Consider the following 123,578-nt stretch of genomic DNA (forward strand, 5'->3'; position numbering starts at 1 on the left):
ACCAGTTATAAGCCAGATCTCAACATGAAAACCAAGAAAAACAACTAACACTCCATTTAAAATCTCTGTTCTGGTTGCCTAATCAATTCACTCAAGTCAAAATACTCCATATCAGCAAAGATATTAGCCCATCATTGCATGAGATGTGGTATGCGATTTCAATTTATGATAAATCCTACGATTCAAATTAACCATTTAGTGACACTTGGTTCTATCCTTTAGAACCACATTCTCATGTCAGCTAAAACTTCTGAAATACTCAATAAGTTTGGCTGTAAAAGTATGGTTACTGCTAGAGCAGTTAATTCATAATGCATTCACTATAATTTTAGTGGGCAATGTCCTGTAACCAAATAGAAATGCAGACTTCCATAGCTAACCATTGGAATAAAAAATTACTTGATAAACTGATTTGGGGTGGTTGAGACTGAAGGCTCCCTCTCATGGCATCACATTGTCCATGAAAACAAATATTGTTATAATTAGGGCTTCACAATAAAGAACTGAGCACATAGCCTAAGAATTTCTATCAGCTTTTATACCCTGCAAGATGCCAAGCAATCTGATTACCTCTTTTCATGGTAGTAACAAATTAAGACTTAAAACAGATGGCAGATTATTACTGTGTCATGACCTCAAAATGTCAACTTCCTGTAGCAAACTACAAAAGCCATAGGCCATTCTCCAATTTCTCCGCACCTCAACCCCATGTTTTTTAGCATTCTCCAATGCACCTATTCAACTTGAACCAAAATTACTCCACCTTTCCCTCTAGTTCCCTTCCTGACCAGGAAAGTGAAACCTTGCATGAGGATATCCAAGCTCAAAGCCACTGTCCATATAAAATCTACTCTTTATGGTTGGAAAACAAGATATTATATCCTATGGCTATTACCATTTCAGATCAGCATATGTAGACTAAAAGTATAGTGGATAGCTATTCGTCTTGGGAAACATCCTTCTATGTCTACTCATCCTTTTGAATGGTTAGGCATGCTATCTAATTGACCAACACTCAAGACTATTTCTTCAACTCGATTTGTTTAGTTATATGATCTTCACAAACATGAAAACACTCTTGTATTATAAGTAGCATACTAGGTCAATAACATTTGACATGTAAGCTAATCTTCAATGAACTGCAAAGACCTTCCACACATTACGGATCTTAGAATCTGAGGAAGTACTACCTTTACTGCCACCATAGTGAGGAGCAGTGTCCCAGAACTCATCACGCATCTGCAATAGCTGACTTTTTGTTATTGGCTGAGGATGCTTCCAAGGTTTTGGCTTCCGGATTCCTTTCACAGCCCCTGTTTTATTAGAAGTTCAGGTTATTTTAGCAATTGTTTAAGCAAATAAATATTGAAACTAGATGTATAAACTTTCTAAATTAACTCTTTTATCTGACAAACTTAGAAATATCAATATACTATTGCAGATGTCAATCTCAAGTACACAAAGCAAAGATACTGCTTTTTCGTTATATTATATATATATATATAATATATATATATATATATTCACCCAACATAACACATTAGAAAAAAGAACTCTCAATTTTATAAAAAAAAGAAAAATAGAGTCAATAGAACCCCTACTGTTCACTGTAGATGCATATAAAACTTCCGAATAAACTCACAATTTGGCCAGAAAACCATGAATACTCCCAGAAAACCACGAATACTCCCACAACCACTCAGCACTTGAACCAAAATAGTACAAATCGAAATATATGTTTAATCTAATAGACTATTCACATGAATGTAGAACTTCAACATGCTAAAACTAGCAGACCCAAAAATAAAATAAAATAAAATAAAAAACCCATTCGATAAAAAAAAAAACAATTCCAACTATAAATCCTAGTGATACACATTTACAACCACTAGAAACGCCCACAAAGAACCAACTTTCGTAATCAGCAATAGGAACCAGAATTCCAACACATAGAATTGCCCCCAAATATATATATATATATATATCAACAAAAGCCACCCAGACTAGTCTCAAATTGGCTTTGGTAGAACTGAGATTATAATTTTACTAAGCAAAAGAAAAAAGATATCATAATGTTTCGGTTTATTTTCTCACTTGCATAAGTTTCCTGAGCTTTCTGAGCCACCAAACAGAGGAGAACCGTTGGAACAAATTAAAAAAAAAAATTAAAAAAGTCAAAGAGTGAGCTCACCGTCTCAACAAACTGGTTCTTCTATGACACCGGCGAATGGGAGGACAATTTTGCTTGAAGTGAAAATGGCGCCACTGGTGTGTTTCTAAAGGGAAAGGGAAAGCTTTGTTTTTATGCCCTAGTTCTGTTTCGAAAGGAAAAGGGAATGGAGGAAAAAAAAAAAAACCAAAAACAACAAAATAAAACAGAGCTGCATTTCGGTAGAGAAAATAGACCCAAAAAAAAAGTACAAAGGGTATTTTGGTCCTGATGTACTAAAAGATGGTTATTTTAAAAAAAAAAAAATTTGCTATTTTTCTAAAATGAAGTTGTAAAGTGGCTATTTTTCGAAAAAACCCCGGAAGAATTCTCTACTATCCTAAACCCACAAACGTGGGCTCTTACACTCTCAAAAACACAAACTCCAAATGTCCATTTTCTGTCTTTTTGACCCCTTTCCACTGACAACTCTTCTTCAGTCTCAGCTTTTATCGTTAGCTTTTATCCTTAGTTCCTCCCATCCATCTATATGTGTGTGTGTGCGCGTGAAAGTGTATGTACCACTACTGTTAATCAGTTTCTGAAAATCCTGATAGATTATTATAGGCAAAAGAGAGAGAGGAAAAAGAAAAAAAAGGCAGAAGAAAAATTGTAAGTAAGAAAATGGCGCAAGTGAGAAGAATCAAGCTCGGTTCCAAGGTCTAGAGGTATCGGTTCAAGGATCTGGCTGCATGGGCAGGTCGGCTCCCTCCAAAGCCTGAATCCGATATGATATCTCTCACCCACCACGCCATCAACTCCAGAGTCACTTTCCTCGATACCTCCGACATCTATGGTCTTTTCACCAACGAAATCCTTCTTGGAAAGGTCAATGGGGTTTCAGATTTTATATATATATATATATACATACACACATCCACTTCAGTATCAGATTATTATTATTATTATTTAAATTTTGGGTTAGTTTTGGATTTTGATTTGGTATATTGAAATTGGCAGGCACTGAAAGATGGAGTGAGGGAAAAAGTAGAGCTTGCTACTAAATTTGGTATCAGGTTTTCTGACGGAAAGAATGAGATTCGCGGCGATCCTCAGTATGTGAGAGCAGCTTGTGAAGGCAGTTTGAAGAGGCTTGGTGTTGATAGCATCGATCTCTATTACCAGCATCGGATCGACACCCGGGTCCCAATCGAAGTCACGGTTTGCTCATTTTCTCCTCTTTCCTTTTGATCAAATTTCATGATTTCCCTTTTCTGTTTCTTTTGATCATCAACTTCTTAAATGGGGTTTTTATCAAATTTCAAACTATATATGTATATATAAATGTTTAACCTCGTTATGATCGATGAATTTGCATTTGGTATTTGCATTGTTATGGAGAGTGTATATGTAATTAGATTATCAGATAGGGATTGAAAAGCTTGAATTTCTATTCCATTTTGTACTTAATTTGAATTTCTAACCTATAGGTGCTATAACTATATAAATGTTGTATTTTGGTAATATATTTATAAACATGGTTTTCATATTTAGGATACATGTTGTTGTATTTTCCATGAATAATTTGCATAGAAACATTCAAAATATAAGAATTTCTTTTTCAAATGCAACAATGTATGGTAAAAAGCTGCAGCTATAGCTCTGTTGCAATTGTCATCCTCTGGTAACAATCTTGTCAAGAATAGCTTACCACTCAAATAAAAGTGTGTTTTGGAATAATGTACTGGAACCAAATTCTATGGGCCTGATCTAATTTGTGCACTTGTTTTTTTCAGGGCAAATTCATAGCTTACTGCTTGGTTGGAATTACACAGTATGTTTGTAGAATTATTTTTTGCTCAGTCTCATTATTTCGATTTATCTAGTTTCAATTACCATAGTTTACTGCTTTGCCTTGCTATTCATTTGATATTCCTACTCCTCCTACATCCTAATCTTCAATCATGAGCCTGTTTATCCTAGTTCAACCAAATGAGAGAATAATCTGAAGAACAAACCAATCAAAGCTTTCCAATTAGTAGTATCTTGGTGGAGTTTCCTCTCTCTCTCTCTCTCTCTCTCTCTCTCTCTCTCTCACATCATCATCTCCTTGTTTACACACACAGAAGAAATGTATTGTTGGGTAATTAATAAATTACCATAGTATACATTTTCAGTTTTTCCTTTATATGACCTACTCGTATTTTAGCTCTGCTTCTGAAAAAAATGTTAATCTAAGCCTAGGACTGTGTGGTTAATGAAGATTGATGTCCAGACAATACATATTTAGTTTAGTAGTAATAAGCGAGTTACTTTTCTAAGACACTCAACCACAGAAACAGAGAGACAGAGAAAGGGAAGAAATCGTCTCATATATGTATTAATAAATCTTAATAATTCCATAAGACAATGTTAGGTCATGTTTTGTTTTCATAACCTTTGGAAACTTAGAAAAAGGATACTTTTCTTTCATTAGTTTGTCGAGTATTTACTTTGGTCCAGTTCTTAAAAACTTTGTTTTTAAGTTTACTAGAAAAGATGATCAACTCCTTGAGCCCTTGCATTGTTTTTGTCCAACTTTTAAGAAGCAACTTTCAATCCAAGTGTATATTTAAAGCAGTTATGCAGGATCACTAGTTTGCTGTTATATGACTTTTTTGATTAGCTGTTAATGTTTTGGAATTTGAGTGTGCCTCAAAATTTCAGATATTTTGAGAAATAAAGCACGTTGTTGGGAATTTTCCTAATATTATTCACATTCTGTTTAACAAGGTGGGGGTGCTAAAGAAACTAGTTGAAGAGGGTAAAATAAAATACATTTCTCTATCTGAGGCCTCTGCTGCAACAATAAGAAGAGCTCATGCTGTTCATCCAATAACAGTCGTGCAGTTGGAGTGGTCCTTGTGGTCGAGAGATGTGGAGGAAGACATAATTCCTAGCTACAGGTGAGGCTTAGTAGAAAAGTAAGTAATTTTATTCATAAAGTAGCTACTCATGTCCTAATGCTTTATTTCTATACTTTGTTAGGGAACTTGGCATTGGCATTGTAGCATACAGTCCTTTAGGTAGAGGGTTCCTGTCATCTGGACCCAAACGATCTCATCCGTGCTTTGTATGTTGAGTGAGTATGCCTTTCAAGAGTGAGGAACTCCTCTAAATATGTAAGAGAGAACATCATATAGTCTTTGGCTTGCTCCTTTTTCTTTTCTTCTTTCCAAATAATCCTCAATCCTTTTTTATAAGCAAGCAAGGGTCTGCTTGAGGATTCAATTGTAAAATAGCTTATTGCCTTGAAGAACTATACTTTAAAGCTGGGATTCTTAAGCCAATCTAGAAGCTCTTCAGCTGAGTAATCTTTAAGAGGTTTTGAAGGTTTGTACAAACCTATGCAGGCTTTTCTTTTACCTTTGTCCTGATCATTTTCCATCATCTTGCTTGCCTTTTTGACAATGACTTGCGACTTATTTCTTTTTTCTCCAACAATGATGGGTGAATTCATCTGCATTAGACAAATAATCCATGTAACAGTCATAACCTGGTTCACACATTGATGTAGGACAGATAGGGAAAGAAAGAAAATAGAAAAGAAATAGATAGGGTTCTAGTATCACACTAGTTTGATTTTAGGAATCACTCCCAAAACCCTAGGCATCACACCTAAGTTTGTTTTGCATCACACAAAACCAGAGAAAATAATCTCATAAAATTCTTGTAATATTGATTAACCCCTCCAAGAATTACAAAGAACCCTATTTATATTAAAAATCATCTAATAACATTAGGAAACTAAAATAATAGAAAACCTAGTTAAATAAGGAAACTAATAACATTAAGAAACTGAAAATAATAGGAAACCTAATTAAATAATAAAATACTCTAATTAAAAATAGGAAACTAAATTAATCTACTAAAATCCTTGAAGATCCCAAATAAGCCCATCTTGTCCTAGATCATGCCAAATTAATGTTTGGGCCTTAGAATCTGTTTTTCCTCTTCTCTAATAAGTTTTCAGAGGTTGTTTCCATCTTGCATCAATTCCCCTTGGCTTAGAAAAACTCGACCCCGGCGAGTTGATGGCATGAAATTGATCATGATTGAGTTTCTGAAATTCTTGGTCAGTGATCCATGTGCAATCTGAAAGTCGGTTCTTCCACTTGACAAGATACCGTTGATATCCTCCACCTCTAGTTGATACTATTTGATGATCAACAACATCTTCAATTTCCTCTTTTAATCGAAATGTAGAGGGTAGACTTGCTGCCTTGCTACCACTTGCTGTATCATTTTCATGTCCTTCATAAGAACTTAGATCCTCAATATTGAAGACATTACTTATACCCATATCCTTTGGTAGATCAAGGACATAGGCATTTGAGCTGATTTTCTTTAAAATCTTATATGGACCAACATTCCTTGAATGTAGCTTCTTATAAGTGCCCCTAGGAAAACGTTCAGACCTTATCCGAACCATTACCATATCCCCTTCATTAAATTCAGCAAATTTTCTCTTCAAATCAGCATGTGCCTTGTAGCTTTCATTACTTAGAGCAATTTTTCTGCAAATATCATCATGAATTTCTTGAATGTGTCTTCCAAAAGTTTCAGCTTCAGCACTTGGTCTTGCTGCCAAAGGCAAAGGAACCAAGTCAATAGGCTTCCTAGGGAGCATCTCAGTTACAATTTCAAATGGGTTGCGACCTGTGCTCCTATTTATCAAGCTATTATATGCAAATTCTGCCATAGGAAGTAGTTGATCCCAACTAGTTATGTGATCTCCAACTAGACAGCGAAGTAAATCTCCCAAGCTTCGATTTACAATTTATGTTTGACCATCTGATTGTCGATGAAAAGCAGAAGAGAACTTCAATTTGGTATTCATTGTCTTCCATAAGGTTCTCCAAAAATAACTTATAAACTTTACATCCTGATCTGAAACTATTGCCATAGGTAGTCCATGAATACGAACTATTTCTTTGAAAAATAATTTAACCACGTGAATGGTATCCATGGTCTTTGAACAGGCAATAAAGTGTGCCATTTTTGAAAATCTATCAACCACAACCATTATGCAATCATGCCCCCTTATTGTTTTAGGTAATCCTAAAACAAAATCCATGCTTAACTCTTTCCATGGCTCATGAGGTATGGGAAGAGGCATATACAAACCTGTATTCTTCTTTCTTCCTTTTGATAATTGACATATTCGACATCGAGAAATTGTTTTGATAACATCCCTCTTCAAAGTTGGCCAATAGAATCGATCTTCAACCATGGCTATGGTTTTATCTCTTCCAAAATGACCAGCTGCCCCTCCACCATGTAATTCCCAGATCATTTGCTCACGTAATGATGTATTAGGCAAACAAAGTTTGGTTTCCTTAAAAAGATAACCATCATGTAGTGAAAAATTAGGATATTCACCTAGCTGTCCTCTTGTTAAAGCTGCATGTATAAGGCTGAAATCCTTACAAGAAGGATAATCCCTTTTAAGAGATTCAAACCCCACAACTTTAATTGCCATAGAAGCTAAGATATACACAACTCTACTCAATGCATCAGCAACCTTGTTTTCTGCACCAGATTTGTGTTTGATAAGGAATGAATATTCTTGCAAGAAAGAAATCCATTTCCCATGCCGATAATTCATCTTCTTTTGTGAGTTGATGTACTTGAGGGCTTCATGATCTGAAAATAGAATAAACTCCTTTGATATGAGATAATGACGCCAATGTCGCAAAGCTTGAACCACCGCATAAAATTCTTTGTCATAAGTAGAATACTTTTGCTTAGCTTCATTGAATTTCTCACTGAAAAATGCAATAGGATGCCCTTCTTGACTAAGTGTGCCACCAATTCCCACATTAGATGCATCACATGCTACCTCAAAAACCTTTGAAAAATCTGGTAGTCGAAGAATCGGTGCTTCAGTCAATCTTTTTTTAACCTCTTCCAAAGCTTTTGTTGCTGTCTTGGTCCAAAGAAATTGGTTTTTCTTCATACAATCAGTTATTCGAGCCATAATCGAGCTGAAATTTCGAATAAATCTTCGATAAAATGTAGCTAATCCATGAAAGCTTCGTACCTCTTGCAATGAACTAGGAATTGGCCACTCAAGGATAGCTTTAATCTTCAAAGGATCCATTTCCAGTCCTCTTGACGAAACAACATAACCCAAGAATACCACTGATGATGTCATAAAACAACATTTCTTCAAATTTATGTAGAGCTTCTCTTGTCGAAGAACTCTCATAACTTGCTGCAAATGTGAAAGATGGTTTTCCCTGCTCTTGCTATATATCAATATATCATCAAAATATACTACCAAAAATTTACCAAAGAATGGCTGTAGAATTTGATTCATAAACCTCATAAATGTACTTGGAGCATTTGAAAGACCAAATGGAATTACCAGGCATTCATAAAGACCATCTTTTGTTTTGAAAGCTGTTTTCCACTCATCTCCGTGCCTAAGACGAATTTGGTGATATCCACTTTTTAGATCCAATTTTGAAAATATACACGAACCAGCTATCATGTCCAACATGTCATCAAATCGAGGGATAGGGAAGCGATATTGAATTGTAATCTTGTTAATCGCATGACTATCAACACACATTCGCCAACTCCCATCTTTCTTGGGTGTAAGCAAAGCAGGAACAGCACAAGGACTTAAACTCTCACGGATGAATCCCTTGGACAGCAACTTCTCCACTTGCCTCTTAAGCTCCACATGCTCACTAGGATTCATACGATATGCTGGAAGATTAGGTAATTGAGCTCCTGGTACAAAGTCTATGGCATGCTGAATGTTACATAAAGGAGGTAATTCACTTGGAAACTCTTCTGGAACCAAATCTGAAAAATCAGACAACAACTTCTGAATCTCTACTGGAAACGTTTGCTTGCTGGTTGCTGTTTCCTTCTTTGTTTCCTTTGCTAGAACAGCATATATAACTCCCCATTTTTCTTACTTTCTCGCTCAAAATTCTTCTTAGTAAGAATATGTAGAGACTTTTGTGGATTGTTAGAAACCTTACTTGGTTTTTCCACCTTATATTTATCCATCTCAGCTACCGTCATAGGCTTCAACACAACCTTCTTACCTTTGAACATGAAAGAGTAGGTATTTTCTCTCCCACAGTGAAACACATCTCTATCATACAGCCAAAGACGACCAAGAAGAAGATGTGTTACTTTCATCGGAATCACATCACACCAAATTGAGTCATTGTAAACCCCACATGAAAAAGAAACTAGATAGCGTTGGGTTACCAGAATTGAAGTACTGTCAATCCATGCTACTTTATATGGATGTGGATGCGATTCAATAGGAAGTTTTAATCGTCCTACCATAGATGCCGAAACAACATTCATACTACTACCACCATCAATGATAAGTTTTTGTGCATGATTTTCACAACGAACCAACATTTGAAAAATAGAGGTGCGTTTCCAATCTTCCTTCTCATCTTTTGGAGTTGAAAGGATACGTCTAACAACAACATTTAATGAAGTATTTACTTCATCTTCTTCCAAGTCATCAGGATTATAAACTCCATAGTTGAAATTGTTTTCATCTTCCTCTCTTTGTTGATCAGGTTCTTCATGATGTTCTACATCAAGATGTAGGTTTCTTTTAGGACAATTATATGTCATATGACCAGGTTGTCCACATTTGAAACATTGGTTGCCTTTTCCTCTAAGTTCAGAAGCATTAGAAAAAGATACCTTGGCCTTCATAGGTTGTTTTGAAGGCTGATTTGCTATAACTCTATTGCTGCGATTTATATCAGGTCTTTTGAAACTTCCAAGATACTCCTCCAAATCCAAAGAAACTTGAAAAGCTTGCTCTAAGCTGTAGATAGGTTGTCTTAGCAGCTCCCTCCTAATGTTAGACCTCAAACCAGCTTTAAATCTTGCTAATGTTTGCCTTGGATCTTCAAGTAGTTGGCTTCGAGTCTTCAACTCATCAAACTTCTGCATATACTCAGCAACTGACAAATTACTTTACTTCAAGTTGATTGCTTGCTCACATAATTTGTCATAGTAATTGGTAGGCATGTATTTTTCCCTGAGCTTAGCTTTCATCTCTTGCCAAGTACCAATGGATGGTAATCCCATTCTCCTTAAATCTCTTTCAAAACCCATCCACCAAATTTTGGCAAGACCTACTTGCTTCATCTTAGCGAACCTTACTCTCTGATCATCATCCATATCATACCAATCAAAATATTCTTCAATGGAAGAAAGCCAATAAGCAAACTCAGTTGGATTTACTTTACCTTCAAAATCTGGTACTTCAATCTTTACCCTCTTTGTGATGTCATCAAAAGTATTGTGACGTCCTTGTGTTCATTGCAATATATCTCTCACCCAATGAGGTGTCTGTTAGGCTGTAGGGAAAGGCACTGGAGCAATTGTCTTTGCTGGCAGCTTCTCTTGACTTTTATCCTCATTGGTTTCAGGATTCTCATCTTGTTCATTGTTAGTTGAAGAACTGCTAGGTTGAGATATTTGGGCTTCAATATTACTAACCCGAACATTAAGAGACTCCATTTGTTCAACCATACGAATAAATAATTCTTCAAATTGATTGTCAGTTATTCTACCTCTAAAACTCTTTCCAGATCTCGTAGTCATGATTCCTTAATCCAAAGAAACAATCTGATCACCAGACACTGTTCACGTCGGATTACTGTTCACGCTACGGATTACTGTTCACGCCGAAGAATTACTGTTGACAGAACTGTTTACGCGGCTAGGGTTGGAACCAAGCTCTGATACCAAACTGATGTAGGACAGATAGGGAAAGAAAGAAAATAGAAAAGAAATAGATAGGGTTCTAGTATCACACTAGTTTGATTTTAGGAATCACTCCCAAAACCCTAGGCATCACACCTAAGTTTGTTTTGCATCACACAAAACCAGATAAAATAATCTCATAAAATTCTTGTAATATTGATTAACCCCTCCAAGAATTACAAAGAACCCTATTTATATTAAAAATCATCTAATAACATTAGGAAACTAAAATAATAGGAAACCTAGTTAAATAAGGAAACTAATAACGTTAAGAAACTGAAAATAATAGGAAACCTAATTAAATAATAAAATACTCTAATTAAAAATAGGAAACTAAATTAATCTACTAAAATCCTTGAAGATCCCAAATAAGCCCATCTTGTCCTAGATCATGCCAAATTAATGTTTGGGCCTTAGAATCTGTTTTTCCTCTTCTCTGATAAGTTTTCAGAGGTTGTTTCCATCTTGCATCACACATAGAGGAATCACAATCCCAGATGAAGTGTCCATCTATGTGATTGATGTAGATTGCCTTTCCATCAAGATTGAATTGGTGAATGGGAATCTGGTCTATGGGTGAATCAGCCTAATAGTCTGTATTATAAATTGAGATCATCATCGTTTGGAATGTTCCTTTTGGAGTTGTGGATGTCTCCGGCTGCGAGAAAGTGGCTTCGATAGAATCGTCTTCCTTTCTTCTGAAAGTTAGGTCCATGGAGACTAGAGGCTTAGCTTGGAGAGCTTGTTGCTGGAGCTTCTCGTAGTTCGTAATCATTTAAATGGGATTATCTTTTGCATTTCTTCTGTTGATATTTTTCAGGGAAACTGGATGATAGATACGCCTTTTTCAGAGCCACAGTCTGAGTTAATAAAGACTGGATCTGTTTTAAAACCACTGATATATAAATTTAAGGCATGGTTCTGAAGGCGATATGCCAGCTTGTAATGTAGAGTAGTAGCAAAGCTTTCAACAATCTATTCAGCTCTAATGGTACCTAAATCTTTAGGAGTTCAAATAGCTTAGGTTCTTTTACTGGAATGTTAAAATTTAGGTAAAATGTTAGGACAATACTTTCAGCATTTAGCGTTCTTAGTATTGTACCTATGGCAACATGTTCATACTATACAATAGTATGGTTTAACAGAGCTAATCTAGCAGTAACTGGAAGACCCGTTCTTCCATGAAGAGTCAAAACTATTTTAATGGCTCCAAAATGGATATAGGTATGTCTTTCCGTAACCAATCTGATATTAAATAGGAGTGAGCTGGGAGACTTCCTGTTTGGTCATTAGGTTTCAAAACAGTTTTCTATTTTATAAAACAGAAAACTATTTTCAAAATAAAAGATTATCTATTTGGCCATCAGTTTTTAAAAACAGTTTTAGAAAACAAACTATAAAAAAAATAAATTTTAAAAAATATTAAAATGATGTTTTCTGTTTTTTAGTTTTGAAAACTGTTTTCAAATATTACTGGCCAAACATCTTTGTTTTCAGAAAACAAATAAAAATAGTTTATTATTATTTTTTTTAAAAATAATATTTTGAAAACTGAAAACAAAAAATATGGTCAAACAGAACCTCATATATTACTTTTCGGAGAAAGTAGGGATCAAACAACTATTCATTCTTGAATACTGGGCAAGCTGTGGTATTATCCATTAATATTATTATTATTCATTAATTCTTGTTAAATCGGAGAGTTTATTAATAGGTGAATTTTATTAAGAAAAAATGTTGTTTTTTAAATTAAAAATGGTTTTTATGGTGAAAACGAAAGGTAAACCATAAGTTGACTGTGAGAAAAGTTAGGCAAAGGAGGAATATGAGTAAATGGGAATAATACCATTTTTCAATTGTTTATAAAAAGAGTAAAATTGGTATTTCGTAAAAATAAATTAATAAAAAAACAACATTTAATGCCCTGGCAAAAAACAATGATATGTTGTTTGTTAGGAATTGATAAGATAGTCACCTAAATAATGTAAAATGTTAAAAGATTTTAAAAGAAAAACCAATTAATAATTGACCACATAGCCAAAGATACTTGGAAAACTGGAAAATAGTGCTGTATTGTCTATGTCTGCTAAAAATTAAATATTATTAAAATACTAAAGTAAACAAATTATATATATTTAAAAAATTAAAATTAAAAACAAAACCAAAATTCGAACATGTTATAACAACGTCATTAAGGAATTGGTATTTGAGCCTTTTTTTTTTTTTTTAATATGTACTTATCATTGTGCTTTTATATTTATTTTTTTAGAACCTTCCTTTTGAGTTTCTATTTCTTTGTAATTTTTTTTTTTTTCAGTCGATTTGCAATTTTTTTCTTGAAAATATATAATTGTTCACAGAAATAAGAAAAAAATGAAATAAAAAATTGCGTTAAAATTTATAGGTTGATCTAGACGACTTAAGACATAATAAATGTAAGTAATAAATTTTGTTTTTTTGACGAAAGTAAGTAATTAATTCACTATCTCATTTTTTAAATATTATGTCTTTAAAATATTTTTATTAAAAACTGGACGAAAAGGGAGGGGAAAAAAAAATTCAAGAACTTATACTAAAACAACAAAATAAAAATTGATCAAGCTACCATTTATATTTATTATCTTTTTTTTTTATCAAAATTTTTTTTTTAAATTTTTTTAACTTCTTTACGCTATTTGATTCCACACCTCTTACATGGAAGAAAAATGGACTTTTACCAATAAAGAAATTATTTACTAATTAACTTCTTTTTGATAAAATTTACTAATTAACTAAATATAAAACGATTTATTTTTCTAATTTATCAGGGAAAAAAAAAAAAACAAAATATTCGACAAACAATAAATTAAGTTGGCTGGAATCAAAACTATATATTTAAACATATTTAAACATGAAAGTTCAGAAGTACTTCACAAACTAAGTGAAAAACACACAACACAAAACAATTTATTTTTCTAATTTATCAGGGAAAAAAAAAATTGGAAAACGATAAATTAATTTGGCTGGAATCAATACTATATATTTAAACATACAAGTTCAGAAGTACTTCATAAACCAAGGGAGAAACACCCCACACACAAGAGCAAAATGTCTTCGACAATTAAGGCCATATTTCATCCTGTTAACAACTCCAACACATCCAAATCTTTTTGGGGCAACTTTCTATCTTTTTGGGATGAAATAATTATCATAAATTTTAAATGGACCCAAATACCATTGGAGACAGAGTAGCTTACTTCTAGGTAGATACTTATGCAATATATGAAAAGCTTGGCACACAGAAAGTTCTAAGCTTTTATTAGTGAACCATATAACATTGTGCTCCAAATCTGACAAAAGATACTCAAAATTCTCAACAAGTTTATGAGTTACTAGGAGACAATATTAAACATAGCAAAGGGCCTGTGTCTAAGTGGCTTTCCATGAAGAAAGCGGCGGGGTGTCCGAATATTTATAAGTGTTACCAACAAAGTCACTCGCATATCTATCACCCTTAACAGCATCAACTGATGCCAAAGCTTCAAGCTCTGCCTTCTCTTCTGGTGTCAGTTTAACAGAAAGAGCTCCAATGTTCTGGTTAAAATTCTCGATTTTGGTAGTTCCGGGAATAGGACAGACATCATTTCCTTGGTGATGAACCCATGCCAGAGCCAACTGCGATGGTGTGCATCCTTTTCTTGCTGCCATTTCATTCACCCGCTCGAATATTGTTTTGTTGTGCTCTAGATTTCCTGGTTGGAACCTGGGTAGATGCTGCAAGCGAACGTACACATTTCACATTACAATTGAATTGGATTTTATCAAAAATCACATCATAACATAAGAAGTACCATTCAATGGCGGTTGATTAGCATAGTCTAGCAGAATCTTGCATTAAAATGATGAACTTTATTGGCATTCTCTTAGCCAAAGCTTTATGTTTGAAAGCACTAATGTTATAATTAAGAACTGTATTTAGGTGAAAATTGAAAAACCTTTCGATAGTCTTCCTTGGTCAGTTCGTCTAGTAATTTGGGTCCGGATGACAGGAACCCTCTACCTAAAGGACTGTATGCTACAATGCCAATTCCAAGTTCCCTAATAAAGTATAGAAAAAGAGCATTAGTACATGAACAGCTACTTCATGAATAAAATTACTTACTTTTCCGCTAAGCCTCACCTGCAGATAGGAATTATGTCTTCCTCCACATCTCTCGACCACAAGGACCACTCCAACTGCACGGCTGTTATTGGATGAACAGCATGAGCTCTTCTTATTGTTGCACCAGACGCCTCAGATAGACCAATGTATTTTATTTTACCCTCTTCAACTAATTTCTTCAGCTCCCCCACCTTGTTAAACAGAATGTTAATAATATTAGGAAAAACTCCCAATAACATGCTTTATTTCTCAAAAAATATCTGAAATTTTGAAGCATACTCCGTCAAATCCCAAAACATTAACAGCTAATCAGAAAAGTATATAGCAATTGAAAGCTGCTTCTTAAATTTTGGACAAAAACCAATGCAAGGGTTCAAGGAGTTGATCATCTTTTCTAGTAAACTTAAAACAAAGTTTTTAAGAACTGGACCAAAGTAAATACTAGATAAACCAATGAAAGAAAAGTTCATCCTAGTCTCTGTCTCTCTCTGTTTCTGTGGGTGACTGTCTTCGAAAAGTAACTCGCTTATTACTAGCACTAAACAAAATATGTATTGTCTGGACATTAATCTCCATTGACACACAGTCCTAAGCTTAGATAGACATTTTTCTCAGAAGAGAGCTCTGTCTGAGTTTGGAATAAAATTGGAGTTGGTCATATAAAGAAAAACTAAAAATGCATCCTACGCTAATTAATTAATTAATTAATTACCCATCAATACATTTTTTCTGTGCGTGTAGACAAAGAGATGATATGAGAGAGAGAGAGAGAGAGAGGAAACTCCAGCAAGATAAACAGACCGTGACTTCAATTGGGACCCTGGTGTCGATCCGATGCTGGTAATAGAGATCGATGCTATCAACACCAAGCCTCTTCAAACTGCCCTCACAAGCTGCTCTCACATACTGAGGATCGCCGCGAATCTCCCTCTTTCCGTCGGAATATCTTAAACCAAATTTAGTAGCAAGCTCTACTTTTTCCCTCACTCCATCTTTCAGTGCCTGCCCAATTTCAATTCACCAATTCAAAATCCAAAACTGATCCAACATTTAAAAAAAAATTCTTATATTGAAGTGGATATGTCTGTGTTAAAAATTTATACAACTCAATTCTGGTCCACTTCTCGAAAACAATGGTAGCTAACTCAGTTAATGTATATAATCCAATTCCAACCAACTTTTTTAGAATTTCCAAGTTTTCCAGATCAGTGTTATCGGAATTTTTTAAAAGTAGAGAAGAAAGAAAAAATATATATATATACAAAAAAGGAAAGAAAATGACAAAAAAGAGAACGGACCTTTCCGAGAAGGATTTCGTTGGTGAAAGGACCATAGACGTCGGAGGTATCGAGGAAAGTGACGCCGGAGTTGATGGCATGGTGGATGAGAGATATCATATCGGATTCAGGCTTTGGAGGGCCATAGAAAGCCGACATGCCCATGCAGCCAAGTCCTTGAGCCGATACCTCTAGACCTTGTGAACCGAGCTTGATTCTTCTCACTTGCGCCATTTTCTTACTAATCTCTCTGGATTTTCAGACATACAGATTGAGAGCAGTGGCACTTACACTTTCACATGCACACATATATATAAAGGTGGATGGATGGGAGGGATTAATCATAAAAGGTGAGAGTGGTGGAAAGTGGTAAAAAAGAACAGAAAATGGACATTTGGAATTTGGATGGCGTAAGAGCATACGTTTGTTTTTTGTTTGGTGAATGTAAGAGCGTACGTTTGTTTTTTCCTAACTACAATTAATTATAAAAAAAAAATTGAATTAATTAGAACTATTGGCTTAATTTCAAGTATCGAGTCTTTGAAAGAAAGAGCAAGGACCATTGTGATTTCTTACCGGCCATTGAGTTTTATTGCCGCCTATTCATCTACGGAGACCTTAACACTGCTTCCCAGATAAGCAGTTCCATTGGATGGCGTAAGAGCATACGCTTGTGTGTGTTTTTGTGAATGTAAGAGCCTACGCTTTGTGGGTTTAGCGAATAAGAGAATGCTTTGGTCACCCGCTGCAACCAACCCAATAATAATCGCCGGTGCCAATTAACCACCTGTCAATCCTGAGAAGGTCAATAATAATAAACAACAAAGACTATTTTATGCAGCCTCAAGTACAATGTATGTGCCAAATAAATTATATACCTAATCATCATGTAACTATTTCATTAAATAAAAAATGTTAGTGCTACATCACATCCGTAATTCAACATTCTATAATGATTCTTCAAAAATAATAATAATAATAATAATAACAAAAAAAAAATTGTACAGTGATTAAAAAAAGTAAAAACATTTTACAAAGTGAATCCCAATGGGCACGGTCAATGGTACAAAAACCAAATTTTTTTTTTTTTTTAATAAATAATGACCCAAGTGGGTAAATCCAACGACATATAATTTTGTGTAGTGTCTATCAAAGCAAAATATGTTGATCCCATATGGATTCTAAAAATAAGAAAAGAAACTTGCTTTTTCATCAATACCTATATATATATATATATATATATGTATATGATATGGGTAAATACTCCTTGGCTAAAGAGACCCGTAATTACCTCATTGGCCTATTTCAGATTCTGATCCAATAATACCAAACTATGAGACCTTTGTTTTATGAAAAACTTGCCATCTTCGAAGTTCGTATGCAAGTCTAAGTCCAAGGAATATGGGGAGCAAGTATTAAGCAGTGTGCTCACTAATTAAATGGGATTAAGCTAATGAATTAAGCCTGCTAGTATATTATTCCCTTGCCACAGGTCTTAGCAGACTGAACAGTAAATCGTAGATGCATTATCCAATCTTTATTAGGGGAAGGTTGCTATAAAAATGTATTAAGAAGAACCCGTAAGGTAAGCAAAGAGATGACAAGACCCGTTTTGGAACCCTTTTAAGATCTCTTGAGTGGTCCTGTCTAGTGGAGTTCCACCGGACAATCCCTAGAGAATATCCAATGGAATCTCACCTTAAAACGTAAACAACGAATACTAGCAATATCAATAATGCCTCAATATATAAATATAAAATAAATTCACAACAGCACAAAGTTCACAACCGACCTATTGTACCACAAGCTATAACTACACCCATAAGTAATATGGTCTGTACTGAATTTAATATTTAAATCAGAGCATTCTAAGAATGTTAACAAAGTTTAGAAGTACAAATAAGAAAAAAACGATGTCTGGAAAGATAAAGGTAAGATAAAGAAAAGATAATACTGCTACCATCATGGGAGGAACAAAGTGACAGACTGTGTGCGAGGTAGACTACTACTAACTGTCTGAACCTAGGGGAAATGATTTAAAATAATAAAACATAAGATAAAGAAATCTCATTGAGTAGCATAGCATAATAGAAAAATAATAATTTATTTTTGTAAAATCTTTGTCTCAAGACCTTTCGTTCTTGTTTGAAAGTGTCCCGTTTAAAAATCATTTCACAAAATCCAAACTTGTATCACAATTCAATATCATGAAATAGATGCTAAAAATGTATAAGGTAAATAATCAATATAATATTATAAAATGCCTTAATCAAGATGTAAAAATTGAGTGTAAATATTATAAACGCAGTTCCACAAAATTATTACAAAAGTACAGTAATAACCACAATATTTGAAAACCATCAATATACTTAAAACATATACAATGTACCATTCGATATACCAATCTGTAAACTGTGGGATACACCCACCTTACGACCGTTAATGTACGAAATGTGTCGTGGAAAAAAAAAAAAACCGCCGGTACATACCCAACCTCACGGCTCGTGGCAATAATAAATCGTTGGATGAAACCAACCTCACGGCACCGTAGCAAAAATAAACCATCGGATAAACCTAGCCTTACGGTCTGTAACAATAATAAACTGTTGGATGAAACCAATCTATGATCTACAGTAAATATTTATTTAACTGATAGTTAAATTATTTTAACCATTTGTATTTTTATATGATTGAAGAATCACAATTTAGATTACTATTCCATGCCATGAAAATATAATGAATTCAATGGTTAAAATTGTACCAAATCAAAATAGTCTTTAAACTAGAAAATACTATAATACTATTACATTTGTGTAGAAATTAAGTCAAACCAAATTTCAAAAACAATGGAAAAGAAAAGAAAAATTAGATGAATAAAAAATGGTTGGTGATGAGTTTTTTTTTTTCCATTTTTTTTTTTTTTTTGCAGCATTTGCTGCACTGCCACTCGAACTGGGGCAGGGAGGGGGCAGAAGCATGGACTTGGTTGGCTTTGGTTGTAGAGAAGATATAAAAATACTAAAAAATATATACGGAATTTTAAATTCAATATAATATCCAAATTTAATATATCTATATATGTATATAATAATAATTTAGTGGACTTTTAGCTCACTTTTATTATTGTTTATCTAAGGAAAATATTAATTTAAAATATTTGTTTTATTTTTGTGTTTTAATATTAAAAACCTATTAAGGAAAAGTGAATAAAAGGAATTAAATTTTGAAATGGTGTTTAAATACACATGATTTTTTTAGAAAAATAAAAAAAATTTATGCATTTTTTTATCCAATACACAATATTAATTAATTTTTTTTTATCCTAATTAATTTTATGTCACATTGAATATCTTCACATCGGTAAGTTAGGTAATCCACTGAATCAAAACCATATATATCTATATATATGTATATATACTGTTTCAGCCAAAAAAAAAATAATATATATATATATATTTTAAGAATCAAATATAGTATCCAAATGACCATAGAACTATAATGTTTCAAGCAAACCATGTTGTTTTGTTCTATTACACAAAATGTATTTTTAGGGTGGATTTAGGAAATTTATTTTTTTTGGTAATTCCCTTTTAGCAATATTCATATTGACCATAAATGATACACAATTAATGCTAAAGAAAATTAATAGCTTTTAATATGTTTATTAACTTTTCATTTGTTTAGTGTAAAAAACAAAAAAGTCATTGACACTAAAAAAAAATTATTTGTTATTTGAGAAAATAATATTTGTCATCACAAATATATGATTATCAATGGAACTTATACGTCAGATAGTAATTTTAAATGATTATAATTAAAATGTTCACTTTTAAAAATTTTAGTGTAAAAAATAATATTATAAAATATCGTAATTAAAATTTAAAGGATAAGCTTAAGACTATTATCAATAGTAACAAATAGCAAAATTTTATTATTTAGTATGTAAAATATTTTAAAATCAAAATAACTTTTTATAAGAATTATCTATATTTATTTTATTTTTTAAAAACTAATATTGGAGTAATTCCATGAGCACACTCTTTCTCATTTCAACTACAAGTTATTTAATGGTTCAACGAACAAGAGAGCGGAAAAATGAAAAACCGTTTTTTTATTCCGTCCTCTATATAGGAACTTACAGAACAATACCAAAAAAAAAAAAAAAAAAACAAAAAAGTAGGAACTTACAGAATGAAAAAGAAAAGTGAAGTCCACAATCAATAGTAATACTCCATCCTATTCTATACGCTTCAAAAATACACCCCTCCTTTTTTTATTTTTTTATTTTTTATTTTTGGTGGTAAACTCCAAGTCAATATATATATTCAAAAAGAAAAAATAAAAAAAATAAAAATCAAACATGCTTGATCTTCAAAATCCTTATTGCAATAAATACAACATTGAATAAAAAAATTTACAAAAAATTAATCAAACATGACTTAAGAAAAAAAATGAAAAAAGAAAAAAGAAAAACCCTTTAACTTTTCTTATTTCTATTAAGCATTTGTTTATGACGAAAACTAAGCTAGTAAATTTTTATTTTTAATAATTTAAACTAATTTATATGGGTACTATGTAATTTTTTCTAAAAAACGAAAATTATTAAATAACTTTTGGTCCATGATTAAAATTGAATAATGATAACATATAGTTTTTATAATATATATATATATATATTTTTTTTTTTTATTTTTGCCCCCAACAGTATAAATTCCTGGCTCCGTCCCTGTGAACTGGTCAATCTTGAATTCTTGATGTTAATTGGAAACTAGACCTTCGCCGTAAGAGAATAAATGCAAGCAGACAAGAAATATTAGGGAAATAATGACACCTGAAAATATTTTCCACATGACTGATTATAATAAAGTACAGAAATTAATACGCTTATGATTAATCTTTTGGTGGGTATAATGGTGCAAGAAAATCCTTCCCTTCTTTTAGGAAACTAGAAAATAAGTTCTAGTGTTTGGATTATTTAATTCTGGTGTGGCCAAATATCTCTGCTGTCAATAATGAAGTAGTTTAGTGGAAAAAGTATTATGGTTCTGTTAATTTGAATAGATTAATGTTTAACACACATAATGGTATAAAAAATTTCAATGTCTTAGGGATATTGGATATTGAATGAAATACAATATATATATATATATATATATATAATGTCTTTTACTGAGGTTAACAATTAATGCCTACAATTCAAAAGGGTGTGTGCTTTGAAAATTTTCCCATAGCCTGCAACTCCAAATTAATGCCTGTGGGTGGTGTATAATTGGTGAGATTTTAATCTTGGCAATCAAGGTGGGGGGATTTGTAAGGCAGAAAGCTTGTCATAAACTACGATGTAAACGAAACCGAAACTGTTCAACATGCTAATCATATCACAATAGAGTGTTGCATTGCCTTTCAATTCAGTAGATCCATTGACAAGAGTTGGATATGAAATTTGCAAGGGTGAGATGTTGAAATGCAAGTGCTTCTATTTCGTAAACACATACTCCAACCCAACTCCACCATCAACATCGTTTGCTACTTCGTTCACAGCTGTCTGAATTTGTCAAAAACAAACATAGATTATTTTGGTAATGAATCTCCATAACTAGTACATAACTGGCAAAATTAGACAGAATAATCTCCTCTATATTATTTGTTAAATTATTTAAAAAAAAAAAAAACTAAAGGCTCTTATAAATAATCCCCATAAGTACAAACAATTTTAACTTAAAATCTTTATATTACTCTTTCAAATAAAGCATTATATACAATTTCTCATTTGTCCTTTAAGTTTTTCAATTTTTTTTTTCTGTAAATTTTTTGTATGCTTATGAATAAAGTGAACCTGCAAAGTAAGTTATAGGCTAAAAAGGAACCCAAAAAAAAATAATAATAATAATAGTAAAAAAAAAGGCTAATCTGCAATAAGAATGTTGTTAATTAATATATATATATACACATTATTTGTAATAACTTCACAATATTACAAATATATATATATATATATATAAAAACGCACACACACACACTCTCTCAGTAATCATAATCTTCTACTTACCTATGTTATAGTTTTTTTTGTTTTTTTTATGTGTGTGTAATGCGCCTTTAAATAATACATATTGTAGTTATCCCTAATAAATTTTGTTAAATATCTTAAATACTTGATATAAAGTAAAGAAAAATTAAATTCGAATAGTGTTAAATTAATACCCCAAAAAAAATAAATGTTATAGTTATATACATATATATATATATATGTGAAATAGTTATAGTAATATATATATATATATATATTTTTTACAGTTATGGTAATATATTAGTGCTTTAAAGATATAGGAAGCTTAAAAAATTAAGAAACACTCATTAAGAAATTAGCAGTGGCAATATTATATAAATCTATTAAAAAAATTAATATTTTAAACCATAACTATCAGTCTCAAAAACCAGCATGGCCCCACGCTGGCTCCGCCAGTGTTGATTGTATTTGACTTTGATTTTAACTGAAAAGGAAAGTGAAATCTTGCATTTGAAAATACTACTTTGGTACCAAATATAGCGCAAAACGTACAACATTGTCAAACTTTAAAAATGTGCACTCTGACGGTGATGATGAGGTTGGGATAACTCATAAATATTATATATTTAAAAGACGACAGATATTAATTGATTGTGTTTAATTTTCCTTTAATATTTTTAACTAAAAATAAATATTATATATTTAACAATATTATCCAAATATGACATAAGAAATGATGTCAAACGTAACTACTAGTGACGATGTTCGATAACTTGGTCGCAAAGCTATTAGATTTATGGCATATGACTAACTTTATTATCTTCTTTTTTAAAAAAATTTCAAGGTAAGTTGTCTAATTCAAAATCATAAGATTTAGACATTCAATTTTTTTTCTTTCTTTTGGGTCAAATTAGACATTCAATTTACATATATGATATCTGTCGAAAAAAAAAAATTCATATATGATATATTGCCCCAAAAAAACATAATAAAAAAGAAAAACTAATGAAATTACATCTATGCTAAAATTAAAGTCAATTTAGAATAGGATTGGGAGCTCATGAATTTTTTTTTTTTTTTGGGATATCCTTTTTTTTAAGTTTTTAAGATGAATTAATTATTTAATTGTCATCACCCCAAAAGGTTGAAATGCCATTGGCGACAAAATATCTTACTTTTTTCTAGATATTTATGAAAAAGTTGGCGTACAAAAAGGTTCTAAAACTTTTATTGGTGAGCCATATAACACTGCGATCCAAATCTGACAAAAAAAATACTTAAATTCTCAACAAGTTCATGACTTGCCTAAGAGGCAAAACTAGACATAGCAGACGGCATGTCCTTAAGTGGCTTTCCACGAAGAGAATGGTGGCGTGTCTGCCTGCTTATAAGTAGGAACCCCAGTTGCATATCTGTCACCCTTAACATTATCCATTGAAGCAAAAGCTTCAAGCTCTGCCTTCTCTTCTGGTGTCAGTTTAACAGAAAGAGCTCCAATGTTCTGGTTAAAATTCTCGATTTTGGTAGTTCCCGGGATAGGACAGACATCATTTCCTTCGTGATGAACCCATGCCAGAGCCAACTGTGATGGTGTGCATCCTTTTCTTGCTGCCATTTCATTCACCCGCTCGAATATTTTTTTGTTGTGCTCTAGATTTTCTGGTTGGAACCTGGGTAGATGCTGCAAGCGAACATACACATTTCACATTACAATTGAATTGGATTTTATCAAAAATCACATCATAACATAAGAAGTACCATTCAATGGCGGTTGATTTGCATAGTCTGGCAGAATCTTGCATTAAAATGATGAACTTTATTGGCATTCCCTTAGCCAAAGCTTTATGTTTGAAAGCACTAATGTTATAATTAAGAACTGCATTTAGGTGAAAATTGAAAAACCTTTCGATAGTCTTCCTTGGTCAGTTCGTCTAGTAATTTGGGTCCAGATGACAGGAACCCTCTACCTAAAGGACTGTATGCTACAATGCCAATTCCAAGTTCCCTAATAAAGTATAGAAAAAGAGCATTAGTACATGAACAGCTACTTTATGAATAAAATTACTTACTTTTCCGCTAAGCCTCACCTGCAGGTAGGAATTATGTCTTCCTCCACATCTCTCGACCACAAGGACCACTCCAACTGCACGGCTGTTATTGGATGAACAGCATGAGCTCTTCTTATTGTTGCACCAGACGCCTCAGATAGACCAATGTATTTTATTTTACCCTCTTCAACTAGTTTCTTCAGCTCCCCCACCTTGTTAAACAGAATGTTAATAATATTAGAAAAAATTCCCAATAACATGCTTTATTTCTCAAAAAGTATCTGAAATTTTGAAGCATGCTCAAATCCCAAAACATTAACAACTAATCAGAAAAGTCATATCGCAGCAAAATAACGATACTGCATAGCTCCACTAAATATACAACTGAATTGAAAGCTGCTTCTTAAATGTTGGACAATAACAATACAAGGGCTCAAGGAGTATTCATCTTTTCCAGTAAACTTATTCCAAAGTCCACTAAAGAACTGGACTAAAGTAAGTAGTAGATAATCCAATGAAAGAAAAGTGTCCGTTTTATCTCTAAGTTTCAAAAGGTTAAAAAACAAGACATGCTCCTAAACACTGTGGATGGAATTATTAAGATTTACCGATACATCAATGCGAACCATTTCTTCCTCTCTCTATCTCTCTCTGTTTCTGTGAGTGAGATTCTTCAAAGGATAACTCGCTAATTACTAGTAAACTAAATATGTATCGCCTGGACATCAATCTAAATAGCTTGGTTGCAGTACATAATTCCAAAACACAGTTTTATTTGAGTGGTAGGCTATTCTTGACAAGCTTTCTACACCAAAAGATGGCAATTGGAATATAAGAGAGTTATGGGTTGTAGCTTTTTACCATATGTTGCTGTATTTGAAAGAGAAATTCTTATATTTTGAACGTTTCTAAGCAAATTGTTCATGGAAAATACAACATTTATCCTAAATATGAAAACCATGTTTATATATATATATATATAGAGTACCAAAATACAACATTACTACAGCTGTAGTATCTACAGGTTAGAAATTGAAATTAAGCACAAAATGGAAGAGGAATTCAAGCTTTTCAAACCTATCAATCTAATTACATATAAACAATGCAAATACCAAAAACAATTTCATCAATCACAATCAAGTTATACATTTTTATAGTTCAGAATTTGATAAAACCCATTTGAGAACTTGATGATCAAAAGAAACAGAAAAGGCAAATCATGAAATTTGATCAAAAGGAAAGAGGAGAAAATGAGCAGACCGTGACTTCGATTGGGACCCTGGTGTCAATCCGATGCTGGTAATAGAGATCGATGCTATCAACACCAAGCCTCTTCAAACTGCCCTCACAAGCTGCTCTCACATACTGAGGATCGCCACGAATCTCCACCTTCCCGTCGAAAAACCTTATACCAAATTTAGATGCAAGCTCTACTTTTTTCCTCACTCCATCTTTCAGCGCCTGCCCAATTCCAATTCACCAATTCAATATCCAAAACTAACTCAAAATTTAAAAACAAAATATATATATATATATATATATACTGAAGTTGTTATGTCTGTGTTAAAAATATATATAACTCAATTCCCGTTAACTTTTCGAAAACAGTGATAGCTAATTCTGTTAAAAGTATATCCGAATTCCATTTTCGAAAACAGTGGTATCCGAATTTTTTGAAAGTAGGAAACAAAAAGAACAGAGAATGACCAAAAAAAAAAAGAAAAAAAAGAAAACAGAGAATGACAAAAAAAAAAAAAGAAAAAAAAAATGGACCTTTCCGAGAAGGATTTCGTTGATGAAAGGACCATAGAGATCGGAGGTATCGAGGAAGGTGACGCCGGAGTTGATGGCATGGTGGATGAGAGATATCATATCGGATTCAGGCTTTGGAGGGCCATAGGCAGCCGACATGCCCATGCAACCAAGTCCTTGAGCCGATACCTCTAGACCCTGTGAACCAAGCTTGATTCTTCTCACTTGCGCCATTTTCTTACTCACAATTTTTTTTTTTTTTTAATAACTTTTGCCTACACTAATCTCTCTGGATTTTCAGACGCACAGATTGAGAGAAGTGGCACTTAATAACTTTTGCCTACACTAATCTTGCATTTTGAAAATACTACTTTTTGTACCAAATATAGGGCAAAGCATAAACATTGTCAAACTTTGAAAAATGTGCACTCTGACGGTGATGATGAGGTTGGGATAACTCATAAATATTATATATTTAAAATACGACAGATATTAATTGATTGTGTTTAATTTTCATTTAATATTTTTAACTAAAAATAAATATTATATATTTAACAATATTATCCAAATATGACATAAGCAATGATGTCAAACGTAACCACTAGTGACGATGTTCGATAACTTGGTCGCAAAGCTATTAGATTTATGGCATATGACGAACTTTATTATCTTCTTTTTTTAAAAAAATTTCAAGGTAAGTTGTCTAATTCAAAATCATAAGATTTAGACATTCAATTTTTTTTCTTTCTTTTGGGTCAAATTAGACATTCAATTTACATATATGATATCTGTCGAAAAAAAAAAATTCATATATGATATATTGCCCCAAAAAAACATAATAAAAAAGAAAAACTAATGAAATTACATCTATGCTAAAATTAAAGTCAATTTAGAATAGGATTGGGAGCTCATGAATTTTTTTTTTTTTTTTGGGATATCCTTTTTTTTAAGTTTTTAAGATGAATTAATTATTTAATTGTCATCACCCCAAAAGGTTGAAATGCCATTGGCGACAAAATATCTTACTTTTTTCTAGATATTTATGAAAAAGTTGGCGTACAAAAAGGTTCTAAAACTTTTATTGGTGAGCCATATAACACTGCGATCCAAATCTGACAAAAAAAATACTTAAATTCTCAACAAGTTCGTGACTTGCCTAAGAGGCAAAACTAGACATAGCAGACGGCATGTCCTTAAGTGGCTTTCCACGAAGAGAATGGCGGCGTGTCTGCCTGCTTATAAGTAGGAACCCAGTTGCATATCTGTCACCCTTAACATTATCCATTGAAGCAAAAGCTTCAAGCTCTGCCTTCTCTTCTGGTGTCAGTTTAACAGAAAGAGCTCCAATGTTCTGGTTAAAATTCTCGATTTTGGTAGTTCCCGGGATAGGACAGACATCATTTCCTTCGTGATGAACCCATGCCAGAGCCAACTGTGATGGTGTGCATCCTTTTCTTGCTGCCATTTCATTCACCCGCTCGAATATTTTTTTGTTGTGCTCTAGATTTTCTGGTTGGAACCTGGGTAGATGCTGCAAGCGAACATACACATTTCACATTACAATTGAATTGGATTTTATCAAAAATCACATCATAACATAAGAAGTACCATTCAATGGCGGTTGATTTGCATAGTCTGGCAGAATCTTGCATTAAAATGATGAACTTTATTGGCATTCCCTTAGCCAAAGCTTTATGTTTGAAAGCACTAATGTTATAATTAAGAACTGCATTTAGGTGAAAATTGAAAAACCTTTCGATAGTCTTCCTTGGTCAGTTCGTCTAGTAATTTGGGTCCAGATGACAGGAACCCTCTACCTAATGGACTGTATGCTACAATGCCAATTCCAAGTTCCCTAATAAGTATAGAAAAAGAGCATTAGTACATGAACAGCTACTTTATGAATAAAATTACTTACTTTTCCGCTAAGCCTCACCTGCAGGTAGGAATTATGTCTTCCTCCACATCTCTCGACCACAAGGACCACTCCAACTGCACGGCTGTTATTGGATGAACAGCATGAGCTCTTCTTATTGTTGCAGCAGACGCCTCAGATAGACCAATGTATTTTATTTTACCCTCTTCAACTAGTTTCTTCAGCTCCCCCACCTTGTTGAACAGAATGTTAATAATCTTAGAAAAAATTCCCAATAACATGCTTTATTTCTCAAAATATCTGAAGTTTTGAAGCATACTCAAATCCCAAGACATTTACACCTAATCAGAAAAGTATATAGCAATTGGAAGCTGCTTCTTAAATGTTGGACAAAAACCAATGCAAGGGCTCAAGGAGTTGATCATCTTTTCTAGTAAACTTTAAACAAAATTTTTAAGAACTGGACCAAAGTAAATACTAGAGAAACCAATGAAAGAAAAGTCTCCCTTTTCTAAGTTTCCAAAGGTTATGAAAACAAGACATGATCCTAACATTGTCTTATGGAATTATGAAAACATGATCCCAGTCTCTGTCTCGCTTTGTTTATGTGGGTGAGTGTCTTTGAAAAGTAACTCGCTTATTACTACCACCAAACAAAATATGTACTGTCTGGACACTGATCTCCATTTCCACACAGTCCTAAGCTTAGATAGACATTTTTCTCAGAAGAGAGCTCTGTCTGAGTTTGGAACAAAATTGGAGTATGTCATATAAAGAAAAACAAAAAATGTATCCTACGTTAATTAATTAATTAATTACCCATCGATACATTTTTTGTGTGTGTAGACAAAGAGATGATGTGAGAGAGAGAGAGAGAGAGAGAGAGAGAGAGAGAGAGAGAGGGACAGAGAGAGGGGAAACTCCAGCAAGATAAACAGACCGTGACTTCAATTGGGACCCTGGTGTCGATCTGATGCTGGTAATAGAGATCGATGCTGTCAACACCAAGCCTCTTCAAATTGCCCTCACAAGCTGCTCTCACATACTGAGGATCGCCGCGAATCTCCCTCTTTCCGTCGGAATATCTTAAACCAAATTTAGTAGCAAGCTCTACTTTTTCCCTCACTCCATCTTTCAGTGCCTGCCCAATTTCAATTCACCGATTCAAAATCCAAAACTAACCCAACATTTTAAAAAATTCTGATACTGAAGTGGATATGTCTGTGTTAAAAATATATACAACTCAATTCTGGTCCACTTCTCGAAAACAATGGTAGCTAATTCAGTTAAAGTATATAATCCAATTCCAACCAACTTTTTAGAAGTTCCAAGTTTTCCAGATCAGTGTTATCGGAATTTTTTAAAAGTAGAGAAGAAAGAGAAAAAAAACAAAAAAAAAGGAAAGAGAATGCCAAAAAAGAGAACGGACCTTTCCGAGAAGGATTTCGTTGGTGAAAGGACCATAGGCGTCGAAGGTATCGAGGAAAGTGACGCCGGAGTTGATGGCATGGTGGATGAGAGATATCATATCGGATTCAGGCTTTGGAGGGCCATAGAAAACCGACATGCCCAAGCAGCCAAGTCCTTGAGCCGATACCTCTAGACCTTGTGAACCGAGCTTGATTCTTCTCACTTGCGCCATTTTCTTACTAATCTCTCTGGATTTTCAGACACACAGATTTAGAGCAGTGGCACTTACACTTTCACACGCACACACACACACACACACACACATACACACACACACACACACACACACATATATATATATATAGTCTATCTATGGTGCGGACGGTCCTCATGCGGACCACAGTATTGGTGACGGTTTTTCATAGTATTGGTGACGATTTTCTAAGAAACCGTCGTTAATACTATGAAAAATCGTCACTAATACTGTGGTCCTCATGCGGACCGTCCTCACCATAGAATTTCCGTATATATATATATATATATAGGTGGATGGATGGATGGATGGATGGGAGGGATTAATCATAAAAGGTGAGAGTGGTGGAAAGTGGTCAAAAAGAACAGAAAATGGACATTTGGAATTTGGATGGCGTAAGAGCATACGTTTGTTTTTTGTTTGGTGAATGTAAGAGCGTTCGTTTGTTTTTTCTTAACTACAATTAATTATACAAAAAAAATTGAATTAATTAGAACTATTGGATTAATTTCAAGTATCGAGTCTTTGAAAGAAAGAGCAAGGACCATTGTGATTTCTTACCGGCCATTGGGTTTTATTACCGCCTATTCATCTACGGAGACCTTAACACTGCTTCCCAGATAAGCAGTTCCATTGGATGGTGTAAGAGCATACTGTCACGGGCCTAACTTTTCCAACACTTCCGTGCGGCACTTAGTACCTCCTTTTTTAAGTAAGCCTTGCTCACAAGCTATCACAATGCAGAAGCTAAGAGTAAAAGAGTAGGAAGTAGAAGAGTTTGAGAGAATGTGGAGAGTACTTGTATTGCTAGAATTCTTGGATGTATTACAAATGAGAGTCCAACCCTTTATATAGAGGGCTTGACACGTATCACAAAAATACAAGGTTCTAGATATGTACACATGTCACCTATTTAGTTAGGGTTCTAGATTATTCTAGGGTTATATACATAATATTTACATGGAGTATTTTAGAGAGATTCCATTCTACATTAGTCTAGGTTTCTCTTAAATCTTCTAGAATCTTCCAGGCTTCTCTTGGATCTTCATGAAGAGTGTAGAGTCTTCCGGTTAAACCTCAAGGATTTCACTCCTTTTGAACAGGACGTGACACTCTCCCCCACCTAAACTCGCGATGCCCACGTCGCGCCTTCTTCCTTGCTTGCCGAATGTGATCTTTGAGTTGCTATTGTGTATCGTCGTGTTCCCCACTTACTTCACCATCCGACAGGTCCTTCTCCTTCACCAAGTATTTGGTGTAGTTAGGCATGCCTCTATGTTGAACAACTCGATCCGCAGGTGTGGCTTCCACATTCTTGTTGGGTGAAGTCACTATCACCATGGGTGCCCTTCTTGACTTACCTTTCTTTGGGGCTTCCTTGCCCCCTTTCCCTAAAATGGGATGTGGCCTCTCATAGGGTCCTATCACCCCCTTATGTTCCTTGTGTAGTGTTTCGGATTGTTGGGATAGCGGCTTAACTAAGTCCCTTTCCTTAACCTCTACATGCCTCATCTCGTTGTCTCCACAACTTGAGGCCAATGCATGCAAGTTCACTTGCTCCAACTCCTTTGGTACATCTTGCACCTTAGGAGATGTCTTAGCATGGCTTGGAGCATCCTTGCTAGGCTCTTGGGTAGCAACTAGGTTGATTTTCTCCTCCTTCTCAACCTGCAGTGCCGACAAAACTTTAGTCTCCCGCTTGCTAGCTTGCTCTGTAGGCACCATGCACGTCATTCCCCTATCCATGATGCATAACATGTTCGCAAATGGGAGTGGGAAAGCCTTTACTTGGTTGAAGAATTCCATGCCAAGGACAACCTTGTAGTCATCCATGGACACAACTGTTAGGTTCAATTGGCCCTCCCAAACTCTGATGGTGGTTTTCACACCTCTAGCAACTCCTTGGAGCGACTTTGCGTCCGAATTTACCGCCTTTACGGAGCGTCTTTCTTTTGTTGGCTTAATCCCAAGCCTTTGTGCCTCCTCCACCGATAGGAAATTATGTGAGGCACCTGTGTCCACTAACGCCTTGGTGAGCACTCCATTGAGTTTTGCCTCTACGAACATTAGGCCACCCTTCTTTGTCTCCTTAGGAGCAGCTTTGATAGCATTCAATAGTTGTAAGGAACCTATACTAGTTCCTTCCTCTTGCTTCTCCTCGTATTGGATAGTCATGGCATTCAAAGCCTTCCTCTTCGGACAATCCCTAACCCAATGTGGTCCATCACATAAGAAACAAGAGTTTTTAGGTTTGGAAGCGTCCGTACCTTCTCTAGGCAGCTTCCATTTTGAGCTTTTTGGCTTATGTGCACTTTCTTCCATTTCATCCTCTTTGGACTTACTAGGTTCTCCCCCACCTTTTCCCTAGTTGTTTTTCCATTCCTTTGGCTTTGGAGAGTCTCTTTGGTTGGAGTAGTCAATGAAGCCTTCGGCATATGCAATGGCATTAGCCAGATCTTGTACTCCATGCCTCTTCAACTCCGTCTTTACCCAAAGTTGTAGACCATCCATGAAGTAGAAAAGGGAGTCTTTATCCGATAGATCCGGGATCTCCAACACCAAGTTGGTGAACTCCTTGATGTATTCTCGGATATGGCCCACTTGCTTGAGTCATCGAAGGCGACTCTTTGCCTCATCTTCGTCATTCTCCGGATAAAATTGCCTTTTTAGATCCTTTTTAAAGTCATCAAAGGTATGGAAAGTGCACGTTCCTTGCTCTATGTCACTATGCCTCCTTCTCCACCATAACATGGCCATGTTGGTAAGGTAGAGAGTGGCAGTCCTAATCATTGAAGCATCGTCCACAATGCCCATCGCTTCAAAGTATTGCTCCAAGCCTCAAAGGAAATTCTCGAGTTCCCTCGCATTCCTTGCTCCGGAGTAGGACTTGGGCTTTGGTACATCGATTTGTGATCCCTCGTGGATGGTGGTTGTCCCCGATGCCACCGCCCTCTTGCAAAGAGCCCAATCACCCCACATATCCTCCATTTGGGTGCGGATAGCATCCAATTCTTTCTCCAACATGGCACGAAGGTCTGCTACCTCCCCTATGCATTGGTCGCATGTCGAGCGGAGCTCCCTCCTTAAGGCATCGTCTAGCCCATTAAGTAACCCTCTCACGGCTTGATTGATGGCAATATCCTCCGACTCTAGCCCATCTAGGCAACTCTCTAGCGCCTCAAACCGTTCATGTATTCGAGCAGCATGCTCCTCTAAGCGTAACTCTACACCAGTCATCACATCCTTGGACTTGGACTTATGCCTCTGCTTCCTCGCATTGGGGTTCCGTTGCTCTTCACGACCTCGCACATCGGTAGCTCCCTCCACGTTGATGATAACCTCCGAGCTAGTCATCTTGCCTACTTCCACGTTACACCAATGGTATGCTTGAGTAGCAATAGGCTCTGATACCAACTATCATGGGCCTAACTTTTCCAACACTCCCGTGCGGCATTTAGCACCTCCCTTGCTAAGTAAGCATTGCTCACAAGCTATCACAATGCGGAAGCTAAGAGTAAGAGAGTAGGAAGTAGGAGAGTTTGAGAGAATGTGGAGAGTACTTGTATTGCTAGAATTCTTGGATGTGTTACAAATGAAAGTCCAACCCTTTATATAGAGGGCTTGGCACGTATCACAAAAATACAAGGTTCTAGATATGTACACATGTCACCTATCTAGTTAGGGTTCTAGATTATTCTAGGGTTATGTACAAGATATCTACATGGAGTATTCTAGAGAGATTCCATTCTACATTAGTCTAGGTTTCTCTTAAATCTTCTAGAATCTTCCAGGCTTCTCTTGGATCTTCATGGAGAGTGTAGAGTTTTCCGGTTAAACCTTAAGGATTTCACTCCTTTTGCACAGGACGTGACAATACACTTGTGTGTGTTTTTGTGAATGTAAGAGCCTACACTTTGTGGGTTTAGCGAATAAGAGAATGCTTTGGTCACCTGCTACAACCAACCCAATAATAATCGCTGGCGCCAACTAACGACCTGTCAATCCTGAGAAGGTCAATAATAATTACCAACAAAGACTATTTTATGCAGCCTCAAGTACAATGTATGTGCCAAATAAATTATATACCTAATCATACATGTAACTGTTTCATTAAATAAAAAATGTTAGTGATACATCACATTCGTAATTTAACATTCTATAATGATTCTTCAAAAAAAAAAAATAATAAAAAAAAAAAAATTCTACAGTGATTAAAAAAGGTAAAAACATTTTACTAAGTGAATCCCAACCCAATGGGAACAGTCAATGGTAAAAAAAGCAAAGTTTTTTGTTTTTTTCTCTCTCTGCATGTCATGTTACCTTTCGTGCATCCATTCTGCCTGCCCATCCAGGCACGGCGCCCTTTATTTTTTTCTTAGTAAAAAAAAAAAATGAACCTTCTAGTGATTATGCTTGGCCCATACGAAAGGGAACTGTGGACCATTAGCAGATGGGGCTAGATAATCCGAATAGGAATCCGCACACGACCTAGTCCACCACCGCATGGTTGTCCCTACCGTTCTCTCCTACAGTGCGTAGCACATGGAATCCATACCAAGGCTCAAGTGGAACTTGCCAAGACTCGAGCCCGCAACTCCATACAAGCAAGTGTGAGGGGTTGAGCCGGCTTCCTACTACCGATCCACCCCTTGGGTGTCACGACGCCCTTTATTTCCTTCCAGCTATTCATTCTAAATGATAATTATTAGTTAGGTAAGTGCCAACTTAAGGACAAAGTGAGTGAGACAATCGTCTGGATCCCACAATAAAATAAAAGTCTACAAAAATTATCTAATATACGTTTTTTATTTTTTTTTATTTTTTCATTTTATGAAATATAGTAATTTTACTTCTTCTTTTTTTTTTTTTTCTTTTTTTTGTTTGGAAATATAGAAGCTTTTTTTTAGAAATTTATTAATTTTTCTAAACTTTTATATTAGAATCAATCAAGCATTTATTATATTCATACATATCTTCAATCATTAATTAATTTTTCTTTTAATAAATAACTAAGGTAATTAAATTAGTATTATTTTCTCACGTTCAATTTATATTAAGCACTCCTATATGTATTCGTCCTTCTATAACAAAATTATACATAAATTGAATATTAATCTTTTTTTAAAAAGAATTATTTAGGGCCTTTTCAATTCTTACTTTAGGCCCTAAGCACGTGAGCCGGCCTGAGCTAGGTGTATGGGAAAAGAAATATTAGGCAATATTTCCTAAATGGATGTTTGTTCCTCATAAATATAAAGTTATATAATTTTTTATAAGAATACAATTAACTATAGATTTTTTTAATACAATAATTAATTGTAATTTTCCATATATATAATTAATTTAAAATTTTTGTTTATTTTTTGTCATATTTTCTTAATAAATATAAAATTATATACATATATTTTTAGTAGGCATGATAGAACAATAATATATTTTTCCTTAATTACAATTAATTACAAAAAAATTGAATTAATTATAACTATTGAATTAATTTCAACTATTGAGTTCTAGGAAGAAAGAACAAGGAGCATTGTGATTTCTTACCGCACATTAGGTTTTATTACCGCCTATTCATCCACGGAGGCCTTAACAATACTTCCCAAATAAAATGTTGCATCGTAGAAAATTGTTTTCTATTGAATATCCCTTTTTTTTTTCTCTCTTGCTGGTTTGTTTTTATATTTCATATTTATTTTAATAATATCTAAATGCGAAAATCTAATAATATTTGGGCTAAAAGTTTATTTTGATCGTTTTAAAATTTTGACTAAAATTCTAATCCATAAGATATTATCTATGATATATAGTAAATATTTATTTAATTGATAGGTAAAATATTTGAATCATTTGTATTTTTATATGATTAAAGAATCTCAATTTAGATTAACTATTTCATGCCATGAAAATATAATGAATTCAATGGTTAAAATTGTACCACATCAAAATAGTCTTTAAATTAGAAAATATTATAATACTGTTAAATTTGTGTAGAAATAAAATAAAACCAAGTTAAAAAAAAAGTAAAAAGAAAAGTTAGGTCCATTTAAAATAATTGTGATGAGTTAGTTCCCCAATAAAAAAAATAAAAAAAAGTGTGACAAGTCATGGTCAAAAACATTGGGTCCAAAAAGTTAGGCCTGAACCTAATGGCATAAGTTCAGTATTGCCATATAAGGCAGTTGTTCTACGGGGAATTTGATCCAATATCCTTGTTTGAAGGGTTCTAATGAAATCTATCCACCCTGTTTCAAGTTTTTTTGTTTTACCCTCTTATTTTTTAATATTTTGAAATTACCCTTTTCAAATATCAAAAGAAAAAATCAACATGAAAAGCTATTCCATTTTTCCCCTGAACAGAGAAGAAAGGAGGAAGAGAATGTGAGAGAGAATGGCGAAGCAGCTACCGGAGAGTTCTTCAGGAGGAAGAGAATGTGAGAGAGAATGGCGAAGTAGCTACAGGAAAGTTTTTCAGGAGGAAGGACGAGTGGAGGAACCATCCTAGGCTCCGCAATCAGCTCTGCCATGCCCTTCTCGGTCTTGGCCTCAGAGTCACCACCTTGGCGTCTATCTGGTCTGTGAGCAGGTCTACAGTAAACTCCTTGCTCTTTCCTCTTCTTCTTCTTCTTCTTCTTCTTCTTCTTCTACTTCTTCTTCTTCTTCTTCTTCTTCTTCTTCTTCTTCTTCTTCTTCTTCTTCTTCTTCTTCATCTTCTTCTCACCACTCTTCCCATTCCTCTGCTTCTCACTGACTCTTCCCATATATCCATCTCACACAATAATCTTGAAAGAGGTTGCCCATGTGTATGGTTAATAGAGAAGAATATAGGTTTTCTAGTTTTAAAGGGGCTCTTATGTTCTCAAGACTGGAATCTTTGTTAATTTCCACAAATTAAAAATTTTATATCTATTAGGATGGGAAAGTACCTTGCTATGCTCATCCACATTTATGTTTATGTTGGCAGTGTGTATTTTTTTTCCTTTATTTTTGGGTGTTAGCATTTGTTATCTCCTCATTTCATAAGCATAAAAACCTTAAAGGCTAATTTTCTTCTTCTACTAAATCTCAATGCGGTTCTACACATTTCTTGAGACAAGTCTAGTGAATTTTCATTACTTCCACATTTTATAGCGTTTTTTAATGATGGAGAAATACCTGGAACTCCTAGGGCCCTATTTCTTGCCTTTGGTAATATCCGATTTAGCTATTTTTCCAACTTAATTGGTTGCAACTGTATTTTGTTTAACCCTTGCTTTTATTTGTAGTTTTGAATCTCGCATTTACGTTGAGTGTTATGGGGTTCTTGATCATGCATATATCATTTGTAGCTGTAAATACCACAACTATCGAGGTAATATTTCTTGCTTACCTTAATGTGTTTATTTTTTGAACTAAGAGTTTTTCTCATGCTTGCTTAAGTCACCTCAAGGCCAATTCAACCATGTAGCTAAATCTTAATACTAAACTTACAATACTAAGAGAAATAACCCAAATCTCTCCCCAAGTCACCAGTACAAGTGGGCCTGCATTACCTAATAAAAAGTTAACCAATATTCATATATTTTGACATATGTCATACCTCTTGGTTTATAAGCATACAATGCCCTTGCTTGTGGGTGAATAGGTTGCATTTTGAATTTGGGTGCTTATCATATCTTATAATGTGATCAGGCTAATGAGAAGAAAACCACCCCAAAATAGCCCTATGACCTAGGTCGAAAGAAGAACTTTGAGCAGGTGAATAGACTAGAAACATCCCAACTTTTATTTTCTTCAATATTTTCTTCATTGCTTGGATATTTCCCTAGTCTGTTTCTTTTTGTTTTCGTGTGCCATGCTTATGGTGGGATTGATTGCATTCGTAACCATTAAACTATAATTTTGTATATGCATTTGTCAGGTGTTTGGGACAAATAAGTGATCCTAGTTCGTCCCCGCATATTCAAAAGAAGATTTGTAGAGGATGCCAGCACTTCAGGGTATTGAATATCCATCAAAGCCTGATTTTGATTTGCAAGAGTTCTAAGAACCATCAATACAACATGTCTGAAACACACAAATTTTCCTTGTAACAATTGATTGGCAGCCCCATAGCATGTTTCTTTACTATCGTAATTGATCCAACAGCTTACTACATTTGGAGTCATTTATTCCTATCTTCTTGTAAACATATGGTGGAGGGAGAGAGAGAAGGGGGGGGGGGGTTTACTGTACAAGCATGCAGCAAGAGGAAGATGTGGAGGTAGCAAAGTAGTGTGGATGGATTGATAGGTTGGTGTTACTTTAATGCTTTAACATATATATATATATATATAGGGAACTTGGTCACTGTAAGATGGAAATGGAACCTTTTTATCGTATGGTGGTATGCTAATGTTCCTGTAGATTTGTGCTTAGTGTGAATGGGGAATATAGAATCAATCACAACCAATTTTCTTCATCTATCACTTCGTCGACTGAGATATTTAGCTACTTTGCAATTACCCTTCTCCTTATGGTGTACATAGTTCCGAAGTTCATCCGTACAATAAAAGAAGGGTCCTATTTTCTATTTTTAGTTGTACAATATCATTAGGATATTTTGGCTCAATTTTTCAAAGAAGGGTCCTATTTTTAAAGGGGAGCTTCATCTTTCAATTGATATAGTTATTTTGCTTTTGGATGTTGCTGCCTTTTGGATGTCAAAAGCAAATAATTTATTAGAATGTAAGTGCTATATGATGTATACGATCAATCTTTATCATAATAACCTAAATAATGTGTTCTTAATATTTAATTTGCATTGCTTCTCACTTATTACTTAAGTTGTTAAGTTGCATCGAATAAATGTATTAGTACAAATTCTATGATGTCATATATAATATAAAAATAACTGGAATAACAAATGGAGTGTTATATTAAAAAAAAAAAACAAAAAAATTGCTGACATGTGAAATCGGTATTACCGATAGGAACTTCGGCAATTTTGAATGTTCTTCAGAGACTTGTATTGTCAACCGAGTTCTTATCATATGAAATTTCTATGTTGTCTACAGGTAATACATATTCATTAAAAATATCATCATCATCATTATTAGTATTAGTATTACTATTATTATTATTATCATTATAATATATAATCAGTTTTTCTTCAAAATATGGTTTTCCATCGTAAATTTTTTTATCAGTATGAATTTTTTTAGAGTTAAGATTCAAAAATGTCGTATTATTGTTTATACATTACTTTGTCTTACTAAGGTTTTAATATTTCAATAAACTCACAAATATATTTTTAAATCTCAATTTGTAAAAAGATTCAATGATAAATAAAGCAATAATTAACAAAAAACCATCTTGAAATGAGATTGATTATATAAATATGTATAAATTTCTTTTTTATAAATATATATATATATATATAGAGATATGGTACAAACTGTGTAGGCATTTATGAAAAGTGGAATTTATATTTATGATAAAATAAGAATAAAGTAAGAATTTTTTGATAAAGATATCTTATTTGGCAAGACAAATCATCTAATTTAAATAATATTTTGATTCTTTTTTTAAAGGGGAAAAAAAAAACCCCTAATTATAAAAGTAACAATTCATTAAATTTGCACAGGATCCACCAGTAGTTGTATGTCAGGACCCATCCAAAATTCCTCACCGGAATTCTGGACAAGTCCTGATCCTAGGAAAACCCTACCGGACCCTCCAATGGAAAATCCGACAGAACCTCTCCTAAGGGTTGTACTTACCACAAACTTCCTGCACTGAAAACACACTTCTATATACACCACCTTATTCCTCCCACCTTACTACAATTTATTTCCACAAGTTTAAAAGACTCCAAATAAATAACAGTGAATCAGTGCATAATTAATTAAGTAATACATCCAACGTAGTATACAGAGCATTAATAAAACTCTAAGTGTGATAGTTATTACAAACAGAATAGAAAGAAATATTACATAATAAGCAATGAAGAAAAGGTGACTTCTTGGTCTTTCAGAAACGGTCACACTGTCGAGCTCACCTTGATCGAACAATGTTTACCACTTGAGCCTAAGGGAACGAAATTTAAAAATATGAGATGCTAATCATCTCAATGAGCGACTCAATCTACTAAGTACTAATAATTAAATAATTTAGTAATAAATAAATAATTACTAAATAAATAAATAAATACATGGTTTAGTAATAATAATTGAAAATAATTTTTCTCTCAAAATCCCCATAGTCACTTAGTTGGAAATGTTCCCTTTTTAAAACGTTTTCACAAAACCCGATATTTCATGGCCCAGGATTCAGAAAATAATAAATCAAATAATTTACAAATAAAACACAACAAATTAAGAATCCAAAATCAGAATGGGAAATAATAATAGAAATGAAAATAAACTTTTATAACAATTACTAAAAGATTAACAACATATCATAAACAAATAATACAACAATATCAATGAAACTCATATTAAGACAATTCAGGAAATAATCAAATAATTAGAATAAATCAATTAATTGAGCAATTAAGTAAAGGAATAATTTAATCAAAATAAAACACCCATTTAAAATAAATGGTAAGAATAAAATAAAATGAAAGAAAATATAATATTTTAGAATTGATTTCAAAATACCAAAACAACTTGAATAATAAATTCGTAAAAACATTTTCATAAAAATTATGTAAACTTTTAAATTTAAATAAATAAATAATAAAACACCATTAAATACATTTTATTAAAAATAAGATTTCAAAATATTTCGTATTTGAAAACCATGTCGTGAAAACCATTTGATGTACCTACTATATACCAGTGGCGCCAACGGTACCCAGCGTCCCGAGTACCACCAGGCAGGAGGTTAAAGAGAGAAACCGACATACGGTCGCATGGCATCTCACCGCGCCGCTACAAATAGGCATCCTGACCATGGCGAGGGGTGGCTACGGTCGATATCAACTTGCCTACCCTCGGTCCAATGGTAACAACAGGACAACCCATAAATCACCTGTGCGCTAATCATACCCACCTACGCGCTAATCATATCCATGTGCGCACTAATCATATCCACATATACAGAACACCAGTACATCTATAGTGCATCTAAAAACTCATAAATCATAAAATCAATATTTTGTATAAAATATCACCGGGTTTATTTTATCCATTTAAACCCATAAATTTTTCACCTTTCAAATCCATTGGTTCATATCACCTTTAAACCAAGAATATTTTCATATTCCTTTTTAAAATCATCATCATAAATCCATCGCATAAATTCTATCAATTTCCCCATAAATAAATAAATCCCATAATATTCCATTTGTAAGTATTTTCTTCAACAAAATTTTAAAACAATAATTTCATCCTCAAGGTCCAAGATAAATGGAATTCCGATAAATCACATAAACATTTAAATTTTTATAAATTCATATAAATACACTTTTATTAATCAAAATAAAATTACAATTAAATTCTACAATAAATCAAATAGTATTAAATTCACAATTCCTTTAAATATCATATTTCATAAAATCTAGATTTCCATAATTTGTCAAAAATCATATATTCCAATTAATTCAAATATTGGCATCAAAATTTAATTCACAATTTATCAAATAATTAACATAAAATATAACTTTCAAATGTTAAAATATAACAAAATATAATTAATTGGACACCCGAAATTATTTTTGAAGGTGGGTCACTCACCTAGAGCACGCATATCAATCGAGATCCTCTGCAGGATCAACTCCACTACCCACACATGCAGCTAAAATATCAACATTACCAACAATCAAATATATTAATATTTTAATCGGATAATTCACAAATGGGTACCCAGGGAGCGAATACAAACGGTAACTAAAATTCATGAATAATATACAAAAACAAAGCTAAGGGAACGAGAATCATGGATTAGGTCTTACCTCTCGGAGATCGGACCCAAGGTGGCCAGAATCTCGTCGGAAAGGTTTCGGATTTTGGATCTTCAAATCTCACAAACCGCTATGAGTTGGAGGAAACCAATCTCAAATCTGGGTTCAAGGGATCAGAATTAGTGGAAGAAGATGGGCGATGTGACTGGAACTAGCCGGAATTGATTTCCCGACGAGTCACCGTGGTCACCAGAAACTGTCACTACTGGCGGCGCGTTCGGTGGCCATTGACCATGATTTTTGGAGAAAAGGTAGATCGAAGGACGTGTGAACGGATGGGACCGGCGATGAGGTAAACTGAGGTTTGGTTTGGGAGGAATCTACGGTGGAAGGTAGTGGTGCTGCAGTTGGAAATCGCCCCGATTCGGACGCGTTGGCTATTGGTTGGCTGTGAAATTTTGGGGATTAGCCGATTTTTAGGTGGGCTTGAAGGTGGTCCGGTTCATGTACTGTTCTGATGGTCGGATGGTGGTGGCCGATGGTGGTTTCTCTCTCCTCTTTCACTCTTTCTCTCTCTTCCCCCTCGGCCCACATGTATTTTTGCCAAAATAAAAGCCACCTGTGGGTGACACTGTTCACTCACGGGATTGGCTGAAAACACGACACGTGGCATATACTGTTCACTTAAGTTAAAATATTTTAAAATATTACTGTATTCAGAAAACTTTGCAGGTCCATAACTTTCAAACCACATGTCCAAATCGAGCGTGCCGCTAGTCTATGAACTCTTATCAACAAGTACTTTACAATCATGCTTGAGTCAAAGCACAATTTTACAAAAATAAAAAGTCAACTCCGGCACCCTTGGACAATTCGGACCTTAATTTGTTTTACTCATATCTTTCAAACTGTAGTTTTGTTTTTGACGTGCTACTAGTCTATGGACTCGGGTTGATGCATACTTTGCAACAATATCCCAATCAAACAGAAATTCCATCCAGATCAAAAAGTCAAATTTGACCCATCTTGATCAACGGCGGTCAAACCTGATCAACCTCGGTCAACATGAAGAAAATTTCGATATTGTTCGGGATGGGGTGTTACATGTATCCCATTAATTAATTGGCATTTTTAATTAACTTTTTGGCTTAATCCTAGTTTAACTCGTATTTGTAATTAACTTGCATAGTAATTTAACCGTAATTTAGCAAGGTTGTCCATTATATGAATTATTAGCTAATAGAAACTAAAAGGCTACCTTTTTTTTTTCTTTCTTTCATTTTCATTTTGAGTTATGGCTATGGAGATTCATCATGAAAAACATCTGTGCTCTTGTGAGATTCAGGCAAAGGAACAAGTAGCAAACAAGGTTAATGGGGTTCGAGTTTTAGGGAATCAACTTTTGGTGGAGTTTGAGTACGAAGCGGAGCACCAGTATTTCAATACCTCATCGAAAACTTTACATTCAACTCTTCTATACAAAACTCAAGAAAACAATGGCAAAGCAACATTCCGTTGCGATATCAACAGGTTGAAGGATTCCACTTTCATTCAGAAAGTTATTTCTGCAAAGCTTTCCTCCTTAAAAATCCACTCACAATTCCATCGAGAAGTCGCAAAGAAGATCATCAAATATGCTAGGAAAAGCATTCACCGTTCCTTCTATGACAATGATCGCTCTTTCTTTACCTTGTTTGCCAAGGTAACAAGAACCCATAATATGTACCATTGTGAAAGGTGTTTGGAGTTGCAGGCTATGGAGAATTTAATGGTGGAGCTGCAAAGGAGGAATTGTGGAATGGTACCGGCCACAAAATCATCGGTTGAGAAGCTGTTAAAAAGGGTTAAAGTTGTGGCAGTAGAGGAAGAGGATGAGGAAGAAGAGGAGTACAGTCGAAAGAGGAAGATGAGAAGATGTGTTGGTGAAAACAAGACATGCACAATATGTCTTGAAGAGTTTGGTGCTGGTGATGGAGATGAAAATATGTCACATGCTTCATGCATGCCATGTTTGCATGTGTTTCATGAAGACTGTATACAAAGTTGGTTGGACAACAGTCATTACTATCCAGTTTGCCGATTTGAGATGCCCACTGATTCAAATACATAATCAATTGGCTTTAAAAAGAAAAAAAAAAAAAAACAACAACAACAACAATAGAGAGAATGCAATTTGGAATGCCCAGAACCTAGAAAATGAAAAGAAGAAAAAAGCAAACCCAAAAAATCTAAAATCTAATATTGTGAGGAAGAACTTCATGTAACAGTAGGGTCTATGTAAAATCTAATGAATATTTTAGTTCGTTAATATCCTTTTGACCATTGAATTATTTTTTTGTTAGATTATGCTCCAGTAAGCCAGTATTGTTAACCTAAAGAAAGAAGAATTTGTTTGTACTAGATTCTTCGACAATTTTGCAGTAAGCCGCAACACCAACAGTTTAAAACATCACAATTTTTATATCTTATTATCTTATGATGCCTAGAAAACCAGGGAGAGGTAGAGAAAGAAACACGACGAACAAAATATTTATTAATATTTTGCCAGACACTGTATACCCAAGATTGATTTTACTAATACATCAACAGCCACATCCATTGAAGAAAATCTTTTATGCAAATGACTTGATATTATTAGATAAATAAATAGTTTGTGGACTTATATATTGTTAGATTAATGAGACTGATTTATATTATTATTTTGTAGTAGGGTCCTTGGTCACACACTTTCTATAAGATTTCAGTTGGTCCATTGGACTGGAGGACCAACTCTTTTTATAAGAACAATGATTTACCCATATTTTTCTATTATTATTATATTATTAAATTATTATTATTTTGATGTGTGTAAAAATTAATGGGTAAGTTTGACTTGCAGAGACTATAAAAGGTCTAGGGCAAGTAAACAGAATGATGATATATGGTATTTTGATATTAAGGTTTTCAAATATCTGAGAGTGGTTTGAGAGTAGTGTGTCCTTAGGCACTACTTTACGTTGTTTTCTGTCTTGCAGGATTAAAAATTCAATTTATCAATGGCTGTGTTTGAAGATTAGTAATTTATAATTTATGAAATTTATTATGTATATTTAGATCCATAAAATTCTAACAGATATCACTAACAGAGCAAAGATAAATGACCCGCAAGCTAAAATTCACATCAAGCACAAAGTTCATAGAAAGGTCTTGGTCGGTATCCATCAAAGAATTTGAAGAACTAAAGGTTTGGTATCTATTGAACACTAGCCATATTGATGTTCTTATAAATACAATCAAGCTCTTATTAGTTTTTTTTACTGATATTAATATTTTGACAATCAAGCAACTTGGCATCTATTGAATGCTTGGAATTGATATTGTTAGTTGTTAGCCAAGAAGGAGATTAATTTCCTACAATCCCATGAAACCTTACTTCTACATATCAGTCTACAAGTTTAATCCACTATACAACAAATATCATTAAAAAGTGTTTTGATAATATTTGTTGCAATCCACTCTATGAGTGAAGATTGTTGTAAGGAAGAACTTGATGATGTAACAGATTGATTCATTATTGGTGGATGAATTTTGGACTTCAGTTCTGATTTTCTCACCTTTTACACTGAAAGGTTTTCATGTTTAAAAAAAAAAAAACAAAATGAAAAATTAATGAATTCGTTTATTCTTGATCATTAAGATTTCCATGTTTTAGTTCGTTAATATATTTTTTATCATTGAATTTGTTTTGTTCAATTTTGATTTCCTATCATTAATGAATTCTGTTCTTTCTTTTTATTTCTGGACTACAGGAAGAAAATTTCCAATTACTTTGGCAAATCATATTCTCCTCCAACTCCAACATTAGGCTCCAACAATATCAACTGACAACTGCATTAAATATAATCAAAACAGTATCATAGTACAAAGTCAAGAAAAAAATACATTTAATAATATATAGGGAATACAAATTGAAAAGCAAAAAGCTGTGGATGATATAGTGCATAGTTAAGTAGAATGTCTAAATCAATGCCAGATTAACAAAGTAGCATTCACCAGCTTTATCAAATTGATGGTTGATGCACAGCGCATTCTAAATTATTTTATAGACATTAATATCCAAGCGAAGGTTTTGACTTCTAATTAGCATCATCGAATAGAACTTATTGTGGGGCAGCTTTATAATTTTCATTCAATTTGGACTTCATAAGCACCATAAAAAGTTATAGATGTATGTGTTAAAACCATCAAACCTGCATTCACTTATTTTGAGCTTATTGACCCATCTCATTAAAGTTTATATTACAACAATGCAGATCGGATTATATATATATATATATAGATATAGATATAGATATTAAAAGTCAAATATAATATATATATATATATAGATATAGATATAGATATTAAAAGTCAAATATAATATCCAAAGGACCATAAAACCATAATGTTTCAAGCAAACCATGTTGTTCTTGTTCTATTACACAAAATGTATTTTTTAGGCGGATTTAGGGAATTTTTTTTAATTCCTTTTAAGCAATATTCATATTGATCATAAATGATACACAGTTAATGTTAAAAATTATTGTTAGTGGGATATACATATCATATGGTGATTTAAGTGATTACTATTAAAAAGTTCATTTTTAAAAGTTTTACTATAAAAAATAATGTAATTAAATATCACAATTAAAATTTACCACATAAGCTATAATCATCATCAATAGTAACAAATAGTAGGATTCTATTACTTAGTATATAAAATATTTTTAAATCAAAACAAATTTTTATAAGAATTACTATATTTAATTTGATTTTTTAAAACTAATATTGAAGAAATTCCAGTAGCACACTCTTTCTCATTTCAACTATAAGTTATTTAATGGTTCAACGAAAAAGGAAGTGGAAAAATGAAAAATCATTTCTCTCTTCCCTCCTAAATAAGAACTTAAATAATGAAAAAGAAAAATGAAGTCCACAATCAATATTAGTACTCCATCCCATTCTATACCCTTCAAAAATACACCCCTCCAAGTCACTAGCTATTGTTTTTTTTTTTTTTTTTTTTTTTTTTTTTTTTTTTGGTGGTAAACTCCAGGTAACTAACTTAAGTCAAAATTAAAACTATCTTTTAAAAAAAAAAAAAATCAAACATGCTTGATCTTCAAAATCCTTATTGCAAAAAATACAACATTGAATTTAAATCTTATTTTTTATTATTATATGCTTAAAACTTAAGGGGAAAAAAAAAAAAAAACCTTTAACTTTTCATATTTCTATTAAGCATTTCTTTATCATGCAAACTAAGTTAGATTTTTTTTTTCTTTTTCATAATTTAAACTAATTTATATAGGTACTATGTAATTTATTTAAAAAAAAAATTATTATGAAATTTTTGGTGCATGATTAAATTGAATAATGATGATATATAGTTTTTATAATATTTTTTTGCCCCCCACTAATTTAAATTCCTGGCTCCGTCCCTGTGACTTGGTCAGTTTTGAAGTTAATTGGAAACTAGATCTTGGCTATAAGAGAATAAACGCAAGCAGACAAGAAAAATTAGGAAAAGTAATGACACCTGAAAATATTTTCCTCATGACTAAATATATAATATAAGTAAAGAAATTAATACCCTTACGATTAACCTTTTGGTAGATAAAATGTTGCATGAAAATCCTTCCCTTATTTTAGGAAACTGAAAAATAAGTTTTAGTATTTGGATTATTTATTAATTCTGGTTTGGCAAATATCTCTGCTGTCAATAATGGAGTAGCCTATAGTAGAACAAGTAATATGGTTGTGTTAATTTGAATAGATTAATATTTAACACACATAATGGTACAAAATTTTCAATGTCTTATGGATATTTGATATTGCATCTTATACAAATGAATATAAACTGTCTTTAATTAGGTTAACAATAAATGCCTACAACCTAAAAGGATGTCTGTTATGAAATTTTTCCATAGCACATGCAACTCCAAATTAATGCCTTTGGGTGCTATACATTTGGCGTGTTGTTTTAATCTTGGCAATCAAGGTGGTCAAGGAAGAGTAACCACTATGGTGTCCAATTGTGTTGGAAGCACATTTGATCATCATCTCGAATGCAATTCTTTGGTACAATTGTGGGGGATTTGTAAGGCAGAAAGTTTGTCATAAACTGTGTTGTAAACGAAATCCAAACTGTTCAGTATGTTAATCATATTGCAATGGACTGCTACAATATGATTATTATTTTGGTGATCAATGTCTCCATAACTAATATAAAATTGGAAAAATTAGACAGAATAATCTCCTTCATTCTATTTTCTACTTATGAATTATTTAAAAAAAAAAAAAAAACAAACAACTATAAGTACAAACAATTATAACTTGAATCTTTATGTTACTCTTTCAAATAAAGCACCATGTACATTTTTTTAATTGTCTTTCAAGTTTTTTAATTCTATTTCCTGTAAATTTTTCACATGCATGACTCTATAAATATAACAGAGGAGTGTAAATATTATAAATATTATGTAATTATCTGTTGTATTGCTATCTCAACTGTTACATGATAATCTTTATCTTTTGTACAAAATACTTACGAATTAGAGTTTATCTCACATAATCCTTTGGTATACTTCCTATTTTTAAATTAATGAATAAAATATAATTCCCTTCAAGGTCTTTTGCTACTTGTTTATGGTATCACAACACATTATTACTCAAACGAGTCTTCTTTTTTTTCTCTTCGTCATCATGTCCCGTTTCAACACCTACATTGAAAGGGACCTCTGATGCCAATCCACTACTATTAATAATGAATCTATCTTTGCTACTAGGAATCTTGTTGTTATCAATGTTGCAACTCAAGCACTTCTCAAACTAACAGAAACTACCTACTTTCTTTGGAAAAAGCAATTTGATGTCTTATTGATTGGATATGATTTATATGGATTTATTGTTGGTACCTTACCACACCAGTTTTATATGATTTTGCCAAATCTCCAACTCCCCATTATACCTTCTAGGTTCATTAGGATTCACTTCTCCTTAATGACATCCTTATCACCAGATGTTCATCGATTTGTCTTCGATGTAGAAACTTCTAGAGAAGCATGGCAAAAACTAGCTCTTACATTTGCCAAACCATCCTGCCCATGGCTAATGAGGCTTCATGAACGGCTCATTTATTCTTAAGGCTCACATCCAATTATGGAATATTTACAGGACGTAAAGGCTGTTGCAAATGAACTCTCCTTGATTGATAACCCTATAAATGATGATGACCTAGCTTTGTATATCATTAATGGTTTGTCCAACGACATTGAAACCATAATGCTACCTTTCGAACACGAGACACGTCCATCTCCTTTGAAAAGCTTTATGAAAAGCTGGTGGAGCATGACAATTATAGAAAATGAATTGATCGAAAATCTGAAGATTTTGCTATGACAGTGATCACGCTTAGTTACTTCTCATCAACTAAGAATACCACTATGAGAAACCAACAATCTCGTGACAATGGTTCTATTACTTCGTCTCCTCATAAGACTCCTTTTTCCATGGTTTTCCACAAAATCAAGCTGTGTTCATTCAATTTCTTCCTGTCTTATAAAGGTCGATGCTAGCTATGTTCTGTACAAGGCCATTCTGCTCGATCTATTCCTTGTTGTGCCAACAATGTACCTACACTCCTTAAAAGCAAGCTTCATTTCCTAGAGCAACATCACCATCACAAGCTTATTTTACTAGTTCCATTCTTGGACCTCCTCCCTCCGATCAGCCCAACAATTCTTCTTGGCTCTTGGATTTGAGGGCCTCCCATCATGTTTCTATTGATCTTCAAAACCTATCCATGCATTCTAAATATGATGGGATTGATGAAATTACAGTAGGTAAGCAGTAATAATAGACTTTACTCTGCTTCCAATTCTTTTTTATTAAAAGATGTCCTTTGTTTATCACAGATGAAATGTAACTTACTATCAGTTTCACAACTCTGTAAGTCCAATAATTTTTTTTTTTTTACCAACTGAATTTTTTGTAAAGGATCTATAGACAGGGATGGTGCTACTCAAGGGACCTCTTAATGGTTCAATATATGAATGGCCAAGTCATGCTTTAAAAACTTCTTCCATCATGTTTTCCACTATCCAAGATTGGTATCAATGAGTTGGACACACATCTGACAACATACTTCATCAAATTATTTCTAAATTTTCTTTTCCCATGTCTTCTATGAATAAGTTTAATTGTGATCCTCATTGGTACAATAAATCTCATAGACTACCCTTTGGATTCTCTTCTTTGTCTTGCTCTTAGCCTTTACAGCTTATTTTCTTTAATGCATAGGGACCTACTTCCATAATATCTTATGATGGATTTAAATATAATGTCATATCATTATTCTAAGTATGTTTGGTTCTTTCCATTAAAATCTAAATCTGATGTTGCCATTACGTTTATCACTTTCAAATGTCTAGTTGAGAAATTTTTTATTTACCTATTATATCTTTTTATTCTGACGATGGAAGAGAATTTCTCAAACTTAAATATTTTCTTCATATTCATGGTATTAATCATTTCTTAAGAACTCCACACACTCCACAACAAAATAGGTATGCTGAAATATGTCACCGTCATATTTGTGAAACTGGATTAACCCTGTTGTCCCAAGCTAGTTTATCTCATAAATTTTGGATCTATGCCTTTTATACTACCTCTTATCTTATTAATCGCTGAATAACTCCAACTTTAGGAAATAAATCCCCTTTTGAGATTTTATTTCAAGGATCTCCAAATTATACAAACTTAAAAAATTTTGGTTGCCTATGCTATCCCTGGTTAAAACCTTATACGAGAAGTAAATTAGACTCTCAATCTAGACCTTGAATTAATTTAGGACCCTTATATTTTCAAAGTGGATATGCTTGTTTTGATCTCATCCATAATACAATTTATCACTCCAGACACGTGGAATTTGTTGAGAACATTTTTCCCAGTAAAAATCCTTCTTCTTTTAAACCATCTCTATCTCATACGTTATGAAGACTCCTCCTATAACACTCCGTCTTGAAGTACACCCAAATTTTTTGCACGTTGATCGAGTTTGATCGAGTTGACCGAGATTGACCAAATGGGATCCGTGGTCGACTTTTCGCTGTGGATAGAATTTTGTGTTGACCAAGGCACTTGTGAAGTATTCATTGACATGAGTTTGTGGACTAATAGCACATCAAAAACAGAGTTGTGGTTCAAAAGTTATAGACAAACCAATTTGTAGTCCGAATTGTCCGAGCAATGCTTTATTTGACTTTTTATTCTAGTAAAATTTGGTTTTGATTTATATATCATTATAAAGTATTCATTGATACAAGTTTATAAACTAATGGCATGCTTAATTTAGATTTATGGTTGAAAATTTACGGACCTTTGAAATTTGATAAATTTTTTAGAGATTGCTTTTGCTGGGTACCCATGTGTGTGTGTGAAAAACATGTTCACAATGCCCATTGACATTGTGCCACATGTCAAGAAATTAGCCAATCCTATCAGTGCACAGTGACACCAACAGGAGGCTTTATTAGTGGAGAGGGGTGAAAAAGAGGAGCGAGAAAAAAGAGAGAGAGAAAGAGAGAAAATCAGCCACCGACGATTCACTGACCTCAAGTCACCGATGGTGTGCACGTGCAAGCCCATGGCATAGGCCACCTCGAGACCGGTTGACTAACCGAATCCCGTGGAAAGCAGCTGACAATGTGCCAGGATCGGCCAGATTTTCGGTAAAGGCGTCGCCAGCTCCACTGGCTGTTTTCTCCTAATCCAGCAACCTCCTATCCTCACCACCCACACCACTATGAAGTTCATCCTCCAACCATCTTTCCCACCAAGTTTGACATCCGGTTGTTGCTGAACGAGTGGGCGCCACAGACGTTTTTCGGCGACTAGGCGATTAGTCAGTTTCCTTAATTCCGGTGAGTTTCCGATGTGTCCACCATCCTTTCCCACCTATTTTGACCTCCCTAAGTGCATTTCCGAGGTTTCATCCAAATCTCGCTAGATTGGGAAATCCAAGGACGATTAGTATCTGAACTTCCCGATCAGATCCCAGTCACCGTCAGTCCGATTTCTAAGAGATAAGACCTAATCGATAATCCTTGCATCGTGAGCTTCATTTTGATATATAATTTGCCTATTTTGACAAAGTTTGTATTAGCTCCCCTGGGTAAATTGTGTATATTATACCCCGATTAAAATATTATTTTGATCGGTGTTATGTTTTGATAATATTTTGGGTACCGTGTGAATCGTGAGACCGATCCTATGAAGGATCCCAAGTGATCCACATATTTTAAGTGAGTGATTCATTTTCAAAATTTATTTTTAGATCGTTATAGTTATATATTTGTGTTGTATAAAATTTCTGAAAATATAGTATGTGTTTAAATTTAAGAAAAATTGTTATTTAATTACACTATGCCAATTCATATAGTTTGTTGCACGAGATTGATTTTATGGTTTTAAAGAAAATATTTGTATTAAAAGTATTGTGCATAAAAATATATCTATGTGTACATAATTTTGTGTAAATTGTATTTAATTGGAAATAATTGATTTTTTAACAAAATTTGATGGATTTTAAGTCCAGTTTGGGAAATTGAGGAATTTATGGGTTTAGAAAGTCTGTATTATTTATAAAATTTTGGTGTATATTATGTTTCCAACTAGTTTGTTTCCGATGCACCAAATAGTACTGATGTTTTGTACTGTGTTTATGAATAGCGCGTAGATTTTTATTAGCTATCTTATGAGAGCTATAGGTGAGAGAGTTGGTAAGTATTTTACACAGAGAATATCAATGCCCCCCCCCCCCCCCCCCCCCCCTTTCCCCCTTGGCTGCAGGATGGCAGGTTATTATCATCGGTGCCTTAGGATATCAAGGTGACCGTTTGCAAATATCTCCCTTTAACATTCTCTAGAGTAGTATTTGGAACGCCAAATATTGTCTTGCACTACTTAATATATAGAGTGGTGCATGAGGTTGTTTTCCTCATTTCTTTTAAACAAAAAATATATTTTATTACATTTTGATTATTTATTTCAATTTACGTTTTAAATTATTTAAATTGTTGGATTTAATTTTACGCCATTATACTATTTTTATTATTTAATTAAATTATTTAATAATAATTTTACATATTCATGTTAATTTTATTTTTATATTAATTTTCCCTTATATAAGTTTCATTTATGATATTATTTTGTTTTACTTTATTTTAATTATCCTAAATTTAATAATTGTTTACTAAATTATTTTCGATGTTGTTTTAAATTTTAAATCATGTATACTTTTATTTTCTTCCTCAATTTTTTGGGAAATATAAAAATTATAGATTTTGTGAAAATATTTTTAAAAAGGGAAACTTTTCAAACGGAGTGAAATAGTGAGGATTTTGAAAGAAAATAATAAATATTTAATTAATTATTTATTTGTTTATTCATTTATTAACTTATTCAATTATTTATTTATTTATACATTTATTTCTCATTGATTAAACTTATGTTATAATATTATATTATATTTAATAGTTGGGTACCACTTACTGGGATGATTAGTATTTCATTATTTCTCTTTTTAAATCTGTTCCCCTAGGCCCAAGTGCCAGTAGGCATTGACCGCTTGAGGGCGAGCTCAATGCCTTCTGTCCGCTACTTTATTCCAAGAATAGCATTTCATTTCTTTTTCGTTTCTGTTCTTGTAATTTTCTTTCATAATTTATTGTATTTGTATTAAATTCTATCTTTGAATTGTTACTCCTCGTATGCTCTGATACTGTGTTGGATTATTATTATTATTTATTTTATTTTATTTTGTGCTTGTTTCCTATATTATTTTGTTATCACTTTGTTGCTCTTTGTGAAAAAATCTGTAGTAAGGTGAGAGGAATAAGGTGGTGCTTGATTGGAGTGTATTTTTCCATGGAGAGAATTTTGGGGCATATCCAACCTTTAGGGGAAATGCTATCGAATTTTCTGTAGCAAGGTTTAGTAGAGTTTTCCAAGTCGGGGCTTGTCTAGGGTTCCAATAAGGAATCTTAGGTGAGTCCTGACACCTCCAGCCCTATCCTTAGTGCCATCCATATCTATCTTCCATACAATCATTCTTCCCATTTAATTAATCCCAAACCCGTTGCCCCATTGGTCTCTCCATCAACCTCATCTCTGTTTCGTGTTCATCCATGTTCCAACACTTGAGCGCCACATAAACTTGCCTCCATCTCCTTCCTATCCTTTAGGCATGACTCTGGTCCTCCATACGTTGCCGACCAAGAACCCAACAACACCACTCCTGTCTCTACCTCTCTCTCATCTGTCTCAAGTCTCTGCTCATTGCCTACTCCTTTCATTCCCCTCAACGCACTCATTAAATGCATACAATAGCTATTAATCAAATATTCAAACCTAAAAATTCTCCTTGACTTCTTCCTTGCTTCTAAGCACTCGCCCAGTTTGGCTCAAGAACCTTGGTCAACAAGTGATGCCCTTCAATTCCCTCAATGGTGTCAGGCAATGGTGACTGAATATCAAGCTCTTCTTCCCAACAATACATGGGAATTCATTCCACCTCATCCCTAAGTGGGGCTTTAGAATAAAATGTAATCCTAATGGATCAGTTAACCATTACAAGGCCTGCCTTGTCGCCAAAGGCTTTCACCAAAGCTAGGTGTTGATTATTCTAACACTTTCAACCCAATTATGAAGTTAGCTACCATTCGAGTTGTCTTGTGTGTTGCCCTCTCTTAGAATTGGCCACTTCGACAATTAGACATAAACAATGCATTCCTTCATGGGTCACTAACTGAAGAAGTTTTTATGTCCCAGCTGCCAGGATTCATTGATTCAAACAACCCCTCGTATTTGTGCAAATTATGCAAAGCCATCTATGGTCTCAAGCAAGCACCAAAAGCATGGTTCCAAACTCTCCCCTTTCTTCTCTCCTATGGCTTCAAGAACTCATATGCAAATGCCACAACCTTTCACATCTTTTTTAATGCTTTTAGATGGCACGCCTCTTGCATCTGCCACTCAATATCATAAGACAGTGGGCTATTTACAATATCTCTCCTTAGCCCATCCAGATATTGCATTCTCTGCCAACAAATTATCTTAGTTCATGCACAAGGCCACCACTGTTCATTGGATAGTGGTTAAACGCCTTCTCCGTTATATCAACAACATTGCTACCTATGGTCTCTTCCTTAAACGGCATTCTCCTCTTACGCTTCATGCATTCTCTGATATGGACTGGGCTGGGAAAAATGACAATTGCACTTCTACTACTTGTTACATAGTGTTTTTTAGCAGCAATCCTATCTCTTGGTCTTCCAGGAAATAAAGGTCTATCTTTTGTTCCTCTACCTAAGTAGAATATTGTGTTGTTGCCCACACTTCTTCAGAACTTTATTGGCTTCTCTATCTCCTTCATGAACTCCATCTCAAGTCCTCTATTATTCCAACAATTTATTGTGACAACTTAGGTACTAGATATGTTTGTGCCAATCCAAAGCTTCACCAAAAAATGAAGCATCTCCGAATAGACTTCCATTTTGTCTGTGATAAAATTTATGATAACACGATAAGAGTGTTTCACATATCCATAAATTTATGATAGCACAATAAGAGTCTTTCACATATCCAGCAATGAACAGCTTGCTAATGGTCTCACCAAACCTTTGTCCAGACACAAATTCCAATCTTTAGGAAGCAAGATTGGTGTTCTAGAAAGAATCCAAAGCGTTGGTACTATTAATGAATCAAATAATAATTCCCTTCAAGCCTTTTACTACTTGTTTAAAATAAAGTTAATGTGCGAAGTAAAAAGGAACCCAACCACAACACCCCCCACACCCAAAAGAAAAAAAAAATGTAGTTTTGAATAAAGTACCATGAGGGAGAGGCATTCGAAAATAAAATTAAAAATAACAAAAAGAATGACCTTAATTTCAATTTGTAATCTAAAAAATGAGTATTTTATTTATTCTTTTTAAATATATCCATATATATACATAAAAAATAACTTTATGATATTGCATAAAAAAAGAAAAAAAAACACTCAATAATGTTAATAAATAAATAAATAAAAAAACAAACAAACATATAACCATTTAATAGTTAGGGTGTTTTGTGAACTTTGTTCTTTAACCTTTTTAAGTCAATATTTCATAAGCATGTCCCATAAATGTTAACGTGCAACAGAAAGAAGTTTTGCATTAAATCACCGTTTATATGGAGAGAGGCACTCGGAACAATAATAATAATAAATAAATAAATAAGACCTTGATTTCAATAGTTATAATCTGCAACCAGTATTTTTATTTATTTTAAAATAAATAAATTTTAACTTTATTTTAAGAAAAAGTCAACAATTATAATAAAAAATCAAAGTCGAACCCCCTATCCCTTTTTTTATCCTTGTTCGCTACTTGGTTCACCGCCTGAATCTCCCAATTATACCTATCGTTTTGATGATCGGTCCCCATAACCACAGCTCCAAAAATCAAAGTGATTAAGTTTTTAAATTCGAATAACTAAAATCTCAAATATGGACCTGCTTCTTATATCTATATCTATATATACTAGAAATTTCAACATTAATTTGAGTTTAACTAGGATTAAACTAAGAAGTTGTATACAAAATTATTTGAGTTTTTTTTTTTTCAACAAATTAATTGGGAATTATGGAAATACTGTTTTGAGTTAAACTAGCAAAGTTAATTACAAATATAAATTTTATAAATAAGAGTCTTGTTATTTCTACCAAAGAAAAAAAAAAGGTGAATATAAATAAAAAAGAGATTTGTCATGTCAAAAAAGTAAGACTGTTGGGACTAGTTTTGCTCAAATAATTGTTATTGTAAAATTACTCTTATTACATCATAAGTTTTACAAAACCATTTGAACATACACATACAGACCCACGTATTACCAACGCTATATGGAAAGGCCCACATACAATAACTCTTTATCCTATAGACACCACTTAACATTTTCACATTAGGGGGTGTCTAGAGATGCCAATCCAGATCATGATAGACAACACGATTTGAAAATTACAAGAAATAAATGGGTTTTGGTTTATTATAAATAGATTCGGATCATAATCAGATCAATCTGTTTAACACGATTATTAACCGTGTCATTTTCGAATTGATCCGTTTAACTCGAAATTGATACACTATGATCCATTTAAATTTAATTTTAAATTATAATTTTAGCCATAATATATTATTTAACAAGTAAAAAATATTACAAATTTAAAAACTTTATAAAAGTAATTTTTTTATTATTAATTTTTTAAAGACATTTTTAAAAGTGAATTTTTTTATTAATAGGTTAATTTTCAATAAATAGGTTAATTTTTCGGTTAACAGGTCAATATTCAGATTAATAAATTAACATGTCAACACAATCTATTAAAGTAATCATGTTAAACAGATTGTGTCGGGTTGACCTATTTATAAACAGATCGGGTTAGTGTTTTAAATACCTGATACGATTAATAAATGGATCGGATTAGAGTTGAGCATTTTTGACACGATTATTAAATGGGTCGACACGATTATTAAATGGGTCGACACGATCCCAACACGTGAACACGAATTGCCACTTCTAGGTTTGTCTACAATCAAGAGTGACCAGATGGTTAATGTTCGAACCAAAAGCATCCCAAAATGCTATAGCCATTTGGTTGCCTACCATGGACACGGACGGCTAAGATTGAATTGCAACTCACATGAGAAAAATTGCAAAATTCCCCTTCTTGCTCACACCACCGTTTCACACAGACCCATTTCAAAATTCCTAAATCTCACCCAACCTATTTTCCTCTTCTCCTCTTCTACTCTGTTTCCACCCTTCCCACTTGCACGCAAGCGGTTTCAGCCCCACCATTCCAACCACCGTTCTGACCATTTTGAAGAGTAGCGCCGTGAGTGCCTCACCGACGGAGTGTGAGTTCGTTCGCCACCACTGAGCACAGGATTGCTCTTTTTGCTACCATGGCTAGGAATGTTGCTTAAGCTAACACGTCGGTGAAAGCTGGTAAGTGGGCTTTGTTTATTTGTTTATTTATTTATTTATTGGATTTCGATTTGTCTTAGGCATTTTGGAGTTAGAAATTGGTTTTTGGATTTGGTAATTTTCTTATTTTTAGATGAAATTTTTTACTTTATTTGGGCTTTTGATAAGTATCAAAAAGTGCTTTGAAAAGTGTTAAAAAAAAATAAACATAAAAAATAAAAACCTCCCCTGTTGTTGGCCTGAACAGAATAGAGATAAATGAAGAAAAGAGGTTGTCTACTTCTGCTTTTGCCTCAACAAGTTCTTTTCCCATACAAAAGAGCTGTGCGAAGTAGATAGTCTCTCCAAATTCTTATCTATTGATTTGTCCTTCTCTGCTAAGTTTTGTACTATTCAATGGCACTGAACCAGTAATTGTCGAAATCACAGATTGGTTTTGTGACTTTTTTCCTTAGTTCGGTCCTAGACAACCTGACATCTACTATTGTCATGGTTTCTTTACTGCGGAAACTGGTGCCTCCATCAGAATACCGCAAGTATGTGCCAACTGTCTTCTATCTTCTTTACTTATCCAATTATGCCTTTTCTTTTATTGCAGAAATGACTGGGAGACTAGAGGGAAAGGGGGGCTGATGATCAATTCCCTTTGCAATACTTCATTGTTTATATGTTTTTGCTGCCAGGCTTTTGGGCGCTGTGGTTGGTATAGCTGCAAACGCAGGTGGTGCATGGACTCCCATTGGTGATGTCACCACTACTATGCGATCGATACATGGTCGGATATCAACATTGGAGACAATGAAGGTAACTTTTATGAGTGCACTTTTTGTAAATATCTTTGCATTCTTTTACATTGAGAGTTAGGGATCTGTGCTTCATAAATGATTAATTGATATCCCAAAAAAAATACAGAGGAAAGGCTTGTACTCTCTCTCTGCCTTCCTCCCTCTCATGTGTCACTGGAAGTTTACATTAAAAAGTACTAAGGAGTAAATGTGGTGGATTGTCATTGAACTATGATTTTGGTGGTGAAGTAGATATGCACACGCATATTGAGATTTATCTTACTTGTTAAATATAATATTAAACTTCAAGATGGACCATAAATGTTGGTCACTTTAGTGGTGTTAACATTCAAAACTGTGCGTTGAAGTCACAAGGAAAGTTTACAATCTATAAGCTCTTCAATTACAACTTCCTAAGCATCCGTATCCTATTCTTAATATCAGTTCCCAGACCACTTGAAATATATATATATAGAGAGAGAGGTTATCATACTTGAAGAAATTTCACCTTTCTTAACATATAATGTTTGCCTTTGTTTACAGAACTTGGCAATACCTTCAGCAATTTCTCTAGCTGTTCCGCTGGCCTTAATGTCATTGACTAGGTATTTTTCCTTGCAATATCAGAAAAATACCTGTGCAACAATTCCAGAATCCAGTGCCTTCACAAGAGCATCTTCATCAATAACTCCTCTACTTGCAACTTTCACAATTCGGACCCTTTCTTCATCTTGGCAAAAGTTTCCTCATTGAGAATCTCATTTGCAGAAGGAGTAAGAGGCATGTGCAAAGAGATAAAATCAGCTTTAGATATGGCTTCATCAAAGCTCACAAGATCCACACCTATGGCACGGGCACGATCAGCCGGGGCATATGGATCATGTGCTATGACATGCATACCTAGCCCCTTAGCTCGCCGAGCAACTTCGAATCCAACTTTTCCAAAGCCCATCACTGCCAGTGTTTTTCCAACAAGGGATACACCAACATATTTGTTCCTCTGCCACTTACCTGGATTAAACCAAATAATATATCGAGTAAGGAATTTTGGGTATGCTAAAACTAATAGGTGAAGCCCAAGTCCTCACAGAACAATCATGATAAATATAAAATTCCTAACATGCAAACCATATACAGATTGCCACAATACAAAAAGTAAGAGTTTGACATATTTTTGTGAAACCAGGACGAGAAAAAGCCAAAAAAAAAAAAAAAAAAAAAAAAAAAAAAAAAAAAAAAAACAGAATTCTATATTCAATAATTACTGCCATTCTCAAGAGTTCTATTCGAAAGAGTTGTATTACCATTGCTTCTCCATTCTATCTCGGGTCAAATCTAAAATTCTATCAAATACGACCAATGAATCGAATAGATCTGACAAATTTTATTGTTTTCTTTATTTAAACGATAAAAATGGTTTACTTTTAACAGGACTCACAGGGGATCGAACAACAATAGCCTCAGGTTCTTGATCGGCGGCTCTGTGAGCATCGCCGGAGAATCGATGATAATCATCGAAATGTGTTTTGTTAAACAAAAAAAAAAAAAAAAAAAAAAAAAAAAGAAAAAACAATCAAACAAACTTTTTAAAATTTTATTCCTCTTCCCCAGCTAGTTTCGCTGGCTTCTTCTAATAATACCGAGAGAGGAACCCAAAAGACTAAAAGCTAGAAGAAAAAAAGTCATAATAAAAAAAGCTAAGCATATATATATACATATACATTTGGAGATGGAGATGGAGCTAGAGGCGAATTAGGTTTGCAAGAGACAACAAACCGTGGAAACATGGGGAACCCATATGCGAATTCATGGTTTGGATTCAACCTCAACGACTTTGCCATCAAGGAATTGGGTTTTGAACCAACTCTCAGACAGATATGCGGCCAACTATTTGTATTGCACCGATCGTTGGAAACGGGCTGCACAAGACAAAGGACTGTTGCAAACGACATCGCCGACACCATTCTCGCTGGATTCCGCAAGCTGTTTCTAGCTACAAGTTCAACTAGAGTCTTTTTATTTTTTATTTTTTCCTTTTTTTCTTTTTAATATTGAAAGCAACAAAAGCAAATGCTTTGCTTTTAAACATTAAAAGAGTAGGCTTTCCATCAAATTATTTTTTTTATTTTATTTTTTTACTGTTTTTCTCTCTAAGGGAAACAGGTTTTTTTTTTTTTTTAATAAATATTGAAAGCATTAAATTCGACCTTTTGTTTTTTTAAAGCATTGGTTTTTCTTTATCAATTTTTTTTTCCTATCAACTTTTTTTTAAATATTGAAAGTATCATAGCCAACACTTTTAAATGCTTTTTCCCATCAATTTTTTTTAGCTTTCTTCTTTGTAAGAAAAATAATTTTTTTTTTTAATATTGAAAACATTTTGCTTAAAAGTGTTGATTTTTTTCCATCAAATTTTTTTGCCTTTTTCTTTGTAAGATAAGAAAAACAAGGTTTTTTTATTTTAATAAAAAACACCAAAGTCAACGTTTTGATTGCTTAAAAACGTTGGTTTTTCCCCCATTAATTTTTTTTCACCTTTTTCTTTGTAAGAAAAAAAAGTTTTTTTTTTTTTAATATTGAAAGCAGCAAACGCTTAAAAGGGTTGGCTTTTCCCATCAATTTTTTTTTTTTGGCCTTTTTCTTTGTAAGATAAGAAAACAATATTTTTTTATTATTTATTTTTTTCTCTATCACAGCTGGGTTCATCTTCAATTCTTTTATTATTTGTGCTTTGTTTAATAATTTTAATTACTCATTCATTCATTTTTTTTTAATTTATATAAAAGTAATATTTTAAAGCTAAATTATTTTTTTATTTTTTTCTCTATCACAGCTGGGGTTTATGGCTTATGTTTGCAATGTAGGAGGTAGTTTCTTTTGTTTGTGAATTTCCAAAAAATACCTTCGAAATGGCCATAGCAAACATAAGCCATAAACCCCATTCCGTACATCTCCCAGTCCTAAATTTTCAATTCTAGAGGAGTTTCAGTTTCAGGGTTTTTAGACTCTGTATACTTCTTTCTTCTTCCTCTACCCCCAAAAACCAAAGATGAGAATTTTACTTCTTTCTTCGTTGATCTCTCCATTAGTGAGCCGCTTTTGCTTAAACCCACACTCTCTCTCTTCTCTTTCACAAACCCAATCTTCCCTAGATACCAAAGAATCGACTTTATGCCAGCCAATGTCATAAACACTCTTCTAAGCCACAGAAGCGATCCAAGATCAGCATTCACTTACTTCAAATGGGCTGAGAAAATGAGAGGCTTCGTCAAGGCTATCGATGTTTTTTGCGTGTTGCTCCACGTTTTTGAAGTAAGTAGAAAAACACGAAGCAAAGGAGAAGAGGCTTCTCTTTCTGTAATGCTTGTGGAGCTTTCTTTCTTTTTTTTGTTTTTTCCTGCAATTTTTTTGGAACCATATTTGGTATGGAGATTATGGAGCTGCTTTTTTTTGTAATGCTTTGTTTTTGTGCTGGGAACCCTTTAATTGAGAAGGGAATTTGGACAAATTTTCTGATGTGTGAAAATTTTAAATTTGAATAGTCTATATCTATAATTTTGAATCCAATAGTTATAATTTTTAACATGTATTTGATCCGTACCATATTGATCAGATCCGAACGAACTGACCGCCTCAATACATTAGCACTCTAACTACTTACTCAAGTTTTATATTATTAGTGATTAGCAAAAATAAAATAATAAAAAACATTGTATATTATTAGTAACAATTTATTGAAATATTTAATTTTATTATTTTTTATATTAATATTTTAAAAATGAATTTTGTAATAATAATTATTTAATTTATCATCTAACAAATAAATTTTATTAAGGATCATTTATCAACGTCACAAATAATATTTTTCAACTTCCTGACAGCTTTCTTAATTGTGCGGGCGCTCACTTGAATAGCTTTATCCCACTAACTTTAAAGCTGATCACATTATCCATTTTTCTTTTTGGGGGTAAGATTAGAGCTGATCACATTGCAAGGAAGCCCATCCCAATGTCGGTTACCACCACTTCTTGGTTGATAATATTGGAAACTCTAGATTTTTTCTTCACCAATACCGATACTTTGCTTGCTGCCTAAGTTCTACAGAAAATGCTTGATAATTCTAGATAATTTTATATGCCCAATTCAATGTTTAATGTCCTTCAAAGACTTTATTTTTTATTTTTGCAATCCCTTCAAAGACTTGTCTTGTCAGCCGAGTTCTGATCATATTAAATTTTTATGTTGTCTATAGATGATATATATATATTCACTAAAAATATTATTATACATATATATATATATAATTAGTTTTTCTTTTAAGATATGGTTTTTGACCATAAAATTTTTTATCAGTTTATGAATTTTTTTTCTTAAATTTGCTATTTAAAAATGCATCTACAATTTATAAAATGAAATTTATATTTATGATAGAAGAAGAATAAAGTAAGAATTTTTTTATAAAGATATCTTATTTGGCAAGATAAATCACCTTATCTAAATATTATTTTGATTCTTAAAAGCCCTAATTATAAAAGTAACGGCTCATCAAATTTGTAATTGTTTTCCATTAATTAATCGGTATTTATAATTAACTTTCTGGCTTAATCCTAGTTCACCTCGTATTTGTAATTAACTTGCATAGTAATTTAACCCTAATTTAGCAAGGTTGTCCATTACACGAATCATTAGCTAATAGAAACTAAAAGCCAACTTTTTGTTTTATTTTATTTTTTTTTTTCATTGAGTTATGGCTATGGAGATTCATCATGAAAAAAATCTGTGCTCTTGTGAGATTCAGGCAAAGGAACAAGTAGCAAACAGGGTTAATGGGGTTCGAGTTTTAGGGAATCAACTTTTGGTGGAGTTTGAGTATGAAGTGGAGCACCACTATTTCAATATCTCATCGGAAACTTTACATTCAACTCTTCTATACAAAACTCAAGAAAACAATGGCAAAGCAACATTCCGTTGCGATATCAGCCGGTTGAAGGATTCCACTTTCATTCACAAAGCTGTTTCTGCAAAGCTTTCCTCCTTACAAATCCACTCGCAGTTCCATGGCGAAATCGCAAAGGAGATCATCAAATATGCTAGGAAAAGCATTCACCGCTCCTTCTATGACAACGATCGCTCTTTCTTTACCTTGTTTGCCAAGGTAACAAGAACCCACAATATGTACCGTTGCGAAAGGTGTTTGGAGTTGCAGGCTATGGAGAATTCAATGGTGGAGCTGCAAAGGAGGAACTGTGGAATGGTACCGGCCAAGAAATCATCGGTTGAGAAGCTGTTAAAGAGGGTTAGGGTTGTGGCGGCAGAGGAAGAGGACGAGGAAGAAGAGAAGTACAGTCGAAAGAGGAAGATGAGAAGATGTGTTGGTGAAAACAAGACATGCACAATATGTCTTGCAGAGTTTGGTGCTGGTGATGGAGATGGAGATGGAGATATGTCACGAGCTTCTTGCATGCCATGCTTGCATGTGTTTCATGAAGACTGCATACGAACTTGGTTGGATAACAGTCATTACTGTCCGGTTTGCCGATTTGAGATGCCCACTGATTCAAGAACATAATCAATATAGATACCAAGAAAAGGAAAAAGGAACAAAATAGATACCAACAGAGAGATTGCAGTTTAGAATATGCCCAGAACCAAGAAAAGGAAAAGAAGAAAAGCAAAGAAAAGAAAAATTAAAATTTGTTTTATGATATTTGTTGCAATGCACACTTTAAATGAAGATTGTTGTTAGCAAGAACTTGATGATGCAACAAATTGATTCAGTATTGGTGGATGAATTTTGGATTTTGGTCCCATGATTTTCTCATCTTTTACATTGCAAGGTTTCCATGTTAAAAAATATGTAAATTAATTGATTCGTTAATTTTTTATCATCAAGATTTCCATGTTTTAGTTCGTTAATATATTTTTGATCATTGAATTTTTTTATTTTTTATTTTTGTTTGATTTTGATTTCCGATCATTAATGAGTGATCTCTCTCTCTCTCTCTCTCTCTCTGTTTTTGAACTACGGCAAGAAAATTTCAATTACTTTTATAAAGCATATTCTCCTCCAACTCCAACAATGTCAACTCCATTAAATATAATTAAAACAATATAATGATATAAAGACAAGAGGAAAACACATTTAATGTTTATATAGAGAATGAAAATTGGCAAACCAAAAAGTTCAGGATGATATAGTGAATAGTTAAGTAGAATGCCTAAATTTAGACCCGCTTAACAAAGTACCAATTACCAGCTTTATCTACTTGATGGTTGGTGCATACAGCATTCTAAATTATTTTACAAGACACCAATATCAAAGTGAAGGTCATGACTGCTCATTAGCATCATTGAAAAGCTTATTCTCGGACAGCTTTATTATTTTCATTCAATTTGGAATTCATGAAAACACAATAAAAAGTTAAAGATAGATGTCTGTTGTCAAATTATCAAACCGCAACTCACTTGTTTCGAGCTCATTGATCCACCCTATTAAAGTTTCCATCCATACAATGCATGATCAGATTAAATGCTGCTGACAAGAATTTAGCAAAAGCCGTGTCACCTAAAAATCTTTGATGTAGGGTGCCGTGGACATTCAAGCAGAAGAAACTTCAATAATTCGAGCATCATGTGCATCTTTCTCCAGCAATGGCATAGAAGCCTAATATATTTACAGCAAAGTTGAACATGCAATTTAAAAATTATTAGAAGGATAACATATCAGTTTTTACAAATAGGCAATAAACAATTAGATTTAGTTGCAGCCACAGGTAATCAAAACTACAACCTTTTAAGGTAGTAACTCGGTTATGCTCCAGCAAGCCAGCATTGTTAACCAGGGAATAGAAGAATTCATTTGTATTAGATTCTTCAACAATTTTGTAATAGTCTGCAACACCAACAGTTTAAAACATCACAATTTTCATATCTAATCATCTTATAATGCCTAGAAATCCAGGGAGAGGCCAAGAAAGAAACACAATTAACACACTATTCACTGATATTTTGCACAAGACCGTTTACTCAAGATTGTACTAAATATTCATAGAATATTTTACCAATATATGAACTACCACATCCATTGTAGAAAATCTTTATGCAAATGACTTGATATCACTAACAGAGGAAAGATCAAAGACCTGCGAGTTAAAATTCAAGATCAAGCACAAGTTCATAGAGAGATTTTGGTAAGTCAGGATCCATCAAAGAATTTGAAGAAGTAAAGATTTGGTATCTATTTAAAACTAGGTATGTTGATGTTCTTATAAAAACAATCAAGCAACTTACTAGTTTTTACTGATATTGTTATTGTGGAAATCAAGCAACTCGGTATCTATTGAACACTCAGTATACTGATATTATTAGTTGAGAACCAAAAAGGAGATCAATTCCCTTCAATCCCATGGAACCTTGCTTCTACATATGAGTCTACAAGTTTAATTCCCCATCCACTATCATCATTCTCACTCTCTCTATATCCTCCAATCTAACTGCATTGCCTTAAATCTTCATCAAAAGTTCATAGCAATGCTTGTTATTGGGTTCCATCTCAAAAAAATTTTCAGCAGTCACCTCTCCTACATCTACATTTTCATGAAGGCAGCTAGCATATAGCAATGCCCCCCTCGCAGTTGAACCAACCTCAAACTCCATTCCTTCCTCTACGATATCATAAGCCTATTTGATTAGTCCCGCCATTCCATAAGGGTTGACCATACAACCATAGAGCTCTGTTGTTGAGGTCATCCCATATTTATTTCTTATGATAACAAACAGTCTCTCCCCCTCTTTCACCAGACCCAAATGGGCACAAGCTGATAGTAAAGACACGAATACGATACTGTCTGGAAAAGCACCAGCTTTCTCCATCTATTCAAAGAAAGCCAGTGCTTCTGGTTGCTTACTGTTAGTGGAAATGATAGAATTCCATGACACAATGTCCCTCTCAGGCATATTCTCGAACAACCAACGTCGTTGAACCAATTATCTATGACTGGAGTACATAACAAACAGGAAATTTGCGATGGACAACTTCCATGAAAAATTGCCGATGCATTGATTCGAGCCTCAAGCTTCAATGATGTCACACCGCTGAGGATTGTGGATATAGCAGGGGAATCCGGTTGATAAACTTCTTGGAGAATTCGTTAAATAATATCCAATGCCTCCATGACAAGCCCATGACAAACATAACCAATAAGCATAGAATTCCAAGAAACCAGGTCATGACTTGCAATTTTATCTCAGACTTTCTGGGCCTTCGCGATGTCACCTCATAAATGTCCACTAACGCATTGAAGACAAACCCATCGTTCCAAAGTTTGAATGAACCACTTCACCAATTTGAATTAAACCCAACATCCCCCACAAATTTTCAACAACCTCTTCCTCAATTTGGAAGTACAGAGCCAATGAATCATCACACAGACCCAATTCAGCGAACCCCCAAGATAAGCGACTACCATTCAAATGGCAAAAGCTGAATTGTCCCTCTTGGACATTTGACCAAACATCTTGTGAGCCTTCTCGATGTACCCACATGCAGCATACAAACAAAGCGCAGCTTTAATGTGAGGCCTACGCCTACGTTAAAGGTTTACTGGGTGACTTGCAAATGGTAGCATGTATCTAAAAGCAGAGGAACATATCTGAAACGTCGACGTTTTAAAGGTTGCCAAACTGATGCTTCGAGGCCTCTAACGACGACGTCTATCGCTTCAAGTTTGGTCTAATTGGATTTTTATTTTTTTTGTAATATGTTAAGAGGCTGAGCAGTCGAACGATGACTTTTCAAGTATGTGTTTGGAGACTATTGGCTGTCACTTCGGTACTGTGACAGAAATATTTTATCTTTTAATTTTTACTTTTTTTATTTTTATTTTTTCCCCCCAATGTACAGCTAAGATTTTTTATTTGATCATTTACAATATTTCTCAAATTCACAATCAGATAATTAAACCAAAACACTTTTGTTGGCTGTCACTTTGGTACTGTGACAGAAATAACTTTTATCTTTTCATTTTTACTTTTTTTATTTTTATTTTTTTCTCCCAATGTACAGCTAGGATTTTTTATTTGATCATTTGCAATATTTCTCAAATTCACAATCAGATAAGTACTTGGCAGAACCAAAACACTTTTGCTTATGTCACAATCGGCCTGAATGGCACTTACTTATAACTTCAATTATTAGGTTTTTTTTTTTTTTTTTTTTTTGCTTGAATAAAAAAAAAATTATTTTTAATAGTATTATAGGAATCAGGTTGTAGTTTTGTATCACATAGTATTAGTATTGTAATATGAAATCATCAAAATAATAATAAAATTTGTTAAAACTCGAACTTCATACGAAGACTGCACGATTTATTTCTGCTAAGCTACTACTTTCGGTAGTTAATTATTAGGGTTGTGGCACATATGGGGACGTTGTATTGTGTATGTTAGTGTCATGTTTTCGTTAAATTTTGGTGCTGTAATATGTAAATCTAAGCTTATTTATTAAATTATTATGTAATTTATTATTTGATTTATTAATAATAATTTTAATTTAATTATAAATTATTTTTAAAAAATTAAAAATTATAATAAAAATATTTAAATCAATACAAAATTAAAATTAGACTTGATTAATAGTTCATACTATAAAAAATAATTATAATACAAAATTAAATATTAAATAGATTACACAAAATTATATAAATAATTATAAAAATAATAAATCCAATGCTTATACCTAGTTGTTAATACCTGTAAATATATATATATACATATATACTTATATTATTTTAAAGACTAAAAGTACAATAAAAAACTAAAACATAGTTTAATACTTGTTAAAAAAAATGAATAAAAGATACAAACCAGAAATGTAACAATAAAAATTAAAATAAGATTGTTTGAAATAAAAAATAAATAAAAATAAAAACAATAATTTTCTTTTTCTCATATTACATATTGCAAAATTATTTAACAGCCTTTTACTTACAAGTAAAATAGCTTTGGTGGGTTTGGTCGTTACTGACCCGTTATATTAACAAATCCTAACTAGTTGATCCGTTATAAACCTAATGCATTACACCTAAATTTTAACCTTTAAAAATGTAAGTGAATTTTTTTAGTATTAACTGGTCATGTTGAAATTTGTCAAGTCCAATATGGAGCTTCAAACTCTGAATTATTTATTTCCATATGATCTTTGTGCTTAAAGGAAATAAATTTTTTATTACATCTGAATCATTATTTTCATGATACACCCATACATTTACCAAACATCAGTAATGAAACTAAGTTCAACAATGTGAAGTAGAATCAATTGATAAGCCACTTAGCTAAAAAATAAAAAGTTATGGATTCGAAATATTGAAAAAAAAAAAAATATGACCAAAAAGAAAACTAATTTTAGGAAACTAATTCTTAAAAAGTTGAATCCAAAAAACAGTTTCCTTCAAAGTTTTGGCATTTCTGATATAGAGTTTTAAAATGAAAGTTTGTTAGATTTATTCTTATTTATAAGAGAAAATCAAGTCATTAATTATGTATTATTTGTCATTTTTCATACATGTTTTTTATACTTCAAAAAATAAATAAACATTCTCACACATATTGTAGCAATGTCACTCTTTTGTAAACATTGGTTTTTATTATTATTATAATTACAATTTGAGGGAAAGAGAATTTTCACCTATGTTATGATTTGAACTCAAATTTAGAGGTATATTGTCAATGGTTGAATTACTGGGGCCAACTTAAGAAATTTTGTACAGAATGTGTTATCGAATTTTTTTTGACATTCATTGTGTTACAGATAGATTGTCAACTTTTGTAACTTATTCCATGGATTTAACAATAATTGATAGTTGTCAATTTCGTACATCAAATTTGCATATGAGAAATTATGCTTATAGTACCTCGTCTAATTTGAAATATACCGTTTCATATATACTTTCAAAAATTACGCAAACCATCAATTTAAATTTTAATATATTTTTTTAAATGTTTGCATCAAAATTTTAATGTATGGAAGTTAGCAAAAATATTAATTAGAGTTTAATTTACTATATAAAAATTTAATATGTTTAATTAAAGTGCATAAATTATGTAAAAGAATAAAAATATGATTTAAGAACAGTTTTTTTATTATACATATGTGTAGAAATAAAAGGACACATATGTGTCCAAAAAACTTAGAAAAGGTTACTTCTGTGATTTTACTTATATATAGCATATATATACACACACACACATATATATATACATATATATATATATGAAAAGTGTTTTTGGCCAATCCATTTGCACTCTACGCAGCCCACACATATTTTAATTTATCAAACCTTTTTTTTTTTTTTTTTTTTGTTCTTTTCTTTTCTTTCTTAAAGAAAACACTAATTATATTTTTCATTTAATCACCAGTAGCCACCAACAGACGAATACCCATAAGATCTTACATATCACTGATCTCCCATAAGCATCCCAGATTCCTACAGCTCTGTTTTACTTCTCCTTGTTCTCCTTCTGGTCTATGAACAAAAATATACATTGGTTGGGTATGGAACTGTTAGTCTATGAACAAAAATGTACATTGGTTGGGTATGGAACTGTTAGTCTATGAACAAAAATGTACATTGGTTGGGTATGGAACTGTTAGTCTATGAACAAAAATGTACATTGGTTGGGTATGGAACTGTTAGTCTATGAACAAAAATGTACATTTGTTGGGTATAGAACTGTTAGGGAAAAAAAAATAAAATCCAACACCGGGTGTCTATAATTGTGCAAGAGTGCCACCTTCTAGATTGAAAAAAATAGAAAAAATAATAATAATAACAATTACAAAAATAAAATAAAATCATATGATTATATTTAATTATAAAAAACAAACAATTAAGAAATTTATAATGCCTTAGTGATTAAGAGATTTTAATCAACTACGAAAAAATAAATAAGAACAATGCTAATAATAATAATAATAAAAATTAAAGATAATAAAATAGGCAACTTAAGGACCAATACAAAATTAAATAGCTAAAACTAAATAATAGATGGTCTAAGGGCCAACACTAAATAAAATCTAAATAATAAACTGCCAGAAGATTTGCTCTATATTGAATATTAAAATAAAAAATGAGAAAATTATTCTAGTGTAAAAAAATGTTGTAGAGGTTGAGATGTGTCTTCAATGAATAAATAAGGCTTTAATATATAGTAAGAGAAGTAATTCACAAATCTCCTACTTTTTGAATGTGGGATAATAGAAAAACTTTATAGTTCTAAAACCTAATTGGTTATTTCTCCTAATCCATGTGGAATATTTTTCTTTATGCTTCCTTTTGTCGCTGCCATTTCACCTAGCCGCTTGAATATTGTTTTGTTTTGCTCAGCATTCTCAGGTTGGAACCTTGGTAGATACTGCAATTAGTATATACACACACACACACACATTTCAGCATCACAATTGAATAAGTTTTATTTGTGTTAGAGTTAGTGACCCGAATTCTTGTTGACCCGATCTGAAAAGCTTGCGGTGCGACCCATTTGGTGAAACTAATTTTGGAGAAAAATTTGAAGCTCTATGGTGGAAGCGAAGGTCTCAAGCCGATAGGCCCGAGACCGTAGCCCACCACTGAGCCCAACGGGGGTGCGGGGGCAGCGCCCCCGCGGTATGGACCTGTTCAATTTTAGGGTTTCTTCCGTACAATATATATTGTTATGTTTTTGGGGTTTTTCAGCTGTCATTGGGGGTTTTAGGGTATCTGGAAATTTGGCTCACCTTTGTACCAATCTTTCGATATTGGATTTGCTTCTCCTTTCCCGTGGTTTTTCCCGTCAAGGGTTTCCACGTAAATTGTTGTGTTTGTTCTTCGTTTTCTTTGTTTTCGTTGCTATTTGTTTTTCTCCCAATTCCGTAACAATTTGAGCCAACAAAAAAATATGGAAAGGTTTTAGAAAATGCAGATCATAAGGCTGGTAGTGACTAAAACTATGATCATGGTATGCCATGCTTGCTTTGTAAGAAAGTTATTAATATACTATGTCATTTGGCACAGAGTGATATGCAACACTACCTTCCGATAGTCTTCCCTAGGCATTTCGTCAAGAAGTTTAGGTACTTTTGACAGAAACCCTCTTCCTAGAGGACTGTATGCAACAATGCCAATGCCAAGTTCCCTGGTAAAGTAAAGGAAAAAATAAACAAACAAACAATTTGGAGCGTGAGGATTCGAACTCAAAATCATTGTACGAGTAAACAGTTAGAGGCGACAACATCACTTTAGGAATATATTACTTATAGTTCCACTGAGTGTCACCTGCATGTAGGAATTATGTCTTCCTCCACATCTCTCACCACAACGACCACTCCAACTGCACGGCTGTTAAAGGATGAAAAACATGAGCTCGTCTTATTGTTGCAGCCGAGGCCTTAGATAGACCAATGTATTTTATTTTGCCTTCTTCAACTAGTTTTTTAAGCTCCCCAGCCTTGTTAAATACAATGTCATATTATTAGGGAAATTCTAGGTAACAATAAAATTTCTTTTTCCAAAAGATGTGAAATATGAAGCATAAAAGCAGATGACTGATGATAACGAGAAGGAAAATATGCTGCCAAATGAATTCTAACAAAAAAGACAAACATATGACAATCATAACCAGATAAATTAAGATAATGTAACTATTAAAAAAACAAAAAAAAAATTGCGGGGAAACTCTGTAACTTCAAGCAGTAACTTTTGTTATAGGATTGGCCTAAAATGGAAAATGAACAAAGTAAATCAGGCTAATAGAGTTTGGCTTTGCTATTAATTCCAAACACAGTTTTATTGAGTGGCAAAGCTATTCTTGATCATAAGCTTTTTACTTAAGCTTGTTCATATGTTTCTGTACTCAAACTAGCTAGAGATTGTTACATTTTGAACTATTACCATGCAGATACAACTACATTTTTCAAAGAACGTGCCTTTGGCTATGTTGATTACAGAGTTGGCTTTATGAATGCTTATGAATCCATTAAAATTTGCAGATAAGTGCTAACAAAATCATAACTGCAAATGCCTACGATTTTCAATGTTTTGGGTTTTTTTTCCTTGACCCTTTATTGTTAAGTTGTCCTATGTTCTTTTGCTCTGCTTTGAACAAAAAATTGTTCATACTGAAACCTTTAGCCTCATGTCGATATGCTAACCCAGAAAACAACCATCAACTGGATAATGGAAATTACAAGCCTAAAATCCAAAATTATCCAATTAGATAAATGCAAATTCAAACTTAATTTGATCTGCAACACAATAGTTACTCCAATAGAAACACTTACCAAACATGACGAGAAACATGTTGAAACCAAAGAGAGATACCAAAAACTTGTTTCAAAAGATATAGCCATAACAATCCTCTAGTTGGGACTCAGAAGTAGACATATTAAAGCGTGCATTTTCGCTCTCCATTTGTATGAAGACTTAGTACTCTGTTTAGGCTTGAGGCTATCAAATTCTTAAAACCTTAGAAACAACTGAAGTAAAATTGGTACTAATTTAATTTCCCTTTATCACTACCAAAAGTAGAAACTAAATCCAATCCATAAGAAAATTGTAAGAACTATTATAATGAAGTTTCACCACACATCCTACTGATTATAAAACCTATAAAGCTGTTGAGATGACAATAAAGGACAAAAGAGGTTCTGTATCAGTGAACTTAACCCTTTAATTTCCTAAGAACCAGCACCTTAGAATATTGAATTTGAGAAAACAGAAAAGGGATTGAATTTTTTATATACTGGTGCCTGACCCCTCTTAACACTTGTTAACTAAAGTTCCTAAACTAAAGCTTGATTAGTTTATGAAGTTTGTTGGATTTTCTAATTAAAAACTGTACCATAGGACTAAAATCCAAGACAAATCAATTTTTACACAAAATAATTTAACTGATTAGACACTCAATACCAAATAGGTAAATTCCAAATGGTACGAGAAGTGTAAGTTTTGATTTTTTCGGTTTAGTTTCACAGTGATATTACAGGGCTTCATGAATCACAAACCCTGTTGAGTCACCCTCTATCCAAAAGTTTTAAGATTTAAAAAAAAAAACAAAAAGAAAAAAAATGAATCCAACTATACATATCAAGAACTCACCTCACGGTCATCAAAGCTCCCATACAACTGTTTATTTGAAAAGTTTAAGTTTATAGCAAGTGGACCTGAGGGTTGACTGAATTATTGCGCAAATAAAAGACAGAAAAGAAATGAAGCAGACCGTGATTTCAATTGGGACCCGGGTGTCAATCCGATGCTGATAATAAAGATCGATGCAATCAACTCCAAGCCTATTGAGACTTGCCTCACAAGCTTCTCTTACGTACTGAGGATCGCCGGAAACCCCTATGTTGTCACCGTTGGTGAAGGTGATACCAAATTTAGTGGCGATTTGCACTTTGTCTCTTACTCCTCCATTGAGACTGAGAGCCTGTCCATTTCCAATTCACAGACTCAAAAACTGGAAACTCGACGTAAAGTATATCATATATATCTATATATATATATGTGTGTGTGTGTGTGTGTGTGTGTGTGTCTGCTTGGAAGCTGAGAAAAAAAAAGAAAAAAAAAAAAAAAGCCATAGTGGATGATTACTTTTGCGAAAAGGGTTTCATTGGTGAAGGGACCATAAACGTCTGAGGTGTCGAAGAAGGTGATGCCAGAGTTAATGGCATGGTGGATGAGAGTGATCATATCGGATTCAGGCTTAGGGGGAGGACCATATAAATAAAAAGTCGACATGCTCAAGCAGCCAAGTCCCTGTGCTGATACCTCCAGACCTTGTGTTCCAAGCTTCATCCTTCCCACAACTGTCTTCGCCATTTTTTTTTCCTTCTTCCTTACGAATTCTTCGTTGTCAAGTGTGGCTGCTTATCATGTGTGTGTGTGTGTGTGTCTATATATATAAATATATATATATATATATATACATGAATATGAATATAAAATTTTGATAAGGTACGTAATTAATAAGCAATTTATGAAGGACACTTACTGAAATGTCAGAACTTTCAATCAAACTTCATAATTTATTTATTTCATACAAATTTTAAGGATTGCTTTCTCTTTCTCTATAAGGTCACCATAGATATTTCGATCCGTATGTCATTTGGCAATTTATTTCACTTGGCTATTTCCATTTGTTAAACAAAAATGGATTGGACAGAGCTATTTTTTAAGTTAACCCAATATGTGATAAAATGTAATTTTAGTACTACTAATAATTAGAAGTTCCAAAAGAAAAAGAGTTTTACTATTTTTCATCGCTGTTAATAAACATCAATGGAACTCACGCTTAAATGGAAAATACTAATTGTTATGTATTAATTTTTATATTAAAAGCCTAGTATAGGAAAGTGAACCATGTTAGGACAACCAATTAAATTATCAAACAACAGCATGTGGGTCTTGATGGTCCTTCATCCCCCCAAATAGCATTTTTCAAAGAGGAAAATGTAGTTTGTGTGAGATAGCGATGGGGTTGATAAGTATTTTAAAGGCATTTTTGTTTTTCTCTTCCTAGCAACCAATCAAATATATCATTTGACCACTTTTTCTTCATCGTTATATTGTGAATGAGGGATGCTTGTTTTGCGGGATATTCTCTCAGTGACATTTTGCACTACAAGTGCTCCCTAATCCAAAAAATATCTTTTCATAACAAAAACCAAAACCCAACCGGATATCCCACAGATACCTAACCAAATATCTGCTTTCTTTACAATTTATTACTTTCCTTTATCCCTTCACATTGAGAAGTGAAGGTAGCACAGAACTAATATACTTGATGACTTAATTAGGTTACAAAGTAGATAAAGTTGATTTATCAAACGGGGTCTTGCGTCCTTTTTTGTCAAAAAGTTGGCTTAAAAAACTTCCCTAAACTACAATGCATACCCAAAAAAACGAAAAAAGAAAACCTGGATTTTGTTCATGGTGGCTGAAGCTGAAGTAACACTAGGAAATCTAATACATCTGTACCAGGAACCATCAACCTAACCGCTACTTCAAATGCTGAGTCAAGTCCATGAAAGTGTGTGCTTGGATGGGCAGGTAAGCAGCAAGAACATAGAAATACCCCCGACGCAGTCGAACCAGCCCCGAACTCCATTCCCTCCTCTGTGATATCAAAAGCCTATTTGATTAGTCCTGCCTTTCGCGAAGAATTCACCATACAACCATGGTGGGCTCAATTGTTGAGCTCATTCCATATTTATTTCTCATGATAAAAAGCAATCTCTCCCCCTCTTTCATCAGACTCAAATGGGCACAAGTTGATGGTAAAGACACTGAATGTGATACTGTCTGGAAAAGCACCAGCTTTCTCCATCTGTTTAAAGAAAACCAGTACTTCAGGTTGCTTACGATGAAAGGAAATGATAGAATTCCCACAACACAATGTCCCTCTCAGGCATATTCTCAAACAACCAACATGCTCGAACCAATTTGCCCTGACTGGGGTACATAACAATCAATGAATCAGCAATGAACAAGTTCCACTCAACTCCATGACGAATTTCCCATCCACTGATTTGAACGATGTCACACCCCCGCTGAGGATTGTGGATGTGGCAATGGAATTTGATTGATGACTTTTTGAAGCATTTGTTAAAAAATATCCAATGCCTCCATGACAAGCCCATGACAAACTTGACCAATGCACGTTGAATTCCAAGAAACCGAGTCTTGACTAGCAATTTTTATCAAAGAATTTCGGGACCTTCACGATATTACCTCATTTTCATACATGTCCACTAAGAGGCATTGAGGACAAATCCCATCGTCCCAAAATCCGAACCACCCACTATACCTATATATATGTCCACGAACCAGTCTCACCAATTTGAATTAACCCAACACCAAGATGTGCTTCAAAAACCCTCTTCCTCCATTTGAAAGTAAAGAGCCAATAAATCTTCATGTGTACCCAATTCAGCACACCGCAAGATAAGCGACTACCATGCAAAATGGCAAAAGCTGACTTTGTCCCCCTCCCCTTGGACATTTGATCAAACACCTTGTGAGCCTTCTCGAGGTACTCGCATGCAGCAGACAAACGAAGCGTATCTTCGATATGTGGCCTACGTCCTTTTGTAAACGGTAGCACGTTTCTAAAAGAGAGGAAAGAAAAAATAAAAATAAAAATAAAAAAAGGAAAAAAATCTGAAACGTCGACGTTTATACCGTTCTCAACTGATGCTTCTTGGTCTCTAACGACGACGTCTAGTGCTTAAGTTTGGTCTGGTTGGGATTTTATTTTTTTTTTATTTTTTATTTTTGGCCCTTTTTTGGTTAAAAGCCAGTGTGGTCAAACCACGACTTTCATATCATGTGATTGCCACGTGTTTGAAGGTTATTGGCTGTCACTTTGGTACTACAACAGAGAACTTTTATTTTTTAATTATGTTGGTAGATTACAAAATTATTTATAAAAAAAAATTTTCTCGTAAGCCATAGAGCTCAAGCTTGGTTGGCAAAGATAAATTTAGTGTTATTTATATACCACAATTGCAACTGAATGGCACCACTTTCTATCACTCTGTACTATTTATTTATTTATTTATTTTTAATCGTTAGGGTTGTTGAGATTCAAATTTGATCATTCTTTGAAAAAAGAATGGTTTTTGCTGTTGCATTGTTTCATGCTTATTACAGAGATATTCTCTCTATACCTTTTATGATTGCACTAAAATTAAATTTCAGAACACACATATTATAATATGATAGAATTGATTTTCTCTATCTTTAGCCCTTTTAATTTTCTTAAAATGTGTATATGCTATCAAAATTTCATTATTTGTTCTGATTTTTCTACATACAAAACAAGCCAGTTTTTCTCCATTATTGGAATGCATTAACCCTGCCCTCTTCTGTTTTCTACTTTTGGAGACAAATATTCAGCTTTTATTTATTTATTTATTTACCATTATCAATTTATACTCTTCACAAGAAGATTTAAATAAGTCCTAAATTCTCAACAATGTTGATGCTTGCAAGAAAAGGCAACAAGACAACACATGGAACAAAAGCATTAACCTACAAAAGCCCAAAATATCTATCTGTACATTCTCATATATAACAAAGTAAATGAAAGAGTTTTGAGTTGTGTGTTGCAAAGATCAAACAGATCATACAAGAAATGAGATCTGTTGGAACAAAACTAGGCCTGCTTAGATACTAATTGATGCTACAAAAAACATCCATCTTTTTTTAAGGCATTGAAAGGCTTAATTACTTAACCTCTGTTACGATTATTAATCATTATGTGAAACCGCACAAATTGAAAAGCTTTATTGAAAGTTCATGGCATTCAGAGAGGCCTGATTGACATCGTTATTAATTAATCATTGAAAGTTCATGGCATTTCCTCGACAACCTTAGGTTCCTATAACAGGAACATTTTTCCTAGACAATTATATGCAACAATGCCATTGTCAACCTTCCTGATAAAAGTTTAGAAAAATAGCATCAGTGTCTCATGAAAAGCTACCTAGACTTCATTTATTTATATAAATTTGGGAGGAAAGTAGAGGTTGAAACACCAAATGTCATTGTTATCCAAATTGTTCTTAAAATCTTGTTTGGCATGACTTTTGAAAAGCAACTTTTTGCTTTTTTAAGGCTCAAAATCTGTTTTATGACAGTGTTTAAACAGTTTTCTAGAAGTGCTTTCAAGTCTCCAAAAGTGATTTTAAGGAAAAATCATTTTAATTAGACGAATAAAATTACTTACTTACCCTTCCAAATAGTAAATTTTATGACCCGGTAGGAATTATTTCATCCTCGGCATCTATTCACGACAACGGCCACTCTTAACTGCACAGCTGTTATAGGATGAACAGCATGAGCTCTTCTTATTGATGCAGCAGAGGCCTCAGATAGACCAATGTATTTTTATTTTACCCACTTCAACTAGTTTCTTGAGCTCCCCCACCTTGTTTATGCAAAGTATCAGGAAATTCACAACAACATATATACTTTCTATCTCAAAATGACATGAGCAAAACAATACAGCTAACTACAAAAGTCACGTATATACCTCCAAGATATTGATGGTGTAAAAGTCCGTTACAGTATTGTTATCAAAGTGTATAAAAGTCAACCTATTAGTCTTGAGTTTTTTTATTAAAATGTAATATTTTAACCTCCTTTCTTTTTTGCCTATAAATTTCAAAGATTTTTATTTTTACCTTTTTGGTAAGTATGGAATTCATGATAGCTATATGGATTAAAAAGGTGGTAAGTTCAATAGTTTCATGTTTGGGCATGCAAACCTTAAACCCAATATCTGTTAGTGGTCATTCACAACTGGGTTTATAAACAATAATTTTTCAAACCTTTTAAGCATGAGTATGTAAAACAGCCAAAATAACTCATTCTCATAATCATTATTAGACTAAAATAAGTCAAAGAGGTCTTATTAAATTCGTTGGTTGAACTGTTGTAACTCATATTTTAAAAGCAAATGGTTTTCAAAAAAAGAAAAATTTCACTAAGTAATTCTGAAACACAGTTTTATTGATCATAAGCTTTCTACTTAAGCTTGTTCTTATGCTTCCTTACTCAAACTGGCTGGAGATTGTTGCATTTTGAACTGTTACTATGCAGAACACTCTAACGTGGATACAAGTACTCTTTTTGACAGAATATGAATTTGAGTATGTTGGTTACAAAGTAGGCTTTTTGAATGCTTATGAATCCATTAAAATTATACAGAGTGTTAACAAAATCATAAGTGCAAATGTCTACAATGTTCTAGGTTTTAATTGTTCTTTTCTCTGTTCCTCTCTTGTTAAGTTGTTGTATCTTTTTCTGCTCTGCTTTTAACAAAAGGAATTGTTCATATTTCAACTTTTGGCCAAAGGCAGAAGACAATCATTAGGCAGACGACAATCATTAGACAGACGACAATCATTTCAACTGGATAATTGAAATCACGAGCCTAAAAACCAAAATCATCCAATTAGATAAATGCAAATTCAAATTTAATTTGATCAGCAACAGAAGAGTTACTCCAATAGAAACACTTGCCAAAAATGATAAGAAACATGTTGAAACCAAAAAAACTTGTATAAAAAAGTTGAGCCCCTTGTAATAGCCATAACAATCCTCTAGTTTAGGACTCAGGACTTCACATATTAAAGCATCCATTTTGGCTATCCATTTGAAGAAAGGAACTATTCAATTTAGGCTCGCTTGAGGCTATCTAGGAACAACAGAAATACAATTGGCACTACTTTAATTTCCCTTAATCAATACTGAAAATAGAATCTAAGTTCCATCAATGAGAAAATTCTGAGGCATATTAATTATAATGAAGTTTCACCAACCATCTTACTAATTACAAAACCTAGCTATAAAGCTGTTGGGATGACAATATAGGTCCTGTTTGAGTCAACAACCCTTTATTTTCCTAAGAACCAGTACCTGGACCTTCAAACTGTAACACTGTTATTAACTCAAGTTCTAAACTAAAGCTTAATTAGTGCATGAAGCTTGTTGGATTTTCCAATTAAAAACAGTAACATATGACTAAAATCTACAACAAATTAAGTTACACAGAAATATTTAACTGAATCAGAGACTCAATACCAAATGGGTAAATTTTAAACGGTACAAGCACTGTAAATTTTGATTTTTTATGTTTGGTTTCAGATTGCAAATATACTACAAGGCTTCATGAATCACAAACACTATTGAGTCACCGCCCATCCAAAAGTTCAAAATTAAAAAATTTAAAAATAAATTGATCCAACTATGTATATCAAGCCAATACACAATTTATTATCAAACACCTGCAAATGAATACAAGATTTCAAACTCAAAAACTCACTTCACGGTCATAAAAGCTCTCATACCACTTTATATTGGAAAAGGTTAAGCTCATAGAAAGTGAACTTTATGGTTGACTGAACTATTGAGCAAAAGAAAGACAAAGAAAAGAAATGGAGCACACCGTGATTTCAATGGGGACCCGGGTGTCAATCCGGTGCTTATAATAAAGATCGATGCAATCAACTCCAAGCCTCTTGAGACTTGCTTCACAAGCTTCTCTTACATACTGAGGATCGCCTGAAACCCCCATATTGTTGCCGTCGGTTATGGTGATGCCGAATTTAGTGGCGATTTGTACTTTGTCTCTCACTCCTCCATTGACAGCCTGTCCATTTCCAATTCACACACTCAAAAACTTGAAACTGAACGTAAAGTACTTTATACATACATATATATATATATATGTGTGTGTGTGTGTGTGTGTGTGCGTGTGTGCGCGTGTGTCTGTGTTTGGAAGCTGAGAAAATAAAAAAAATAAATAAATAAAAACTAATATATGGATGATTACTTTTCCGAGAAGGATTTCGTTGGTGAAGGGACCATAAACATCAGAAGTGTCGAAGAAGGTGATGCCAGAGTCGATAGCATGGTGAATGAGAGAGATCATATCGGATTCAGGCTTAGGAGGTGGACCATATAAATACAAAGCCGTCATGTTCATGCAGCCAAGTCCCTGTGCTGATACCTCCAGACCTTGTGTTCCAAGCTTCATCCTTCCCACTACTGTCTTCGCCATTTTTTCCTTCTGTTTTTTTCCTTTCGAATTCTTTGTTTCTCTGCAGCTATACTTTTCGGACAACGGTCAAGTGTGGCGGTTTCTCATATATACGATGAGTATACAATTTTGATACAAAAGTTTATTAATGAGCAACTAATCAAACAGACCTGTTGTAATGTCTGAATTTTCACAAAAACTGTACAATTGATTTATTTCTTACAAATTTTAAGGGATACTTTCATCTTCTCTGCGAGGTCACAAATATTTTACCATCTGCAATTCATATGTCATTTGACAATTTATTTGTTCTACTATCCTAATTTGTTGAACGAAATTGGATTGAACAGAACTACTTTAAGTTTAATAGAATGTTTAACAAAATGTAATTTTAATACTATTAATAATTAGAAATCCCAAAACAATTACTATTTATCATTGGTGGTAATAAGTATACATGAAACTCATGCCACAATGGCAAATGTTATTTTTTATGGTTTAATTTGCAAACTGAAAATCTAATAAAACCATTTTAGGACAGCTAATTATATAAGTAAATGATCACCCCAAATAACATTTTTCAAAGAGAAAATCATTATTTGTGCAAGACAGCAATGAGATTGATAAACACATTAAAAACATCCTTGTTTTCTCTGCCTCTCCTAATTTGATTTTTATCCACTTAAGAAAAAGGGAAAGAAACCAATCAACATAGAACATTTGACCAATTATCCACTTAAGAAAAAGGGATAGCAACCAATCAACATAGAACATTTGACCACTTTTTCTTCATCATTATCTTGTGATAACAATTGTTTTTTTCTTCTTTCTTTCTTTTGATATGTCTATATATATATATATATATATATATATTGGTTATGAAGGGATTCATGATTCGAGGAAACAGAGGCAAAAAAACATGGCTGATGAGGGATGCTTGTTTTGTGGGATATTCACTCAGTGCTTTCCCTAATCCAACAAATATCTTTTCATGACAAAAAAACAGAACCCGACCAAAAATCCCACAGAACTAGCATCCTGTATCTGCTTTCTTCACAAGTTATTACTTCCCCTTATCCCTTCACATGGAGAAGTGATGGTAATACAGAACTAATATACTTGATGCCCTTATTCAGTTACAAAGTACAAAAAGTTGGTTTATCAAACAGGGTCTCTTGCATCCTTTTTGTCAAAAAGTTAGCTCAAACAAAATTTTCCATAAATTACAATGTATATCAAAAAAATAATAATAACAAAAATAAATAAAAATAAACCCTGGATTTGATCATAGCGGTTGAAGTAACACTACAAAATCTGATTTATCTGTGTACCAGGAAACATCAACCTAACCTACTCTTCAAATGTTAAGTCCATGGAAGTGTGTACTTGGATGAGCAGTAAACTGTTTATGCATATTGGTTTGGCATCAGTAGCATCCATGAATCAGTCTCGATCAATATAGGAAATTCCGGTGGCTAAAAACATATAACTATTGAGAGGTCACCACTTTTCTGATAGTGCCAGCAGCAGATTATGGAGTCTAAAATCCGATCATCACCCTTCAGTGGGAGTTTCTTGCTTGGAATGCCTGGCACTCTCACAACCCGGGCAGTTGTGCAAGCTCTCGTGAATATAAATGTCACAATCCAGGCAAAAATGCTGCTTGCAGTTCGAGCAAGCAACACGAAGGTTGGGTTTATTTCCTGCAAGACAGTGGGAAAGAAAATTAAGCCAGAAATGGCATGTATTTATGTTAATGGGGAAGAAACTTTTGTACATAAATAACGATTATAAAATGGAAAAAGTAAACATAATTCGTATATCACTAGTAAATGACCTCAGTTTTTTGAATATCTCAAATAGCTTTTCCATGTTGGTAGACATCAACTTTTCTCTTTCTTTTACAATAGCATTTTTAAGCAAGACTCAATTCTATCTATAATGGAAAACACACACCCACCCCCCAACCCCTCCCCAAAAAAAGCAATCTCATATTTCACATTTATACATACCCAGAAAGTGCTGGAGAAAGAATTGACAAACAAATAAGGACACAGCATCATTAACCAGCAATGCATGAGGTTGGTAAAAATTTATATAAAATGGGGAGATTGGATAAAGTATGAGGGTGAGAAGTAGAAAGGAAATAAATTTTATTTCGTCGAACCCTCTTGTTATATGGAGAATGAAGGAAAGTAGATATCTCCTTGGTATTGGAGGTAAAAATGGAAGAAAAGAACTTTTGTACTGTTAAATTATCATATCACCGTTAATTAATTTCTAAAACTTGTTTTTTTACCAACTAGGATAATTAATTTAGGATTATTAGGTGAATACAAACAAGGATGAAAAGTTTACTGTCCTTCCTTCCACCCACGCTCCCTCCTGATGCAAAACAGTAATTTAGTTATTAAATAATAAGATTTTATGAGAGTTTTTATAAAGTTAAGAATTTCAGTTATGTTCAGAGTTTATTTCCATTTAAGAATTTTTAATTAATTTGGTTTGATTTAGTTTCCTTATTGGACAGGTTTGTTTACTTATAAATAGAAATCTTTGTAATCACCCATGATAATAAGACATAATGATTGAATATTACATATTACGTCTCTTAGATTCTCTCTCTGTTTCCCAAATCTTTGTCAGTTTCTTCTCCCCTTCTATTTTCAACCCATTTTCTCTTTTCCTCTTATCTACTTTTTATCATCTTTCTCTGTCCCAGTCCTGCTTCAGTCTTCACACCACCATTATTAAGACGATTAGCTTTAAAGGAATTGGTAGGAATTCACACCCATCAACTCTCTTCTCCATCCTCTCCAACCTACCAAGCAAAATTACATTCTCCATTCTTCTTCCCATTATTCCATCCCTTTATTTCCTTCGAATTATCCATTTTACCAAACATATCTTTCACGGAGCAGGATCAATATAGACCACTAAAAATTACAAGATTCTGAAAAGCTTTAATTCATTTACCATGCAGTAGAGTATTTGGTACTTTTTAGGGGTTTCTTCTATTCTTCCATTCTTGGACATTATTTTTTTCATAAATTTATCATTTCACTTTTTTGGTAATAGCAGTGTCCATAATCCTACATTCTTTACCCATTTTGTATTTCTCCCCCTTTCTATCCATTTACCCTTTTGCAGAAGAAAAAGGAAAAAAAAAATACATAAAGTTCTAAAACATTATAGCATTTCTTAAAAAAAAAAAAAAAAAAAAGATCATCTTCTAATTCCTAAAACTTAAAGAGTTCACATCCCTAAATATGATCATTGGAAATAATAGGGCAATTATTTCTTAGATTACGTCTAAACTATAAAGTATTTACTATGAATTCATTGATAGTTGTTGTTTATTTGCTCCACTGTAGCTATGGCAGTTTAGGTGGACTATTGCATTCATAAAGGATAGGAATAACAAACTAGAAACAGGTTTAAAGAACGCACAATAGATGTTACTTTTCTCTAAAGGATGCATTGTTATGAAGGAGCAACATCAGTTTCAAGATGGATTGCAACATTCATTTAGATTTTTCATAAAGAGAATATATATTACTTAGAATGCAACTTCTAAATGGCTACTAGTACAGGAAACTTCTATTTATCATTTCTGGTTGAATATGATGTATTGAAGAAGACAAAGGAGTGGTAATGTGCATATTACTTAAGGCGTAGACTTTATATTGTCCTCTCACGTATGTATGTTTTGTTTGTCTAGGTGCATAGGGGGGACTAAGAAAACAAATCCTTTTCCTCTGTGGTATATCGATACTAATTTCCATTGCTTAGTGGCAGCATCCAGCATATTACTTTCTAGTAATGAGAGACAAAACAGTGAGCTAATGGAAATCGCCAAATAAAAACTATATCAATAGCAAGATTAATAATTAACCACATTCTATACGTGAATTGATAATCTGTTAAACAACTTACCGGCATTGAGAAGACTTTGCTGGCAACCAAAACAAGCTTTAGGTAATTTGACATGTGGATCATTTAGAAGCGACAGAGAAACCTCATCAAATGGTACTATCGGAAAGAGATGATGATAAGATCGGGCCAAATGGGGTGAGGAAATGAGGGTCAACCCACAAATGCGACACTCCGTAGGTAGCTCACATACACGTGCCTTGCATCTCGGACAAGTATAGCCTCCTCCAACCTTTGCCTCCTTGTGACATGAACAGATTGCCACAGAGCCCTCTGCAGCTCTTTGTGGAAAACCCATCTTGATCAAATTAGCAATCGCAAATTCTGCTATTGCTGGAGGTGGAGGTGCATGCTCCAGTATTAGTTCTTTTAAGTGTGACTGCATGACAAGATACAAATCAAATAAATTTACAATCCCAACTAAGAGAATTTATTAAATATGTCACAAGATACTTTGGAAATATTCACCACAAGAGCCATTAAATAAATCTATTGCATCTAGAATTCTATTTCATAGTAAATACCATCATTGGAGTGATCAGCGATCAATAACTCTGTCTAGTAGTGGAGTTTGTACAAAGAAATCTTGAAACTAATATATATGGTTTCGGTTATTGGTAACACACCCACTAGTTAATTAAGCTCACCTCATCCAATGCTACAGAGTATGAGCCACCAGTTTCTTGGCAGAGATGTTTGCATATAAAAATCTCTGCTGTGAGGCCTATAACTGAACACCTTATTTTAGATTTCTTGCATTGCTGGATAGTCTCCATTATATCTCCCGGATCACAAGTACTAAGAGACGAATATAATATAAGAACCTCCCGAACACCATATGATGGAATTTGATTTAGATATCCATGCACAAGATCTAGGGCATTCTGAAGCGAGGAGTCACCTGAGCATTCCAGTTTACCCATTAAAGCTTTCACATGAGACTCAGGACTGCCACCAAGATCTGTTAAGCAATGAGAAACCCCATCTTTAATAGTGACCAAACCAACTTGACTAAGTGGATTCTGATCAAAGAACTCTCTAATAAAAGCCCCAACTTGTTTTGCTACAACAGCCATTCGACTAGGCCGGAAATCCATTTCTGCAGCTCCCTATTAACATTGAGAGCAACCAAGTGAAGAATTAAGCAGAAATCAAAAGAATAAAATCTAAAAACTGCTCAACTTTAAACTCTATGTGTGTTCATCTATCATTTCATCATCGATTGACGACTATTTTAAGTAGATTTGAATCAAAATTTTGGTGGTCCAAGCCCTTTGTTACATGTTGGACATTCCCCCAGGTTCCACAATCCTTTCAGCTCATAACATCCCAGGGATATAAAATACTCTAAGTGCTTACTTATTTACAGTTTCAAAGTTTTTCACTAGTTCCACTTTTCAAAAAAATCTCATAGATCTTTTGCGGGGGGGAATATAAGGAACCCAAAAATCCAAGCAAATTTCAATATCCATCACAAAAACAAGAAAAATATCAGTATGTGAATCAAAGGTATAGACGCCAGTATCAACCACAGATCAAAATAATAGAAAACACAACAAACCCACTAAACAACAATGTTGCTGGAGTTCAAGATATTGATTGGTATAGAGAAAAATCACATTGGTAAATAACAAAATTGTAACTCATATGATTCATAAGGGTACGGAGCCAAGATGAATTATGTACCCTGGAGAGGTCAATGACAATGAAGAGGTAACGGATGAGACCCTTCTGTATTCGAGCGGTAGTAGTAGCTGTTCGAAGGCGGCGGCGATACTGAGCATGTTGGAGAGCGGTGTTATCAATAGGTCGAAGTAGGCCAGACTCATCTTCTTGTAGTGATTCCCAGGACCTCTCATCAGCATAAGCTCTCTCCCAGGCCTCAAGGCCACCCCCATTTTCTTCATCTTCATCATCATCATCTTCTTCTGCCCCTCCATTCAACCTTCTTTCCTCACCGTTGTTCATCAAGATTTTTTTCTTTTTTTTTCACTAATCTAGTACTTTTGGAACACTGATTTTTAGAAAATCAGACAAAACTATCCCAGAAACTCAGACATAAAATAATAGAAAGTAAAATAACAAGATGAACAAAGCAAACCCAGAAACTCCACCCAAATTCACAAAAAATTCAATCAAACATCAAGCATCATCAAACCCCATGCATTGTCTGAAGTTGAATCGCCCCAAAAAAGAAAAATTGAAAAAAAAAAAATCCGGTTTTATGGCCAAAAAATCATTGGTCACAAGAATTCAAGTCCACGAGAAAGAAAGAGAAGAGAAAGCGAGTGTTCAGAGGATGAAAATGAGCAGGGGACAGCAAACACTTGGTTGAAATATTCTATATCTATGTATGTATATATTTAAATGGTTATGAGGAAAAATGGGTGTCTATTCCAGGAAACCATTTCCCAAGCAATATATCCAGTAACAGAAAAAAAAAAAAAAAAAAAAAAAAAGATGTATGGAAGTATTGAAGTAAAATAAACAGAAATTTATGATTGTATATACATTTGGCAAGTTGAATTGAAGTGAACTGAAGCCATTTGGGAATGATTTTCATGGAAGAGAAGGAGAGAGAGAGAGAGAGAGAGAGATGGGTTGGAGGTTTTACTAACCTTTTTTAAGTCGAAACTTTTGGAAGAGCGAAAATGGAGAATCTTGGAGTGATCAATAGACTTGGGCGCTAATTGGATGCAGAATTTTGGTGTTTTCTGGTCTGGTTTTCTTTGATTCTGAAGAATTAGGGTAATTTAGGAGGAGAGCAATGGAGGAGGAAGAAGAAGAAGAAGAAGGGCATTTTAGTAAATCAACTAATTTTTTTTTTTAAATTCTTTTTTATTATCATTTTCTAATATTTTCTGATAATGTCCCAAAAAAATTAAAAAAAAGAAAGAAATGAGACCAAAAATAATACTTTTACTTTGGATTTGCTAATATTTTATTTTTACAAAAAAAAATTAGTAATATTTTGTATGCATATTATATAGCATTTATGTACGTCATTCCCTGAATTTATGACGTAACCTTCTTTTTGTTACGAAAGTATTTTTATTATTGAATATTGTGGTAGCTTTGATGGTCTCAGTATGTTGTCTGTGAGTTGGGTTAGAACTTTATTAGCAAAAAATAAAATATTATTATTATTAATTTTTTGAAAGTCTCACATCAATCATATAAGTTTCTTTTATTAATTTATAAATGATATAAGTTATAGTTTTTTTTTTTCTTTTTTTTACTACCAAGTTTATAACTAATTAGAAGTCTCAGACTCTCAAAAGAAACTTTGTAATAAATATATTGTGTTGCTTATGTAAGCTAGTGCTAGGGGTGGCAATTCGTGCTCCCATGTTGGATTCGTTTCGATCTGTTTAATAATCGTGTCAAAAATGTTTAATTTTAATCTGATCTAGTTATTAATCGTGTCAGGTATCTAAAATACTAAACCGATCTGTTTATAAACAGATCAACCCGATACAACATATTTAACACGATTACTTTAACAGGTCGTATTGACCTATTAACATATTAATCTGAATATTGACCTGTTAACTTAAAAATTAATTTATTTATTGAAAATTAATCTATTAATAATAAAAATTACTTTTAAAAATTTATCATTAAAAAAATCAATAATAAAATATTACTTTTATAAAGTTTTTTAATTTATAATATTTTTTACTTATTAAATAATATATTACGGGTAAAATCATAATTTAAAATTAAATTTAAATGAATTGTAATAGACATACAATCGTGTCGGGTTGAAACTAACACGTTTAATAAATTAGTCATAATTGGTCAATTTCGAGTTAAATAGGTCAATTTGAAAATGACACGATTAATAATCATGTTAAACGAGTTGACCTGATTATAATCCAAATCTATTTATTCCGTATCATTTTCGAATCATATCGCCATATAATGACCCAAATTGATATTTCTAATTTGAGATATATATATATATATATATATATATATATATATTTTATTTTTATTAGGAAATTATAGCCTTTTTTTTTCTTTTTTTATTTTTTATGGGGTAACGGGAAACTACTTTGGTCAAATTGTATATAGATTTTTGAATTTAAAACACCCCAATTCATGCCCTTTATTGAAAAATAGTTTCACTTAAGTCTAACTCCCCAAGTAACTAATAAAAAATTGAAAAATCATAAAAAAAAAAATTTCCTTTCAATATGAAGCCTAATTATAAAATTAGCTTTAGTCTATAACATTGATTCATTTGGACTAGGAGAAAGTTTAATTATTGAGAACTATGAGGGAAAAAAATACAATTATTTAATTAATTAATGAGAAAAACTAATCAATTTTTTAAATAAAAAAAATTGTTTTGGAGTAGTATATTTCTACAATTGTAACAAAATTTTAAATACCAAAAACTTCCACAAAATTTTTTGGGAATTTTGTTTTTCATGAAAATGAAAAAAATATAAGAATTAAAATTTACAAAATTTTCATAGAAAAATGTTCGATGATTCCACTTCCACTGCAAAAATTCTATGGTTTCATTTAATGTTTTCCTAAAATTTTAAGTAAAATGTTCAATTGACTCAGAATTGCAGCCTTGAGTTTTCATATTAAAACATTCTACTGCTAAAGACTAAATAGTCACTAATTGCCACTACATGGGACTCAAGTTCATGTGGAAACCATAGAGGAGAAGCCACCAAAATCCAACTTCAATTCCCCATTTTGCACTCTCAAGTGCATTGGCTGCGAGTCTTTAAACTTCCATATATTTTTAATTTCTGCCCATAAAAATCTTAATTTTTCTAACATGGTCGAGACTATTAAACTAATATGAAATTAAATTAACTTAGGTGTCCTACAAGCCTCTTGGAGAAGAAATTGCTCTGAAATCAACTCTCTCAATACTAAACAAGCTCTTAGACTACTAATTGGACTCAAATGCAATGCTTACTTTGTTGGCTTTCGCTTTGTAATATGCAGAATCCTAGCACCTTTCTCCGATTCGCGTCAAAATCTCAACCGTCTTTTGGGTTTGAAAGATATTGAAGATGATACCTTTAATCGTATAATAATGGCGGCGAAAGAAAGTAGAAATCCTTTTTGTGTGTGTGTGTGTGTGTGTGTGTTCAAATTGCAATTAGATTTGGGTTATTATGATTAGATTTATTCAAGTTTTGAGATTCTTGAGGGTTTTTAGGATTTTTCATTTCATTTTTTGAGATTGTGATTGAAATTATTGTTTTCTTTGTGGTTTTTAATTGGATTCTTGGTTTGATTTTATTTTTTTTAATTTTTGGTTTTTTTAGGGTTTCATAGTGGGATTTTAATTGAATTTTAGTATTTTCTGTGTTTTTGTTTTCATATGGTGAAATGACATAATTTGGAGTTTGATGTGGAGATTCGGAATCTAATAGAAGTTTTATGGTGCCAGAGTTTTTATAATTAGACTTATTTGATTTCTTTAGGATTTTCTGATTGGAATTGTTTGTTTATTCTGTTTTAAGTTTCATAGTTGGATTTTAATTCAAGTACTTTCTGTGTTTTATATTCATGTAGTGAAATTGCATGGTTTAAAGTCTAATATAGGATATGAGAAAAATTAATGTGGAATTTGAGAGTTTTGTGGAGCTGTGGTATGATGTGGAGGTAGAATTCGATGACCATGATGTCAATATCAAAAACATCATAGAGTCTGATGTGTGTGATCAAGAAGAGAAGATGTTGTTGGTCTGAATTTGGTGGAGGGTGATCAATTAAATCAAGCTGTGGAAGTTTGGTCTCATGGATTGGAGGGGAAGATGGGTTTAGTACAACCAATAAAAGGTAAAATTTGAAGTTTGATGTGGGGATTTGGAATCTAATAGAAGTTTTGTGGTGCCATGGTTGATTTCTTTAGAGTTTTCTGATTAGAATTGCTTGTTTATTCTGTTTTAGGTTTCGTAGTTGGATTTTAATTCAAGTACCTTTTGTGTTTTATTTTTGTGTAGTGAAATTGCGTGGTTTGAAGTCTGATATGGGGTCTAAGAAAAATAATGGAATCTGGTAGTTTTGTGGAGCTGTGGTATGATGTGGAGGTGGAATTCGATGGTCATGATATCAATATCAAAAACACCATAGAGTCTGATGTGTGTGATCAAGAAGATGTTATTGGTCTGACTTTGGTGGATTCTGAAGTCGAGGTGGAGGGTGATGGGTCTCATGGGTTGCAGGACACGATCGGTTTTCTGATTGGAATTGTTTGTTTATTCTGTTTTAGGTTTCGTAGTTGGATTTTAATTCAAGTACTTTTTGCGTATGATTTTTGTGTAGTGAAATGGCATGACTCGAAGCCCAGTATGGAGTTTAAGGGAAGTAAATTAGAATCTGGGAGTTTTGTGGGGCTGTGGTCTGATGAGGAGGTGAAATTTGATGGCCTTGATGTCAATATCAAAAACACCATAGAGTCTGATGTGTTTGGTCAAGATGTTATTGGCCTTGTGGATTCTGATATCAAGGTGGATGGTGATGGGTTTGATGAGGTTGTGAAAGTTCAGTCTCATAAGTTTGAGGAGAATGACGGGTTTAGTGGTCATACTCAGAATGCGAATGTGGTTGACTCTAATGTCCAAGTGGTAGAACAATTGGCTGAAAATCATGTTAGTACTCCAAACCCTGCTCCTGTTGCTGATCAAATTTTTGAAAGTGATGATCAATTAATTGGTCACCCCTGATCATAGAGGCAATGAACAGGTTTGAAGCTAGAGTTCATGAACATCTTGGACAAGCTTTCATTGAAGAGAAAGCACTGCTCAATCCTATCATCCATGAAATTACAAATGACATGGTTCATTCAAGGTTTGATAACATCTTAAATAATAAAAAGAAGGGGATATGATTTTGTTTATTGAGGATTTTGGAGAAAATTTGGAAGAATATTATAATGACATGTGGTACTATTTTTTTACTTTTATATATTTTTTTAATCGATTATCAAATATTATAATAATAAAAATATATATTTTTAAATACAACAAATAAAGGTAAAAAATTTCATGCTTTTAAATAGCTATTCCATTTAATATTGATTAATATTTTGATAAGATCATAAATAATAAAAAAAAAGGAGATGATTTTTTTTTTACTGATAATTTTAGAGGAAATTTGGAATGATAATATGATAACACGTGGTGCATACTATTCTACTTGTATATATTATATAGATATTTTAAGTATTTGCACAATGAATCTATAGCTCCAAATCTAGTAGAAGATGCGATAGACTTAGTTGTAAGCCCTGAAAATATCATTTTTGAAAATGATGAGAAGGTGGCTAGTGACCCTTGGAGGATGACGAGGAGAGCAAGGATGGGCAAAGCATTTTTTATTAATGATGAGACGGTGGCCAGTGACCCTTGGCTTGTGGAGACAAGAAGGATGTCTAAAGCAGTTTTCAATGGATATTTTGGACTTTTTGATGTAGCAGCTTTTCAAAAGCCCATACAAGAAAAGAAAATACATTTTGGATTGCTTGATGAAGTGCATGCTAGTCGTTTAGCCATGAACCAAAATAATGAAGACATCTTTGGGCCAGCTATAATTAGAAACTATTCCAATTATTTGCACCATGGGTATGATGGTGATGGGTCTGTAGCTCCAAACCCAATTGAAGATGGAGTAAACCCATTTAGAAATCCTGAAAATCTCATTTTTGAAAACAATGAGAAGGTGGCTGGAGACCCTTTGGTTGTAAAGGCAACATGGATGTTTGAAGCAGTTCTCATTGGACATTTTGGAAATATTTTTATTGAAGATAACTTGCGGCTCAATAAAATCATCGACATATTCACTGATGATACAATCCATGCCAAGCATGAGAGGTTTTGCAACCTTTTGCAGATGGAATAGATTGATGAGGACATCTATAGTAATATTGCCCTTGCAAATGAAAAGTTGAATCGTGCAATTGCCAATGTAACAAATTAACCATTATAGAGATAAGTTTACCATTGTTTGCAAATCTACTAAGAGGCAGATATAGTCAATGATAGGGGTGGCAATTCGTGTTTACGTGTCGGGTTTGTGTCGACTCGTTTAATAATTGTGTCAACAATGCTCAGCCATAACCCCGATCCGTTTATTAATCGTATCAGGTATCTAAAAACACTAACCCAACCTGTTTATAAACAGGTCAACCCCGACATGACCTATTTAACACAATTACCTTAACAAGTCGTGTTGACCTGTAAACCTATCAACTTGAATATTGACCTGTTAACATAAAAATTAATCTATTTATTGAAAATTAACCTATTAATAATAAAAATTACTTTTAAAAATTTGTCTTTAAAAAAATTAATAATAAAAAATTACTTTTATAAAGTTTTTTAATTTATAATTTTTTTACTTATTAAATAATATATTATGGGTAAAATCATAATTTAAAATTAAATTTAAATGAGTTGTAATAGGTATATAATTGTGTCAGGTTGAAATTGACACATTTGATAAATTGGTCATAACGGGTCAATTTCGAGTTAAATGGATCAACTTAAAAATAACACGATTAATAATCATGTTAAACGGATTGATCTGATTATGATCTAAACTCATTTACGATAAATTCAAATCCATTTATTTTATGTCGTTTTCGAATCCTGTCTCCGTATCATGACCCAAATTGTCACCTCTAGCTAATGCTACCTTTGCTAAATTGAATTCCATTCTCATGTATAACTTAGGCCTAAGAAGAACCACTATATTCTTCAACAATAATTCTATGCTGGAACCCTATAAGTACTATATAGTTTTGACCATATATGATACTATATAAATACCATCTTTGTCCGAAAGAATTTTTGTTCATAAATATTTTCATATGTAGTCTAAATTTTTATCTTTAACTTAATAACAATTGTCAATTCATTCAATTGCTAAGCACATAGTCCATCAAGAATCTCTTATTTCACTAATCAAAAATATACTTATGGTAATAATTTTAAACTAAAGATCCTACCATAACAAGTTTTTTTAAAAAATAAATAATACAATAGCAAGCTTTTAAGTTTTTTTTTTAATATAAATATTCCAAATTAAACAAATTCAAATAAATTTAATGGCTATAATAATTGTTCTTATATTAAAAGTATTACGTCCAGACTTTTGGAATCAATTTGTATTATGTGTCAAATGGTAACTGGTTTTTCTATTTTTTTTTTTTTTAACTTGTAAAATAGATCTGCTTATTGCATATTTTCTTAAAACTAAAATTAGAAAAATACACAAATCCATATATATTTAAATAAAAACTAAAGATATTTAAGATTTCTATGCATTAATTTATAATTGCAAAAATATCCTCATTAATGGATCCAACATATTTATCATATGTTAATAACTCCCTCACATGATATAATTACAAATTTAAATACCAAATTATTGTATTGAAAATGACCATTATAGAAATATGGAATCTATTTTCTCCATTTTTAAATTTACATTTTTATCCAATTAATGATAGAATCTCATCTTATTTTAAAAAATAGTTATATATATATATACACACACACATATATAGGATGATTCTACAATCCAAACCATCTGCATATGGACCAAGAAAAAAGAAAAATCATCGTCTTTTCTCATTTTTTGTCTTTCCTCTAACAAGAAAAGAGGCGATTTTAAAGCTCAAAAACTGTCATTTTTTCTTTTGATTCACATGAGAACGGTCCGAATGATAGCCGGACTATATATATATATATATATATATTTTCCATTGGTTTATTTATATTTCTTTGTTAATGTTTTAAAATCAGATCCATCATATTATTAACAACTAAAAAAAAAAAGCAGATGATGAGATCCATGACTATCCATACATAAACAAGCTCATATGTAAAAACATCTCCATTTTAGTCTTTCCCTCATTTACTTTATTCCTCTCCCCTCTCCACCCCCACACCCCGGCCCCCCCCCCCCCCCCCCCCCCCCCCTCTCGATTTCTTTACTTCATCAACTGAAAATTAGGAAAGCAAACTCTTCCTATAATCAAAATTTGACACCATTTTTGTCTCAAAACAATACCATGTCAAAAGTTAAGGAACAGAGAAACCCAATTCAACGACAAAAGGCAACGGTGCTTCTGATTCATGCTTAACGCATCCTCTCGATGACGATAGAATAAAAACACAAAAGATATTCACATACATCTATATCTATATGTATATGCATACGTGACCCTAAAGCTTGTAAAACTCAGGCTTGCTTTCACTTCAAGTTCTAGAATAGCAATCCCAATATTATACTATTTATACCATAGTTAATGTACATCATAAACAAATAAACTCCAAAAATATAACTATGAACAAAAACAATCTCCAAATAGTCACAAATGGGTCATCTCAGATCCAAACAACAAAACCTCCCACCAATCCATCATCATCATCAACCTCCATTAACATTATTGAATCGCAGCTTGAATCCTCCGTACAAACTCTGATCAAGAACTGGTGCAGAAGGCAAAAATGGCACAAATTCCTCAACCCCAAAGAACAAAACCATGTCATAAACAATAACAAATCACCATGGAGAACCCACTTGTCAAACTTCCTCGAATCCACACCGGTTCGAGTAACCGTCATGTTTCTTCTCCTTTTAGACCTAATCTTCACCACCCTCGAGCTCTCTTCCTCTCTACTTTCCTGCAAACCAAACAACATGACCAAAACAGATAAACAAACATGGTTCCACTGGGTTGGAATCTCCATCCTCGCCATCGTCTTTTCGAGGACGGCGGGGCTAGCGCTGGGGCTTGGGAGCGAGTTCTTAAGGCGTCCTGGTTATGTGGTTGATGGTGTGGTTTTGATTGGCGCTTTGGTTTTGGAAGCTTTTATGGAGAAGAAAGGAGGAGGTTTTCTTGTTGTGGTGAGTCTTTGGCGAGTGGTTAGGGTTATAGAGACTGCGTTTGAGCTGAGTGATGAAGCCATTGAAGCTCAGATTGAAGGTATAATTTGTCAGTTTGAGACACTCAGAGAAGAGAATCGGAGGCTCACGGAAACCATTGCTGAGAAAGATATTATTATTTCAGATCTCAAAGATGATTTGGATAAGTGCAGATCACAAGCTTGTCACTGTTCCACTTCTTCTTGAGATCATATCTATTTACATACACATGGTCATGCTATAATAGGGATGTAGTCCAATTTACATAAGAAAGATGTTAATTCATAGATTATATTATAATTGAAATTATATATAATCGGATAAATGGTGTCCATTATTGTAAGATAAACTACATCATCTATTATATGTAATCAAGTGTCGATTACTTATTTTATTATGCTTGACGATGCACTTAGTAAATTAAAATTTTATATATTAAATGAAATCAAGAATTATTATAACATTGTGATGTATAAAAGAAACCCAAATTTGTACATAGCTATGAAATAGTAACAAAATTAGCTGTTCACTTGCATGAGCCTGTATGTTTTTATACCATAAAAAGAAAATAAAAAAGGGAATTAAAAAAAAGAAGAAAAAAAAGCTAAGAAGTTATAGTGCTCTAAAGTTATATGTGCTTTTTATTTTTTTAAATATCTTGTTCTGGTGAATATTATTAGATATGTCCTGTTTCGGGACAGCAGTACTCCAAGTAAGTTAATTGCCGATTGGGCCAATACTCTGTGGATTTGTACACTTAAACATGACCAATAGTATGTTATTATCATTATCATTATTATTATTATTTTTTTTTTTTTGGGTGAATGACCAATAGTGTGTGTCATATAGACTTTATTTCTTTTCCGTTTTCAAAAACCATAAAAATTTCCCACTATTAAAAAAATATACATTTTGTTTTCAAATTTGTCTCCATTCATTTTCAAAGCCTCTTTATTACATTGGTATTTCAATTTCTGCTTAATTAATTGCTACTTGTCTCATTTTGGGTTCAACGGTTAAAATACAGCTACAACCGCAATACCAATACGTGTCTATAAATTTACTTTCTTTCTTTACTTAAAAATACATTTAATTCTTTACTTGTTCCTATTCCATAGTTTTTATTTATTTATTATTTTCTTTTGCTAATCCTTTATTATTTTATGATTGTTTTTATATTTAACAAACACATTTACTCATCTCTTCTTTCCTCTAGTCTTTTAGTCGATCTACAGTGGATTAGCTTCAAGGTAAAGGTTTGGGAACCAAATTTGCTATGGAAACATTGAGAAGTACGCCATCATCTTCTCAGTCAAACTCAAACTCAATCTCAAACAAGGACAACTCTTCCAATTTACCTGAAGAAGAGGTTATTGAACATCAATTTTTAATCTGAATTTTTGTCTCCTTAATCTTTTTTATTTATTTATGAATTAATTCTCTATTTACTTTAGTCCTATACTAGTACTTTTAAGATCAGAATTGTAGGTTTTGGATCTAGAAATGATTTGATTTTCTTCTGGAAATTTTAGGTTTTGGATTCCAAGATAACAAAAGTAATGTTCTTATGTGCACTTCAGCTGAAAATTGGTTTTCATATTGAAATGCTTTTCTTTCAAGGGAAAGCAATATGTATATATTTGCCTCGAGAGTAAGATGGTTATTGTACCTTTTGTAAATTGGAAATGCTCAACTGTATACATCCTAGGATATGTGGTTGTGATATATATATATATATATATATATATGTATATATTTTATAATTTGTTAATTGCTAAACTAAATTTGCATTAAAATCTAAGGTATAAAGATTCTAGATTGGTATAAATATTATGATTGTAGATTGCATTTTTATCTTTAGTTAGCTTTATTAATACTTAGTTTCATGTTTAAAAGATAATCATTGTGCTAGCTGAAGTTCTTAAAAAATATTTCGTATAACGGTCATATCATACTAGTGGTACGACAAATTAATAATCGTTTGACACATAATTATGTGAATCCTACAAAATAACTTTGTTCGGTTATTATTACGTGTTGTATTGTTGATAACTTTGTTCGGTTTTAATACTTAGTTTCATGTTTAAAAGATAATCATTGTGCTAGCTGAAGTTCTTAAAAAATATTTCGTATAACGGTCATATCATACTAGTGATACGATAAATTAATAATCGTTTGACACATAATTATGTGAATCCTACAAAATAACTTTGTTCGGTTATTATTGCGTGTTGTACCGTTGACGTGGTACAACAATTGCAGTGAAAAATAAATTTTTTAAATTGGAAAAGATTTGGCTATGCATCCATATGTACTTTAATTTCTTAAAGCTTATTATGGTAGTTGGATTAGATTTTTCTTACGCATAATTATTATAAAGACTTGCATAAACCATATTTTGTGTGCATGTTACTTGGACTCTTATATTATGTCATTTGTATCCACATTTGACGCGTGAGACGTTGATGTGTGCCAGTTGGACGGGCCAAACACATGGAAAAATTTAGAAAAAATACGCCCACCGCTTGCCTATGTACCTATACCCAACACTTACACATGTTGAAGCACTGTAGGTCTTCATGTTTTCACATGAAAACCTATCAATTTTTTTTTTTTTTAATAGTCAAAAAGCCTGAAAACTACATCATTTTAGGTGTCTTATATGAATTGGACTAATTTCTTAGGCAATGTGATTACTATATTGTTTTATTTTCTTTTCTGTTTTTTAATATTGCAGGTGTGAGAATCCAAACTCGGATTGGACTGTCCTGCAAGAAACTACTATATCATAGATTTCCTATTCCTAGCTTTATTAAATGTGTCATTGTTTGAAATATTTTGATTTGTTTTCAATAATTCCAAACTGTTGCATATATGATGTTCTGTTTATGATTTTATAACTACCAAAGGAAACAAAAATATCAGCTTTTGATTAGCTCTTCAAATTAGCTATATATGGACTGCATTTCTGTTCCCATACTGTATGTACATATCAGACTCATTACCATACAGAAACTTAAGCCAAATTTAGCCTTTCAATATTGGTAGATATCAAAGAACTGAAAAATTTGCTTTATGCAAATACTAATATTGCTTAGTTCATTTGCAGATTAATGTATACTTGAAGTTCAGAAAAACTATGAATATAATGGTGAAAACATCAGAGACAATAAAAAATCTCAAAGACAAGGTAAACTGGAGGTTTGGAATCCCAGAAAATCTTCAGCTGCTCTTTTTTAATGGTGATATTCTTAGGAATGGCCAAAGACTTGTTGATTATGGTATTCATAAAGATTCCAATGTTCTTAATCTTGTTATTAACAACTTTGTTGGGATCAAAATATCCATCAAACTGCCATGGAACCCGGTCACCATGGTTGTGGAAGCAAAGGCTGAAGAAACTGTTCGACATATCAAATCGATTATCAAGAACAAGGAAGGGATTAAACTGGAGCAGTTCACTCTAGTTTATGAAGGAAAATTGCTTGAAGATGATAGCAGAACACTGGAATCACTTAACATTGAGAGTGAAGCAACATTTCATGTGGTTTTGAACCCAAAAGATAAGCTTTCAATTCGCATAAAAATGATGCCAACCAAAGAGATTATCAAAATACAAGCAAAGGCTTTGTTTACTGTCAGTGATGTGAAATCCGTAGTTTGGAGCATTGTTGGTGTATCAGAAAGTGATCAGAATCTGATCCATGATGGAAAAATTCTTGAAGATGACAAGACCTTGGCTTTCTATGAAATCGAGGATGAATCTGTTTTGGTGATGTTTTAGCTTCCAAAATTTTGAATTTTTGATCATTAACTTGCGAGTAAGCAAAACAGTAACTCTCAATGTGTAACAGTTTGAATTAATCTGTTCTGATGATGTTTCCTGAACCTTGTATTTTCCTGGAAAAGACTCGAAGATTTTCGCCATTTGTTTATGTTCATGTCATATGTGTTTGTATGAAATTAAAGGATTTTAGAGACTTATAAAAACATAAGCACCAATATTTCAAACTATTTAGAAAATGAGGCTCCTTTACCATTATTCATGTATGTTTGATCTCTGAAATATACAAGTAAAATAGGAAACTAAAAATGTAAACGTTACCAAACGATCAAGGGGTAAAAATTTTTAGTTAATTTCAAGTCCTTCAAATTGGAAGGTGTTCCGGATGATATTAATAGGGAAATGGAACAGAGGATATGCTGTCCTATTTGTAAGTGTAGCTCAAAAATAAAGTTCCATATTTTTAAGAATAATTAAGAACTTAAAATCTGTGGCAAAGAGATGCTGAACATGCTTCTCTCTCTCTCTCTCTCTCTCTCTCTATATATATATATATATATATATGCTGTGAAGTTTTTCGAGCTGTAAGTAAAAAACAACAGTAGTTCGTTTTTTTCGTTTAGACAGAAAGGAAAACAACAGTACTGATACCAACTTACAAAAAAATAAAAAAATCTGAATCCCACTTCAAATTCAATATTTAGTTGTTGATACCTAAGCAAATTGAAGTTTAATTCAATGGAAACCATATAAGAAATACTGTTTTTTTTAGCACAAAGAATAAACCTTGTACTAACTTAATGATCTTTTTCAAGTTATTGTCCAAAGATGTAATGCATATGTTCAGATAGTACCCCGTAGGTTAATTTAATTTAATTCCTTATATATAATAATAACACTTTTGATTAATAAAAATTGTGGGTTGCCCAAATCGGTGATTCACTGTGGTATAAAGCTGGCATATTGTTGCTTTGTTTTGAAGGAAAGTATATCTTCAGACCTGGTGGGGACAAGTAATAACAGAATTTGCAGTTTGAAGTCTCTTTCGGTGCAAGTTGAACCCCTTTTGGTTTCTTCTGCAACATACTTTTTCTCTGTTAATTAAACATTTTTTTTTTAAACTACTTGATTATAACTATTTACCAAGAAACTTAAGAGATTGAATTCTACTAAATTCCAATTACTTTCGTTGATTTTCCAATGCTATGACATAGATAAATATATACATAAATCATGCAGTCAAAATTGTCTTGTTACAACCATTCTGTTATGGTCTAGCTAATTATGCAGCTTCTGTTATGCTGTTATACATTGAATTTCTTATTTGAAAAAAGAAAAAGGAAAAATCCGATAACTTAAAATTAATATGGATGATTTTTCCATTTCATTCTGAACTATGCAGAAAATAAAGGCTAAAAGAATCATTTTTAGTTGAGCTAGTTATATACTCTTAGGCATAGATATGTAATTAGATATATTTCAGGTGTTTCTTTCATGTCAAACAGAACGTTTATGCAGGGAGCTAGAAGATCATTCAAAGAGTTATGTCTCCCCCAAAAGAAAGAAATAGAACCAAGATTACAACAACCCTTTTGTGTGATAGCCAAATTTAACTTTTACAAGCAGAATGGAAAAAACAAAGAAACTAGAAATTATATACTCAAGAAAACGGCCTCATGATTTTAATCACAAAAGATTTCCTTCTTCGAATGGGAAAAACACACAGACGCACACACAAAACACTTTCTTTGCGCTTATGAAATTAGTTCTTTATAGCTGAAAGAAAACCAGTTTGGTGGGCTAGACTAAGTGTCAAAGAAAATGAGATTGATCATCTGCTGAAATGAAAACTTGAAACCAAAACAAAAACTAGAAACCAGTTTGTGCCATGTGTTTAATCGGAAAACTATAAATATATATTATATATACAACAGCATATTCATTCCCATGAACCAACTTTCATTTTAATATTCACTGTCCACCAAAAAAATTTCATTTCATGTTCCAAAATAGAGCAAAAAATAAATCAGTTTCAAGCCCTTGTATCTTAAAATTCCCCTCACATAATAAATGGACCTTTGCTAAGATATGAAAAGCACTGATCAAAGCTCAATATATATATATATATATACATATATATATATATATATATCAAAGCTCAATATATATAGATATATATATACATAGCAGAGACAATACGACAGTTTCATAAAGTGATTTTACCTAGCAACTACTGGAAGATAAAAGAAGACAGTAGTTTTAAAAACCTCAGCATAGCCAAATTGAGGTTAATATCCCAAGAATTCAAAAAATTGTGTGTATATATGTATACAGTACACACACGTTCACACACTCCCACAGCCCAAGTATGAACTATACCCAACATAAAGTAGCAAGTTTAAGTGAATGGCAAATCAAACCCTTAAATCCAAAGAGCAATAAACAAGAATAATTTCCCGAGTCATTTCCTTCCCAGAGCTTTCATTTTTATTCAGAAAACCCAACTGGAAGCAAAATTATTTGTATATAGCAGCTACATCTTACATGGGAATTTATGAAGTTGCTGCAATTTAGAGATTTTGAGTCATTTATAGCATCATCATCATCTTTTGCTTGGTTTTGATTGGAACACAAACAAAGTTACAAACAGGATGCTTCCAATTATGATTTTACACGACACAATCTTTTGAAGTTGAAAAAGAAAAATTATCAGTACGCTACTAGGATATCACTCACCAGCGTTTACCAGCATATCAAGGCTCTGTTACCGTATGTATATGTTCACCTATATATATATATATATATATATACATATACACATATATAAATACGTATGTGTGTATGTTTAGGTGTATCATATCAATCTTCTCCTCTGCTAAATCTTGCTTTTCATTTTTTTACTGAAGTGGGTACCACCAGGAATCACCATAGCTCATTTTCATACAGATTTGCAGACAACCTGAAAGAACCCTCCCAATACACTCATAATACATAAATAAATAATAAACATATAGATAACTTAGGAAATCGAGGTTATTAATTACAGAAGTCGCTTACCCAATTCCGTTTTTATGCCTGGCTTTTCTAATCCATTATATTAATCCTGAATTCCTAATGCTTTTTGGGACAAAGAGAGTAAGATTTGAATACCCTGTTTCCTTTTTCCTTTTTTTTTTTTTTTCCTTTTTTATATAAGGCTTTTGTGGAGCTGATAATAATAATAAAAAAATATATATATATTATTCTTAACGACAATAAAACAATTAATATTACCCATAAATTTTAATTTTTACTTAAGTAATAATAACAATAAAAATGAATAAATAATAACAAAAAAAGAAAAGGGCAAAAAAAAAAAAAAACAGACTTGAAGAAAAAACAAAAGCCACTAGTGGCTCTTCAATTTCCTGGTAATGCCGCTGGTCGCGTTGATTTTTCTTTCCCTTCTTTCACGCAAATTTCAAAACTTTATGCTGCAAAAAATTAAAGATAATTTCATACTTTTGTTTTTAATTTTTTCAATCCAATTCCTTTCCCATTTCTAATTTTATTTCAGAATTTTCTCGGCAAACAAACAATTCTTGCAATTCGTATCTCATTCTTCGTTTTTCATTCATTGGCTTCCGTATGTCGTAGATACGATTATCTTCTTCTCCATTTCTCGGCCCTTTTACGTGCTCTCTTTTGTTTTCCATTTCTTAACAATTATCTTGGAGCTCATTCTTGTCTATCTTTCTCTGCAATTCTTGCGTCTCTCTTTCTCAATCTATTGTATCATTCACTTTTCGTTTGAATAGAATTCAATGAAAGGTTGAATATCTCGTTTTCCTTGTTGCTATTCTTGAATTGGGTTGTCAGTCTTGAGTCAACCCAGTTGCAAATCTTGTTGCTTATTTCGTTTCCCATCCTATTCTTCTTGGTGAAACTGGTATTGCCGTATTGGGTTTCTTCTGTGAGCTCGTAATTTTATGGAGATTTTGTAGTCATTATTGTTCCATAAATTTTCAGAGCCTGTACTTTCAACTGGGTTTTGGTTTTTGTTTCGTTTCTGATCATTGATAGATTCAAACACCGTGTTGATTTATCTACACCATGCAGTCTCAGCAGAAAAACCCTTTTGGGGTTTTGCAATCTCTGCAGCAACAAATAGGTTCCAATGGCAATTGTGTTGAATCAGAGAGTCCTCCATTTTCCATAAGGTGAATAACCTTTGCAGAAATTTTAGATCATATTATTTTTCCCTTTGATATTAATCTCATTGTTCTGCTTGATTTTATTTCACAGCTGTACAGTTTTATCGTGGTCACATACCATATCCTCCTTCACTGCATTTAGGAATCAATTTCCATTTCATTGTATTTTCTTTCAATCTTTTCAACCAGTTACATTCTGGGTTGTCTATCTTTTAATTGCATGTGATTCATATAAGTTGTTAACGAAATAACAATTAAGGTGTTAAAAGAAACTTCTCTATTCTGCTTTTCATGACTTGTAATGTGCGTTTTCTAACCTAATCGCGGTCTTGAACAAAATGCACCTTGGAATATGTTGGAATTTTGATTTTGTTTTAGTTTTTGTTACGTTAAACTTAATTTGTAAATAATGGTTCTTTTATGTAATGGAATTGTCCATTACAACTTATTTTTCTGTCTATAATTATATCATTGGTGTATCTTCATTCTGTATTTAAGTTCTTGGAGGTTAATTTCAAGTTCCTCTTTTCAGATTTACCTTTTGTGCTTTCATATCATGTTCATTTTATGCACAATTATTTGTTTTAATACATCAAGGTAAAAAATCCTTGGATAAAAGAATGTACTAGCATTTCATTTTTGCCTACTTCTTCTGCAGAAAGTATGTTCTTGCTTGTCGTCAGAAAGATATCTTTCATAGCTGGCCTTTTCCAGAGAAATACTTGCATATCTGTCTAAAGCATGGTATCAATGATGTGCTACCACCCCTTGAATCCCATCATTCAGCTATCCAGTCACTCAGAGGACCTATACATTTACAAAATAATGAGAATGCTAGTTCATTCATTAAAATGGTTCAAAATACTGTAGAGCAAGAGGACTTGTTGAGAAAGGAAAGCAATTTAGCCTCCAATGAAGACATATCCAGAGAGTCCAGTCAAGATTGCCAATTATCTCTTTCTAGTAATAGTTGTAAGAATGAAGAAAATGGTTATAAACTCAGTTCTGATGTTGCTTCTGATGTCGTAGTTTCAAGAAGTGAACCTTCAGCTGTCATTCCGATTTCTCTTCTTCATGAACATCAATGTAGTAAGATAGTGAAATCCAACAAGATGTTGAGACACAAGCGGAAAAAACGTAAAGGAAAGAATAAGAAGCGATCGATGGTTGATATTTTAGCTGTGGCAAAGCCATGTACAGTGGAGGATCTAATTAGGATTAACAGATTATGTTGTGGTTTTAGCAAGCCTTTGGAGAATGAGATTAACGGAATAGAAGAAACGATGAATGTTGAGAATAATTGCAATTCTGATGTAACTGAGGAGAACTCAAATGGGAAGATTCAAACAGATGATTGTGAAGCTGCTGATGTCGATATGTCAGGCAGAAAAAGATGGGTTGTAAAGTTCAAGTTGAATAGTTAAGTTCAAGTCCCGGGACATGAATTAAGAGAAAAAGATTCATGCAAATGTACAATATAAGGTATGGTTTTGATCTTCATGATTATCTTTCTTACATAGGTGATACTACTATTCCTTTGTCAGGTTATAGTTGGGATTTATACCATGCAATATGCTGCTAATCAATATGCATAAACATTCCGTGAACAACTGAATCGTTGTGCTAATATTAAAATATCTCAGTTAGTAGATTTTAGATATATCACATATAATAAAAGTCAACATAGTTGATCTATTTTCCATTATAATTTATATGATGCACTTCATGTAATTTGCTTTCCTATTTTATTATAGTAACGTATTTAAGTATGTCAGAGAATTAATTCTGTTATATTTCTACTTAAATGCAATGGTTTTTAGTAATTAGTTATATTATTCTACCTGAAATAGCTTTTAAAACTAAGCGTATGGTAGTAGAAAATATATAAGCATTATTTGGAGATAGGATCCATTTTTAATGAGATAGAAACCTTGTCAAGATACAGTGCCTGACAATAAGGAACTTCAACATACAGATGGACTAACCTGTATTTGATGAGTTTTAAATTTTGAGACCATGATGATGTCTATGGTAGGCAAGGCTAATTTGAAAGAATTAAGATTACACATGTCAATTTTTCCTTTGCAATGGGAGTAAGAAAACTTAGTAAAAACTAGTACACATTTCCAGAACTTGTTGATTATTTTGCATCCATAGAAGGAAGTTCTGCAATTATCTGAATCTCTGGATCTAGTATTTTGTTCTTAAATGAAGACAGATTCTAATTTGTTTCAACAAAGATATTTCTCTGCAGCATATTGTTGCATGGTCACATGACATTTTGGTTGAAAGATTTCATATACTGGCTTGTTTGAAAATATGCTTAACTTAGAATGTGACATGAATGACTATATAATTATTAAGTGCTTCCCGCTGATCTTACAGAGTCTAAAATGTTGGCTTTCTGGAGACTTAAGGTTCTTCTTGGCATCCATCTGTTCGTATCCATCTTTCCAATTGTTGGCTAATTTATTTTATTGTTCATTGAAGTTGTCAATGTCCACCTGTTTATTTCTTTAGAAGAAGTTTCCGATGACCTAAAAATCTAATTAAACAACGAGAATTAGGCTAAACTAAGATTCATCTCTGCTTTCTAAAAATCAGTGAGCTCATTACACCTTAAGCAATGACCCTCAATTCGGTGAATGAATTTGTTAAGAATTTGAATTTTTTTTTTTTTAACTTCTTTTTGGATTTTTTAATAACTTGTTAGAGAATAACTGTTATCATGGAAAAGACTTTTTAGCTGATTGTATTAATGGGCCATAAAGCCTAATCCTCTATTGCCATGTTCTGGTTGTTTTATGCCTGCCTCTTCTCGAACCTGTGATATAGTGGTCACAACTCACTCACTTGACCGTTGGACTAGAAGGTTGGGCTTTATTGCCATGTTGTTTTACTAGTTTTTGCTTCAAAAAAAATCAGAGGCATAAGAACATCATAGGTTTTGGTCTAAAATAATTTTGTTATGTTTAAGCTTGGAACATATCATTCTTGACTTGTCCATAAATTGCAGGCTCCAGGACGAGTTAGCCAGCTCAAAGCCATCGTACAAGAAGGCTTCAAGAGAGGTTAGCAGATCAAGAGATAAACTAGAACTTCTGCAAGTATGAAGAAACTGATTAAGATCTATAGCTATTTTATACGAAACAGATTTGAGGGTGGTAATAGAAGGTGATCACAACGGTTTACAAGTCTGATTTAGTTTGTAATCTAACCCATTGCCAATTTGGTTGTTGGTAGCAATTTGAGTTGTATAGTAGCTTGTCCCTTTCAATGAAGGCCACGGTTGCTTGTATATCTGTGTCTTGGAGACGTAATTTTTCCCCAACTCTGCAAAAGAATCTGAATTGTTAACCAGTCAAATGCCCCTGCTTTTTCTTCTCATGAGCGTCTTGTTTTCATTTTCTCTAAGATTTTCTTTGACATCTCTGCAACAGTTGATTGAGTTCTTCACTGGCATGTATGTCGATGCTATTTCTGTCGTTTTCAATATAACGGTAGGATAGTGTATAATGCATCCCCATCATGTCTTAGTTCTTATTCACGAGAAGTTACTAATTGGTGCTGCATGAGCATAAAAGACAATGTTTTAGAAAACATTTCATTACCTAATGTAACATTGCTTTTTCATGTTATAAATGCCAACATGATAATCATCAATATACTATTGGAAGCCGGACCTTTTTTAAGAGTGCTAATTGGGTTAATTTAAGGATCCGAAACCTACATAAACATACAATACTTTAGCGTAGTATGTAAGTAATGTGAGACTATGCACTATATATATTGTTTGGAAGGTGAGCAACAACGAAACTATTTTTAAAATCTGGCTGGTTTGCTTTTATTTGAGCTCCTTCCTCCACAGTCCTGTAAACTTAATTAACACTACAAAGGCTACCCAATTATCTTGAAGATTTCTATGATTATGATGTGATATATTTGATTAAAAGTCATTAATGGGCACCATGGATATCGCAGGAAACTGCATTTGGTGATGAACTTAGACATAGTAATTTGTAAAACCAATTAAACATATATATATATATATATATATGTATGTATAAGCTTGCTAGTTAATTAATTAGGTCATTGCTAAAGAAAATGGAAAAGTAAGGAAAGGAAAAAAAAAATCTTTGTTTATCTTGAAAGGAAATACTATCGGATGTCAAGGATTTTAGATATGGAACTAAAGAAGCAAGAGAATGAATTTTGGCAAATTAATATGCAACCATTTCAAATTCTTATTCTTAGATGAACTTGTAAAGTAGTATATGGAGGAGAGTGTATGACTATCTTTTATATTAAAAGATTATATAAATGGTATATCTGATAAAAGTGGCTACAAAGAAAAAATATATTTTTATTTGCATGTCAAAAAAAGATAAAATATGATTAAAGAAATCAGTATTTTACATAAAGATCCTAGTCATATGATATGTCATGTGGTAGACAGATAATATTATTCCACACTAGAAATTACAAGCAAAAGAAATAATATATTTTATTAAATAGGGTAATTGACATTGTTAGTCCCTGAACTATACCCATATTTTTTGTTTAGTCCTTGAATTTTTTTTTTTTTTCTTGGCATTTTCGTTCCTAAACTCCATATTCTAATGCACTGTAGTTCTTAAACTAATTTCTAGCAATTTTGAGATATGCAATAGTACATTTATTATAACAATTTTCGTCCTTAAACTATTTTTTAATATAATTTTTATCAGGTTTGAAATATGTAGTACACTTACTGTCATAGAAAACAACATATTTATATCAAAATGCAAAAGAAATTAGAAAATTACTGTCATGAAATAGTATACTTTTCTATACATTATCTGTCATTAGGTGATGAACTTAGACATAGTAATTTGAAATATGTAGTACACTTACTGTCATGAAATATGTATACTTTCTATACATTATTTGCTATTTGTACAGGTAAATTAGAAAATTAAAGTATTTCTTCAATATTTCAGTTTTTCTCTAGAATTTTAATTGCCGAAATGTCTCCCTGTATTATGACTTATTTCAAATTATCACATTGTATCAATTTTTGTTTTTTTTCCTTTTTTTTTTTTTTTGGGGGGGGGGGGGGTGTTAAAATTTGACCAACTTAGCCATGTAACATTCAAGTAAATTGGCTATATAAGACAGTATGGGTTTAATTTAAATCAAAGATTTTTTCTTTTGATTTTTTAAAAAAGAAAACAAACAAAAAGAATGAAAGACAACATACAAGTTGCTTCATTTCATTTATCATCAATTTTGTCCAAAAAAATTATTATACTCTAAACACATATATATCATATGATATATATATATGCCAATAATGCATTATGGAAAAAAAAAATCTATATTTATTAAAAACTAGGTAGTTTATTTTGCCAAATTCTAACCAAAAAACAAAAAACTTTATATTTACCGTATTTAAATTTATGTAAATGTGTGTATTTACACCATTTTCTTTTAACACATTGCTTTTAATTTCATGAATTCTAACCAGCAAAAAAATTGGAAAAATATAGAAAGTATAAAGATATTCTAATTCTTATAACCAACCAAAAAAAAAAAAAAAAAGAAGGGGAAAAGAAAAAGGAAGGGAAGGTCATCTGGCCTTGTGGGCCTTTTCGGGTTTTGATGATTCACCTGATCATTTTCGGATTCGAACCGTATCCAACAGGGTTGTTGGGGGCCCATTTTTGACATTTGGTCCTTTTTTTTTTTATTATATATATTTAAGAAAGAAGAAGAATTCGTCAATTTGGCGGGACGGGGTCTCCCACCGCCAATTTTTTCAATTTATTTTTATGCAAAAATATTTTTAATTTTATTCATTTTCACTATAAAAGGCCCAAAAAAGTGAGCCAAAGTCGCTAAGCAAAGCGACGGTTTTTTTTATCATTTTGGGAGTTTTGGGAGTCGGAGAAGATTGACGGAGACGGAGAGCTGAGAAGAAGACGATGCTGAGAGGGAGGGAAAGCCTAATCCGGCTGGTCGGAAAACGCCGTCGTTTCCTTCCCCATCGTCAAGCTTTCCTCTCCGCTCCTTTCCAGGTAGACCCACTTTTTTTTTTTTTTTTTTTTTTGGCCCCTTTTAAAAAGGTTGGATTTTTATTTGCAGAGCTCGTTGAATTTTCGTGGTGATGGAGATGGGGAAGTGGGTAATAATGGAAAGATGGAGTCTTTGGAAGGTGGAGGAGGGGAACATGAAGGAGAAGAAGATAGTGTGGAAGTGAGCTGCCCAGTTTGTGGCAACAAAGTGAGTGGGAATAATACCGCCATTAACTCTCATATAGGTACCATTTCTTTGAATTTAGTTTCCAATTTAAGTTATTGAGTCTATGAAATTATATATATATATATATATATATATTTTTTTTTTTTGTTTTTTTAGGGGAATGACATTTACATGTTTGTTCTTTTCCCCCACTCAGTATCTGATAATCGAATCATCAAATTTCGTGGTTCTTGTCACTGTTGGCTCCCAATATGTTGTTATCTGAACTATATTAAAAATGATGGTTTATTGTATTTCTCTTAAAGTGGCGTAGCTAAGATGAACCACTTTCGGTATTTGGTAGACTTATATGGTGATAAATTTCTGTACGACTACAACTCTGCTCTAATCCAGTTATTTTGGAGTCAGCTATGCAATTTGGTGTCACTATTAGTTGTCTGATTTAATTCGAAATTTCGTTCACTAGATAAAATTTTCAAAATTTGGGACTTTTTGCACCAAGGGGCAAAAACACTGTTAAAATTATATGACTTGGCTTTCGGTAATGAGAATCAAGTTGTCAAGATATGTCAAGATTGAAACATTGATCTTTTTTAGTATCTAATTTCTGATTATAACAACATAAGTGGATGCTTATGGTTCTTATTGTTGTTCAGATGTGTGCCTACTGAGAGGAACCAAGCGGAAATTGACCCAACGCACACTTCTTGAAATGAAGTTCTCCCAAAAGTCAAAAGTTCAAATTCATACACCTGTCTTGGAGCCGTTAGGAAATAGTTTATTTGATAATATTGTACAGGATTCCATTCATCGATTGAGTGATTGTGGTGCTTCAGTTGAAGTAAATGGAAGCAATTTGTGTGGGTCAGTGTTGAACTCAAAGTCTGTGACGGAAACTGACATAGATGGTCGATCTAAAAACACAGTCAATTCTGACAGGACTGACATCAATGTTGATGCCCCTTCATTATTGTTAAAGAATGAGGTGCCTGAATGTGATTTTGCCATGTCTATGGATGACATTTCTGGCACGATTCTTGAAACTTTTATTGTAGGTCGTAGGTTTAGTAATGAGAAAGAGCTAAATCCTGGGGAAAATATTATTCTTGTAAGAGATCCTCATAATGCTAAGGATCCCAATGCTATTGAGGTGCTTTTCAGTTTTGCTTTGTTTGAATGTGTGATATATGATGTGTATATATATTATTTGCTTTAATTCTTATTCAGGTATTGCATCCTCCTGTTAAATAGGTTATTTCTTCAGATACTGGATATTCTAAAGTGCTTGGTTTTCTTCCTCGTGAGTTAGCTCGATATTTATCTCCTTTAATTGACAAGTGCTGCCTAAGATTTGAGGTAATATATTTTTCAAGCTGGGAAGTACTTAGTTGTGCATAAAATAATTTGCTTGCTTAACCTTATGCTTAGTTGCTTAATCGTTGCATTTCATTTCAAGATGTACATTTCAGAAACATAACTAGGATCTATATTTCAGTTATATGAAAGTAGTTAAGGGAGAAGAGACCATCTGTAAGACTGTAAATAATTTAAAGCTTTTCTTTTATTGGACTTTTATCTGTTATCCTACATTTTCTTTGATAGGTCTTGTAATCCTTACAGTTTAATATACAATGATTATTTGTTGCACCGCGTTGTCCTGTAAAATTTCCTTGTAGCAAGATGGTTGACAGTATTAACAATAAATTACAAGCTAAACATATTATTTAAATGGATCAAGGAGTGATATAACTATTTGAGATGTTTATTCTCTGGGTAGACATCCAAAATAGGTATTTTATTGATCTTGCAGGAAGATAATTTTTTAATCTTAATTAAATGCTACATATTGTTTTTGAGATGCTTATAGTTTACTTGTACTCCATAAGGGTTTTGAAAATAAATGGATCATCTTGATCTATATCTCTGGTTTATGTACCTTTTATGATCTGCATATATAGTGCAATTACCATATATGTAGCTTTTTGTAATTATAGCTTTTAAAATGGCATGCATAAACATCCTCATTTTATATTGATAGTTTATTAGTGTTCAGATTGAATTAACTTGAAATGACTGTTAGTAATCATGGCTTTTATTGGATTTTACAGGGACAGGTTACTTCTGTTCCAGAGTGTTCATTTGATATTGTTCCGATTCAAGTTAGCTGTCGTAAAATTGTACTAAATGGCAATAAAGAAAACAATAGCATTAATTTTTTCAGATATTTATGGAATAATGCTCTGCAAGTAATTGAATCCGCAAAGAAAAGTTCAACTAGTACAACAAAATATCAGCAGAACTTCTGTGTCTTTGTACAAGAAGTTTTAAGAAATAATTCTCACCTTTTTGCAGACGATGAAAAAGATTTTATGGGTATCAGTTCTGACACTAAAAGCATTTGGTATATCAGTATTTCGTTTTATATGTTTTTGACAGCTTATGACTTTGTTATGTGTTGTCCACTGGCAGAATCATTCAATTCTTTGTCAGATGATAGTCAGAGGCTTTTTATTCGTCTTTATACACGTAAAGGTAGGTTGATTCACCGGCAAACTATGTTCTTGTTGTGTTTATTTATTTAGTTGTTTGGGCTTTGTGTGTGTATTTTTTGTTAATTTCTGTTTCCATTGTTGTAACAATATTCCTCCCGTAACTTGTTGGTAGACATTAATATATTATGTGTTGCTCTCTTATAATAAGTTGTGTGCCTTATAAGACACTAATGTGTAGATCCTATGAATACAGTTTAATTCAAGCTACTTTCCTACTTTAGTTGTATGTCAAAACGTGGCTATTGGTGGTATCACCAGCGGCCACCGCTTGTAGATGTGATATACAACAGTGGATATCCTGCACATCCTACTGAATGCTTTAAATATCATAACAGGAGTAATGGACAATGCTTCTACTTTGAGCCAATGCTTGGCTCCATATTGCCTCATCTTGTTGAGTGCATCTTCTCGCCTCAAAATAGAAGGCATTGTTAATGCTCATCTGTATAATAATTATGAATATACCTGCACGTAAAACCTAATGCAGGATCAACAATTACAGGTAATGCTTTGCCCCTAGTTGCTTGGCTGTGGCCTCCAGCCATTATCTCAATATTTTACCTACTTAGAAGGATTTTTCCCTTTTCCTGCAGTATATCATTTTAGACTTGTAATGGTGTGGAGTTGGTCCTAATGCTAGAAAAAATTATATGTATTACATGTCTCTGCATTAGTCATGGGAATTGTAAGCAATGTGATTCATGAGGTTTCTGGCTGTTTGGTGTGCTCTCTTGATGCATCCTGCTTTATACATGGCTGTTCTTCTCTTTCCTGCAATCAAACTTGCTATTACTCTTCCTGGTTCGATATGCATATTATTATTTGTTTCTTTCAAAATTATGCCTTTCCATAAAATAATTTAGGGTAGCTATGGGCAAAACAGTTGTAATTCTTTTAAGTTTTTTATTTTTTATTTTTTTATTTTGTACTTATGATACTTAAACAAGACAATAACACCTTTCGGACTTGTATCACAGAAAGTTGTGGGTGGCGCAAATGTCTTCAAGTTTGATCCATAAAGTCATAAAATATTAATCTTCCCTTAACTACTTACATGGTATTACTCTTTACAGGGCCATGGTTTCGGATGTCAAGTATTTCCTACCCAGAAATATTGGATCCTCAAAAGGCAGTGGAAGAGCTCTCTGGTGTTGTAACAGTAGTACATGCTTAAATTGTAACATTTCATTTCAAATTTTCAGGTTTTTTGATGGGATGCTTATTTGTCTTTTTGTGCTGCAGAAAAGGGTTACACATGTTCCTTTGAAGTTAAAACCAAGCCACATGATGATGATTTGAGTAGGATTGTGAATTTGCTGACTGTAGCTGAACTACGTGAAATTATGTGCACACTTAAGAAGGTTAGCATCTTCTGATATACTTTGGTAATTTTTAGTTTAATTCTCTCTTCAATAATGCTTGTACTGAAGCACCACAGATTTACAAATTTTAGAATGTTATTATGCTTGAACCAATGCATTTGATGCTTATTGTAAAACGAGCAAGATTAATGATCAACATAGTGCTTAAAAAACATCTATTATTTTAAGAGTCCCTTTGGCAGTGCTCTCGCAAGTTGAACTTTTTCATGAAAACGATTTTTGTTAGCAGTGATTTTACAAGGATTATGAAATTGGTGATTCTCTGAAGACCACTACAAGTACTTTTGTATAAAGCACCTTTTTTGTGCAGCCAGCCTAAACACAATGCACAAGCACCTTTTTAATGTAAGAAATTCTTTAAACAGTATGAAAAGTACTGCCAAGGAGGCTCTTAATGCACATTCTTGAGTTATTTGTTGTACTTTAAATAATTTTGTGAACAGTTTAGGTTACAGTAAATAATTTTGTGTGCAGTTTAGGTTACAGGTTACCTTTTTAATAAGATTCAGTACTTTTTATGAGAAATTTATTTAGCATGGTGGTTATGTAGAGGCTGCAGCAACATGGATTGTCCTGATCCATTGTTAATGTTCTAGATTTTATCTCTGTAATTATATATTTCACATCTTTCCCTGCACAAATGTGTTTTCTTGCTTAATAGTCTTTAAGTGATTATTTATTTTCAAATAATTTAAGTACTAATGAAATTTCTTAGTGTTGGGTAGATCGGCAGCATCATGACCATCAGTCAGTTGTACACAAATTCTGGAACTATGTCTGGGGTTATAGCTAGTTGTGCAAACCTTTTACGTCAGGCTTGGTTGTATGATCTTGGTTTGTACTATTTATTGCTCATTCTTATAATCATCCTTGCGGTGATAATAGATGCCTTATTCTAATTTATCTTTAAAATGTACAAAAATTGATAATAATAGTTAGTTGATTGTAGAGTGGAAATTTTGTTTACTTCATTTACAATTTTCTAGAATTGCTGAAACCAAAGGCACAAATCCATGTTTTAAGCATTTTATACATGTCACATATGAACCTATGATGGATGGAGCATTTTTGGGTGGATCTTTCTAAATTTGGTTGCATCCCTGGTTTATGCTCCTAAAGTGATAAAATTGGCTTTCGATGACTACACATTAAGAGATCTACTGTGTGGACAGATACGGGTCAAACATTAAGTTCTGGTGGCAGTATAAATTTTGTTTTGTCAGTGTAAATGTGAATGTAAAAGTACCTGCAATGTCTATTTGATTATGATGCAACATTGGTGTATTAAGCTTCTTTTTTTATTTTTAATTTTTTCCCCTTGAGAGGCAATCTTGGCATTGTTTGGTTCTGCGCATATTTGTTCTGGTATTTTACTTGGCAGCATATTATAAATAATTCAGACAGTGGGAATGAATGAGGAAACCCTATATTAAGGGTTATTTAATAGCCAAGGAGACCTGAGAGAATTAAGCAATGGTATAAGGTTCTTTCTTTTTTCTTCTTTTATTCCAAAACCATTTCATCCATCCATAGATTCAACACATTTAGAGATCATAAGTTCATTTGTTTTGCTAAAAGGAGACCTAATCTACAAAAGCGACTCATTTCAGCTGAAGAGTTCAAAATTCATAAATCCTATAAATATTTGCACTTGCCTTTCAGCTCCATAATTTATCTCTTTAATGAGGTCACTAGAATCTGTTGATTTAGATTTCTTTATCATCTTAATAGCAGATGTTTCAAATTTTACAAACAGAAAACTATTGAAATGCTGGCGCAGCAGATGGTAGTGCAACCTAACAGTATAGTAACTGAATCCACTTTAGTAGCGTTTATGATTTTGACAGCCTAATCCAATTTAATTGTTCTCATGTTTTTGGTATTCTACATGCATGGATGCTTTTGGGTATTTTCTTTTCTGCTTCTTACTTTTTAATGCCCTGCGTGGACTATACTGGCTTAGTTCCTGTCAGGGCAGAGATATGGTGTACTAGCCTTCTAGTTACATGTCTGCTTCAATTTAACCTAGATTAGGAAGACATTGCATTACTACCAACTGGTGAGAAATAAAATTATGGGACAATTTTTTAACTTTCTTGTGGCAATAAGATAACTTATACAGTTTTACAGATGGAATCTCAGCTACAATTGCTTGGTTATCTGATGAAATGTGGCCTATGCTTTTCTTGCTTGGTTATCTGATGAGTCTTTTCTTAAACATAGCTTCTGTTTTGGCTTCAGAATTGCAGTTTTGGCACGAGAAAGCAGGATCTTATTGCGTCTCTACTTTCTATATACAAAGATGGATTCTGGTATGTAATTATTTTCTGTAATAGAAATTTAAAGTTTTTTTTGGATGTTAGCAATGATAAGTTTTCCTTTTATGTTCTTGTTATGCAATATGCAGCTCTCGACTACCTGGTATGATTTTGGATAAAACATGTGGTTGTATTTCCATATCTTCAAAAGCTGAAGCCCTTTTCTGGCGTGCTGAGGTTACGTTGTTTAGTGTTTCTGTTTTATTCAATACATACAGGAAATTTAGCAGATATTTGGTTACACTTAATACCTAAATTTTTCTGTGTGAATTACTGGTTCATGCAGAGGCTTTTCTTTCTAAATGGAGAGCAGGATCTGTCAGCATTTTTGTTAGTTGATTTGGGCATAGTCAAGTACCCAACTTACAATTGCATAATTACAGAACAGATTTTCTTGGGTTGTGATGACCTGCTTGCTTATGAAGAGGTGTTTCTTTGTTTATTTAGAATTTGTTATTAATCTTTGTTACCTTTACCATATATACATTGTTCATATATTGCAGGCCATTGAAGTGGCTCAAATGATTGATGAATCCCTTGATGAAAACAACAATGAATTGGTGTTGAGATGCATAAAGATAGCTCAGTCCCATATATCCAGCACACCTATGAAAATAACTGAATCGTCAATCTCCAAATCAGTGGTTTCATTTCATTTTTCTTTTTCTGCATCGTGGGTCTACTCAAAAGTCATTTTGTTAGGAATTTCCTTTTTCGAGCGTGAACGTAGGTATGGGTTGTGAAATCACATGTCCCTCTTACATGTATGCATAAGTTAGTATGTTTCTCTTATCATGTATTCTTGGCTGTTACTGTCAATAACTTGGGAAATGCACTCATGTTTCAAATGGTGAAACTGTGTACATGGTTCAGTTAAATTTAGTTTAGTGAGTTGCAGATACACGTTTAAACTATAAAAACCTCACATCCCCTTATCTATTTGTTTATCTGTTGCTCAACCATAATGTTTTACTTTCATATCTACTTTTTGGGCATTTTTTAGAAAAATACGTTCAGAAATGTTTCCCTTGATTAGGAAACTGTTTCTCCTTTTCTTATATGTTCTTTGGTTTCTCAGCTGCTGCATCTCCATTGCTTTTGCATCTGCAAAGCACTTAATTATAATAGAACGTCCTCATGGTTAACCCACTCCCTTTTGATCAAGGGATCCTCGGTTCGAGCTGTGAGGTTTACAATCCTTGAGAGAAAAGGAAAAATTATACGTCTAAGTTTGCTTCATTGAGAACTTTCAAAGCATGGAGTAATTGCCTTGAGTTGGACTGGCTATTTAGTCTTCTCTTAGCGGATATAAGATTTGCTTAAAAGTTGTACTCTTTTTCATTAAAAAAAATAAAAAAAATTATCCTATTTTCCAATTTCCATGAAATGGCGATTATAAAACTAAATTTGGAGCTCTTCAGAATCTCTAAAGCTTATAAGCATGCATAGGTAATTCTGATTTATTCTACACATTTGTTTGTGCTGTATAAGGTTGACAATATTATATATTCAATTCAGGTATAATGATGCAATATATTTATTGAAGCAGCTGCTAGAGTGTTTCACTTGTAATGGTAGAAGAGGATATTGGATGCTGAGGTTGTCAGTTGACTTGGAGCATATAGGCTGTCATGATGAGAGCCTTTCTGTTGCTGAAAATGGATTACTGGACCCCTGGGTACGTGCTGGTTCAAGAATGGCATTGCAGAGGCGGGTCCTTCGATTAGGTAAACCACCAAGGCGCTGGAAAATTCCTGATTTTGCAAAGTCTGTCAAGAGGAAGATTAATGAGGTAATTGCTTTAAGCTTCTTCATGTTGTTCACCTCATCTAACAAAATGTCAAAACTTTTCTGTCTTTCTATCTTTGACTTCTTATTTTGGCAAACAAGTTAGGTTCATGTTCTCGGGAGACCTTTGAATTCAGAGACAGGTACAAAGAGCAGATTCTATGGAGAAGATGGGGAACAATGTGGGGTGGAGGAGCTTGCACTACAGTATTATGCTGGGGAAGGAGGTGGATGGAAGGGTGTGCATACAGAGTCTGGCATTTGGCTGACTATTTTTGGGCTTCTTATGTGGGATGTAATGTTTTGTGATGTGCCAAACGTCTTCCGTACCAGGTTTCAGGTATTTTAAATTATTTGTGATTTTATGCTCTCTTCTATTAAAATTTTGATACACATATATAAATATACCCAGGTAAAATGAAAACAAAATGTGGTAATGCATTTCTTTTTCCACTTTCTGGTTCATGATAACTGGCAAATGTTGGGAATGCATATGTTGGAATGGGTTCTAGAAACTGATAAATCTGGTTAATATGTTGGATTCAAATCCTTTGTAACTGAAGCAATTCAAGTGTATTATATATTTTCAGTTCAATTCTATTCTATATTATCATGCCAACTTTATAATCCTTTAGCATTTTTGTTTCAACTTTGTAGTTCTCAAGCAAAACTGGGTTTCAATATTTTAGTTAGCTTCTAATCAAACAAAACCATTCACAAACTCTCTATTTGTAGTTTGTCAAATTTGTCCCATCATATAACGCTTTTCACATGCTTCATCAGAAAACCTTAAAATTATAGAAGTTCTCCTCCCCACCTTAAACTAAGTCACTAATATATTATTAACCAACACAATGTGATTTGTAAATAATATGCAACATTATTCTTAATAGTCAATGCAATGCCTATGGTCTTGGTGTCCGTCCTTACGTTGTAGTGATCCTGGAAAATTGCTGATTTTCATCTCCTTTTTTCCCCCTTTTTGGTTTGTGAGAGAGAGAGAGAGAGAGAGAGGACTGAGAGGAAGCACATGAAAAAGCTAAGAAGGATGGGATTGGTTATTCTTATTTATATATATATTTTTTAATTCATAGGGTTCAAGAAAACAACAATGTAATGAAAAAATATCTTTTTACAGACTGCTCCTTTGGACTTGGAGACTGATAGCTTTTATCTGGTCCGAAAGGACCAAATAGAATCTCACCTTAAGAAAATTCATGATGGAATGGCTGAGGAGATTCTCATCACATCATGGCAATCACATCAGGGAACAGCTTGTAGAGGAGTAAACTGGGACAGGGTTACCCTCTCTGACCTCCGAGCTGCTGTTGGATGCATTGGTGGACCATGTTTGGCCTTATTCTGCCGACATCTTGCACAAGATTACCGGAGCTGGTCAAGTGGAATGCCAGATTTGTTGCTATGGCGATTCCATGATGAATACCGAGCTGAAGCCAAGCTTGTTGAAGTTAAAGGCCCCAGGGATCGACTTTCCGAACAGCAAAGAGCATGGCTACTGCTTCTAATGGATTGTGGGTTCAATACAGAGGTATGTAAAGTGAGCCCTGAACCAACACCTTGATGAAGATATGCTGCCCAGGCATATGAAATGAAACATACATGCAACATGAAAGACTTGAGCACAGGAGCTTTCTGTAGAAATTCATTGACTTTCTGAGAAGTATGCTTTGCAAATTCTTTGTCAATGATTCTTTGATGCAACTGGAAGGTAAAATTGTCCATTTAGCTGAGAAGAATGCAAGTATGGTAAAAGAAGTACATGCGAGTATGGTAAAAGGAGTTCATGTTAGAGACAAGGTTCAGCTGCAGGCTGCGGAACAACTGCAGGGAGAGAATTAAGGTTTCATAAAACAGTTGGATGCAAAAGAAATTTTTTCTTAGGATAGCATAGGAGGAAGATTGTTGTATTTAGGAATCCAAGGGTTTGATTCTTCTTGGATAGCATTGTGTTGGTGTTCTTGTTTTTCTGGGAGCTTAATGTGGGAATCTTGGGCTTTAATGGATCAATTGTTGGGGATTATATAGTTTTAATTCTTGTTTACATTTTGGGGTTTGTGAATTTGTATTGAATTAACTCTTGTACTTAATATTGGACATACGGATTAATTCCTAGTGGGGCTTATGCTTGTAAATTTCTTAAATAGATGAAAGTTATTTTGTCTTCCGGGTTGTGTTGGGATACTTGTGAATTCTTTAAATTGTTTTTATTATGGGTTCAACTAAGCAGAAGGATTAATGAAAACAAGGCTATTTTCTTTGTGAATTTTTTTGGTAAATAAAAAATGGGTCTTTCGGTGGAATAGGTTCAAAAATTACTTAGGACCACATATTTATAGTCTGTCTTTACAACCCTGTGAGAATACAATTCTGTGGAAGTTCAGATCTAAAGATACACAGCCTTTGTAGCTTCCTCTTCTACAGCATTATTAGTCATATAAAATGCACTATGAAATACAAATTGGGCTTCCCATGCTTGAATCCACGACCTTAAACCCTGCAAATGATGGAAATGAGGTTTCCTTCAATTTGCTTCACCCCCTTTGGGTGTCTATTTTCTTTGTGATTGTGATTGATGGATGAAGGGTGATCAGATTTGGGAAGGCCAGATTATATATTTGATCCTGATAGAACATTTTTAGTTAGATCGAATACTCTACGAATATTGGCTAAATTGAAAAAGAAAATTTTATAAACTGGTGTGAGAAGATAAATATTGATAGTTATTTATCCATCCTTTCCCTCAAACCCAATAATCAGGACTATTGTATAAAATTTAACGAGTTTGATTATCATATATTCCTTGAAATACACAATAATCAAATAAACAAACAAAGGCTTTGCAACAATGCTGCATGTTCATGGTCCTATTACACCAAGATTCTGAGGGATAACATTTGGGCCTTGTTGTTCTGTCTTTTGGTTGCTTCAATGTTTGGGTAGTGCTGTTTCCCACTTTATAGTTTATTCTACTACAAGGAATCTTGACCCCACGCCAATGGAGACATTTTTATTTTTTTATTTTTGGTTTTTTCAATAGAGATTGAATTCAGCTAAATGTCAAATTGGGTATGTTTTTTGATAAAGAAATTAAAGATTATGCAATTTCTCCAAGGTCTTGCTTTTTCCATTCATGATGCCTTGCTATCAAGGCCTAAATTAAAGAAGAATACCATTATTTGCACAAAGAGTGAGTTCCACATCCAACATTGAGACCATGGAACTTGGCTTGCAAATCTAGACTCTTTATCAAAAGCCAGGAACTAGCTCTTTTGAATTTTTTCCATTTACTTAACGTTTGTTGCAAGCATGATCTAGTAATTAATCAAATTCATTATCAGTGGTTGTTCAATGTAACTAGTAAATAAAGTTGTATATGATTGATTACATGTAATTTATATGAAAATTATCAATTTTTTATTAGAGAAAGATTGAATATGATGGATGTGTGAATTCACTATATATATAATAAACACTTTGTTTTAATCTTGATCATGCTTGTTTCACTCAAAGATTTATAGTAATTGATAATGGGGATTTCTATATACCGCTCTAATTTTATTGGAATTCTCCAAAGCAAGATCTGATAATTAAAGTTTCTGTGTTTATGATATCACTCTTTAACTTTTTTTTCTCAAAATAATTTTATCCTGACAAGATTGTTACAAATGTACCATGTAAGTTGACACTTTTCGATCATCAACTACAAATTCAATATTTAGAACCCAAAAAATAAAAAATAAAAATATTTAAATTCGACATTGACACATTACTATGTGATAATAACGTAATTATTTCATAAACTACCTAATTACTAATGTCACGTCATTTCTAAGGGAACACTTGAATATACAAAATCCATTATTTTCTACAGGTTAGGTTTTGTGGTTAAATCATACTTAATTTTTTCAAAATTTTGCTTTAAAAAAAAATTATAACTATTAATTAATACCATATGACTTGTCACATTAATATATATACAAATACAAAACTTTAGGATTATACCCAAAAAAAAATTATATATATATATATACAAAACTTCAAGAAAAAAGATGATACCACATGGACACATACATATATAATTCTAATTCTTTTCCAGGAGATGTTAAAAATTTTAAAATTTGATTTTTCAAAGGAATTATGGGCTATGCTTCAGCATCTGAATAAATACTAAAAACTTAAATAGAGAAATATTATTTATTAGTATTGTACTAAGTTTTTAGTTAATTTATGCAATTCTTGCATTGCATAGTACAAAAATGGTATAAAAGCACATAGTACAAAAGTAGGTATAACAAGCAATTGGAGAGCAAATAGAACTCCAACCCCTTTTATTTATTTATTTATTTGTTATTTGTTATTTGTTATTTTTTATTTTTTATATAACAGGCTCTAACTCTAAGACACAATTGAAAGTAAATGACTTGGCCTCTAACAAGGTCCAATTAAAACAGTTTCTCAAGGGAAATAATAAAAGAAAATCTCTAACCAAGCAGAAGCTACCCAAACTCAAAAAGTCAATATATATTTCACTCAAAAAGCTACCCTAGCCACACAATCACTTTTCATAAACTTCCATAGCTAGCTGTGCCATTTTAGGACCTCTTCCACATGCTTTCCTAGCTATCAATCAACTTTTTGTTCTCTTCACCATGTGCAATTTAAAATGTTGCTCTTGGAAAAGGACATAACATAGAGGAAACTACATTTTTTTTTTTTTTGGTGAAAATAGAGGAAATTATTTTTCAATGCTTTATTGATCCCTAAATATAAAAAAAAAAAATTCTTTTTAATAAAGTTCAATATAAATATTTAAAAATCTCAATCCTATTTTTTTTTTTTTTTCAACAAATGTCAATCCTAATTTGTTCAGCTGAAGTTGAAGCTTCACCTTTCTCCAACTATAATATAAATTTTTTTGGGGCCAAATATAATTTGATATCTGTTAGTTTAAAGTTGGAGTTTAAATATAAATTTTTGTAATTGTTATTACTCAAGTTACAAATTTTAAAATAAAGCTTACACAAAAATAGTATTCTTTTTTTTTTTTTTTGGGGGGGGATAATATACACAAAAATTATACTCATATGTTATGTCATTTGGTTTACATACTATTACTACTATGTTTCGATATTTGATTTCAGGATTTTGTTTTTATCCATTTGCATCTAATTTATAATAAAACTAAGATATAAATACATTTTTTTATCAGTATAAATACATTATTTTATAACCAAATTATGGACTACTTTAATAAAATGGGAGAAAACATATGAGATTAATTAGACAATAAACAAGTACGAACATAATAAATTAATTTGTGACAAGATGTAACTCATTTTCTTTTATAGTTTCGTTATAAATTTTATATATTTAACTATATGTAATCGGTTTTCAAAAAAAAAAAAAATACATGTATTTTTTTTTCTTTTTGCATTAGCATCAAATATGTAAATTAAATGTCTAAA

The 123,578-nt window shown here is 33.0% G+C and overlaps 14 protein-coding genes and 1 pseudogene across 29 annotated transcripts; 8 read left to right on the forward strand and 7 right to left on the reverse strand.

Moving 5' to 3' along the window:
- The first annotated feature begins 2,694 nt into the window (after positions 1-2,694).
- LOC132799267 (IN2-2 protein-like) lies at positions 2,695-5,690 on the forward strand (annotated as a pseudogene).
- An 8,531-nt stretch (positions 5,691-14,221) lies between these two features.
- Positions 14,222-16,668, reverse strand: LOC107422160 (probable aldo-keto reductase 2). The gene is made up of 5 exons (XM_060816024.1): positions 16,391-16,668; positions 15,894-16,094; positions 15,111-15,283; positions 14,926-15,028; positions 14,222-14,704 (listed from the first exon to the last, which is right to left on the reverse strand). The coding sequence occupies exons 1-5, from the start codon at positions 16,601-16,603 to the stop codon at positions 14,360-14,362; spliced, it is 1,035 nt and encodes a 344-aa protein (XP_060672007.1). The 5' UTR covers positions 16,604-16,668; the 3' UTR covers positions 14,222-14,359.
- A 6,852-nt stretch (positions 16,669-23,520) lies between these two features.
- Positions 23,521-26,607, reverse strand: LOC107422244 (probable aldo-keto reductase 2). Of its 3 annotated transcripts, none has more exons than XM_060816084.1 (6): positions 26,198-26,607; positions 25,685-25,885; positions 24,464-24,636; positions 24,279-24,381; positions 24,135-24,171; positions 23,831-24,057 (listed from the first exon to the last, which is right to left on the reverse strand). In XM_060816084.1, exons 1-6 carry the CDS (start codon positions 26,408-26,410, stop codon positions 23,993-23,995), a joined length of 792 nt encoding a protein of 263 aa, XP_060672067.1. In that variant the 5' UTR covers positions 26,411-26,607; the 3' UTR covers positions 23,831-23,992. The 3 variants fall into 3 exon arrangements, with proteins under 3 accessions (XP_060672066.1, XP_060672067.1, XP_060672068.1); XM_060816085.1 differs by having other exon boundaries at positions 24,135-24,161; positions 26,198-26,606; XM_060816083.1 differs by lacking the exon at positions 24,135-24,171 and having other exon boundaries at positions 23,521-24,057; positions 26,198-26,602.
- A 564-nt stretch (positions 26,608-27,171) lies between these two features.
- Positions 27,172-29,749, reverse strand: LOC125423434 (IN2-2 protein-like). 3 transcript variants are annotated; one of them, XM_060816082.1, is made up of 6 exons: positions 29,482-29,749; positions 28,993-29,193; positions 28,113-28,285; positions 27,929-28,031; positions 27,785-27,811; positions 27,481-27,707 (listed from the first exon to the last, which is right to left on the reverse strand). In XM_060816082.1, the coding sequence occupies exons 1-5, from the start codon at positions 29,692-29,694 to the stop codon at positions 27,788-27,790; spliced, it is 714 nt and encodes a 237-aa protein (XP_060672065.1). In that variant the 5' UTR covers positions 29,695-29,749; the 3' UTR covers positions 27,481-27,707; positions 27,785-27,787. The 3 variants fall into 3 exon arrangements, with proteins under 3 accessions (XP_060672063.1, XP_060672065.1, XP_060672064.1); XM_060816081.1 differs by having other exon boundaries at positions 27,785-27,821; positions 29,482-29,748; XM_060816080.1 differs by lacking the exon at positions 27,785-27,811 and having other exon boundaries at positions 27,172-27,707; positions 29,482-29,744.
- Positions 29,750-42,872: 13,123 nt separating this feature from the next.
- LOC125423176 (uncharacterized) lies at positions 42,873-43,688 on the forward strand. Its single transcript, XM_048476797.2, has one exon. It carries the CDS (start codon positions 42,873-42,875, stop codon positions 43,686-43,688), a length of 816 nt encoding a protein of 271 aa, XP_048332754.2.
- A 13,589-nt stretch (positions 43,689-57,277) lies between these two features.
- Positions 57,278-59,992, forward strand: LOC107422248 (sodium/proton antiporter 2). Of its 3 annotated transcripts, XM_025075550.3 has the most exons (4): positions 57,304-57,646; positions 58,055-58,161; positions 58,309-58,429; positions 58,954-59,992. In XM_025075550.3, the coding sequence occupies exons 2-4, from the start codon at positions 58,115-58,117 to the stop codon at positions 59,161-59,163; spliced, it is 378 nt and encodes a 125-aa protein (XP_024931318.2). In that variant the 5' UTR covers positions 57,304-57,646; positions 58,055-58,114; the 3' UTR covers positions 59,164-59,992. The 3 variants fall into 3 exon arrangements, 1 of the variants encoding a protein (XP_024931318.2); XR_003056585.3 differs by lacking the exon at positions 58,055-58,161 and having other exon boundaries at positions 57,278-57,646; XR_001581843.4 differs by lacking the exon at positions 58,055-58,161 and having other exon boundaries at positions 57,292-57,646; positions 58,224-58,429.
- Positions 58,724-61,163, reverse strand: LOC107422247 (D-3-phosphoglycerate dehydrogenase 1, chloroplastic). Of its 2 annotated transcripts, none has more exons than XR_001581842.4 (2): positions 60,132-61,163; positions 58,724-59,421 (listed from the first exon to the last, which is right to left on the reverse strand). XR_001581842.4 is itself a non-coding variant. In XM_016031670.4 (2 exons), the coding sequence occupies exons 1-2, from the start codon at positions 60,218-60,220 to the stop codon at positions 59,117-59,119; spliced, it is 339 nt and encodes a 112-aa protein (XP_015887156.2). In that variant the 5' UTR covers positions 60,221-60,482; the 3' UTR covers positions 58,724-59,116. The 2 variants fall into 2 exon arrangements, 1 of the variants encoding a protein (XP_015887156.2); XM_016031670.4 differs by having other exon boundaries at positions 60,187-60,482.
- A 1,994-nt stretch (positions 61,164-63,157) lies between these two features.
- Positions 63,158-63,979, forward strand: LOC112492305 (uncharacterized). The gene has a single exon (XM_025075549.3). The coding sequence runs from the start codon at positions 63,158-63,160 to the stop codon at positions 63,977-63,979; it is 822 nt and encodes a 273-aa protein (XP_024931317.3).
- Positions 63,980-70,522: 6,543 nt separating this feature from the next.
- LOC107422246 (auxin-induced protein PCNT115) lies at positions 70,523-74,336 on the reverse strand. Its single transcript, XM_048477644.2, is given in 6 exon segments — positions 70,523-70,821; positions 71,478-71,580; positions 71,721-71,757; positions 71,760-71,892; positions 73,663-73,872; positions 74,037-74,336. Coding segments are annotated over 6 exon segments (843 nt in total). The 5' UTR covers positions 74,265-74,336; the 3' UTR covers positions 70,523-70,689.
- Positions 74,337-78,203: 3,867 nt separating this feature from the next.
- Positions 78,204-81,545, reverse strand: LOC107422243 (IN2-2 protein). The gene is given in 4 exon segments (XM_060815910.1): positions 78,204-78,335; positions 78,337-78,375; positions 80,398-80,601; positions 80,785-81,545. Coding segments are annotated over 4 exon segments (588 nt in total). The 5' UTR covers positions 81,013-81,545; the 3' UTR covers positions 78,204-78,218.
- A 546-nt stretch (positions 81,546-82,091) lies between these two features.
- LOC125423432 (general transcription factor IIH subunit 2) lies at positions 82,092-87,724 on the reverse strand. Of its 3 annotated transcripts, none has more exons than XM_048477641.2 (5): positions 87,543-87,724; positions 86,611-86,927; positions 85,572-86,033; positions 84,928-85,303; positions 82,092-82,694 (listed from the first exon to the last, which is right to left on the reverse strand). In XM_048477641.2, exons 2-5 carry the CDS (start codon positions 86,890-86,892, stop codon positions 82,546-82,548), a joined length of 1,269 nt encoding a protein of 422 aa, XP_048333598.2. In that variant the 5' UTR covers positions 86,893-86,927; positions 87,543-87,724; the 3' UTR covers positions 82,092-82,545. The 3 variants fall into 3 exon arrangements, with proteins under 3 accessions (XP_048333598.2, XP_048333596.2, XP_048333597.2); XM_048477639.2 differs by having other exon boundaries at positions 86,611-86,938; positions 87,543-87,723; XM_048477640.2 differs by lacking the exon at positions 87,543-87,724 and having other exon boundaries at positions 86,611-87,528.
- Positions 87,725-95,247: 7,523 nt separating this feature from the next.
- Positions 95,248-96,239, forward strand: LOC107422218 (uncharacterized). The gene has a single exon (XM_016031640.4). The coding sequence runs from the start codon at positions 95,254-95,256 to the stop codon at positions 96,040-96,042; it is 789 nt and encodes a 262-aa protein (XP_015887126.3). The 5' UTR covers positions 95,248-95,253; the 3' UTR covers positions 96,043-96,239.
- A 2,744-nt stretch (positions 96,240-98,983) lies between these two features.
- On the forward strand, positions 98,984-99,619 carry LOC107422219 (polyubiquitin 8). The gene has a single exon (XM_016031641.1). It carries the CDS (start codon positions 98,984-98,986, stop codon positions 99,617-99,619), a length of 636 nt encoding a protein of 211 aa, XP_015887127.1.
- A 3,352-nt stretch (positions 99,620-102,971) lies between these two features.
- On the forward strand, positions 102,972-107,197 carry LOC107422231 (uncharacterized). The gene is made up of 3 exons (XM_016031651.4): positions 102,972-103,818; positions 104,471-105,294; positions 106,829-107,197. The coding sequence occupies exons 1-2, from the start codon at positions 103,712-103,714 to the stop codon at positions 105,234-105,236; spliced, it is 873 nt and encodes a 290-aa protein (XP_015887137.1). The 5' UTR covers positions 102,972-103,711; the 3' UTR covers positions 105,237-105,294; positions 106,829-107,197.
- A 2,398-nt stretch (positions 107,198-109,595) lies between these two features.
- On the forward strand, positions 109,596-120,277 carry LOC107422217 (fanconi-associated nuclease 1 homolog). Of its 7 annotated transcripts, none has more exons than XM_048477363.2 (15): positions 109,596-109,868; positions 109,936-110,110; positions 110,709-111,202; positions 111,304-111,408; positions 112,161-112,425; positions 112,522-112,584; positions 113,678-113,752; positions 113,847-113,965; positions 116,228-116,298; positions 116,394-116,481; positions 116,591-116,731; positions 116,808-117,034; positions 117,823-118,096; positions 118,195-118,432; positions 119,231-119,369. In XM_048477363.2, the coding sequence occupies exons 1-14, from the start codon at positions 109,776-109,778 to the stop codon at positions 118,399-118,401; spliced, it is 2,397 nt and encodes a 798-aa protein (XP_048333320.2). In that variant the 5' UTR covers positions 109,596-109,775; the 3' UTR covers positions 118,402-118,432; positions 119,231-119,369. The 7 variants fall into 7 exon arrangements, with proteins under 7 accessions (XP_048333320.2, XP_048333316.2, XP_048333317.2 ...); XM_048477358.2 differs by having other exon boundaries at positions 109,603-109,868; positions 118,199-118,432; positions 119,231-120,277; XM_048477361.2 differs by having other exon boundaries at positions 109,604-109,868; positions 110,709-111,037; positions 118,199-118,432; positions 119,231-120,277.
- Positions 120,278-123,578: the final 3,301 nt, after the last annotated feature.

Source organism: Ziziphus jujuba, chromosome 3, assembly GCF_031755915.1.
Source record: "Ziziphus jujuba cultivar Dongzao chromosome 3, ASM3175591v1".
Lineage (NCBI taxonomy): Eukaryota > Viridiplantae > Streptophyta > Magnoliopsida > Rosales > Rhamnaceae > Ziziphus > Ziziphus jujuba.

Excerpts from the sequence above, each read along its gene's own strand:
- LOC107422231 (XM_016031651.4), top strand. The coding sequence starts at position 103,712 with ATGCAGTCTCAGCAGAAAAACCCTTTTGGGGTTTTGCAATCTCTGCAG. Across the intron at positions 103,819-104,470 it reads AGTCCTCCATTTTCCATAAG|AAAGTATGTTCTTGCTTGTC; the intron begins GTGAATAACCTT and ends CTTCTTCTGCAG.
- LOC107422218 (XM_016031640.4), top strand. The coding sequence starts at position 95,254 with ATGAACAAAAACAATCTCCAAATAGTCACAAATGGGTCATCTCAGATC.
- LOC107422244 (XM_060816083.1), bottom strand. The coding sequence starts at position 26,410 with ATGGCGCAAGTGAGAAGAATCAAGCTTGGTTCACAGGGTCTAGAGGTA. Across the intron at positions 25,886-26,197 it reads ACGAAATCCTTCTCGGAAAG|GCGCTGAAAGATGGAGTGAG; the intron begins GTCCATTTTTTT and ends GGAATTGGGCAG. Across the intron at positions 24,382-24,463 it reads GACATAATTCCTACCTGCAG|GGAACTTGGAATTGGCATTG; the intron begins GTGAGGCTTAGC and ends ATACTTTATTAG.
- LOC107422217 (XM_048477358.2), top strand. The coding sequence starts at position 109,776 with ATGCTGAGAGGGAGGGAAAGCCTAATCCGGCTGGTCGGAAAACGCCGT. Across the intron at positions 116,299-116,393 it reads ATATACAAAGATGGATTCTG|CTCTCGACTACCTGGTATGA; the intron begins GTATGTAATTAT and ends TGCAATATGCAG. Across the intron at positions 117,035-117,822 it reads TTTTTCGAGCGTGAACGTAG|GTATAATGATGCAATATATT; the intron begins GTATGGGTTGTG and ends TATTCAATTCAG.
- LOC107422160 (XM_060816024.1), bottom strand. The coding sequence starts at position 16,603 with ATGGCGCAAGTGAGAAGAATCAAGCTCGGTTCACAAGGTCTAGAGGTA. Across the intron at positions 16,095-16,390 it reads ACGAAATCCTTCTCGGAAAG|GCACTGAAAGATGGAGTGAG; the intron begins GTCCGTTCTCTT and ends GAAATTGGGCAG. Across the intron at positions 14,705-14,925 it reads CCAAGGAAGACTATCGAAAG|CATCTACCCAGGTTCCAACC; the intron begins GTTTTTCAATTT and ends GTTCGCTTGCAG.
- LOC125423434 (XM_060816080.1), bottom strand. The coding sequence starts at position 29,694 with ATGGCGCAAGTGAGAAGAATCAAGCTCGGTTCACAAGGTCTAGAGGTA. Across the intron at positions 28,032-28,112 it reads GACATAATTCCTACCTGCAG|GGAACTTGGAATTGGCATTG; the intron begins GTGAGGCTTAGC and ends TATACTTATTAG. Across the intron at positions 27,708-27,928 it reads CCAAGGAAGACTATCGAAAG|CATCTACCCAGGTTCCAACC; the intron begins GTTTTTCAATTT and ends GTTCGCTTGCAG.
- LOC125423432 (XM_048477641.2), bottom strand. The coding sequence starts at position 86,892 with ATGAACAACGGTGAGGAAAGAAGGTTGAATGGAGGGGCAGAAGAAGAT. Across the intron at positions 85,304-85,571 it reads ACTCTGTAGCATTGGATGAG|TCACACTTAAAAGAACTAAT; the intron begins GTGAGCTTAATT and ends CTTGTCATGCAG. Across the intron at positions 82,695-84,927 it reads GCAAAGTCTTCTCAATGCCG|GAAATAAACCCAACCTTCGT; the intron begins GTAAGTTGTTTA and ends ACTGTCTTGCAG.
- LOC107422248 (XM_025075550.3), top strand. The coding sequence starts at position 58,115 with ATGGTTTCTTTACTGCGGAAACTGGTGCCTCCATCAGAATACCGCAA. Across the intron at positions 58,162-58,308 it reads CCTCCATCAGAATACCGCAA|GCTTTTGGGCGCTGTGGTTG; the intron begins GTATGTGCCAAC and ends TTTTGCTGCCAG. Across the intron at positions 58,430-58,953 it reads CAACATTGGAGACAATGAAG|AACTTGGCAATACCTTCAGC; the intron begins GTAACTTTTATG and ends CTTTGTTTACAG.
- LOC107422219 (XM_016031641.1), top strand. The coding sequence starts at position 98,984 with ATGGTGAAAACATCAGAGACAATAAAAAATCTCAAAGACAAGGTAAAC.
- LOC112492305 (XM_025075549.3), top strand. The coding sequence starts at position 63,158 with ATGGCTATGGAGATTCATCATGAAAAAAATCTGTGCTCTTGTGAGATT.
- LOC107422247 (XM_016031670.4), bottom strand. The coding sequence starts at position 60,220 with ATGAATTCGCATATGGGTTCCCCATGTTTCCACG. Across the intron at positions 59,422-60,186 it reads GGGTTCCCCATGTTTCCACG|GTAAGTGGCAGAGGAACAAA; the intron begins GTTTGTTGTCTC and ends GGTTTAATCCAG.
- LOC125423176 (XM_048476797.2), top strand. The coding sequence starts at position 42,873 with ATGGCTATGGAGATTCATCATGAAAAACATCTGTGCTCTTGTGAGATT.